At 46.6% G+C, this 128,636-nt stretch overlaps 1 protein-coding gene across 4 annotated transcripts; it reads left to right on the top strand.

Annotated features, from left to right (window-relative positions):
* Nucleotides 1–29,181: 29,181 nt before the first annotated feature.
* Adck1 (aarF domain containing kinase 1) lies at nt 29,182–125,547 on the top strand. 4 transcript variants are annotated; one of them, XM_027418630.2, is made up of 11 exons: nt 29,182–29,273; nt 37,320–37,465; nt 40,649–40,732; nt 67,801–68,004; nt 92,897–93,055; nt 103,871–104,029; nt 109,561–109,677; nt 119,062–119,211; nt 120,507–120,704; nt 123,082–123,275; nt 124,843–125,547. In XM_027418630.2, the coding sequence occupies exons 2-11, from the start codon at nt 37,331–37,333 to the stop codon at nt 125,012–125,014; spliced, it is 1,572 nt and encodes a 523-aa protein (XP_027274431.1). In that variant the 5' UTR covers nt 29,182–29,273; nt 37,320–37,330; the 3' UTR covers nt 125,015–125,547. The 4 variants fall into 4 exon arrangements, with proteins under 4 accessions (XP_027274431.1, XP_027274434.1, XP_027274432.1 ...); XM_027418631.2 differs by lacking the exon at nt 29,182–29,273 and adding an exon at nt 29,280–29,436; XM_027418632.2 differs by lacking the exon at nt 29,182–29,273 and adding an exon at nt 29,475–29,624.
* Nucleotides 125,548–128,636: the final 3,089 nt, after the last annotated feature.

Raw genomic sequence — 128,636 nt, 5'->3', positions numbered from 1 at the left:
CAATTGCTCTTGACATTATTGTAGGGTCTGGGGTCATAGTGCTCTCCTTATTAATGCTTTACCATGGTTCTCTGGGACAAGGAAGAGCTTCTCTGCTTTTCTTTTTCAGATGTCTTTCACAGATGCTTCTAATCTTAAAATTAATTTTTACAAAGTATTGGTTAAAAGTATAGTTTAAGAAGACTAGGCTGAGCTGGGCGTTGGTGGAGCACACCTTTAATCCCAGCACTCGGGAGGCAGGGGCAGGCGGATCTCTGAGCTTGAGACCAGCCTGGTCTACAAGAGCTAGTTCCAGGACAGCTTCCAAAAGCCACAGAGAAACCCTGTCTCGAAAAACCAAAACAAAAAACAAAAAACAAAAACAGTGAAGCTTTACAATGACGGTACTTAGCTATCTTCTGGTTGTTATCACTAGTCACCAGACAATCTAAGAGGAATGTTTCTAATTTTATTTTATTTTTCTTCTTTTGAGTCAAAGAGGTTCTCACTATGTAACTCTGGATGGGGCTCTAAATTAGTTGCATAGAATAGGCTGGTTTTGAACTCACAGAGACCTGTCTCCCTTTGCCTCCCCAGTCCTGGAATTAAAGGTATGGACCTCCATGCCCAGTGGTGTCTCTAATTTTTTTATCAAGCTAGACCTAATTTCCACTTCAGAAGAACTGGAAGAACTACTCCAGGGAGTAGAGAGATTTTTTTGTTTGTTTGTTTTTCAAGACAGAGTTTGTCTATAGAGTCTTGGCTGTCCTGGAACTCACTCTGTAGTCCAAGCTGCCTTCAAACTCTTAAGATCCGCCTGCCTCTACATCCCAAGTGCTGGGATTAAAGGTGTGAGCCACCACCATCCAGCTGATTTTAAAATTTTATGAGTATGGCTGTTTTGCCTTCATTTATGTCAGTGTATGCACTGTGTGAATGTCTAGGGAGGCCACAAGTGAGATCTCCTGGAACTGGAGGTGCAGACAGTTGTGAGCTGCCATGGAATGCTGGGAATTGAACCTGGGTCCTCTCAGCTCCTCCTAGTTTAGTTTAGTTTAGTTAGTTTCTTTTTTTTTTTTTAATTGGAAGCATTTTATTTGTCATTGAGTTATCTGATATTTTTACACTTTAATGTGCTCTCACTCACTCAGGAGCTTGTTTAGGTTTTGATTTATTAAAATAAATCACGGAGAAAAATATCTTTCATATCTTCTAATAACATTCTGAAGTTGACTTTCCATAGATTGTACACAGTTCTCAGGATATGAATCCTTAGGTATTTCATCTTTTTCTCTATCATGAGTACAATCTGTTTTTATATGATTACTAAGCATTATAGCAATTTTGATTAAATTAGCCAAAAATGTTCTGAAATGTCAAGAGTCAAGTTTTGACTGCAGAAGACTTAAGTTGGGGTCACCTTGTGTTGGCTGAGACTCGATCCTGTACGTCCTTTGGACTGAGCTGTTCTTTGGATGGGTGAGTAGAAGTGTTTCTATTGGCTGCTTCCTCACAAGCTCTGAGAGTTCCTATTTAAAAGCTCTGTGGGACTTGCAGACCCCATTTCTTCCCAGATTTAATTATTCCTTTGGAACATTGGCTCTAATCTTAAGGGAATGTGGAACACAAGGATCAAATGGGGGTGAAGCTTTAGGTTGAAGATAATGATTCCTTTTTCTATTGAATAGCTTAGCAGGGGAACAATTAACCCCTTGTTCTGAGCCCTATCATTTATTTTGATCATTTTCATTACTATCGAGTATTCTGTGGCTCGAAGGCAGCCTTGAGATATCTGAGGCCATTCCTTTACCATCCTTTTCCTTTCTTGTAGTGATAAGATAGATACCCTATTCTATCAGCATATGCCTGCCTGTGAGCAGAGGATCTGTAGAGGTATGGTGTAGATGGCTACGGTTTAATTACCCTGAAGGGGAAAATCAGTGATACAGTAATACCGGTTATTGGGCTGGGAAGGTGGCTCTGTAGACAAAGGCACTTGCTGTTAAGCTTACAACCTGAGTTTAATTCCAAAGACTCACATGGTGGAAGGAGAGAATAGATTTCAGAAGCGCTCCTTCTGATCTGCACTCAGGCTTTATGGTGGGTGGGTGCCTGCAGGGGATCCAGAGCTTGCTTCTCATCTCTATCGGTAGCAGACATGTATGATGTACAGATAGCAAAACATCCAAACACACAATTTTGTTTAGTTAAATAATTTTTTTTTTGAGACAGGGTTTCTCTGTAGTAGCTTTGGAGGCTGTCCTAGAACTCACTCTGTAGATGGGGCTCTCCTCAAACTCACAGAGATCTGCCTGCCTCTACCTCCTAAGTGTTGGGATTAAAGGCATGTGCCACCACTGCCTGGCTAAATAATTTTTTTAATTAATTACATTTATTTATTTTAATCCTGTCTTAGAGTGACTATTGTTGAAAAGAGACACGATGACCATGGCAACTCTTCTGAAAAAGAACATTTGATTGAGGGTAGCTTGTTTACAGTTTCAGAGGTGTCCCGCGCGATTGTCTTGCTGGCAAGAACAACACAGGACACTCGGATCCTTCTGCAGTAAAGCTTTATGCGTCTTGAGAGAGAGAGCATAAGCTTACAAAAGCGGAGACCCCAAACCAAGAATCCCGTCCCTTAATAAAGGCTGGCAACCGCCGCCTCGGACGTGTTACCCCATGATTGGCTGTAGCTCATCAGACCATATGACGCCACGGAAGAGGCAGAGACCAAGGAATGGAAAGTTACCCAGCGCCTGCGCAATAACTTGTTTACATTTGGTGCCTGCCGGATGCAGGCACCATCTTGTAATGGAGAATGCAGGGACAGCTCCCTACACAGAGGTTCATTCCATTACCTTCTGAAGGAGAGCATGGCAGAGTGCAGGCTGACAAGTGGTGCTGGATCGGAGATGATATATCTTGCAGGCAACAGGAAGTTGTTTGACTGTCACACTGAGTGAAGCTTGAGAAGAGACCTGCCTCCACAGAGACACACTTCCTCCAAAAAGGCCACCACACCTTCTAATTGTGCCACTCCTTTTCTTTGGAACCATCACAAATCCTGACCAGTTTCCCCTCTTTCCTCTCCTCTCTTGCTATTTCCTCTCCCCACCTCTACCTCACTTTTCTTTAACAATTTATTTATTGTGTGTATGTACGCATGTAGAGGTCAGAGGGAGTCAGTTCTCTCCATCTACCATGTGGATTCTGAGGTTCAAACTCAGGTCATCAGGTTTGGAGGCAGGTGTCTTTACCTGCTGAGCCATCTCATTGGCCTGACGAGAAGAGTTTTTCTTTCCCTTAAGACAAGGTCTTGTTACATAGTCCAGGCTGGGATAAAACTCAAAATCTTTTCCTGTCTCCAAAGCCCAAGTGTTAGGATCCAGGCATGCACCATCACCTCCAGCTTGTTTCTGTTTTAAAGGTCAGGGTCATTCTCAGGTGGTACCTAATGCTTTGAGAGCACCAACTATTGTGTTTAAATTTTGAAACCCCAAAACACCAAGAGACCCGATCCAATGCAAAAGCAAAGAGTCTTCAATTAATTAACGAGCTAACTGTATTAACTCAGTTCCTCTGTCCGTCCAACACAGCAGATGGAGCCAGAAGAACCTGGAGGGACCCAGGGGCAGGTAATTTATTGGGGTAGAGTAAGGGGAGTGTCTGGGGTCCGCAGCAGTCTTAGGATTGGTGCACTTCCTGGCTTGGGCGACCTGTCCTGTGTTGATTGGTCAACTGGTTGTTGTTCCAGGGTGGTTGCTATGCTCTGTAAATCACTGTTACCATAAAACACATCCAGAGCCCGACAGCTAACTTCTGATTGGTTCCTTGCCACATGGAGGGTATCTGACCTTCTAGTGACTAGGAGGTCGGGCAAGGTCAGGAAGCTCAGCCCATATTGCTGAGTCAGAGGCCTACCTCTTGCTGGGTCTTTGCTGCAGCCCGTCATGGCTGCTAAAGCAGGGGGCCAGGCGAGGGTCTGGTCCCTTCACAACCAGGTGCTGGACCATTTAGAGAATGCTTTCTGGTGATGTTGTGAGCCATTTATGGGTGGGGCCTAGTAAGATATGCAGATTTTGGGTGGTGGGTGACATGAGGATCAGGGAAGGTCTAGTGATAGCAGAAGTAATTTCTGTTATTTCTTTTTATTTACTGACCTAGTTTTGAGCTTCCTGTCTAGACCCCTTTTCAGGGATGGTGGTGTCTCTGCAAAGAAAGGACCACTGAGAGCCCTGCCCATGGCCAAACCCTTTCTGGCTCTAGGATCAGCTGTACTTACTCTCTAGGTTCTTTTCGGCTCTCTGGAGATACTTCAAAATGGCGTGAACACAAGCTCCTAATATTGGGAAATTCCTCATTTATAACCTAGTTATACACCATCACTAAGGGCAGGAAACATTTTAGGGCATTTTTTTTGCATATTTGTATGTGCATATGCGAGTGAGTGGGAGCGAAGGTCTTTGGAGGTGCACGTGTGCAGAGGGCTGAGGTTGACACTGGGTGTCGTCTTAGATCATTCTGCCGCTGGCAGATGGGGGCAGGGGCTCTTGCTGAACCACTGTGTGCTGTCTGGCCAACATGGCTAGCCGACTTATGTAGGGGACACCGTAACCATGCCTGCTAGGGGCTGGCTACAGGTATGCCTGACCATGCCTCTGAGGGCATGGTCAGGGTGACGTAAGGAAGGTTTAAGAGTAAGGGGCACACACGTGGAACTCCCTTCTTCCTCTTCATCATCGGCTTGCTAGACTTACTCCTGCCCGGCTGGCCGGCTAGGTCGCTCTGTAAGTAATGCATCTCCCTAATAAATATCCTTATAATTTTACCCGATTCTGTATTGGTAATTCCTTCATTAGACTGACTTTGGGACTTCCTGTATCCATCTCCTTGCATACTGGAATCACAGGCAGGCTTCCAGGCCCACCCATATTCTTCTTCTGGTTCTGGTGATCCAAATCCTGGTTCTCATGCTTGTGCAGTAAAGCACTTTACCCACTGAACCATCTTTCCAGTCCTAGTGTGTGTGTGTGTGTGTGTGTGTGTGTTTTCAAGACAGGTTTCTCTGTAGCTTTGGAGCCTATCCTGGAACTCACTTTGTAGACCAGGATGGCCTCAAACACAGAGATCCGCCTGTTTCTGCCTCCTAAGTATTGGGACTAAAGGTGTGCACCACCACTGCCTGGCTCTCCAGTCCTATTTTAGTTTTTAAATAATAGAAACTAGTTTCTTGGGGGTTGGAGAGATGACTCAGAGGTTAAGAGCACTAGATGCTTTTTCAGAGGTCCTGAGTTCAACTGCCAGCAACTACATGGTGGCTGGTGCGCCCTCTTCTGGCATAAAGGTGTACATGCAGATAGAGCATCATATACATAAAATAAATAAATAAATCTTTTAAAAAAGAAAGGAACTAGTTTATCTGTGACAGGTGGAATTCTCCCACTCCATTTCTCTCCAAAAACCCACCTCTAAATGCCTATTCCTGACAAAGGTAAGTTTTAATTTCTCCCAGTGCAATAAAGAGAAACATTTATATATCAGAGTGTTTCTTTGGGAGGGATCCAGAAAACTTAAGAAGGAAGGAATGTATCTTCTATCTAAATGGAAAGGGCCAGATTTAGCCCATAGGAAAACATTTTTTTTTTCATTGTGAGTAGACTTCGAGCCCCCCACCCCCCAATTCCATGCCATCCGTTTTGGAAATATCTAAGAAAACAGCAGGTTTAGATCCAATTGGTGGAAAGTCCACCTGAAAATGAAAGACATGAGCCCAACCTTGGACCTGGGCAGGAGTCCATTCCTGTCAGGGGCCAAGAAACTGACGGAGGCCAGATGACAGTTAATGAAAGGAATTTCCTTGGGGTATTCAAGATTGAATTCAGTTTACAGTCAGGGAACCCTGCTCTAATATCCAGTACCACTCGCTAAGTTGTCTAGAAGCAAATGGACAAAAACAATCATAAGTGAGAATGTGTACAAAGTTGTGTGGTAAAACTCTTCCTGGGTTGCTGGGCGGTAGTGGCACATGCCTTTAAACCCAACACTCGGGAGGCAGAGGCCTGCAGATCTCTGTGAGTTCGAGGCCAGCCTGGTCTACAAAGCTACACAGAGAAACCCTGTCTCCAAAAAACAAAACAAAACAAAACAAAACAAAACAAAACAAAAACCAACCTCCAAAAACCAAAAACTCTTGCTGGGTTAATGAGTTCTCTACTTAACTCCAGACAGATAACCCAGGCCAGACCAGAGTATAAAGACCACCAAAGTCCAACTTGGTGAACCAATGAGTTTTATTGGGGTTACTTACAGGAATGAAGGTGAGGGGTTACTTAAGGAGTAGGAATGACTCAAAGACAACTGCATCACTAAGGCTCACTCCAGCACCAGTGACAGAACAAAAAAACTGGGAAACCTGGAGCTACGTAGCCTGCAGGCAGGTTGGAGAAGAGTGTTCTTTGCAGGCCCCTCAGTTGCTCTATCTCTTCCAGGCAGCTCAGCTGCAGGGAGGGGCCTAGGGATTCTGGTCAGTTTCAGGGACTTCCTAAAGCTGTCTTTTAGTTGTAGTTCTCCTACAGGATGGAATGTTTTAATCTCAGAGGAGACTGTTAAATAACAAAAGTAGAATTCTCTAACCAAGCAATGGTAGTATACTCTTGTAATCACAGCACTGGGAGAGCTGGGTCGGAAGGATTGTAGGTTTAAAGCTAACTTTGGCTATATAGTGAGTATCAAAAAATAAAGCAACAGGGGCCAGTGACATGACTCAGTGAGTTAAAAGATTCCCTGTCCCATGAGACTTGAGTCCCAGAATCCTGCTTTGGGGATGGGGGCATCAAGAGAATGAAGAAAAGACGGACACACAGAAACATATACAATGAAGCAGGGATTATGTGGGTTCCCTAACTACTGCCAATTCCTCTGCATCCTAGAACCTTAGTGTGTTTATTAGGTACAGCACGGTGGGAGGGGTTAGCTAGTCTCTGTATTGGAGCAGTCTCAGGCTGTCAACATCTGGCAGGAAGCAGCAGCCGCTGCTGGTCATTTTTCCTATCAGTTGGCTGTAAATACTCACACTCAGAGGCAGGAGCAAAGCTTTGCCACCATCCATCCCTTTTGAGCCTGGTTTGCATGGGCAATGACTTTGCCAATTTACCATGGGCGGATTGGTCTGAGTCCTTGACAGGCCATGCTCATGTCAAAATATACATCCTTTCAGAGCTTTCTGGTAAAAGGCACTTGCTGTCGAGCTTGAAGATCAGGGTTGAATTGCAACTAATGTGTTGGAAGAAGAGAACTAATTCCCACAAGTTGCCCTCTGACCTCCATATGTGCACCATAGCACGTGTGCCCCCCCCCACGTTAAATAAATAAACACGTAAAAAGAAAATAAAACCAGAAAAAAACAACACCAGAAAAACTCTGGTGCATTTCTGTTGGGGGATGTAAAGTAGTGCAACTATTTGTCGAAAAACATTTGGCAGTTCCTCAAAAAGTGTTTTGTGACAGGATTTCTAGCCCAAGTTGGCTTCAAGCTTCTTATGCAGGAGAGGATTGGTGGGGGTTGGATGACCTTGCGCATCCAATCTTCCTTCCTCTGCCTCCTCAGGGCTGGGGTTACAGTCACAGGCCTCTGTTCCGGTTGATGTGTTGCAGGGGATGGGACACAGAGCTTTGTGTATACCAGGGAGGTACTTTATCCCAGAGCCACAACCCCACCCCAGTTTCTCAAAGTTTTAAGTACAAAGTTAGCACAGAACCCAGAACTCCCATTCCTCAGGGATATCCCTTGAGAAATGAAAATGTTCATCCCCACACAGCCCTCAGCAGCATAGACAAACTATGGGAATCACTCAAATGTCCATCGTGGAAGAATAGATAAGGCAAATGTAATATGCCCATATACTAAACTTTTCGGTGGTAAGAGGGAATGACATAGAAATATGCTCCGGTATATATGAACCTTGAAGATATTTTGCCAAGGGAAAGAATGCTGCACTTAGGTTAAATGCTCCGAAGAGGCATAGTCACATGGAGTATAGATTGGCAGTTGCTTGGGGCTGAGGTGTACGGAAGCTGGGCTAGGAATGAGGAATGGCTGCTTATGGGTGAGGGTTGCCTTTTGGAGTAATGAAAAGTAAAAAGCACTAAAATTAGAAGATGATGGTTGCACATTGTGAATATAACAAAAGCACCGGATTATATTCATCCAAAGGGTGGATTTTCCTGGGTGTGGTGGTGCACACCTGTATTCCCAGTGATGAGGAGGCAGGGACCGGTGGATCCCAGAGTTTGAGGCTAGCCTGGTCTACACAGATTAAGTTCCAGGACAGCTGGGGCTACACAGTGAAACCCTGTCTTGAAAAACCAGAACCCAAAAATGTGGAATTTGTGATATGTGAATTTTTTTTTAAATAAATCTCTACTCCAAGCATCCTTAGACTGCCTCTAAAATAGTCAGAATCCACAGTGGACTTCTGGCCTCCTATGCACTTTCTTGGTTATTTATTTATTGACTAGCGGGAGTCTCTTTTAGTAAGTTAACCTGTTTTCATTTCAAGTTCCCTTTTAAGCTGTGTGTGGTGGCGCACAGCTTTAATCCCAGCACTTGGGAGATGGAGGCAGATGGGTCTCTGTGAGTTCGAGGTCACCTTGGTCTACATAGGGAGTTCCAGGTCAGCCAGAGTGACATGGTAAGACCCTGTCTTGGAAAAATAAAAAGCATATGAAAATAAAGTTCTGATTTAGACCCTGTTCTGGTGGTTTTGATCCATGGAGGCTTTCTTTCTTTCTTTTTTTTTTTTTTTTTTGGATTTTTGAGACAGGGTTTCTCTGTGTAGCTTTGGAGCCTATCCTGGCGCTCGCTCTGGAGACCAGGCTGGCCTCGAACTCACAGAGATCTGCCTGCCTCTGCCTCCAGAGTGCTGGGATTAAAGGCATGCGCCACCAACGCCCATGGGAGGCTTATTTTCAAATTGACCAGTGACCCCACACTTGTGTAATCTTGAGTAAGTTAACTTCTCAACCTCAATTTCCTCCCTGAAAACTGGAAATACTAATAGCAGTGTATTCTTAGTTGGTTATTATGTTGTTGTGATCAGCATCTGGAACAGCAAATTCTGTGCTATTTGTAATGACAGTTCTTTCTTTCTTTCTCTTTTCAAGACAGGGTTTCTTTGTATTTCTGACTGTCCTGGAACTCGCTTTGCAGACCAGGCTGGCCTCAAACTCATGGACATTTGCCTGTCTCTGCCTCTTGAGTGCTGGGATCAAAGGTGTGTGCCACCACTCACTTGGAAAATGTATAATTTTTAATGATTATTTCAACAACATCATACGTATGTACAACCTGTTGTGATTGCATCTCTCTCTGCCCACTCCTGGCAAACCCCTGAGTCCCCATCTTCTCCCCCATGGTCCCTCTCCTACGTTCCTGCTTTTGTGAGTATCCTCTCATGAGTGCCCACATGGATCTTCTGCAGGTAGCTACAGCTACCGTGTGTTCCTGATCGCTGTGGCTATACCATGTCCAGAAGACAGTGTTTTATGGCTCTCTCCTCAGTCCTTAAGCTCTCACAGTCCTTTTGCTTTCCTCCCCCACCATGTTCCTTGAACTTTGGATGGAGTGATATAGTTGTTCCAACTAAGGCTAGGTACTCAGCTGGTACCTATTTTCAGCACTTTGGCCTGTCGTGTGTCTCTGCATTAACCATTACCCACTGCAAAAAAAAAAAAAAAAAAAAAAAGAGCACTTCTCTGTCATAGGCTGAGAGCAGCACTGATCTATGAGTGTAACCATAATATTTAGAAGGCAATTTAACTACATCTCTATTTAACAAAATATAGATTTTCCCACCAGGGCCTGGGACCTCCCCAGCCATAGGCTTCTGGCCAAGTTTACTAAACCAGGTATGTGTTCTCTCCCATGAAGTAGGCCTCAGATCCAATCAGAAAGCTATTGGGCTCTCACTACTCTCGTCACTATTGCGTGATGGGCATGTCTTGCCTGGCATGCGATATTGTAGCACACAGAGTCCACAGTAAGGTAAGGTAAGGTAAGGCTGTTGATGATTTTCCCTCTCCTAGGAGCCTGCACAGCACCCTCTGGTACTATGAGCTCTAAACATCAGGGAAGATGCTTCCCATTCAGCTCTATCTTGGTTTCTCTGTATTTTTTTAATCCAAAGCCTATGATGTCTTCAGCACTAGGTTCTCACTATCTAGTTTCATGTGGAGAACTAAATTCAACATTCCTCAGGTAATGTTCTTGTTTTTGGTTTTTCGAGACAGGGTTTCTCTGTGGCTTTGGAGGCTGTCCTGGAACTAGCTCTTGTAGACCAGCCTGGTCTCGAACTCACAGAGATCCACCTGCCTCTGCCTCCCGAGTGCTGGGATTAAAGGCATGCACCACTAAATGCCTGGCCACTTTTCTTTTTTGGTAATATAATATTTTTATTAATTTTCTGAGAATTTCATACAATAGCTTTTGAGCACATCTATTTCCCACTAGCCACATAGCTGCTTCAAGATCTACCCCTACCTCCCTAACCAACCCCTCCCCTCTCTTTTTTGAGACAGGGTCCCCCTGTGTAGCCCTAGCTGGACTAGAACTCACTATAGACCAGGCTGCTGGCCTTAGACTCACAGAGACATGTCTGCTTCTGTCTTTCCAGTGCTAGGATTAAAGATTTGAACCACCTTAACCAGCTTAAAACAAAACAAAAACAAACTACTAATCGCTATAAACTCATATATACTTATGAGTTTTGGGCTTTCCGCATTCCTAATGAATATGACTCCCTAGAAACCATTAACTATCAATAGCTCCTCTGCTAGGGATGGGTACTCATGAGCTCTTCCCCACCCCATGCTAGAGCAGTGACTGGATTGATTTTGTGTAGCTCTTGTGCAGGTAACAACAGCTGCTGTGAGTTCATGAGTCAGTAATCCTGTCATGCCCAGATGTTTTGTTCTGGTCCTTCCTGACCTCTGGCTCTTACAACTTTTCCATCCCTACTTCTGAGATGGGTCCCTGAGCCTTGGTGGCTGGAAAGGGATGGGTTGATACCAGTGTTCCGTCTATGACAGAGTATGCCACTGACCTTTACTTTTTGCGTTTCTGCGTCAACCTGGAACTTGCTCTGTAGAACAGGCTGGTCTTGAGCTCACAGAGATCTCCCTTCCTCTGCCTCTGCCTCCCGAGTGCTGGGACTAAAGGCGTGTGCAAGCCACCTTGGATTTCTTTTTCAACTTGTTTCTGTGCTGTATATCTTTTTCTGTTATGGTGTTAGACCTCCGGAAAAACTCAGGTATCCAGGGGCCCAGGCCACGACCTCAGTCACCCCAATCACCAGGCAGATTCCAGAGCTTGATGCAAACTGCATGAGGCTTTATTTTATTTATTTATTTATTTATTTATTTATTTATTTATTTATTTATTTACGAGCTAACCCCATGTTAGCTTGGGTCTTTCACCCATCCGCCATGGCGGATAGCTCCCAAAGACACCTCGAACCGGCTGCCTAGCAATCTTGTAGGGCAGCATAAGGGGAGTGTCTAGGGGTACGCATAGGCTCAGGATTGGTGTGCCTCCAGGCTTGGAGGGCTTTCCCTGTGTTGATTGGCCAATTGGTTGTTGTGGCCCATAGGCCCTCCCAGGGTGGTTGAGACCCTGGGAGGGTTGAGGTTGAGACCCTTCAAATAAACAAACAAAAGAACAGTCAACCAACCAACTAATCAGAATAAAGAATCCTCCATAAATTTCCTCTCAACTACTATTTTATTGTTTCTCAAATTAGAGCACAAAGAAAAATGTTTGATTCTATTTAATAACCACACTCTCAATATTTATATACATAAAATATATGATCTGTAAAATATAAACATATATGTTTTTTGGGGGTACTGGTGATTGAACCCGGGGCCTTATACATGATAGACAAGTGCTTTACCACTGACTGCCATCTCCAACCCTCTGCTGTAGTGGTGAGTATCAAACTCAACCCTTTGCATGTCAAGTATTTAACACCGTGGTGAACTTCTGTGGCCGGGACCAAGCACCTGCTGTGCACAAGTTAGAGAAGGAAAGATTTAATTCCCAGTTTGAGATGGTTTGGTCCATGGTCACCTGGCTCCATTGCTTCCAGTCCCTGTATGGTGAATCAGAACAGCATGGCAAGAGCATATGCTACAGGAAAGTGGTTTGCCTCTTGGTGGACAGGAGAAAGGGGCGAGGATGAAGGCATTCTATGCAAAGGCACGCTTCCAATGAACGACTTCCCAACAAGGCTTCACTTCAACAGTTCCACTGCCTGTCAATCGTATATTCAAATTCTGAGCCCATCAATGTATTAAACCATTGGGAGGTCAGAGCCCTCATGAACCAGTTGTCTCTGGAAACTCCCTCGCATAGGCATCCAGAGCTATGCTTGGTGAATCTCCTAGGTGACTCCCAGTGCAAGCAAGCTGACATTCAAGATTAACATCACAAACACTGAGCCACGTTCCCAGCCCCTAGCAACCAGGTTTTAAAAATAATTATGTGGTTTCCTAGCAGCTTTTAGAGGTGACTAATTATTTTTGTATCACAATGAACTCAAGGAGTTAAAAATAGTTAACGTGTTTAAATCCATTTATGATTTTTATCTCATTTAACATGATATATATATATATATATATATATATATATATATATATATATATATATCTGAGAAAAGTGTTTCTCTGTGTAGCCCTGGCTGTCCTGGAACTTGCTATATAGAACAAGCTGACCTCAGACTCAGAATCTGTCTGCTTCTCCTTCCTGAATGCTGGTATTAAAGGCATGTATCACCACGCACAGCAGCCTTTAATGAATTGCAGTCTCTTTATGTTGGATTCAGAGTCCTCTCAGCCCAGTTCTGGTAGACGTTGATAGGTTGCTTGCTTTCTGGTTAAACAGGATGTGATGGATCATTTGAGCATGGTTTGCATCCTGAAATTCAGACAGGAGTTTAGTTCCCAGAATCATATGTAAATAGCATCAAGAGGATAGAAACTAACCTGACTACAGCATTTAGAGGTGAGGCCATTTGGAATTGATAAAGATTAGATAAAGTCTTTAGGATGATGCGCCCTGGTGTCTCACAACATGGCTCAGCAGTTAAGAGCATTGGCTGCTTTCCCACAAGATTTGGGGTTAGATCCTCAGCATCTGCATGGTGGCTCACAAACATCTGTAACTCCAGTTCCAAAGGATATGGCGCCCTCTTCTGGCCTCAGTGGGCACTGCACACACATGGTGCACATGCACATGCAGCAAATCACCCACACATATATGATAAAAAAAATCTTTTTTTTAAAGATTTTATTTATTAGGCTGGAGAGATGGCTCAGCGGTTAAGAGCACTGACTGTTCTTCCAGAGGTCCTGAGTTCTATTCCCGGCAACCACATGGTGGCTCACAACCACCTTGAATGAGATCTGGTGCCCTCTGCTGGCATGCAGGCAGAAGACTGTATACATAATAAATAAATAATAAAAATCTTTTTTAAAAAAGATTTTATTTATTTATTATGTATACAACATTCTGCTTCCATGTATACAACATTCTGCCCACTAGAAGAGGGCACCAGATCTCATAACGGATGATTGTAAGCCACTCTGTGGTTGCTGGGAATTGAACTCAGGACCTCTGGAAGAGCAGTCAGTGCTCTTAACCGCTGAGCCATCTCTCCAGCACATAAATATATTTTTTTAAGGAGGCAGATATATATATACACTCTCACAACTGTGTTGTGATACAGCCAAGGGGACTTTAGAGAGCTATCACCATGCACCTCCAATAGTTAAGAAACCTCTTTTCCTTTTAAGTTAGCCTTCCTCATTTGCTCCATTGTAGTAATGAAGAGTTAATTTAGGAAATATGCTGAAATCATCTTATACATTTCTATGTCTAGACATAGAATAAGCCATTTCTTTTAGTGTGGTAATCTGGATGTGAGGAAGGGTGTGTGAGTGGTTTTTATTTTTATGTTATTATTTTTTTGGGGGGGGGAGACAGGGTTTCTCTGTGAAACAGCTCTGGCTGTCCTGGAACTCACTCTATAGACCAGGCTGGCCTCAAACTCACAGATATCTGCCTGCCTCTGCCTTCTGAGTGCTGGGTTTAAAGGTGTATGCTATTATCGCCTGGCAGTTTTTATGTTTAAATTTTTATTATTATTACTATTATTATTATTGTGTGTGTATGCACACATATGATGTACACCCATACAGACAACACAGAGGCTGTTTCTTCCAGGAAGCAGGTTATTGGTGCTGGTGTACAGGGCCAGAGGATTAGCATCTGTCTTAGTTAGGACTTGCTTCTGTCATGAAACACCATGACGGAAAGCAACTTGCAGAAGAAAGGATTTCTTCACTTACACTTCATAGTGCATCACTGAAGGAAGCCAGGGCAGGAATTCATGACAGGAACCTGGAGACAGGAACTGATGCAGAATCATGGAGAAACGCTGCTTATTAATGACTGCTCAACCTGCTTTCTTATAGCACCTGGGCCCGAGAGCCCAAGTATGGCACTCCCCAAAATGTACCTTCCCACATTGATCTCTAATAAAGAAAATGTACCACAGACTTGTCCACAGGCCAATCTCATGGAGACATTTCTCTCGACTGGGAGTTCCCCCCTTCCCAAGTGACTGTAGCTTGTGTCAAGTGGACATAAAACTAACCAAAACAACATCCAAAGGCCAAGGCCTCATATAATGGGAGGCTTTACACCTAAGTGAAAGCACTCAAGAGGCTGAGAAAGGAGGATCATGAATTCAGGGCCAGATAGGAGAGGGGACCTGAAAGCTTAGTTGTCACATGCTCTTTAGCTGAATCTTTTCTGTTAAGTCTAAGCTACAGCTGTTGCAAGTAAAGTATTGTATTATTATATTGTATTATGTAAGTATTGCATTCACATTCTTTTCTGAGAGCTAAGGCAATTCCGCATATAGAACTTTTAAAAGTGTTTCGTATATTAGTAAGTTTTCTGAACAGAGTTTAAGGTTTTCCTGGTGGCTGGAGGATCATAGCTGTAAGACAGGATGACATGTGTGCCACACGGGGTAGAGTTTGAGGTGTTATAGTCAGTCCCCCTTCCTCTTCACTCTACATCAGCTGGCCTGGCTGATGTCACTCATGTCTTCCCTACTACAACGGGATGTTTTCCCCAAACGGTAAGCCATAATAAACCCTCCCTCCTCTCAGAGAAACAGAAAGAGAGAGAGAGAGAGAGAGAGAGAGAGAGAGAGAGAGAGAGAGAGAGAGAGAGGCAGGCATTCCTCCTGAGCTTGATGAGATGAATAGAACTATTTCCTTCTTACTGTTATTCAACATGCAGGGTCATTCCTCTCTCTCCCTCCCCCCCTCTCTCTCCCTTCTCTCTCTCTCTTCTCAAGACAAGGATTCTCTTTGTAGCTCTGGCTATCCTGTAACTTGCTCTGTATGTAGACCAGGCTGGCCTCAAACTCACAGAGATCCACCTGCCTCTTCCTCCCGAGTGCTGGGATTAAAGGCATTTGCCACCAACACACATCATACTTGTTTATATATGTGTCTGTACATGTGTATGAGGGCAGAAATACAAGTGTTATGATGCATGTGTGGAGGTCAGAAGACAGCTTGTGGAAATCAGTTCTCTCCTTTCACCCCCTGATTATCAGGCATCAAACTCAGGTCACTAGCCTTTACCTACTAAACCAATTCACAGTCCTAATTTCTTAAAAAAATAATTAAGGTCAGAGAAATGGCTGGAGGGATAAAGACATTTACCATGCAAGCCTGTCAACCTGAGTTCATTGCCTGGAACCCACTTAAAGGTAGAGGAGAAAACTCACCACACAAAGTTGTGCTCTGACCTCCTCCTGCTCACTTTGGTACGCAGCCCTGCACATGCATGTAGTGTCCTTGGAGACCAGAAGAGGTGACCTGATCCCCTCAGACTGCTGTTAGAGATGGTTGTGAGCTGCTTTTTGGTGAATGAACATGAATGTATCACGGTAGTTGATATATACAACCATGATTCTAATTGTTGATTTAAAAAAAAAAACCTTAAAAATTTACTAGTTGATAATCTATGCTTATTGTCCAATGTAAGGATTTGCATCCTGGAATTTAGCAAAATGGACATGAGAGATGATGCCAAAGCCCATTTGCCCCCTCCTCCTGTAGAGATGCCAACCTACCCACCTGCAGCCATCAGCACATAGACCCTTTCCTCTCTCAGGATGCCATTGGCCTCAGCGTGACTCACATTTCCAATGGCCTGTCTCTCCTTGTGAGAGAGTCCTTGCTGTCTGCTCTGCCCTCCTTTCCTGGAAGCAGAAGGCTGGTATGAGATTTTAATTTCCTAAGACAACTAAAAAAAGACACTAAAGTTTCTAGTCTGCATCTCACATGAGCCCGGTTCTTCTTTGGGTGCAGAGGGTCCAGGAAGACAAAGCAGCTCTCATCATCACTCAGGATGGTTTTCCTGCCTCTAATTACAGAACACATTTAGCTATTGTCCTCTAATTGCTCACTGCAGTTGTGTTTGGACAATTGCCTCACCCCCCTTTTTTCTTTGGACAAAAGCCTGTCTTTTTTTTTATTTCTTCTTTTCTTTCTTTATTCTTCTCCCCCCCCAGACAGGGTTTCTCTAAATAGCCCTGACTGTCCTGGAATTCACTACGTAGATCAGGGTGGCCTCAAACTTACAGAGACCCACCTGCCTTTGCCTCACCAGTGCTGGGATCAAAGGTGTGTGCCGCCACTTCTGGGAAAGCCTGGGTTCTGATGCTTCTCCTGACCCACCCACCCTTTTCCCCTCTCCCTCTCTCTTTTCTGCCTTGGTCCATTGCCACACCAGGGCCTCATCATTCTTTTGATGAACAGAAGAACATGGTAGCATTTTTGGAGAAGCCGCTTTACGTCCTCTAGTGGTTCTCTGTGACTGTGACAGTTCATTTTGATTGCCAACTCGATGGGGCTTAGAGTCATCATGGAAAGGAAACCCTAAGCATCTTGGAGGGACTTTGTAGATTAGGTGAAAGGAGGTGGGGATATCTACTCTAAATGTAGATGATATACTATAAATTAGTCATCTAGTAGGCTGAACAAAGGTGGAAGAAAGAAGATGGCGGGCTTATTCTATTTCCTGCCCCCCCCCCCACCAGGTGCCCATCTTTATCTGTCACTGCTCCTATTGCCGAGATGTTCTTCAAAAAGCTCCTGCGGTGGTGGTTTGAAAGAAAATGGCTCCCATAGGGAGTGGAGGTGTGGCCTTGTTAGAGAAAGTGTGTCACTGTGGGTGTGGGCTTTGAGGTCTCCTCTGCTCAAGCTATGTCCAGTGTGATACAGTCTCGTTCTGCTGCCTGTGGATCAAGATGTAGAATTCTCAGCTCCTTTTTCCAGCACCATGCCTGCCCTACACTGCCTGAAGAATGGAGTAAACCTCTGAGACTGTAAGCAAGCCCCAATTAAAATGTTTTCCTTTATAAGAGTTGCTGTCGAGCTGGAGAGATGGCTCAGAGGTTAAGAGCACTGACTGCTGAGTTCAATTCCCAGCAACCACATGGTGGCTCGCAACCATCCGTTACGAGATCTGTTGCCCTCTTCTGGTGTGCAGATATACATGGAAGCAGAATGTTATATACATAATAAATAAACAAAATCTTAAAAAAAAAAAGAGTTGTTGTGGTCATGGTGTCTCTTTGAAGCCATAAAACTCTAATTAAGACATCTCTACTACACTGAGGAATAGCTGACTGTGGACAGAAACCTCCAAAATCATGAATATATCATTCTCTCCCTTTTTAAGTATTTGGACATAGCAAAGAAAAACACATTCTGGTTCAGATTTACACTGAACAAGCCCATTTAGAAGACAGAGGCTGCTAAGCCCTGGACATGTAGTCTGTAGAGAGGCTGGCTTTCTGGAGCACAGGGAAGGGAAGGATGGAGAGAGTCTCTGGGATAAACAGAGAGACTATTCAGAGGCTTCCACACAAGTTTCTATTTGTCAGTGTGTGAACATCTCCAGGAGATCAGAACTTGATATAGATTTGAAGAATCATGAACTATGAAGGTTGGAAGAGACCTTGGAGTTCTACCTATGAAATTCTTTTACTTTACAAGAGAAGACCCTGAGACCCAGTGGTCAATTTGTGTGGGCAGGGTTGGAACTCAATTCTTCAATACCCACTTGCCCTTTAATTTGGGAGATGTGGTCAATGACTGGCCAGTTAGAAGGAATCACTGTTCTTGGTTAGTTTATATTAAAATGGGCTGAAAACCTGAGGGTGTAATTTTCTTTGGCCTTACATGTTTGCCTGCAATGATTCTCTTTCTGAATCCATCACCGGTCAGAGTGGGAGTCTTGGAGTCAAGGCTCACGGGGCTTGGTCTCAGCTAGGTGTCTATGGGGTGATCTTGTACAAATACGTAGGTCTCTGGACCATATTTTGCTCAACTGCAAAACAGGAGGTAATGATGATAGTGACAGCACATATCATGAAGAGTAAATGTAAAAACATACTTAAAGCATCCAGACTAGCATAGCACATTGAATGTATACAAACATACATCTATTTATCCCACTCCAAAACACTCGTTTAGGATTCTGATTCACGAGGGATGCTGGGCAGAGAGCTCAGCTGGGTAAAGTGCTTGTCTTGAAAACACGAGCACCTCAGATTTATCCCCAGACCCCAGACTCCCCTTCAAAAAAGCCAGGTGTGGTAGTGCAAATTTGTAATCTGAGCTCCAGGGAGGTACCCACAGAGGGATTCCAAGAGCTTGATGGTCAGCTGGCTGGCATACTTGTCCACTTGTCCAATTGCAGGCCAATGGGATTTTGTCTAAAAAAAAAAAAAGGTTGGGAGGGCATCCAAGAAAAAGACATTGAGGTTGTCCTCAACTTCCACGTGGACACACATGTGGACCTGCATGTGCACCTGCATACACAGATATGCATCTACACATACACAAACACAGAAGAATTCAAATGGTTCTCAGTGTAACTGAGATGGGTGAACTGTTTTCACGAGGGAGTTTTCTTCTTAGCATAGATGAGGACAGTGATGTTCCTAGGTGCTGTGCCTTTTGTGGGGTTCCTAAGCTTGATCCTTATGGTACTCTAACCCCCAGGTCAGAAATTCTAGATTACTCCCTGTATTGGCTGGTTTTGTGTGTCAATTTGACACAAACTAGTGTCATCAGAGAGAAAGGAGCCTTGGTTGAGGAAATGCCTCCATGAGACCCTGCTGTGAGGCATTTTCTCAATTAGTGAGCCATGGGGGGAGGGCCCAGCACACTGTAGGTGGTGCCATCCCTGGACTGGTAGTCCTGGGTTCTATAAGAAAGTAGATTGAGCAAGCCATGGGAAGTAAGCCAGTAAAAAGCACTTTACCACTGCCTCTTCATCAGCTCTTTCCCCCAGATTCCTACCCTGTTTGAGTTCCTGTCCTGATTTTCTTCAATGATGAACAGCAATGTGGAAGTGTACGATGAATAAACCCTTTCCCCCATCTTGCTTTTGGTCATGGTGCTTTGTTGCAGCAAGATTGATTTTTTTTTTTTTTTTTTTTTTGGTTTTTTGAGACAGGGTTTCTCTGTGTAGCTTTGGAGCCTATCCTGGCACTCGCTCTGGAGACCAGGCTGGCCTCGAACTCACAGAGATCGCCTGCCTCTGCCTCCCGAGTGCTGGGATTAAAGGCATGTGCCACCAACGCCCGGCCAAGATTGATTTCTTTCAGATATCAAAAACACATTCCCAGGGCAGGGCAGCTGGACCACATTGTAGGGCAGGCTAGGCAGATGTCCATGACATAGACTAGGTGCCTAGAAATTGTCCAGACCCAAGAGGCCCCCTTGCTCCCACCCAGGGCTCTGCTTCTGCCCTTCCATCCCTCACACACCAGTGCAGCTGGGGTGGAGACTGGCATGTGGATGTCACAGCATCCTCTGAGGGAGCTGGATCGTGACCAGCTTGGTTCTGAGCTTCAGCTAGTTCCTGCTGGGACTTTCTGTCCTGGGCAGGTGCTGACACAAGCCTCCTGGCTTCAGTCGGCGGTCATACTGCTGCTTTTCTCACTGCAGGGCACTGTTCACCTTTGGATAGCACTGGGTGTCACAATGGCTTTGCTACTTCTCTTACCACAGGTTCTTTGTTCTTGCCTTTGCCCCAGAACACAGGTGCCTTAATTAGGGTTTTTTATTGCAGTGAAGAGACACCATGACCTCAGCAACTCTTTTTTTGCTTTTTGGAGACAGGGTTTCTCTGTATTGTTTTGGAGTCTGTCCTGTAATTCCCTTTGTAGACCAGGCTGGCCTTGAACTCACAGAGATCGCCTGCCTCTGCCTCCTGAGTGCTGGAATTAAAGGCACGTGCCACCAACGCCCAGCCACAGAAACTCTTATAAACAACAACAACAACAACAACAGAACATTTAATTGAGGGCTTCTTGCTTACAGTATCAGAAGTTCAGGCCATTATGGTCACAAAGAGGAGCATGACAGTGTGCATGCAGACATGGTGTTGGCTACATCTTGACCAGAAAGCAGCAGGAAGTAGAGTGACTCCCATTGAGTGGAGCTTGAGAAAAACGACCTCAAAGCCCGCTTCCCCCTCCCCAAGACACACTTCCAACAGAAGGTGTGGCCCAGATTAAAGGTGTGCCCTGTAGCCTCAAGGTTTGGATTAAATACTTGTGTTGTCCAGCCTCCTCCAACAAGGCCACACCTCCTAATAGTGCCATTCACTGTGAGCTTATGGGGACCACAAATGCTCAAACTACCACACCAGGGAACAGTTTCCTCATCACTTCCTCTATAGCTTTAAAGAGGAACCCCATGCTTTGAGTCTTCTTGCAGGTGCTTCTCTTCTGGAACAGAGACACATAGAATCTTGTATGAAATCCTAACTACTCAGTCACCAGCCTCTGGTCTCTTTGCGACAGAAACCCAGCTGGGGCTTGGGGAGATTCTGAAATGTTCCCCTTCTGGCTTTGGTTTTTTAGTTGCATTTTCTATTGAGCTTCTCTGGTCAGATCCCCTCCTGGTTTAAAACCCTCTAACAGATTCCTATAATGCATTTATTAAAATCTAAACCCTTCAAGCTCTTAAGTGGTGTAGCCCAGCCTGGCACTTCCACCTTCTTGCACACAACTGTCTTTGCCTCAGTTCACACCGGGCTCCTTTCTGTTTCTCGAACACACCAATCTTTCCACCACCCTTGAGTCTTTATGCTTGCTGATACTGCTCTCTGGGACATTAGCCCTCTCCCTACCACCATGGCTGACCAGCCCACTGTCAGGTTGTAGTTTCCTCAGAGATATTTTATTTGCCGTGCTATCCGAAGTGGGGATCAGTGGCCTCCGTCCAGCTTCTCTTTGTCATACGCCTGCCTCTCTCCTCCCTAGTGATTAACAGCTCATGCCTAACCTGTTATTTCTTTATCTTTTTCTTTCCTTCTCCACCTTTGCCCAATGATGCCTCTTCTCACCATTCCGCCCTCAGCATGGAATAGCGGCTGACGTCAGACACCATGGATCCAAATCCTCAGTGCTCTAGAATTTCTAGTCTAGCAGTGGACAGAGAAAACATCTGAAGAAATGAAATGATATCATCTCAAGTAAAACGTGCTATAATAAAATACAGGGATAGAGTAAGTCTCCGAGAATGTAGGGGTGGCTGGGAAGTTATAAACGGGGATGCTGTCTGAAGAGACAAAACTCCAGTTCATGCCTTCTCCCAACCTTAGCTCCTAGAGACTATGCAACAGGCTTAGAGCCAAAACCAAACACAACGGAACTCCAACCTCCCGCCAGTCTCCTAGATACTTGGATCCTGGGGACGCTTTGACCTCAAAAGAAACTCCCCTGTGGTCTCCAGGAAATTCAATTCTGAAAAATATTGGTACAATAGGCCACCTGCAAGCTATAGAAACCACAGAATGTTCCATCCCAGCACCAACCTATGAGAAAACTGGGTACACAGGTATTACACACCAAAAACATGACTGAAAAATTTCTTGATTGTTTCCCAAATGTCAACCAATCAGAAACCAACCCATACCTACTGATGAAATCCTGTAACTTTTGTCTTTAAAACCTAGCAGTAGACAGGGAACTTTACCCCCTCTGGAGGCATGTCAGCTTGCTAGATGGGGTCCCTTCCTCTGTGTAGGATAAACAATTTAATACACCTTGTGCAATTGCATTGGAGGTCTGTCTCCCTGGTCTCTTTGAGGATCCTTATGACTTGGGCACAACAGTGTCCTAATTAGGTTTCTATTGCAATGATAAAACACGGGGACCAAAAGCAACATGGAGTGGAAAGTATCCATTATCCAGGCCAGTCAGGGCAGGGGCTCCATTCAGGACCTGGAGGGAGGATTTGATGGAAAGCTTACTGGTTTGCTACTTCTGATTTGCTCAGTTTGCTTTCTTACAGAACCCAGGACCAGCTGGGCATTGGAGGCTCATGTCTTTAATCCCAGTACTCGGGAGGCAGGCAGATCTCTGTGAGTTCGAGGCCAGCCTGGTTTACAGAGGGAGTTCCAGGACAGCCTCCAAAACAATACAGAGAAACCCTGTTTCAAAAAAAAAAAGAAAGAAAGAAAGAAAGAAAGAAAGAAAGAAAGAAAGAAAGAATGAATGAAAGAAAAAGAAAACAGAACCCAGGAGCACCAGCCCAGGGAAGCACTGCCCACAGTGAGCCGTACCCTCCCGTATCAATCATCAACCAAAAAAACAAAACAAACAAAATGACAAACAAACAAACAAACAAACAAAACAAAAACAACGCACCACAGGCTTACCCAAAGGTCAATCTGGTGGTGGTATTTTCTCAACAAAGGTTTCTTCTTCTGAAACGACTGTAGCTTGTGCCAAGTGGAGACGTCCTGTCTGTGGAAGTGACATTAGCACAGAGAATAGATATTCCAGGACAAAGTGGACCTATGAAGGTACAGGGAATATCAAATATAAGGGCAGCAACCAGCCTGGCAGGTTGAGGAATAAAAAGGAAGCTAGAGTGTGGTGAGCCAGGGGAGAGAAGCATTGGTGGATTTTTCTATTCAATGCAGTCTGACAGCTCTGAACATCAATATTCAATTGCCAAAACACTCACTTGATTCTCGAAAGAACTTCTTAAGTAAGAAGGGGCCAAGAAAATGCAATGATTATCAAGAGGGAAATAAAGATACCATCAAATTAGAAAATCTGCTATAAGGCACATGGTGCAAGCATAATTCATCGGGTCTACATAGTGTTGTTAATCCTGGCTGAAGACTAAAACCACTTGGAAGTTCCACAAAATACTTATTTGGATCCTGCCTGTTGAACTTGGATTTAACAGGTCCAGGGATGGCCTGGGAGGATACCTGGGGCTCTGTAGATGACTCCAACGTTGCAGAGAACAACTCTCAGGGCATCTGCTTTTTTACCCTAGCACATTGACCCCTGGCCAGAACCTTTCCCTTGACTGGGGTGTGAAAGGGGTAAACTAAACTAAAAGGCTTCACTTCTAGGAATAAAAGGACCAGACTCTCACTCAGCCCCTGCTTTAGCAGCCATGACAGGCTACAGAAAAGACGTGTAGGCCTCTGGCACAAGGAAAAGACAGATCCTCTGGCCTCCTAGAGCCTAGGGCCAAAACTGAACACAAAGAAACTCCAGACCTCCCCTAGCCTCCTAGGTACTTGGTTCCTGGGAACTGTTTGGCCACAAAAGAAACTCCAGGGGAGACCAAAACCTCCCTTATAGTCTCCAGGATACAGTTTTGAAAACTATTGATATCTATGAACAACAGGCCACCTGCAAGCAATAAGACAAAGCTATAGAAACCACAGAATGTTCCCTCTCAGCACTGACCAATGAGAATAATTGATACACAGGTATTTCATGCCAAAATATGACTTTAAAAAATTTCCTGATTGTTCCCAAATGTCAACCAATCAGAAACCAACCCGTACCTACGGATGTAATCCTGTAACTTTTGTCTTTAAAAGATAGCAGTAGACAGGGAACTGCACCCCTTCTGGAGGCTGCTTCATCAGTATGCTAGATGGGGTCCCTCCTGCAGTAAGATAGACAATTTAATAAACTTTGTGTATTTGCATTGGTGGTCTGTCTCCCTGATCTCTTTGGGGATCCTATAACTCCGGCACAACAGGGTGGTTTGAAAGAAAATGGCAGCTGGGTGTTGGTGGCGCATGCCTTTAGTCCCAGCACTCAGGAGGCAGAGGCAGGTGGATCTCTGTGAGTTCGAGGCCAGCCTGGTCTACAGAGAGAGTTCCAGGACAACCTCTAAAGCAATTCAGAGAAACCCTGTCTCGAAAAACAAAAACAAAAGAAAGAAAGAAAAGAAAAGAAAGAAAGAATGCGGCCCCCAGAAGCTCATAGGAGATGTGGCCTTGTTAGGGAAAGTGTGTCACTGTGAGGGTGGGCCTTGAGGTCTCCTATGCTCAAGTTATGTCCAGTGTGATACAGTCTCATTCCGCTGCCTGTGGATCAAGATGTAGAACTCTCAGGTCCTTCTCCAGAACCATGTCTCTCTGCACATTGCCATAGATAATGGATTAAACCTCTGAAACTATAAGCCAGACCCAATGAAATGTTTTCCTTTATAAGAGTTGCTGTGGTCATGGTGTCTCTTCAAAGCGACAGAAACCCTAACTAAAACAATTGGCCTGGCCATTGGTCTTTGGGGGGTTGTTGAGGTCCAGACCAAATTAGACTCTAAACTCTAAGAATTCTCTCTCTCTCTCTCTCTCTCTCTACCCCCCTCCCCCGTGTGTGTGTGTGTGTGTGTGGGGGGGTGGTCAGGGCTCAGCCACTACTTATTTTAAAAGCACCTCAGTTGCCTATCTGCTTTGGAACTTCTTACACTGGTCTTTTGATTTTTATATCTGCTTTGTCTTCTGTGTGTTCTCTTTGGGTGAGATGTATTTTCTTTCTTTTTTTTCTTGTAATTTTCATGAGATTTCAGAAGGGAGAGAATTTAAGTAGGTGTGTTTAATCTATCATGTTTAATTGGAAGTCTGCAAACTTGAAAAATCAATTTAATTAAATTTTAATATGAAAGTTTACACATTCACTATATAAATTGAAAGTGCTTTACACTTTCCATTCCTCAGTGACAACTACTGGCCTGTAGCACCAACAGTTTCTTAGTTAAACTTACTGTTTAATTATAGCAACCAAATTATGTTTTTTTTTCCCTCTGCCTCATACATGCTAGGCAAATACATTCATTTGATCTCATCTGGTGTTTGAGATTTATTTATTTTCTGTGGTCCTGGGGATTGAACTCAGGACCCTGGCCATGATAAGCATGTGCCGTATGCCTGGGCTCCACCTCCAGCCCCTTAAAAATTAAATATCACCATCTTTTGCTATACTTTGCTCAACCTTTAAAATTTTGTAAATTACTTACTATCATTATTTTGTATATGTTTGTGTGCCTGTGTGTCTATGAACATGTGTTCATGCCACAGCACACATGTGGGGGTTAGAGTACATCTTGGTGGAACTGAGACTTTCACCAGTATGTAATAAGATGGTGCAACACATATCATCAGTTGTGTATAGCAAAGTACACATTTACTTACTGAGCACTCTCACTGGCCTCATTCTGTTCCAGCTCAATTCTGCTTCTGCCTGACTTTCTCTGTTCCTGGGTTGTTCCCAAACAAACACCTTTCCCCTGGGGAGTTCCATGATCAACTTTTGATTCCCAACCTACAAGTCACCTTTTAGTTTCCTCTTGGACAGAATTAATGCTTCCTTCTTTGTGCCCTATACCACTTGATTCATATGTAACTTTACCAATTCTTGCCCCATCTGGACATTATTGATTAAAAGAAAAGATTTATTTACTAGTTACATAGTGTTCTGCCCGAAGGACACACGAGGGTATCAGATCTCACTACAGGTAGTTGTGAGCGTCAGGGAATTGAACCCAGGGCCTTTGGAAGAACAGCCTGTGCTCTTAACCTCTGAGTCATCTCTCCGGCTTCTATTGCTCTTGCTTTAATGTGTATGAACTGCAAACATGGATTGGTGAGGACGATGTTGGTGGCCACTGTCTCTTCTCTGTATATCTTCTTTTAAAAGTTAGATTTATTCATTTGATTTTATAAGTGTTTCGCCATATGTATATGCAACATATGAGTGCTTGGTGCTCACTAAGGTCAGAAGAGGGCATTGGGATCCCTGGAACTGAAGTTTCAGGAAGTTGCCATGTGGGTGCTGGAAATGAACCTGGGTCTCCTGGAAGTGCTTTTTTATTTTTTTTTTAAGTTTGAAAATATTTTTATTAGTTTAAATTAGGAACAAGCTTGCTTCACATGTCATTCCTTCTCCCTCTCCCTTCCCTCCCCCCAATCCCCCAACTGCCCCCCCTCCATCCCCCCTCCACTCCCCAGAGAGGGAAGGGCCCTCCATGGGCGCTCCCCAAAGTCCACCACATCATCCTTGGCAGGGCCTAGGCCCTCCCCCATGTGTCCATGCTGAGAGAGCATCCCTTCATGTGGGATGGTCTCTCAAAGTCGTTTCTTACTTCAGGAAAAAATACTGATCCACTACCAAAGGCCCCATAGGGTGCCAAGGCTTCCTCATTGACATCCACTTTCAGGGGTCTGGATCATTCCTGTGCTGGCCTCCCAGACAGCAGTCTGGGGTTGATGTGTTTCCCCTTGTTCAGGTCAGCTGTTTCTGTGGGTTTCACCAGCCTGGTACCGACCCCTTTGATCTTCATTCCTCCCTCTCTGCAACTGGGTTCAATTCAGTGTGTAGCTGTGGGTGTCTGCCTCTGCTTCCATCATGTTACCAATTAGCTCACGAGATCCTGCCCCTTCCCATTCTCTGGGGTCCATGCATTTTTCTCTTAGAGTCCTTCTTGTTTCCTAGTTCCCTTGGTGATGAGGATTATAGTCTGGTAATTCTTTGCTCTATGTCTAAAATTCATATATGAGTGAGTACATACCATATTTGTCTTTTTGTGACTGGGTTACCTCACTCAGGATGGTTTCTTCTAGTTCCATCCATTTGCCTGTGAATTTCAAGATTCCATTGCTTTTTTCTGCTGAGTAGTACTCCATTGTGTAAATATACCACATTTTCTCAATCCATTTTTCAGTTGAGGGGCATTTAGGTTGCTTCCAGGTTCTGGCTATTACAAACAATGCTGCTATTAACATGGTTGAACATATGCCCTTGTAGCAGGAAGTGCTTTTAACTGATGAGCCATCTCTCTAGCCTCTCCAGTCACTTTTCCCCAGTCTTTATGTGGTCTTTCTCTCTTTTCTTAAAGTATCCCCCACTTTTTTTTTTTTTGAGATAGGGTCTCTTTATGTAGTGCTGGCTGTCCTGGAACTCGCTCTGTAGACCAGGCTAGTCTTGGACTCACAGAGATCCACCTGCCTCTGCCCCTTATGTGCTAGGATTAAAGGTGCACCATCACACCCAACTATGTGACTTTTTCTTTATGATGCTTTTCAACTAAGCTAAGTTCTTAAATTTAATACAGTTCAAAATCATCAAGGCTCCCTTTATGATTCGTGCATGTTGCTCTTTTTTTTTTTTTTTTTTTTTTTTTGGTTTTTCGAGACAGGGTTTCTCTGTGGCTTTGGAGGCTGTCCTGGAACTCGCTCTTGTAGACCAGGCTGGTCTTGAACTCACAGAGAGCACGTTGCTCTTAAGCCCTGTTGAACTCATGAGGATATTTCCCTTTAAAACTTACCTCAATTTTCTCGTTGGACTCTTGACTTCAACTAGTTTCTACATGTGGAGCTAGTTAAAGGGTGCAGCAGGTACTAGTGTTCAGCTCCTGTCCTGTACCCCTCCATCTTCCCCCAGTGATTTGGAATGCCTACCTATCAGAATCAAGCTTCCACAGATGTCTGGAGGCTTCTGGGCTCTTTAAGAGGTTCCATCCCTCTACTCACCCTATGCCAATATCACATAGTCTTAATTTTCATAACTGTACATGTGGACTATGGGCTATGGAAGGCCAAGTCTTTGAAGATTTTTTTTTTTTTTTTTTTTTTTTTTTTTGTTTTTCGAGACAGGGTTTCTCTGTATTGCTTTGGAGCCTGTCCTGGCACTTGCTCTGTAGACCAGGCTGGCCTCGAACTCACAGAGATCCACCTGCCTCTGCCTTCCAAGTGCTGGGATTAAAGGCGTGCGCCACCAATGCCTGGCTTGAAGCATGTTCCTAATTAATAATGTTTTGATTATGCGTTATGCTGTGCTTTTCCATATAATCTTTGGATTAGCTTGTAAAGGGCCAGGTAAAAATCCTGTCAGAAATATGATTAGAATTACATTGAATTCAAAAGGGCCAGGTAAAAATCCTGTCAGAAATATGATTAGAATTACATTGAATTCACAGATGAATCCCCCATTCAAACTTTGTCTTCCCACAACGGGAACAGCTTCTGATGTTTATAGAAAGGGCGTCTTGTAAATGTTTTCAAAGTAAATCTTAGAGGCCAATACATCAGGCTCACAGATAACTTGCATATTCTTATTATTTAACAACTATCAGTAAATTTCTTCTTCACTGACTCATTTTAATGCCTGAGATCTTCAGTTCTCAGCTGGGATACCAGCATGGGACTGATCCAGACCTCAGGAACATTGGTTTCAGTGAGGAAACCTCAGAAATCTACGGGACCTCCTGTAGTAGTTCAGTCCTTATCCCTAGCATAGATGTGGACTTTGGGAGCCCATTCCACATAGAGGAGTACTCCATGAGCCAAGACACACGGGGGTGGGTCTAGGCCCTATCCCAAAAGATATGATAGACTCTGATAACACCCTATGGAAGGCCTCACCATCCAGGGGGAGCAGAAGGGATATGTGATAGGTAGGGTTACAGTTGGGCGAGGGGGTGGTAGGGGAGGACGAGAGGGAGAGGAAACTGGGATTGTCATGTAAAACAATCTTGTTTCTAATTCAAATAAAAAAAATCTGCAAAAAACCCACAAAAACTTCAGTTCTACAATTGCATCCTTCCACTAAATATGATCCGTAACTTGATTCCTGAAAAACAGGCAGAGAAACGACCGAGAAAGACCCTGCTTTGGCTCAGGGATGGAGAGTGATGTAGTCAGTCTTCAGTACTGCAGTGGTTCTGGCTGGTGTCCCCCGGCTACGCGGAGAACTACAAGTCCCGGCAGGCCGTGCGGCACCGGCCTCGGTGAGCGCCGGGGTGGCGGAGGCACGGTTTCCTGGAGTTTGCGATCAGGACTGCGGCGGTTCTGCTTCCCTTCCCTCGGGGTGAGTAGCACCCGCGGACGGAGACTCGGCTTCCAGATCGCGCAGCACGTGGAGCGCGGGGCTGCGGGTGCAGTTGTGCTCCCCACGGTCTGATCCCAGGCTTTGCAGCCCTAGCGAAGCTGGATGACCTTGTCACCCTAGGAGGCGCGATCACGTGGTTCAGGTGACTCAGTGCCCCGCCCCCCTCCTCTGCGACTCTGTAGCTCGGTGCCCTAGCGGTCGTTAGCGAGGACTGGTCACTTTGGCGGCCCAGCCTTCCGTGCACCGGAGTAGGCGGAGGTGGAGAGGGGCTGCGAGTGGCTCCTCCAGAAGCATTCACACCTTGGTGGCCTTGTGGGCTCTCACGCAGAGGTAGCTGGGGCGATGAGCGTGGAGTGTTGAAGAGCAAGGGGTTCCCCCAGAGATCAGGTCACCTAGGCTTGCAGCAGGCGCCAGTCTACTTCTGATCCCCTAGTCCAATTTCCAGATGACCAGCCGATTTGTGGAGAGAATCCTGTAGAAGACACGTGGTACACGTGGTACAGCTCTGTCTCAGACTTGAGTGGCAATTACTTGCCACCAAGTGGGAAGCTTAGCGGTTAGTAGGCGCTCAAGAAATAATTGCTGAGTTGATAGGAATTTAGATTTTTGTCCTGTCACAAATTTTCTTTAAGCGTCTTCTTGTCCACTGTAGTTCTCAGGCTGTATAGGGTGCATCAGAATTGTGTGGAGGCTTGTTGCTATACAGAATTCTGCCCACTCCCCTCCAAACTTCTGATTCTAGTATGGTATTTGAAGTCTGGAATTGGCATGTTCAACATGAATCCTGGAGATGTGATGTTGCTGTCCCGGGGACCATAATTCGAACGCTACTATTTTATAGGATAAATCCATAAATTCTTCATATTTGGTTATGGTTGTGTTTTTTTTTTCTTTTTGTTTTGTCTTTGTAAGCTTCACTATTGTACTTGTACCACCCCTGGGAGTTGCTTTACACAGTGCACCCCCACCCCTATTACGTTACATATGCATATTCATGTAGTTTCGTCACTTCTGTCATTTTTTTTCCCCTGGGTTATATCATAATTAAGTTTGCTGTGCTGTTTACTTGGTATTCAACAGGCCTGTCGTGTGAGATTTTTACCTCTGCTGAGAGAATTTGCATTTCATTTCTTTCCAAATATACCCCACTCCCACCCCTCGCCCCATTTTTGTCAGAGAAGGGACTGGTGAAAGAGAAGAATGCTTGGCTTTGTCATCCATTTGTCTTTCTTAACCCCAATAGGTCTCCTAGGTCTCAATGTCCACCACAGAGAGCCACTGGCCACTGCAGGACCTAGGCAATGATTTGTTCATATCCGCCTGTAGTTCTGATGGTGGAACAGAAATCCCTGGGTCCAAGTTTTGCTCTTAGCCCTTTGGGAAGTTCCACTTCCTTGTCTGCAGAGGGAAACTCTAGAGATAGGCTCCCGAGAATCTAGTTGTATCACATGACTTATTTATAGAAGCACCATTGGGAGGCTCACTCACTCCTCTTATCTGCTGCTTGCTCTTTGCTCTTGGCCTTACCTTGTTAGTCCCCTGAAGATGGATGCCCCAACATTACAGAGGAACTTTGGGTGACTGTCTAGGCAGCGAGATGTCTCTGTCAATTCTAGAGTTTATATATTATCCTTCTGTGGTCTTTGATGGGGTTGAAGACTGATAGTTATGGTTATGGTTTCCCTTAGTTAGGATAAAAGATAAGTTACATATAAGACTTTAGATTCACAATGATAGGATAGATGATAGAATATTTTCTTTAAACATTGCTAAATGTTAATGGACTAAATATTGTAATTATAGTTCTTGCTTAATAATTACTTTGTTATATATTTTACTATGTTAAAGTTAACTCCCTCCCCTTTTTTCCCCCCTGAGACAGGGTTTCTCTGTGGCTTTGGAGACTGTCCTGGAACTAGCTCTTGTAGACTAGGCTGGTCTTGAACTCACAGAGATCCTCCTGCTTCTGCCTTCCGAGTGCTGGGATTAAAGGCGTGAGCCACCACCACCCGGTAAAACCCTTCTTTTTATTTAGACAGAAAAGAGGAGATGTTGGGGAATGTCCTTTTGTGTATATGTTTGTCTTATTGGTTAATGAATAAAACACTGATTGGCTGATTGGCCAGGCAGGAAGTGACATAGCTGGGCAGAATCAGAATGTAAACAGGGACAAACAGGAAATCTTCTCTTCTCTTCTCTGCTGAGACACATGTAGCAGGTAAAGGAGTTGCAGGTCCGGTAAGCCAAGACCACGTGGAAATACATGGGTTATTTATGGGTTAACAACTAAGTCAGAGCTAGCCTATAATAAATCATACCCACAAGGCCAACAGCTTTATAATTAATATAGTGTATTCGTGTTACTTAGGGGCAGAGAAGGGTGGCAGGACCCTAGCTGGGCCAAGAAAGCTCGAGTTACAGTCCCCCTTTCCTAAGATGAGCTGAATGGAAGAAGGTTTCTCTTCTGTGTCTGGGTGAGATTTATTTCCCTTATCTGCTGAGGAACCTTCACATTGGTCGGGTATTCCTTAATTTAATTAGTATTGATCTGAGCAACTTCTAGCCATTACACACTAAGTGTAGTTAAAACTCTTACTTTTTTTTTTTTTTCCTTTGAGGCAGGGTTTCTCTGTGGCTTTGTAGGCTGTCCTGGAACTAGCTCTTGTAGACCAGGCTGGTCTCAAACTCACAGAGATCCGCCAGCCTCTGCCTCTCAAGTGCTGGGATTAAAGGCGTGTGCATTGAACTTTGCCACGATTTGTATGAGCCTCCTCAGGTCAACTGTCCCTGGGTATTTACTCATCTAATTTGTTCTTCTCTAGAGTATTTTTGGGTCTTTTCTGATTTGGAGAACATTCTAGAAAAAAAAATAGTGCTTTTTTGCTTCCTAATCTATGGGAAATGAATGGGAGGTAGCTAGGGTCACTTTTGGGGAAAATTGAATTGGCTCCCTAAGTGACTTCCCTCAGTGGGGTTTTCTAGTTCACTGGGGGGGGGGGCGAGGCGGGGTAAATGGGGTGTAATTTCAAGTCTGTATTCTTGGACTGTGGCCTGGGAAGGGGGCAGCCAGTACATAGTAGCTGCTGGAAAGGTCATTTACAGGAAGTGCTTGATTTCATATTTAGTTCTGTCTTTGAGATGGACATTTCTGTTTGACCATCAACTTCCAACTGTCCAACTTCTTGATGTATGGTGTCTTGATGATCTGGGTGTCTCTTCTGGCCCAGGGACAAAAGTTCATTCTTCCCATTGATTTGACAATTAAAGAGCCACGCCAGTGCTTCAGGCGCTTATGTGTTATTTCTAGGGAGGTATATTGCTTGATCTTTGACATGCTATTGATTTCCAGCGCTGCAAACACTGCCTTCCACAGGCTTCGCTCTTTGGGGGTTGGTAGCAGGTCAGAAGTGATAGTTTCTGTCTGCAGCAGCTGTATTTACTTCAAGCCATTCGTAACGACTTAGTGTCTTGAGGTCTAAGCATCCCTATCAAAGAGATATGTCATTAAAAAAAAATGAAAGATGGGACTGGAGAGATGGCTTATGGATGTGAGCTCAGATGTGTTTTGTATCCAGGGGTTTTGAGTTTGGTTCCTAGAATCCACATTGGGTGGCTCACACCTGCATAACTCCAGTTCTAGGGGAATCTGATCTCCATGGGCACCCGAACCCACAAAAACACACACACCGATACACATGGAGACACATACACACAGAGAGAGACACACAGAAATACAGACACACACACACAGACACATATACATAGACACACACAGAAACACACACATACACAGAAACACACACACACACACACACACACACACACACACAGAGAGAGAGAGAGAGAGAGAGAGAGAGAGAGAGAGAGAGAGAGAGAGAGAGAGAGAGGCTAAAATAATCCTAAAAAGAAAAAAAGGACTGGCTGAACATTTGCAGTGGGCAGGCTCATTCATATCATTTTTTGCCACTTTACTGGCTGAGCCACCTGGGACTGAATACTCACTCTGTGCCTTTGTGTTCTCTGTATACTGGAGAGGATGATGCTTGCCTCATCTCACTGTGCTGTATGAAGTATTAACACAGTGAGTGTACCATGTCATGGGATTCAAAGTGTGTGCCACTCAACCCCACATGTGTGCAGAGGACTCTGTAAAGGTTAGTTATTGCTAATAATTATCTAGTGGTTAAGTTTTAGGCTCTTAGTAGCCTCAGACCTCCTGCAAGGTGTGTGGCCTTATGAGAGGTGATGCAAATGAAAGTCAAGGCAAGTAAACAGAACAGACAGGTGATTCATTAGCAGAGGCCTTAATAATGAACGGTGTTTTTCATCGACAGACATATTTCATGCATGACAGGCCTTTTAAGATACCCCGAGGGAAGCAGCTCATTTATATGTTGAAGACTCTCTGACACCGTATGGAAAACTCCAACTCCAATCTATTTAGACACAGTTTGGCTCTTATATCATCTATTTTATGTATTTCAATTCCTACCACTTTTATTACTGAGGACATTTGTTTGAAAATGGGATTGCCTCCCTGTTCCTTCGATACTCAGAGGTGGTCTCAAGGGTAGGGGAGACTGCAGTCCATCAGGGGCTGCTGTGGTGGATGGTACAACAGGAGGATGGGGTTCAGAGGAACACAGGTTGGAAAGTAGTATGGGGGTAATGGGGAGAGAAAGACTATTGAGTTGGAGGTCTGGGGTATATTCATCTAGAGACCTGTGTTACTGGTTCTACACAGGCCTCATGGGGGAATGTAGTTGATCCATTCCTTGATTAATTCAGTTAGTAAATGTTTTTGGAGCACTTACGGTGTGCTAGACTAAAGCCTGGCATATTACGACCGCATTTGGCCAGGCCCATTGCTTTGCATGCCCTTTTTAGTTGCCTTGCACTAGAATACAGAGTTGAGTAGTTGCCTCAGAGGTGGGGTATCCCCTAAAGCTAAAAGTAGTTACGGTATGGCCCTTTGTAGAAGAGCTTTCTGGCCTCTGTTCTAGGCAGAGAGAACAGCAAAATGAAACTCTTGGAGTGCAATGTGTGGCATGTTGGAAAACTAGGAAGTTGGAGTAGAGCGAGTGGAAAGGCCGGAGATCCTTTGAGAAATCTGGAAGGCAGATCTGTTAAGACTGGCTCTTTGTGAGTGAGTTGAGATCATTCGGATAGCTGAGTGCACAGACATGAATAGTTGGACTTAGGTTTCTACATACGAATCAGCTCAGGGAAACTGAGTGTGGTGGTGAGATTGAGGCCAACCTTGTCTACATAGTGATATCCAGGCTAGCCAGGGTTACATAGACTCTATTTCAAATCAGTCAGCCAACCAACCAACCAACCAACCAACCAACTAAAAGAAAAAAAAAAAAACAGCAAAAACAAAACAAAACAAAAAACCTTACTGGGCGAAGAGAATTGTTCTGTCTAATAGCCGACTTATGGTGTTTATCTCTGATTTGGTCTTGAGGTCTTAGAGCAGTGATTCTCAACCTGTGGGTCATGATCCTTTCATAGCTACTGCCTGAGACCATTGGAAAATACAGATATATATATATATTATGATTCACAGCAGGAGCAAAATTAAAGTTATGAAGTAGCAATGAAAATAATTTTATGATGGGGGGATCACCACAAATGAGGAACTGTATCAAAGGGTCACAACATTAGGAAGGTTGAGAACCACTGTCTTAGAGGAATGTCTGTGTCTTAAGTTAGGGTTTCTTTCTTTTCTTTTTTTCTTTTTTTTTTTTTTTTCCGAGACAGGGTTTCTCTGTGTAGCTTTGGAGCCTATCTTGGCACTCGCTCTGGAGACCAGGCTGACCTCGAACTCAAATAGATCCGCCTGCCTCTGCCTCCCGAGTGCTGGGATTAAAGGCGTGCGCTACCAATGCCCGGCTTTTAAGTTAGGGTTTCTATTGCTGTGAACAGACACCATGACCATGGCAACTCTTATAAAGGAAAGCATTTAATTGGGGCTGGCTTACAGTTTCAGAGGTTTAGTTCATTATCTTCATGGCTGTGTGCTCTCAGACAAGTTGAAGAAAGTGTGTTATTGAGGGTGAGCTTTGAGATTTCAGAAGCCCACACTCCTGCCTCCTGTCTGAGATCAGCATGTGAGCTCTCAGCCACTGCTCTAGCACCATACCTGTCTGCCTGCTGCCATGCTGATGATCCTGATGATCGTGGACTAACCCTCTGAAACTGTAAGCAAGCCCCCAATTAAATGTTTCCTCTGCAAGTTGCTTTGGTCTTGGTGTCTCTTCAAAGTGGTGTGTCTTTTTCTAAGGCAGCTGCAAAAGGAAAGACAATGGAACTCGATGAAAAGTATCATTGAGTCCATGAAAAGTCAAGAAAGGTGAGAAAGTGACTGGAGGGATGGATTGGCAGTTAAGAGTTCTTGGCCAGGCATTGGTGGTGCATGCCTTTAATCCCAGCACTCGGGAGGTAGAGGCAGGTGGATCTCTGTGAGTTCGAGGCCAGCCTGGTCTCCAGAGCGAGTGCCAGGATAGGCTCCAAAGCTACACAGAGAAACCCTGTCTCAAAAAACCAAAAACCAAAAAGCAAAACAAAAAAAAATGTTCTTGCTGCTCTTTCAGAACACTGGCATGGTTCCTGGCACCCATGTCTAATGGCTCATAACTGCCTGAAACTCTGGCTCCAGGGACTCTGAACTCCTCTTCTATCTTCCATGGGCATGTGAACACATACAGATTCGTACATATGCACATAAGTAAAATAAAATAAATCTTTAAAAAAGAAAGGAGAGAAGCAGAACAGGTAGGAAAAATAGGAAGGGTTGGAAGAATTGCAATACAGATGTATAAGCTATGTTGAATGTAAGCCTAGAAAGCCAGTTATATGCTCTTTAAAAAATGGTATAAAGTCTAAGTTGAAAGTAAAAGAATGGAAAAAACTGTGCTTTGTGTATATTTAAAGAAAAGCCTGTGTCTATATTATGAAGCATGAGTCAAAATAGACTCCAGAGAAATTGAAGACAAGGCTGTTTATAGCAGTAGCTTCCTTGCAGAGAGAAACCGAGTGGCAGAACGGGGCCAGAGCAGAAACTTTATGAGGTAATGAGTGGCATCTTGCTGCTAGTCTCTGAAGTCTTTGCACTGACAGAAGGCTTGGTGATGTTCCTTTCTGTCTGGGGTCTGTCCCTTGGCATCTGCTGCTGGGTCAAGGGCTTTAGTTGGATTCAAAGTACTCAGGGATTGCTGAGGAGGTAGTTCAGTGGATGCAGTGTCCCAAAGAATGTCTGTGTAGCCACCTGGTGAGTTGAGGTATGAGTAAAGAGGGTAGGGTCTTTCTGTCTAGCGGTGTAAGTTTGGTACCCAATAGGACTCCCAGGACTGTATGTGGACAGAGTAGCATCAGTCATGCCCCAGGAATACAGTCTAAACTATGTGATTGTAGTAAACATTTTGACTGTCAGCTAGATACGGAGGAACTACTGACTGCTTCTGCCTAGCTACCCTTTTGGCAGGGGCCTGCCTACTTCCAACCTGTGCATCAAGGCTAATGGTGCCCGTAGCTGTGTGCTGTTGTAATACTAGTGACAAGTGCCAATAGTGAGCATTCTTTCCTGCTTTTCCTATGTAAAAAAAAAACACCCACTTCTGGATCCTTTATCCCTTGGCTCTCTGATTCCTACCACTTCCGGCAGCTCCGATAGTGTGTTATGTACCTTTTTGCTTCTCTGCCCCACCCTAGAGTGTAAGCTCCACATAGGCAAAAGCTGTAGGTTGTTCACCTCTTCCACTGTAGCTAGAACAGCACCTGTACTGCCAAAGGAAGGACACTGGGAGCTGATTTGTACCAGGTGCTACACTAAGTGCTTTATGTAATTATTTCACTTCATCTTAATTTTGAGGTTAGGTATTGAAGAAACTGAGATCCCATGAGATTAAGAAAATGACACAAGGTCATACAATGTGAGTGGCAGAGCTGGGATTTGAATTCTGGACTGACACTCTGTGAAACCCTTAATTGCTAACCTTTCTTGACCTTCTTTTTTTTGCACAGGGTCTGGGGACATGGCCAGAAAGGCTCTCAAACTTGCTTCATGGACCAGTGTGGCTCTTGCTGCCTCTGGTGTCTACCTCTACAGCAACAACTACTTGGACCCTAATGACTTTGGCGCTGTTCGGGTGGGCAGAGCTGTTGCTACGGTAGGTTTTTCTCCTTTCAGGGTAGCATAGGAGTGACGGCATTACTGTAGGTGTTCCATTGGTTCGGCAGGCAGGCGTGCTGACATATATGGAAATGCAGGCGTGTCAGCTCTGTCTTCAGAGCTGTGGGGCTCGGATGTGCACCCTCACAGGCCTTCAGTCCTGTAGCAACCCCTGCCACTCTGCAGTTGAACACAACAAGGTCGTACCAGGTCCCTGCTCTGAAGCCTTAGAGGCTCCGTGTCTTACAGTAGTGATGACTCAGAGGGGCAGTGCTCCTGGGAAAATGCCAAGGACAGAGACTTTGTGGGAAGAAGACTTTGACAGTTCAGTTCTGTCTGGCTTCTTTGAGTTTCCTGTCTGCTTCAAGGTTAACTCTTTGGGGAGGCCTTCCTTACCACAGGGTCCTACCGCCATGATGTTCTGGCAAGAGTGTGCGGCCCAGCGAACATGGACTGAACACTCAGAAATCAGGAGTCAAAAGAAATCCATCTCTAGCCAGGCATGGTGGCGCATGCTTTTAATCCCAGCACTTGGGAGGCAGAGGCAGAGGCAGGTGGATCTTTGTGAATTCGAGGCCAGCTTGGTCTACAAAGTGAATTCTAGGACAGCCAGAGCTCTACAGACAAACCCTGTTTCCAACTCCTCCCTGCAAATCCTTCTTTAGAAAGACAAACTTCTGTCAGCAAACTTGATCTCACTCCAGCGAGCTAATCTGAGGAGTTGGCACTTACATGTTGATTGTCTGGGGCTGGGAGGATTTCATCCATCTCCAAGTAGGGACTCTGATTTGAATATTTGACTTTAGATGTTTTCTCTAGTGGTTCAATATCAATATACTCTTGGTGTTATATCTCTTTAGAACCTTGTTTCAGATTTATTTATTTTATATCTATGGATGTGTTGCTTGCATGTGTATGTGTGTTTGTATGCATGTGCAGGCCTGGCACCTTTGGAGGTCAGAAAAGGATGTCAGATCCACTGGAACTAAAGATACAGATGGTTGTGAGCCACCAGGTGTTGGGAACTGGAACCAAATTAGGATCTCTGCAAGAGCAGGAAGTCAACTTAGCCATTGACCACCTCTACAGTACTCACCATGGCTTCTTAACTCTTCTTAACTCTGGGAGCTCTTCTCCCAGACACCACAATGCAGTCTTTGCAGAATAGATTGCCAGCCACACACATCATGCTCTCTCTCCTTTGTTGCTGCTGGTGAGCATAGATAACAGTTGCTGTTGCTCCCCCCATGCGGATATGAATCACGATGTAGCTTGTTTAGTTATTTCCTCAGTGTTATCAAGTGTTCTCAGAGGGAGGCCATTGACTTGGTGCCTGTCCTCAAGGGGAAACCGAGTTAAAGAATCAAATAGGCAAACAGGCTTTGGAATAGCAAGCTATGGGATATGAAACCATTTCTAACTGTTTACCTAGTATCTTTTGGGGCCCACCATTTTCTTTTATGTTTTGAGGGGTGAAAACAGACTGTTCCATCTAGACCCAGCTTTGAAGGAGCCTCTGATCATGGAGTGCACACATGGATGCATTCAAAAGCAGTCTAAGGCCAGGCACACATCAGGAGTGCTGCCATGGTCAGATGTAGGAGCCAGCACTGGGGCTTGGGAGTCAGGATGAATAGTCTGAGGAAGCAGGATTTGACTGGCACCTCAGGGATTTGAATAGGCAGAAGGAAGGCAGGGAAATAACAGTGGGCACTTTTATAAAACCAGCCACTAAGATATACATTCTTTCCTTTTCTGAGACAGGGTTTTTCTGTGTAACAGCTCTGGCTGTCCTGGAACTCACTTTTTAGACCAGGCTGGCCTTGAACTCACTGGGGTACACCTGCCTCTGCCTCCCGAGTGCTGGGAGCTACACAGAGAAACCAGGTCTGAAATATAAAACAAAACAACAAAAAAGGGAGTCTTGAGTTTCAACTTAGAAAGGTGGGCAGCCCCAGCAGTGAGCTGTCCATTCTCTGAAGACCTCTGGTCGGATCATCCTGGTCTATTCAGTGAGTAAACCTTGCTGACAGCTGGTGCTCAGCACCTACAGGTGAATGGAATTAGTACAAATGGACACTTTTGTTTTGGTGGGGAGGGCGTTTGGAGACAGGTTTTTCTATGTAGCCCTGACTGTCCTGGAACTGGCTCTGTAGACCAGGCTGGCCTCGAACTCATAGATCCGCCTACCTCTGCCCTCGAGTGCTGGGATTAATGGTGTGCTCCACTGCTGCCTGGCTGCAAACAAACACTTCTGAATATAAGTCTGAAAACATTGTATCTAAGGTACTTAGTTACTCAGTCTGAAAAGGAAAGTTTGAGCTCAGGGTTCCTCCATGCTGGAAATGTGTTGGAAGCCTGTGTTTTCTGATTGATGACTGTGCATAAGGGCCCCTCAAGGGAGGGTTTTGGCCAGAGGATCTAGAATGGAAACTCAAATTTAACAGCATCTGTTTGGTTAGTATTTACTGACTGCCTACCTGTGTAGTGTAAAAGATGCTGGAGAGCAGTAGTAAGTAGGAAGGGTCAGCCCTTCAATTTAGACAGCTCACAAACAAGGAAGCAAATGGGCTAGTGAGTTGGTTATGATCAACTGCGGACAGTTCTGGTGTGTGCCCACAACTTGAGATTAGACCTCTTTGGATGAGTGTCAGTCATGGTCACCCCTGAAGGCCAGGAAGGAACAATCCAGCTAAGATCTGGGGGCTGAGCATCCAAGGGGTGGGACCAGCTACTCTTTTTTTTTAATTACTATTTTTAATTCATTTTATATGACAACCACAGTTCCCTCTTCCTCCCCTCCTCCTGCTCCCCTTACCTCTCCCCACCCTACCCCCATCTACTCCTCAGAAAGGGTAGGGCCTCCCATGGGGAGTCAACAAAGCCTGGCACATTATATTGAGGCAGGACCGAGCCCCTCCCTTCTGCATTGAGGTTGAGCAAGGCACCCCTCCATATAGAATGACCTCCAAAAAGCCAGCTCATGCACCAGGGATAGAACCTGGTCCAACTGCCGGGGGCTCCACAAACAGACCAAGCCACACAACTGGTCACCTACATTCAGAGGGCCTAGTTCGGGACCAGCTACTGTTATATATCCAGCAGGTAGTGTGTGGGTCTCCTGGCTTTGGCAGAGGTGTGATATTTCATGTCCTCAGCTTTCTCCTCCTTTGGTTCACAGACAGCTGCCATCAGTTATGACTATCTCACCTCCCTGAGGAGTGTCCCATATGGCTCAGAGGAGTATTTGCAGCGCCGATCCCAGGTAAGGGACCTGTGGGACCCATCAGAGCTGAGCCAGGATGGGCTATGTCTGAAGAGTGGGAGCAGCCAATTTACTTCCTAAGGAAAGTTGGGCAGAGGACAGAGTGGGCATTGAAGTAGTGGCCACTGGCCGTGGGATTTGGGATAAAGGGAATGGAAGACCACCTGCTCCTTCCTATGCAGGTGCCTTAGTACCTGCCATCCCATGTCAAACTGGGTCTTGCTTACTGTGGTAGTTTGAAAGAAGAATGGGTCCCCTAAAGGGAGTGGCACTATTAGGAGGCGTGGCTTTGTTGGAGTGGGTGTGGCTTTGTTGGAGGAAATGTGTCACTGTGGAGGTGGCCTTTGAAGCCTCATATATGCTCAAGCTATGCTCAGTATCTCAGTTCACTTCCTGTTGCCTGCGAGTCAAGATGTAAGAACTCTTACATGGTGCTCTCTCTCAGCTCCATGTCTGTCTGTCTGCTTGCCGCCATGGACTGAACCCTTGAATCTATAAACCAGCCCCAGTTAAATGTTTTCCTTTATAAGAGTTGCTGTGGTCATGGTGTCTCTTCACAGTAATAGAAACCCTAACTAAGACACATACCAAGGCTATAAAGTACTGTTGGGGAGGCTATTTCATGTTTCTGGTGACAGCAGGGATGTAGGCTGCTTTCAGAGGGATTAATAACTTCTAAGCTGTGTTAGGCTGAAAGAGGTTAGTTGTTGTTTTTTTTTTTTTTCCCTCTGAAGGCCATCGGAGCCTTTTTTTTTTTTTTTTTTTTTCCCCAAGACAGGGTTTCCCTGTGGCTTTGGAGGCTGTCCTGGAACTAGCTCTTGTAGACCTAGTCTCGAACTCACAGTGATTCATCTGCCTCTGCCTCCCGAGTGCTGGGATTAAAGGCGTGCGCCACCACCTCCTGGCCATCGGAGCCTTTTGTAGGAGTAGAGCTGTGACCTCATACACATCCTCAGTCAGGATGTGGTAGCTGATGCAGCTGTATTAGAGATACCAGGGAGATGGTGGATCAAACACAAGGTCAAACAGAGAGAGCTGGACAGTAGACTGGCGCGTCTTTGCTCAGGTGGTTTCCGAGCTGGACTGTCCAGTTAGTTTGGGCTCAGTGTGGACACCTCTCCTCTGTGCCGCTCTCCTTCTGGCATCCTTTGTGGCTGGGCTAGTTAATGAAAACATGAATTTAAACTTTTTATTATGCACATTTTAACTATTCACAAAAGTAACAGAGAACAGAGCAGACTGTGATGACCTCCCCTTTCCTCCCATGGAACTGTCCAGCCTGAGGAATGATCGATTTGTCATTCCTCTCTTTTAGTTACTCACTCTGAAGTATTTAAATGAACCTCAGGTGCCATATTGTTTCATGTAGAAATTCTTCAGTACATGTCTCTAATAGAGAAAGACCTTTGAAAAACCACGGCCATAATATTGTGGTCCCCTGTAATGAGACGAGCAATTCCACAGTACCTTCTGGTTCATGTCCAGATCACCCTTCTCCCGGAAGTGTCTTTTTAAAGTATTTATTTACATATGAGTATGTGTGTGTGTGTGTGTGTGTGTGTGTGTGTGTGTGTATACATTATGAGTATGTGTGAGCTGTGTGTGTGTGTACATTGTGTGTGTGAGCTGTGTGTGTGTATACATTATGAGTATGTGTGAGCTGTGTGTGTGTGTACATTGTGAGTATGTGTGAGCTGTGTGTGTGTGTACATTGTGAGTATGTGTGAGCTGTGTGTGTGTACATTGTGAGTATGTGTGAGCTGTGTGTGTATACATTATGAGTATGTGTGAGCTGTGTGTGTGTGTTCATTGTGTGTATGTGTGAGCTGTGTGTGTATTCATTGTGAGTATGTGTGAGCCGTGTATGTGTACATTGTGTGTACCACTCTACCACTCTTTGCTTGATTTCCTTATGCCAGGTCTCTTGCTGAACGTGGAGTGAGGCTGGCGATCTGCAAGCCCCAGCCATCCTCCTGTCTCCACCATGCTCACAATGCTGGGGTTAAAGGTGTATGATGCCACGTCTGGCTTTTTACTTGGAATTTGGGAATTTGAACCCAGGTCCTTATGTTGGTACTTTTAGCCACTGAGCCATCTCCCCAGCCCTGAGGTGTCTATTTATAGTTAGTTTGTTCCAACCTAGAGCCAAACATATATATATATATATAATATATATATATATATATATATATAATTTTGTTGACATTCCCTGAGTCTTTTAGAATCTCTAACATTTCTTCTCTCTTCCTTTATTTTATTTTTTATTTGGTTATTCACTTGTTGTAGAGGCAGATCATTTATCCTGTAGAATTTCCACACTCAGGATTTGGCTGATTGCACCCTCAAAGTGCTATTTAATGGGAAATGCATTCAAACGACTCAAAATTCAAAATACACAATATTTGAAACAGACAAAATGACCCTTGTTCCTCAGGTACCCAATTTCCCTGCCTGTAGGCAATCATCATTTCTTGTGTATCTTTCCAGAGCTATCTTCCTGTAATTTAATCACTCTGTCTTTATTTCTGCCATAGTTGATAGTTAGTTACACATTTTCTCTCAGACTGTTGCTTCTCTTACATTGGAGAGGGGGGCTCTCGATTTGCATATTTAATCTTCAGCAATAATGCCTAGGATGGGGGCTGGAGAGATGGCTCAGTGGTTAAGAGCACTGGCTGCTCTTTCAGAGGACCTGGGTTCAATTCCTAGCACCCACATGGCAGCTCACAGTTGTCTGTAACTTCAAGTTCTGACAGCCTCACACAGATATACATGCAGGCAAAATGACCAATGCACATAAAATAAATTTAAATAAATTATAAAAAAGGAATGCCTATGATGGAGTGGATTTAATATCTGTTTCAGTGTCAGGTTATGCCCTTGCCTTTGGAGAGGCCACGGAAAAGAGTCTTAAGGTTTTCATTTAGGAATCCCGAGTTTGTAACTTGGCTTTGGGAAATTCATCTAGCCCTGTGGAGTGGCTGTTTTCCTTGTTTGTGACTAGAGATGGTTCTTCTGCCCACCAAGGATTATGTAGTCACCACTGGAGTCAGTGAAAGATAAAGCAGATGGGAAGGTAAGTCAGAGGTCTCCTAGCAGGAGGAGGTGCAGGAGGTGCTTCATGAGGGCAGACCTGGTGTACGGTGTGAGTTTCCAGGTCTGCAGTGCAAATGCAAATACCTGGGACATAGCTGGTTCTGAATAAAGGTTTGAACAAGTAAATGAATGGCATAAAGGGTTTGTTGGAATATCTCAAAGCTCTTGTCTTTGAGGTGTGGTTACCCTTTGCTTTCCTGCGTGCCCGTTCTCCATCTATTCCAAGCTATGGCCCTTGGAATCCTCCAGCGTGACAATTCTTCAGGGATACCCGGGTCAGGACTAGGGTAAGGTTTGTCTTGGGGAATCCAAGGAGTAGGTGAGCTGTGAAGAGACTCAAGCTCTCCAGTATGTCAGTCATCTGAAAGGCAGTGATACTGCAGCTCCCCTAGAAGCTGACTGGGGAAGCTGGTGAGGAAAGTACAGCCAGGCCTTTGATGAGAAGGCAGCACGTGGTGGCTGGCTGTACCAGATAACAGAGTGTAGGCTGGTTCCTGGGAGTTGTGCCTGGGAAGGGGATCCAGCAGGCACAGAAGGGCCTGGATAAATACTGCAGGAGTGTTCTCATCATCGTGACTGATAAAGGAGTGAGCAAGGAGAGGCATCATTATCTCTCTTGTCAAGCCGGCATCTCCAGGTTCCAGAGCATGTTAGAGCCAAGGGACTAGTGAAGCAGTCAGTGACTTACTTGAAGCTCTTTCAAGGTTGGCACTGGCAGGCAGGCTTCGTGACTCACACTGCATCATGAAGGGGAAGAAGAGAAAGCACATGGTGCCTTGCTAGGCAGCTGAGGGTGTAAGAATGGGCTCTGGAGAACTGGATTCCCGATGCCTAGATGCTTATAGCTGAGGTTTGTGTGACTGGACATGTTCCTTTTGACATCCTGTCAAAATGCTGGAGGTGACAGGACAGGATAGAGTTGGTTCTGAATGAAGGATTGGACTATAGTGTGTATCCTCGTCCTAGGAACAACTTCTGGACTTTCTACCATATTGTATCCTCTCTCTCTTACACACACACAGTTGTATGAGTTTTAGGTCTTCACAAGCAGTTGATGGAGTCAATTCTGCTTGTAACAGGAATAATACAAACCCAGAGGCAGATACTGGGGTTCAAGCTGAAGATTGGAAAAGCAAAGCAGCCAAGTCCGTAGCTCTTAACTCTACCAAGATGAAATGGCAATCCTGTCTCCACAAATCCTCAGAGATAATGCTCTCCACGAATCCTCAGAGATTCCTTTCTCTGCCCAGCCATATCACTCCTGCCTCCACCTCCCTAGTGCCAGGATTAAAGGCATAAGCTCTGTAACTCTTTAGACTGATTCACTCTCATGTAACCCAGGGTGGTCTTGGACTCACAGAGATCCGCCTGCCTCTGCTTCCCAAGTGCTGGGACTAAAGGCGTGCACTACCACAGCCCAGCTTTGTTGGCTAACTAGTATGGCTGCTGGAATTAAAGGTGTGTATCACCACTGCCTGGCTGTATGACTGTGGCTACCTTTGCATTTTGATCTCCAGTGACTTTAAATCATAAACAATTAATCACTACATCTGCTGGTCCCAGATATTGATTTAGGGACGGTCTCTGGACCAGTTCTGATCATTGAGCATTATTAGGTCCAAGACATTTCTTTTGGAACTTCAGATTTCTCTTTCTGCTGGGTTGTAGGCTGTTGGCTAATTTCTACTGGCAGCCAACTTGCCACTGTGAAGAAAAAACCCATTGTGGGTGATGTTGGTGTTGAAGAGTTGGGTTATTTGAGTTCCTGTATCTAGTCGAACCTGAAGCCATTCCCTTCACTAGACTTCTCAGTTATGTCTTCTAGTAAATTCTTTTTTGTTGTTTAAGGTGATTTGCACTTAATATTAATTAAAACCAATGAGTCTTGGTAATACTTGGAACTCTTGGAGAAGAATGTCTGGGTTTGAAGCATGATTGGCATTTTGACAGGCCACAGAAAGATCAATAATTCAAGGGAAACGATGCCAAGGAGAGGTCTGTATGGTACAGGCCACTCTGGACCAGGGGCCATCTCTCCAGCCCCATTGTATTGCCTTTTTGTTTAACTCTGGACAGTCCCAGACAGTCAAGATCAGGTACATTCAGGGTGGTATGGCATAGACAGACATCCTAAGGCAGAGAAGACCCCTAAGGCCTGTGAGAGCAGAGTGGCCTCAGATGGCTGAGGTTGTATTAAGGCAGTATTGAAGCTCAGAGTGGAAGGGTGGAGTGAGACAAACATTCTCAGGGACAAAGTGATTTTGGCTGAGGCTCTTGGGTAAGATTTGGGGGACCGTCCATAAGAAACAGGTTTATTCAGTGTGTTTTGGTTACATTTGTGTTGCTGTGGGCAAATACCCGACATAAACATCTTCCAGGAGGGAAGATTAGTTTTGGCTCAGAGGTTCAGAGACAGTTCAGTCCATCATGGTGGGCATGCAAGGTCCACCACCATGTGTGAGCATGAAGCAACTCTTGACCTCCAGCCAGATTGGAAGCAGCACATTCCAGTCAGAACTGGAAGCAGGTGTAACCTTCAAAGACCTGCTCCTGGTCGTCTTCAGCCATCCAAGCCCTGCCTCCTAAAGGTATTATCCTAAAGGATGATATTGCTGAATATCATCCTATAAAATGGCAACACAAGCTGGGAATTCAGTGTTCCAAATACCAGCCTTTGGGGCACATTGCAGATTCAAACATGGAGACTAGGGCATACTGGCAAGTAGTATTAGAGCCAAGTCACAGAGGGTCTTGAGGTCAGGTTTCATATCATTAAGTAGAAAGCCATGAAACATTCTCAAGTACAGTTTTATTAAGTCTCCAGTGAAATTAGAATGTTTAAAGTCACTAGTTACTGAATATTTTCTTCAGCTTTTATCCTATTGATAGATACACACACACACACACACACACACACACACACACACACACACACCTACACACACCACAGAGAGTCAGACCGACACACACACAGGAACAAAAACAGAGACAGAGACAGACAGACAGACAGATGCATACACATAAACATATACCACAGAAAGAGACAGAGAGACAAAGACAGAAATACAGATACACATACACAGGAACAAAGACAGAGAGACAGAGACAGACAGACAGACAGACAGCAGACAGACAGACAGACAGACAGACAGACACACACACACACACACACACACACACACACAAATAGAGGGACAGACAGGGAGAGAAGGTGGGGAAGAATGTCATAATACAGCAAGGGACCCTGATCTTGGCTGCACTGTACCTACAAAGCCTTGTGACTGACCTCACATTGTGTTACTGAGCGGATCTCTGGGCCTTTGGTGAGATGCTTCAGTTCAGCCAGGTTATTCTTTTCCTTCCTATGGTATTTGGACTTGAGGAGGTAATGGGTAATACGTTTTCCTCTGGCCTGAGAAGCAGAGCCAAGGAGATACAGGATGCTGTAAGTGTCAGCTGTATTACTGATAAATGCTGGGTTGTAGCGTGAGGTTTGGGTCAGCTTGCTGAATATCATCCTTAAACTGGATAGATTTCTTTATCCAGGCTTGTGGATGGGTACGCCAGTCATGGGAAGCCTCTTAGGCAGTTAAGCAGATATGGAAAGAGAAGAGAGGAAGTATGAATGAGCTGGACATGCTGTCCCCCACCAATCTCATCATTGACTCCTGTCCCAAGCAGGAGAGGGAAGAGAGACGTTAGCCTCATGCCCCATTGAGACACCCCACCCCCGTGAAACTTTGGAGAAGGGACCCCAGCAGCATGTAGGTGAGATGGAAGGCGGATCTAAGTCTGCTATGAGATTCTTTTGTGCCCATCAAATTCTGAGAACCACTGTATCTGTCCTTTGGGCCTAAGCTGGTTTACGTTAGAGGGTGAGATGTTAAATTTGGCATTGCCAACATCTGCCAAGATTTAGGAGGAGGGGTCCAATGTTAGCTTTTAGAATCTTGAGATAGTTGGGTATTTGTGTATAGAAGGAACTCCCTTTGGAATCAGTGGATAGAAGCCAGAAGAGTATAGTAATGGGCTAAGGGGTGGTGGTGTTGCTTTTATAGGTAACTGTTCCACTGAACTTGAGAAGAATCAGCTAGTTCCAGCTTCCAGTGTATGATTCAGATCTGGTAGGCCAAGGAGGTGATGGGACTCCTTTAGCTTCCCCCACCATCCCGGGCTTGAGAGTAACATTTAGATCACCTCCAAAAAAGTCTCATGCTCTTTCTACCTTACACCCTTATCTGTTTCCTTATCTGCTTCCAGCCTGAGGAAAGCACTACAGCAGGTAGAAACCAGAAGTCAAGATGGCTACAAGGTGGCTCTCACCACCTCCTGCTGCTGGAGTTGTCTCTTTGCCTCTCTGAGCCAGAGTCTGGGTCCAGCTGCTCCTGGGGTGGGCCTGAGGGGTAGAGAGGAGGAAGGAGGGGCTACAGAGCTTCTTCCTCGGAAGTTCTTTCCCTACCCAATCAATCAGACAAGCAGTTAGTTCAACAAACATTTGGCATTGATGTTCCCCAGTGAAGGGGTGAGTGGACCCTCTGAGGAACAGGTAGATGTCTGCTCTTTGCCTCTGGAAGGAGAATGAACTCCTAGCTGTTGAACAATTCTTCCTCAGCCCAAAGAAAGGATGGGCCATTCAAAAAGCATCCTGAGGATCTTGGTTCGCAAAAGGGAATTGTGGTACATGTGGTTCTTCAGGAATATTCTCTGAGATGTGAGCACTGTCCTGCCTAAACCATTCTTCCTCCTTCTCCTCCTTTTTTTTTTTTTTTTTTTTTTTTTTTTTTTTTTTTGAGACAGGTTTTGCTGTGTAATCCTGACTGTCCTGGAACTCACTTTGTAGACCAGGCTGGTCTTGAACTCACAGATTTCCATCTGCCTCTGCCTCCTGAGTGCTGGGATTAAAGGCATGTGCCACCACACCTGACCCAAACCATTTCTCTATTTAACTGTCCCTCTAGTTGACTTGAACTAACCTGTTTTATGCCAGGTGCTGTGTGAGGCTCAGAAGCTATGCAGGGAGCCCTCCAGTCTCTCCTACTGTGTGCTGGGGGAGGCCAAGCGGGCATGGAAGACAGCTCTGTCTTCTTTACAGCTCTGCTCTGTGGGCTGGGATGACTGTGTTTGACCCATCAGCCACTGGCTCCCAGTAGAGTGGGGGTGGGGTGAATGCATGCAGGAGAAAGCCTCAACTGGAGCGTGAGGGGCTGTGCAATTGTCCCAGAGTTCCTTTGCACATGCGGTGCCTGTCCACCTGGTGTGGATCCCTTTCAGTGCCTTTTCACATCCTGCGCCCCAAAGACCCCCTTTTTTCTGCTTCCCGTGGTTATCAGGAGCGTTTGCCTGCGAACATTCTGCATAGAGAAGGGAAATTGAATTCTTGCTATCTCGGTGACTGGCTTTCTCAGCGCCTGTGATAAATTCCGCATGTACTGTGCTGGGGTAGGATTGGTTCTCTGGGGTGAGGGAGGCAGTCTGTGATTGAGCAGGCACCTCTTTCTGGCCTTGTGTGTCTCCAGGTCTCCTTAACACCACAGATCACTGTGGTTGTCTGCAGGGGTCCTGAGCCTGAAACCTTTTCTGATCCTGGGATTGGTTGACAGGAGTGGGCCTTGGTGCAGTCTGGGGGACTTAGGGGACACTGCCTTCCCTTGGGGTGAAGCATGGTGGGACTTCAGCTTTCCCCTGGAGACTAGGCTCACGGGTAGTGGCCTCTCTGTACCTTCTTTGTCTATACTCATTCGTGGCTGATGGACTGTGGCCATTAGTAGCACCCTGTTTTGTCATATCTGCATATAGAACTTGCATTCTAAAATATGTGAAACATTTAAGAACTAATATTGGCAAAATTAGTTTTGAACTCTTTTTCTTTTCTTTAAATTAAAAAATTAGACTTATTCATTTTATTTTATGTGTGCATATTTTGCCTTCGAGTATGTATGTGTGGTCGTGTATGTGCTTGGTGCCCACTGAGGTTAGAAGAGGCATAGGATCCCTTGGAACTGGAGTTATGGGTGGTTGTGAACTACCAAGTGGGTGCTGAGAGTTGAACCTGGGTCCTCTTCAAGAGCAAAAGTGTTCTTAACCAGTGAGTCATTTCTCTAGTGCCCACTTTAAAATTTTAAGTAATTACATTTACTTATTTGTGTGTGTGTTCATATATTTGCATGTGTGTGTGTGTGTGTGTGTGTGTGTGTGTGTGTTTTGCAGGAGTTAGTTCTCTCCTTTTGTGATATGGGTCCTGGGGATTGGACTTGCAAGTGTCCAAGTCTTGGCAGCAAGTGTCTTTACCTGACAAGCCATCTTGCTGGCCCTCTCTCCTCTTTAATGTATATGCTAATAGCATTCCCTGTACTACTTACAACTGCCTATTGGACCCTTTTTTTCACACTGTCACCTGCATAGGGCCACCTTTTGAGAAGCAAGTCTAAACTGTCTGTAGGGGATGTTGGGCTGGACTCTGGCTGCCACCCACCCACCACTGCCATCTCTTCTCCCCTGCTGAGTCTGGCCACTCTCTCTCCACTCTCCTGGCTCCCCTTTTTGCTTTCTCCTTCTAATCCCTGGGACTGCATCAGGCTCACAGAAGCCTGGAGTTGGGTTTTACTTTCGTGGCTCTGAAGCAACAATCGCTTTCCAAAGGGTGTGGTTGGAGTGGTGTGAAACAGGCCCCTACACGTCTGGTGGTAAGAACGCTGCATCCGACTGTCAGGGGCGCCTGCATTAGCTTGAGTACCTGTATGTACATGTCTGTAGTCGCTTGCCTTCTCACTGCCTGGACCCTTGGGACTGCTTTCAGCTTGGCCGTGTCTTCTAGCTCCATGGGATGGTGGGCATGGTGATCATCCTATTCCCCTGAGAGAAACGCATAGATGCTGCACCTTATTCAAGGCCCCCACCAGGGAGGGAACTGCAGAAACCCAGCTTCTACCTGCTGTGGCCCAATTTAGATGCATCCCAGCCTGATGAAGACAGGTTCTCTGATGCTAAGAGCAGGCGTTCACATGTACCCGGACAGCAATTATGAGACAAGTATGATGGTAAGGACTCTGTTACCTGTCCTGACTCCTAGACAGTCCAGCAGTGTAGATACCATTATTCTCATTGTAAAGAAACTTGAGAAAATAAATGTCCTAGTTTAGAATACAAAGGTTTCCCAGTGTCATCCTCACACACACACACTATTTTATTTTGTTCTTGTTTGTTCCCCTCCCACTGATCTCTCCTTGTCCCTCCTCCAGCTGGTCCCTTCCTCCCCAGACAGTCCCTTTTTAGATGAAGAAACTCTGGCACAGGCTCGTTAAGTGACTTGTCTAGGGGTCCATAGCTAATCACTGGGTCCATAGCTAATTACCTCTCTGTAATCATCATACAAATGACTAAAAATGAGTGGCTTAACATAACAAAAACATATCCTCCTATGGTTCCAGAGGTCAGAAGTCCAAAGTCAAAGGACTAATAGGGTTGTGCTGGTTCTGGGGGCCCCAGGGGAAGAATCTTTGGCCTCCTCTGGAAGCTCCAAGTAGCCCGTAAGCATCTCTCTGATTTCTTCCTCCACTTTCCTATAAGGACAGTTGTCATTGGGCTTAGACATGTTTCCCTCCTCTCCCAGGTGGTCTAGGCTGATCACATCTAAAAATTCTCAGTAATGTTGGCAAAAGTCCTTTTTCTAAATAAGATTACAATTTTAGGTTCTGTAGGTAACAAACGCCCTAACCACGCCTCCTCCGGGCTGGCTACAGGTGTACCTGGCCACGTCCCCTAGGGAGATTTAAGAGTGAGGAGCGTGCACACGGTAGCCCCTTCTTCCCTTTCATCATCAGCTTGCTCTACTTAGTCCGCTCCCTGCCGGCTGGCTAGGTTGCTTTGTAAGTAAGGCATCTCCCTAATAAATACCCTTATATTTTTACCTGACTCCCTCCGTATTGTTAATTCACTCAAGGTTCCAGGGGCTAGGATGTGTCTGCATCTTTGTGTGTGTGTGTGTGTGTGTGTGTGTGTGTGTGTGTGTGTGTGTGTATTGGGGAGGTAGGCTGCTGTTCAGCACACCCCAGGAGCTCAGAAGAGCTGCATGGTGTGGCCCTTCCTCAACCTGTGCCCACCACTTCCCGATTGGGAGCACCCAGGACTCCTCAAGCCTGCAGTCACACAGGCATGGGTTTGCTTGTTGTATCAGAGAGTAGAGGCTGTTAAATCTTAACATTCTGCTGCTGTCCTCCTACCTTCAGTTCTTGGCTATTTCTTCTAAAGCCTTTTGGTCTGTTCATCTTGGATTTCAGGATTTTCACACCTTAATGTGTTCAGGAGGCCAGGCCTTAGGGGCTGCCAGGACAGCTTCATGCCTGGGCAGGTATGATGGATGTGGTACTCTTGCCTCAGTGGCCACACCTCTCAAATAGGACTGTGGGAGCGGTGCGATCTTACTAGGGGAGTGTTTGAGAGAAGCGCTGCCGCTGCAGAGGTGGTCTGGCTGCTCATTAAGAGCAGCAGCTATTGAACAGGCTGCTCTTCATTCCTGCTTCTAACTCACTGTTGTGGCCCCAAGCAGCTATTTTCTACCAAATTAAAATCCACTCAGCGCTCTTCCTGTCCCCAAATAAAAACTCCTCTCTAAGCTCTTGCCTGTTATGGCAAGACTTTTTAATAGATTTTGCCTCCTAGAACCACGAGACATATGTCCAATTAGCGGAATAATTCTGCTTAAATATACAAATAAACTGTTGACTGACAACAGTGGCACATGTTTGAGGCTAACTTAAGGCAAAGTAGTTTGGGAACTAGGCCTTTCTGTAAGGAACGGATCTCTGTCCTGACCATCTATATGATGATGGAGACATCCCTATGCTATGCTTCATCATTGGGCAGAGTATCCAAGCATGAATATTCATAGAACCAATGGAGCAGCCACTGCTTAGTGAGCATCCATGGTATTCCAGCCACTTGGTGGTATGCTGGGAGTACACTGGTCTATTCCTAAGGGATAAGAGGTGACTAACAGCTGGGGAACTCACTAGAGCGTCTGCTGGCTTTGCAGTTCCCTGGGGCTCTGTGCAAAAGTGGCTTTGGCTGGGGCTAGGTGAGCCTGTTTCCCCCCTTGTGTCTATGTTACTTTGCTGCACTGATAATGGATACTCTCAAGAGGTCGCAGCCTCCATGCTAGTCCGTGGTCAAGGTCTGTACCCGAAAATGGTGGGAGATGCCTGTCATGTGACCTTTTGACATTGCTGTGGTCATTCGAGTCACGGTTGGGGATGGATGGCATATGGCTCTCCTGTGACTCTTATTCTCCTCATGCCTGTACCAGGCTCCCTGCAGGGCTGCAGGGCAATGGCAGAATGCAAGCCACCCTGGGTAGAGCTTCAGGGATTGCAGGGCAGAGGTAGGGAGGCTGGGGTTGGGAGAGCCTGTGTGCCAGAGCATGGGGAATAGCCTCCAAGTACCCGTTTTAAGGATGGAGAATATGTGTGAGCTAAATCCTCCAGTCAGATTTCACTTAGAAACATCAATTCAGAAATAAAGTATTTCAAGACAGCCACTGTGTTAGTTTCCTGTGCTTACTGAAACAAATTGCTAATGAATGGTGGCTTAAAACAAACACCGACTTAGGGCATTGGAGGTAAGAAGCCCAGAATAATTCTCTGTGGGACAAAATGAAGGTGGCGTTTCCTGTGGCAACTCTGGAGGAGGAACCAGCTGGCCTAGAACTCATCGAGCAGACCAAGTTGGCCTTGAACTTATAGAGATTGTTGTGCCCCTGCTTCTGCTGGGATTAAACGTTGTGTGTCATCATACCTGACTATTTTTCTCGTTTCTAGCGATGCCCCACATTTCTTGGCTCATGGTCCCTCTTCCTGTCTTCAGAGACAGCAGCATCTGGTCCATTTCTTGTGCTGCTCTCTCCCTGGTTCTCTTCTGCCTTTGTCGTTTGCTTCTAAGAACTGTGGAGATTTTCTGGGGTACACCTGGGTAATGCCACTAATCTCACTATGGAGATTGTGGGGTTATTAGCAACCCCCCCCCCCATTTTTCCCCCTGCAAGCCTGTGAACTGCTGTTGAATCTGTTAAAACAAATCTCCCTATGAAAAATTCCAAATGTCGTCACAAAGAACAGAGAGTAATAAAATGAATGTTGTACCTGGCGCCTCCACCTAAAATATGTTGCCGTAATTCTCTTGTTTGCTTACTGCTGGAGAACTTTAAATTGTAATTTCGGTCTATGTATAGTAACGAGATTAGCAAGCATTAATTCTGTCTATATTAGTCAGGATTCTCTACAGCAGTGGTTCTCAGCCTCTCTAATGACACTTTAATACAGTTCCTCATGCCGTGGTGACCTCCAATCATAAAATTATCTTCGTTGCTACTACATAACTATAATTTTGCTACTATTATGAACCATAATATAAATATTTTTGGAGATAGAGATTTGTTAAAGGGGTTGTGACCCACAGGTTGAGAACCACTGCTCCAGAGGAACAGAACATAGAGCATGACTGTGTCCAAAGTGGAATGATTAGCCTGGCTGATGTGGACAGGTTGGGTAGTCCAACGGTGGCTGTTTGTACACTGGAAAGTCTGAGAGCCCCATAGCATCTCAGTGCAGGAGGACAGATGCCTCCACAGTAACAGTCTGGCACCAAAGGCCTGGAAGATTGCCAGGACCCAATGATTCTCAGTTCTCAAGGAAGGCCCCAGAAACTGGGTTCTAATGTTAGCGAAGGATGACAGTAACGGTGGTGGCCACAGTAACAGAGTAGCAGGACTTAACCGCAAGAAGCAAAAGCAGGCAGGCAAAAGCAGCTCTGCCATCTCCTCAGATCACTTTATAACTGGGCTGCTGTTGGAAGGTACTGTCCACTCTTGGGGAGTGTCTTCCCCCTCAGGTGATTCTTCTGAAAAAGCACGTCTCTTAGTTGATTTCAGACCCTGTCAAGTTGGCAATCCCATCATCTAATTGCTACCTGTGGTCCCTTTTCCCTAGGTTCTCTACCTAATGCCCTTCACATGCCCCTGAACCTGCTGCCTAGCCTCATGCTCTTTCTACATCTTTGGGGTTTGTGTAGGGGGAAGTTTCTGTCCTGCCATCAGCTCCCAAATAACCAAACACAGAGACTTATTTTAATTACAAATGCTTGGCCAATAGCTCAGGCTTATTACTAACTAGCTTTTTACCAATCTATGTATTGCCACATGGCTCTTGGACTTACCTGTCCCCCAGCATGTTTTGCTCCCTCTGTGTCTCCTGGCCACTCCACTGACTCTGCCCTTCTTCCTCCCAGAATTCCCAGTTTGGCTCTCCCACCTATACTTCCTGCCTGGCTACTAGCCAATCAGTTCTTTATTAGCCAATGAGAATAATACATTGTCACAGTGTACAGAAGGATTTTTGCACAGCAGGTTTGGTTTTGTTTCCTGCCATCAGCCATGAGTGTGCATGGCTGTGTAAACATGAGAAGAGACTGTCATCCTACATCCGAGAGACAAGACGGGAGGCAGGCTGGCTGGTGTGTTATTCTGCTCATGGCCTTAGCATTTGTTATTCTTGTCTGTAATTGCCATTCCAGAAACGTCTGTAATTGCCATTCCATTCTTCTGGCCACAGAGCAACTGTGAGAACAGATTAATTATGCATCTTATCATCATGTGTGATTAAGGGGCAGGTGGAGGGAAGGGTTCTCTGCAGCTTTTCTGGCCACGAGGCTCCCAAATGGATAGTTTCCAGATTGAAGAGTACAGGTCCCCAGCTCCTGTGGGCATCTGTGGAGGCAGGCTTGCTCTTTGGCAGGAGGAGCTGCAAGTTGCCAGCAATAACATCGTTAGTCTCTTAAATTTGCAACTCATTTGCTGAGTGCTTGCTGTCACGACAGCTCATTTGTGTGGATTCCAGGGATGCTGGGACAACTGTCTTTGGTTCATACCTCCCTCAGTGATTGTCAGCAGTTTTAATTCCATCATTAGAGACTAATTCCTTTAGTCTAAAACTCTGTTCCCAATTATGATACAAATATTGGCCTGGGGAGATGGTGCATGGCATGTAAACATGAGGACCCGAGTTCAATCCCCAGAAGCCATGTTCAAAGAAAGCCAGATAGACACAGTGACAGAAACCTTTAATCCCAGAACCTGGGAGAAAGAGTCAGGCAGATATCTGTTTTTGAGGCCAGCCTGGTCTGTGTGGCATGTTGCATGCCTGCTGGAATTACATGGTGAGTTCCTTTGTTTTATCTACTTTCCAGTGCTGCAATAAAGCACCATTGCCAAGGCAACTTATACAAGGAGCTGGGGACATGCACTTTTTGGTTTGGAAAGTATCTGTTTTAACTTCTGTTTAAATATGGCATGTAAGTATGGTGGCATTATGCACTCAGACTGTCCAACTCACAATCCTCCTGCCTTGGCTTAGGTGTACTTTATAGTCTAGACAGGTTTTGAACTTGGGATCCTTTTGCATCAGCATTTGAGTGCTGGAAATACAGGCTCGCATCACCAGCCTTGACATTAATGTTATTCATTACTAACTGTAGCATTGGTTTCAGGTCTGAGTTGATTTTGTTTGATTTTTTGTCCCACTTCTCATGACACATGCTTTCTTGATCCTCTGCATATCGGTTAATTTCCCATTAGGTGTTAGATATTGTATTTTTATCTTTGTGGTTGTTATATATTTTTGTAATGAATGTTCTGGGGTGTTGAATTTCTGGGGCATAGTTTTTTTTTTTTTTTTTTTTTTTTTTTTTAGGTCTTGCTTTAATATTTGTTGGGAATGAGACAGTATTTAGGCTACCTCTGGCTACTGAGGCTGGAATTTCTATGAAGAGTGTCCCATGAATTACGAGACTTTTCCAGTCTGGATGGTAAGAATAGGTCAGATGTAAGTCCTGGTACTTAACTCTAATCTCTGGGGTTGTTCTTTTTCTGCGCTCAGGCAGTTTTTGCATGGGTGAGTGCTGATCAGCCTCAGTTGAAGACCAGGGACTGGCTCTGTGCAGATTGCCTGTTGTCTTTTATTATTATCCTTTACTTCTCTCTCCTGCCCTGTGAACTCTTTCTACACTTAACTCCATCTCCTTAACTCAAGAGTCCTTTCCTCGGAGACTCTGCAGTTAACTGGGGCTACCGTTGGCTTCACCCTCCTTCTTTCTACCTTCATTGCATGTTGCAGAGGGTTTTGAAAACCACTGTTTATAGTTCAGACTGTGAAGATAAGAGAAGCCCCCCCCCCCTTTTGGGGCATCAAGGTCTATGGCCTGGGGAAACTCCCAAGTTTCAAGTTGCCATTCCTAAGGTGGGGAAGCTTGGGGTGGGGGATCATGTTTTATGGTCATGGGCATGATCGGAAGGGCACGCCATGTTTGAGGCACTGATTGGACACTAGTGTGATATCAGAGAAGCCACTGGATCTGTTCAGCTCAAGGCAGGGGAGCAGTCTGGGTAGGTGACATTGATCTTTGTACCCACAGTGTATGGAGCTGGAGGAGACTTCCCAGGGAGTAAAGCTAGAGAGGATCATATTAGCTATTGTTTAATTTTCTGTTATCTTTGACTGCTTTGAAGTCCTAGGTCCTTGTAGGCATTAGAAGGGCTTTCCATCTCCATAACTAATTCTGAGAGGGCTAGTACCTCTCCTACACTGACTTTCACATGCAAACCAACTGATGCAGAGTCCTTATTCCCCAACCACTTCCACTCAGCTTGTACACACAAGGCCGCATTCCCTTAGCTCTAAATGCCCAGGACCAAGTCCCAGATGGCTAGGCATAGCTTCTGTGTCCCAGAGCCTGCAGTAATGATTCGAACCAGCCAGTCCTAAACTGTCCTGCTTTACCCATCTTAACTGTAGAACCCACAACAAAGACTTTTGCCCTTGCTTTCTATCTACGCTGGTAGTTTCCCATGTAGCCCTATGTGGCTTGCCATGACTTCTAGGGATTTGTGATTAAAAATTCTAAAATTTCCTTCATGATAATTGTGTCTGTGTTTATGCACCTTACCACACTTGTTTAAAACACTTCTCAGGTTCCCTTACAACAAATGTAGACATACCTGCTTCGACTAAGAGCAGCACGTATCTGACTTCACTTCCCAGCACCCCCCTGAGGTAGATATTATTTATGGATGTGAAAACCAAGTTGAGAGAAGTTCTGTAACTCACCATGGTGATGCTGTTTTTCATTGTTGTTGTTGTCTTTGTGCTCATCTTCATCTTTTTTGGCATATGTTAATATACAGTGCAATGAATTCATTATAACATTGCCAAGCATGCATACACTATACTTAACCACATTCAAGACTCAATTGGCTCTGTGTGGAATCTATGACTTTGTCTTTCATGTTCCCCACTCCTTCCGGTCTTTTGTGGGGCACTTGTGTATCTGTACCCTCGTCTCATGTCATTCTCAGACCTTGATCAGTTCTGATGAGGCTCCCGTGGATTCAGTCTGGTGATGTTGGTACCTTTCTGCCAGGTTTGGGGAGGTAGGGCTCCTGCTCCCAGGGGTTCAGACAAGGAGGAGACAGAATGGTCCTGCTTGGGCCTTTGCTCCATTGGCTCAAATCAGCAATTAATCGGCACCGAGTTTATCTTATTAGTCATTCATTGTCTCCTCTCTCAAACCACAAACCAAGCTGTCGAATGACAATGCTTTTAATTAATATGAGGTAGATTAAAAGCCATTACAGCAAGGTGGTAATGAGGTAATCATAAGGTGTGTTATTGAGCTGGGAGTGAAAAGGAAGAAGGAGCCTGGGCAGGGAGACCACGCCAGCTGCTCTGTGATAGTTCAGTGGGGATGGGAGGCAGGTGTTGGGGATCTTGGTGAGGAGGTGCCCCACCCATATATGCAGCTGATCAGTGAAGCCAGGTACTAGGCAAGGGCACAACTGGGATCCAGTGAGCAAATAGGTACCAGATGTTAAAGGCAGAGGCAGGAATTGGGAGTTCTCTGAGGAGACCCTGAAGTCTATATGTTTAGGATAATATTCCACTTCTCTGTGTGTTTCTCTTTCCTCCCTCCCTCCCTCCCTCTTCCCCCTAGCTCCATCCCTTCCTTTTGTGAGACGGCCTAGAACTCTCTAGTTAGCCCCGATAACTCATGAGTTATCGGGGGCTCAAGCTCATGAGTCTCAGCCTCCAAGTGCTGGGATTATAGGGCATGTGCCACAGGTGTGATCTGTATTTCTTGTTTAATGATGCTTTACAGTTTAGGTGACAGTCTGTGAAAGTAGCTTTTGTTTTTGTTAGGTTGTAGGGACCAGGTTTATTTGACGGGTGTATATGTGTGTGTGTGTGGTGGGCTAGACTGGATATGTGTATGTGATGGGCTAGGGTTTTGTTTTTTGTTTTTTTGTTTTTTTCTTTTTTGAGACAGGGTCTCTGGGAAGTTCTAGCTGTAGAAACTCATTCTGTAGACCAGACTGGCCTCAGACTCACAGAGATCTGCCTGCCACTGCCCCGCCTCCCCCGGCCCCGACTGCTGAATTAAAGGCATGTGTCACTATGCATGGATTTTTGTTTGTTTTTGTATCCTTTAAAAAACATTTTTATTAATTATTTAATTAGTTCTTTGAGCATTTCATAGATGTTTTGATCATATTCTTCCCCCGGTTCTTCTAGACTCATCCCCCTTCCTTTCTCACTTAACTCTTTTTTCTTTTAATCTAGCAAAGGACATTTTTCTGTTGACCCTTCCTCTTCCAGAGCAAAGAATTGCCAAGAACTCAGCTAGGGGCGGGCGGGGGTAGGGATGGGTGGGGTGGGGGAATCTGTGTGTCCACTTACTCTCTTTTGATGGGATTTGGTCTGGCTTGGGCTTGCACAGGACTTGTGTGTGATGTCATGACCACTGTGTGCCTGCCTTGCTGTGTCCAGAAGATACTGTTTCTTTGTAGCCACCCACGGCCTCTGGCTCTTAAACTCTTTTAGGTCCCTCTTCCTTTGGAGGACCAGGTGTGGTACGTTGGTTCCACTTAGGGCCGGCATTGTCAATCTCTTATTCTTTATACACTGACCAGTCATGGGTCTCTGTGTCAATCATCATCTCTGATGAGGGCTGAGAGATGCCTTACTCTACAATGGTAGGTTACTAGGAGTTGGGTTGATACTATTTACATTTAGTGGAATAAGAGTAGTAGGTTCTCTCCTACAGTCTGAGCTGTCTCACCATGGTGTGTGGCCTGATAATGGTGCCAAGTGTGGGTTCCATGCTGTGTAGCGGGCCCTAAGTCCAGTCAGCAAGCGGTTTGTTACTCTCATGACCTTTGCACTCCTTTTGCCCCAGCATGCATGTCTTCCAGACAGACTTTTTTTTTTTTTTTTTTTTTTTTTGGTTTTTTGAGACAGGGTTTCTCTGTGTAGCTTTGGAGCCTATCCTGGCACTCGCTCTGGAGACCAGGCTGGCCTCAAACTCACAGAGATCCACCTGCCTCTGCCTCCCGAGTGCTGGGATTAAAGGCATGCACCACCAACGCCCGTTGCCAGACAGACTGTTATTGATTACTCTTCTCTTGTAGTGTGCAGAGCACCTTCCAGCACAATGAAAGCTAGCCAGTAGGGGAAAAATTTTCAGGTTAGTTCTAGCTTGTTTTCTCCACCTTCTGTGACTCGGTATCTTCCGCAAGAGGGTCTTGCTGACATGTTTTGAGGGCAAGCAATAGCAGGGGTCTATGGGAACTCACTAGCCAACAACTCCAAGAGAAGTAACCTATTCCTAACCTATTCTGTTAGTCTCTGGTGCCTAGTAGGGGCCCTGCTGCCCTTATAGGGTAATTCCATCTTGACTCTTTTTATGTATGTGTATAGATATATTTAAGGAAGTTTCTGTGGTAAGGGGTTTCCATATGACCTTTTTTGAAAAGTCTTTAGAGTTATTTATCCCTCCCAGTTTCCCTCTTCTACCTGTCCTCCTCTTCCCCACCATAATTTATTCCTTCCTGTTCCATAATTCCCTTTAAACCCTTTATATCAGCATAGTCTATCTCCCATCTCTTGAAAGCCCCTCTCATGGTCTGTTAGTAATTTCCTAACCTGTGGGTATTCCAATGGAACACAAATATCTAAAGATTCAAAGCTAATATCTACAAATGAGAGAAAACATGTGACCTCTGCCTTACTGGGCCTGGGTCACCTCACTCAGGATGACTGTTTCCAGTTCTTCTCAGTTGCCAATGGCCTCTATGATTTCATCTGTCTTAGTAGCTGAGTGATATTTCATTGTGTAGATATACCACATTTGCATTACCCGTTCATCTGGGCATCTAGGCTGTTTCTATTTACTGGATATAGTGAACAGAGCAGCAATAAACATGGAGCAAGTGTCTCAGTAGTGGATATAGAGTTCTTTGTGTGTATGCTCAAGCTATACAGCTGAATCGTGCGTAAATTATTTTTAGCTTTTTGAGAAATGTCCACACTGATTTCCATAGTGGCTGCCTTTGCACTCTTACCAGCAGTGAATACAGGTTCCTGCTTTCCCCACATCCATGCAATCATTTGTACTTAAGATTAGCAAGTTACATGACCCCCCCTTGTTTGGTTAGGAATGAATACATCTTTTGTAGCCATCTGAAAAGTATATACTGGATCCAACTGTCAAGGCCACCTAATTTCTTAACCTGGTGACCATTTGGAGCCTGTCACGTGGAGTGTCTGGGCAGTGGCTGCTGTTGAAAGTTTTGGCTTTATCGACGTATGCCCACTGCTCACTAATTGTAGTCTTTCTATGCAGAGACCATGGTGTCCTTCCCCACTGCAAACCATGGTGCAGAGGATACAGGTCCGGGTACCTGACAGATGAAGGCCACATGGTGCTTTTACCACTAATTTACTGGCCGTGAGACTTTGAGATTGTCACTGAACTCTGAGGTTATTAAATCTTTATAGACATATCAAAGATCTGTGCTCTGATGCTGGGGAGATGGCTCAGGCGGCAAACGGCTTGCCTTGCAAGTGTGAGGCTTTGCATTTGATCCCCAGAAACCATGTAAAAAGGGTGAGGTTGGTGGTAAGTGCTTGTAATCCCAGTGAGGATGAGATGAAAGATGAAGATGAGATGAAAGATGAAGATGGGTAGATCCCTGGGGCTCACTGGCTGTCCAGCCTAGTGTGTTGGGCGAACCTCCATGCTGGTAAGACACTCTGTCTTAAACAAAAGCAAGGCACCTGAAGATGTCACCCATGCACATGCATGCACAGAGACACACAGAAACACACAGAGAGACACACAGAGAGACACAGAGCTAGAGTGACAGAGACACAGAGAGACACAGAGACATAGAGAAAGACAGTGACAGAAAGACACAGAGAAAGACGGAGTAACAGACAGATAGAGGGGGAAGGGATACACATATAGAGAGACACTTAGGGTGGGGGAAAGGATAGATCTGGTTTCTAGAAGTAGTATGCAGATTAAAAAAAAAATCTGAGGGGCTGGAGAGATGGCTCAGAGGTTAAGAGCACCGACTGCTTTTCCAGAGGTCCTGAGTTCAATTCCCAGCAACCACATGGTGGCTCACAACCATCTGTTATGAGATCTGGTGCTCTCTTCTGATGTGCAAACATACATGGAAGCAGAATGTTGTATACATAATAAATAAGTAAAATCTTAAAAAAAAAATCTGAGTTTGAGGCCAGCTTGGTCTCAAGTTCCAGGACAGCCAAGGTTAAACCCTCCACCCCCCCCCCAAAGAAATCTGGATGAGTGTTTACTGTAGGACACGTGTGTACTTACACCAGGGTACTGAATGAATGCTTTTGCATTTATTATAGCTGCAGCTGTTTGATGGGTCTGAGTTGTCCACTGTGGCAGTCATTAGCTCCTTAAAAATCACTACATGTAGTGATTCTTTTTTTTTTTTTTTTTTTTTTTTTTTGGTTTTTCGAGACAGGGTTTCTCTTGTGTAGCTTTGGAGCCTATCCTGGCACTCGCTCTGGAGACCAGGCTGGCCTTGAACTCAGAGAGATCTGCCTGCCTCTGCCTCCCAAATGCTGGGATTAAAGGCCTGTGCCTCTAATGTCCGGCGATGTAATGATTCTTTACAAGCAACTTAACAATGCAGTTTCTCAGCCACACTAGCCACATTTCAGGTGCACAGTAGCTACTCTGTAGGCAGTAGACCAGAGCATGTTCTGGGCAGTCTTTTCTATCAGGTCATCCCTCTTGAACGTGTGTGTGTGTGTGTGTGTGTGTGTGTGTGTGTGTGTGTGTGTGTGAGAGAGAGAGAGAGAGAGAGAGAGAGAGAGAGAGAGAGAGAGAGAGAGAGAGAGCGCTCAAGGATGTGTGCTTAAGGACTGGAGTCAAGAGGGTGAAGAGGTAAGGACCTCATGGCTGGGAGATGGTCCCAGGAAGAAAGAAGCAATCCTTTCCTCCATGGATTCTATGCCACCAGTAGGCTCAGCACCTTGTGGTGCCAAGTGGAGTGACTGAAAGTCAGAAACTTTGTATTAAGTCAGGAACTTTCCTGACTGTTAGGATGTGGGACCTGGAACAGAGCAGTGACCCTTGGAGGTCTGAGTGTTACTCTGTCAGTCAGCATTTGTGTTTTTCACTATAACAGAGTATTTTAAATTTTCTGTAAGTGGTAATGCTCCTTGGCTCTGAGCAGGGTGTGTGTGTGTGTGTGTGTGTGTGTGTGTGTGTGTGTGTGTGTGAGAGAGAGAGAGAGAGAGAGAGAGAGAGAGAGAGAGAGAGAATAAGAGAAGCTAGATGACAGTGACCTCAGGGCTTCTTTAGTGGGATTGAGGGTGACATATACAGTAGGCACTGACTCAGTTTCATGGATCCTGTTTTTGTGAGTATATGAGCATCTTTGTCACCATGAGTTTACATTTTTGGTGTCTGGGTGGCTAACCCTGAGGTACACAACTATATTATAGACACACATAGCCTCCGTACCCAAGAGCTGATGTGCAGGTAATAGTTGAGTCAGGGTTGACTGGCCTCTCTGGCCTTGGGTGAACCAAGGATCCCCATATTGCTTAGACAGTGTTTGAAGGTGGCCATCTCTTTATGTCAAGAGATACCCATTTGTCACTGTTTCAAGCCACAGGTGAGGGACAATGAACCCTGTTTCCTTGTGGAGGGGCTGGACAGGATGAAGCCAATGCTTTGTAAGGACTCGAAACTATAGGGCCATGTAGATGAGAATTTAGCTTAAAGAACACAGTGGACAGGTCTGCCAACAATACACACACACACACACACACACACACACACACACACACACACACACGCACACACACACCGCTGCTTCGCCGCGCCGCACAACAACACTGCCAACAATGCACACGACTGCCAAACAATACACACACACACACACACACACACACGACCACGCCACACCACGCACACACACACTGCCAACAATAGCACACACCACACACACACATACACACAACACACACACACACACACACACAACAATGACACACACTGCCAACAATACCACCACACACACCACACACACACACAACACACGCACACACACGCACACACAGCACCTGCCAAACAAATACACACACACACACACACAGTCACATCACATCACACACACACACACACACACACACACACAGCACACACACTGCCAACAATGCACACACTGCCAACAATACACACACACACACACACACACACACACACACACACTGTGGCTTCAATAGCTCTCTTGACCTGAAAAGTTCCTCAATTTTCATCTTAATCATTGCAGATTTAACTTCAGGGCTTAGCACTGTGTATCACCCAGCTCCTAATTACATAAGTAATTTGAACAGGGGAAATTGAATGTAAAGAATTATTAAATAGTGAAAGATGGCTAACTCCTAAAAGAGATCCAATGAGATTCTAATGGCGATAACTGTAAATACACACAGCAGCTACTCCTGGAGATGATGGGACAGAGAACAAGGCTGGGTCCGATGACTTAGCTGGGTTCTTGCCACCTCTTGGGCAGCTTGCTGGTTGGCAGAGGAGCTTGTTAGTGGGTACAACAGCAAGCTAATCTGTAGGAACAGCCTGTTGGGTGCTCAACACATTATGAAGGGTCTTCTTGGTTGGGAAGACCCTGGGTCTTGTATGTAACAGCAGCCTTGGGGAAGCTGGGAGACAGGTGGGTTCCCGTCCCCCTGGCCTCCTGGCCGGCCACCCTAGAGGAAGGGATGAGCTCCAGCTCCACTGACAGATTCTGTCTCGGAAGTTGAAGTGTAGTGTGATTGAGTAGGACACCTGATGCCGGCACTGCGCTTTACCAATGCTCACACACTGAGTTGTTTGCCCCTGCAGCTTTATTTATTTATTTATTTATTTATTTATTTATTTATCTACTTATCTATCTATTTATTTGTTTTTTTGCCCCAGCAGTTTTAAGCTTTATATTGACCACATCATCTCATCAGAACTGCAGCTTAGCCTTGACCAGATGTGGCCTCTACATAACCCAGTCCCATATGTCCTTCCACTGTCTGGCACTGGCCAGCTTTGTCCTGGTTTCAGTTCTTTTTGGTTCTGGGATTGAACCAAACCCTTATGGATGCTAGATAGACATTCTACCGGATGAACTGCACCCCCAGATCCCCATTTTTCCACTTCTCAAGAGACTCTCCCTGCCGCCCAACTCTTAACACCTCTGGGGTCACTCTCCATGTTGGGATTAGTTTCTTTCTGTTTCCTGCTATTATTGGTGCCACTAGGACCCTGTCTGAATCAAGGCTGGAGGATTCCACTGAGGGGGTGGGATTGTAGGACCATAGGTTTCCCTTAGAATGAGTTGTGATGGGCATCAGAGCCATATGCCAGGGTTAGAAATGGATGGGTTCCCGTGAGCCTGAAGACAGCCTGGAGCTGGGACAGGGGTGTTCAGGACTGCAGGGGTGCTTTTTCTTTTCTTAAATTTTTTTTCTTGGTTTTTCAAGACAGGGTTTCTCTGTGTAGCTTGGAGCCTATCCTGGCACTCGCTCTGGAGACCAGGCTGGCCTTGAACTCACAGCGATCCGCCTGCCTCTGCCTCCTGAGTGCTGGGATTAAAGGCGAGTGCCACCAACGCCCGCCTAAATTTTTATTTATTCTATGTGTCTGCGTGTTTGCCTGCATGTGTGGGTGTGTACCACGCTTGCCAAGAACCCGTGGAGGTCAGAAGAAGGCACTGAAACCCTTGGAACTGGACTTACAGATGGTGTGTGATGTGCCATGTGGGTGCTGGGGACCAAATTAATTCCTCTGCAAGAACAGCAAGTGTTCTTAACTGCTAAGCCATCTCTCTAGACCCTGGTGTTCTCTTCTTGCTATCAAAAACAGTGGTTCTCAACCTTCTTAATGCTGCGACACTTTAATACAGTTCCTCATGTGTGGTGACTTCCAACCATAAAATTATTTTTGTTATTACTTTATAACTATAATTTTGCGACTGTTATGAATTGTAATGTAAATATCTGCTTTCTGATGGTCTTGGGCAACTCCTGTGAAAGTTCATTTGATCCCCAAAGGGGTCATGACCCACAGATTGAGAACCATTATCTAAAGGAATAGTGTGCTGTGTGGCTCACTTGGCAATTAATTATACAGGAAGGCATTTCTGTGTGAACTCTTCACATGGTCTTATTGCTAATTACATCATTATTCTTCTTAGCACCTGAGAGTATTCAAGTTCATCTTCAGTGTTCAAAATCCTTTGCTACTTTGTTGGAAGAAGCAGATAACAGGTCCCCATAGCACACTGGGACTCCCTTGTCTCCTAAATTATATGCAAGGCCCATAATTCTTTAGAAGTTGTAGCTCCAGGGCTGGAGAGATGGCTCAGTGGTTAAGAGCACTGACTGCTCTTCCAGAGGACTGGGGTTCAATTCCCAGCACCCACATGGCATCTCACAACTGTTTGTAACTCTGGGATGTGATACCTAATCTCAAGACCCTTAGGTGGGCTGGGCTGATGATTCAGGAGGACCAGCTTGGGTGCATGTAGGGACGAGTCACATCTGAGTGTAAATGACGGTCTCATCACTGACAACCTGCCCAGCTGTCTGCTCCATGTGTGGGAATAAAGCCCTAGATTTGGAGTGTTTTGTAGCCTTTCCTTGGATATACATTTCTATTTTCTAAATATGACAACTGACTTTCTTGTCTTTAAAGGCATCAACTCTGCCTCCCTGAACTACTTTGAGGAATAAAAAATATGATACATATGAGTCGTTATTATTATTTACTATTATTACTGTTATCATCCTGTCAGTGGTAGAGCTGCAAAGAGCTCGAAGTGCTAGATGGTTGAGGAGTAGGTGGCAAAAGTATTAGCTCAGTATACCCTTGAAGGAGTCAGTATGCTTGTCTTGGCTAATAGCTGGGAATACTCACTTGTGGGGACTGAAGCTCCAACCAGTTAAGCTTTGATAGAATGGGAGGAGACTGGAAGCATCAGAGTGTGTGCAGAGGCTGGCCTCAGTGTGAGATTAGAATTGACTGCTCTGGGGACCAGGAAAGTAGAAGATGAAAAGAGAGGTTTGTGTGTGTGTGTGTGTGTGTGTGTGTGTGCGTGCATGTTCATGTGTGGGTGCATGTGTGTGTCTATGTGTGTGCATGCACATGTGTGTGTGCATGGGTGTGCGTATGTGTGTGGGGGCGGGCGTGAGTGTGTGTACGCATGTTTGTGTGTGTGCGCATTCGTATGTTGGTATCTTTGTGTGTCTGTGTGTGTGTATGCGTGTGTCTATGTGTGTGCATGTGTGTGTGCATGCACATGTATGTGTGCACGTGTGTGCGTATGTATGTGTGTGGGGGTGGGCATGAGTGTGTGTACGAATTTTTGTGTGTGTGTGCGCATTTGCATGTTTGTGTCTTTGTGTGTGTGTGTGTGTGCATGTATGTGTGTATGTGTACCTGCCCTTGACACTGGGGAATAAACAGATATGTTTGAGCAGAGAGGCAGAAGAAGGGAATACTGTCCAGGGAACAGTCTGCTCTCACTTCTCTGGCTTGCTTGTCTCTTGCAGGTGCATCTCCGCTCTGCCAGACGTCTTTGTGAGCTCTGCTGTGCCAACCGGGGCACCTTCATCAAGGTTGGCCAGCACCTGGGGGCTCTGGACTACCTGCTGCCAGAGGAGTACACCAGCACGCTGAAGGTGTTGCATAGTCAGGCCCCACAGAGCAGCATGGAAGAGGTCCGACAGGTCATCCGAGAAGACCTAGGCAAGGAGGTACCTTGTTCTGGAGCAGGGAGGGACCAGAACAAAAGTTCCTGCTGCCTGGGCCTAGGGCTCTGGAGGAGCCATCACTGATGTGGAATCAAATGTCTCAGCAAGATTCAGTGCTAAACCAGAAGCTAGAAGGAGCCTCAGTGACCATCAGTAAAAGATATATAGCTGAAATATGGGATGTCCGTATTCAACAGTGTTGGCTGGTAACCTAAGATGGTTTGGATGTTTTGATCTAATACTGTCTGTCAGTTCCTGGGGGTTTACTGCATATCGATGACTGTCGTGTGTTACACTGGCACAGTTAGTCCTCATAGCAAGTGTGAGGGGAGAACTATTACTGACTCCATTTTGTAGCTGAGGGTTGAAGACTAGCACATTGTGCTAGGATGCCATCAGCAAACCATCCAGTTCACTGCATTGGTTTCTCTGGAGTGTTTCTGTTAGACACTTATCCAGCTTGATCTCCAGGGATGGGGAGCTTACTCTCTTAGCTGCCAGTTGCCCAAGGTCCTCCTTCATCTATTGCCAGTGGCCTCTGACTATCACAAGGCTACCTTCTGGACATGGCACTGAAGGCCTTTAATCCTAGCACTCAGGAGGCAGAGGCAGAGGCAGAGGCAGAGGCAGAGGCAGAGGCAGAGAGGCAGAGAGGCAGAGAGGCAGAGAGGCAGAGAGGCAGAGGGATCTCTGTGAGTTCAAGGCCAGCCTGGTCTACATAGTGAGTTCCAGGACAGCCAGAGTTACATAGTGAGACCCTGTCTCAAAAAGAAAAACAAAACAAAACAAAAAAGGTTTCCTTAAAGATACTAGAACTGACCCCAAGTCTCAACTTCTCATGTCCATTCTGCACTCTGGAGTGACAGAGAAAGGAAGAAAAGGCCCCTTTGTCTCACCTTCACTCTCATGATGGTGACCTTCAGGGAGATTTTGTTTTGTTTTGTTTTGTTTTCTAAACTGGTTGCCTGGACCGTCACTGTCTTGTTTTGGACACAGGGAGGGATTGGAGTGCCCATTGAAGGTGGCTGAGCAGCAGGTCAGGCCCAGCCTTAAGACACTATGTGTTATAACTTGAGCACCCCTTCCAAGACTGCTGCTAAATCCTTATTCCTCTCACTTAGTGCTGTGTCTTCTGGATTTTTCTGAGCATGATCTTAAAGTCCAGCTGTCATCTGGTGCCTGTTCTGTAACTGTTGGTGCCTCCCAGTTGTCCTTAAGTTAAAATCCTGGAAATTGGAGAGATGACTCAGTGCTTGAGAGTGCTTGCCAATCTCCTAGAGGACGCATTTGGTACCCAGCACTCACATGGGAAACCCACAACCATCTTTACTTCAGGATCTGATGGTCTCACAGGTACACACACACACACACACACACACACACAGAGCCACACACAGAGACAGACATAGACACACACACACACACAGAGCCACAGACATAGATAAACATACACACACACACACACACACACACACACACACACACAACACACACAGAGCCACACACAGAGACAGACACAGCCACAGACATAGACACACACACACACACACACACACACACACACACACACACATAACACACAGAGACAGACACAGCCACAGACATAGACACACACACACACACACACACACACAGACACACACACACACAGACACACAGACACACACACACACAGACACACACACACACACACACACACACACAGAGCCACACACACACACAGACACACACACAGACACACATAGACACACACACACACACACACACACACACACACACACACACACAGAGAGACAGACACAGCCACAGACATAGACACACACACACACACACACACACACACACACACAGCCACAGCCACAGACACAGACACACACACACACACACACACACACACACACAGAGCCACAGACATAGATAAACACACACACACACACACACACACACACACACACACACACAGGGTCCCCACCACCTACCTGTTTTATGACTGCTTCGGCGCGGCTGGGGCCTTGGTGACTCGAGTTTGGGCTTTGGAGTCTTGAACCCATCTGTAAAAAGGGAAAGACCATAGTGTCCACCTTACAGGGGCACATGAAGATTGTAGAGGACAATGGACAGCAAACAGAGGGTAGTGCTGTGATGTCATGTCCTGTGCTCTGCTCGCCATGTCTCACTGTGAACACCAGTGCCTGTGGCCTCGATCCCTGCTCTGCCTGGAATTTTTTTTTTTTTCTATATTCTCTATCTGCCAAGTGATACTAGGCCAATTGTCCATCTGTCCATTCATCTAGCAAATGTCAGGCAGAGTGCTAGGTGCTGTTTATCCCATATAAACCGCAGCAGCTGTCCTGGGAAGTCTTTGATCTCCCTAGACCATCTGTATCAGGCCCACATAACTTAGCACCCTCCAAGTGTGGTGTGGTTTGTTGGAAATCAGGCCATTCTATTGCAAGTCAGAAAAATCTCCAGGGATGAAGACCATGACAGTCCATTTTCCCTGGACCTGCAGGACCAGAATAGTAAGGTGTTTGGTAGCTTCCGGTGTTTGTCTAGTGGCAAATGAGCTTTCCCAGGTTATGCAAGGCAAGGCTGAGGATAGGGGCAGAGGTTGGATAAAGATCAGTCCTGTTTCACCCCGCACCCCTCTCCCCCCATATGGAGCTTGTAGTTAAGTATCTAGCACCCAGACAAGGGGTTCCTGCATGTCAGTGATGGCCTGGCCCGCAAAGTCTGACTCTGTGGGGCCTGGGTCAGGCACAGATACCTCCAAGACTGCTTGCTCTGAGGAACATTTCCTCCAGAAGGAGACAGAAGGAAAGAAAGGCAGATTTGACTTAGGGCTGGAGTCAGGGAGAAAGCTGGAGGCTAGGAGGATCAGAGCTTGGATAGAGGAACCCCTGGGCAGCACGGACAGGGTTGACGTGGTGCTAGCCTGACTGCCTTTGCTTCTTGCTTCAACTGTTGGCTTCTGGCTTCCAACAGTGTGAGATGCACCCCCCTCCCAAGCTAAAACGAAATAACTCACTGTAATAACAGTGCTGAGAGCATGCTTGCTAGCATGTGGCAGCTCGGCAGGGGTGGATGTGAGGGAGGGGTGGTAGGAGAAGATTAACCCTTGGAAGCATCTGGGTGAGGGGTGGGGCTCCTTCTAGACCAGGCCAGGGCAGAGGGAGGTGGCAAGTCAGAGGTGTGGGCAGTGGTGGTGGGGCCAACCAGCTGGCTGCAGGATGTTTGGGGCTGGAAGAAGTCTCCTGAGTATTCAGGCTGCCTTCTCCAGCCTCCTATAGCTCATCCTAAGCCTACTGGCTGTATGGCTACTGTCCCAGTTTGTCTGTAGTTCTCCTGAGAGAGTGAGGTCCAGGTCATAGTTCTGAGTGGCTGTCCCTCATTGCTGGGGAGCTTAGAAATCTCCAGTACCATAGGCGCCCAGGCAGTCTCCACACCCCCTGGGAAGGTGGCATGTGTTCTCTGGTGACACACTTTTTCGTCTGTGGGTGGAGAGGAGGGGAAAGGGGCTGTGTGGGAGGCAGGGTAGGTGAGTGTGGGGGTGTGAGGGCGGAGGAAATCACTCACTTTGTACTCCTTCCTCCTCCCCCAACCCCTCCCATGACACTGCTTGGGAAAAACTTGCGCTTTAAGGATAGTGTCGAAGAGCTGCACTGATTCCTGCCCCCTCCCGTGGCAGCTGGGCTCCATCCCTCGTTTCCGGGATGTAGTCTTCCGGCATCACCCTTTTTCTAGCTCCCCAGTCCTTGGCTAGGTTTTAAGGTCATCCCAAGTTCAAAGACTGTGTGAGTGTGCCTGCTTCTCAGACCATATATGGCAGGGTCCGGCAGGAGCTGAGGGTGCTTTTCCTTCATGTGTTTCTTCAGGACCCTTCCCAGCCACAGAGTCCTTGAGAATCAATTGTGTACTCAAGCCATTTCCTGTTCCAGGTAGTTAGGACTGGTCTAAGAGGGTATCTCCACTATACGGATGGCACATAAGATATAGGCTACAGCATCCCTGGACTCTAAACTTCATGGTTACATTGGTTCCAGATGACTCCCAGCCCCTTGACATCAGGCCGTCCTATCAGTGTAGGGATAAGGTCATTGAAGGGCTTCATCCTTGCATAGGGACTGACTTAGAATGAGTTCTGGGGGCCACTTGGATAAGTCAAAGGCAGCAGAAAGTAATAAGAGGAGGCCCAAAAGCTGGTTCCTAAAGAGAAAGGGACATTTTCTGCTGTCTCAAAAGTGACCTTGGCCTGGATTGAATCAGCTCGGTTCCTTGACTACCCCTTAGGGCAACAGGTCCAAATGCAGTACCGTCTTTGGCCAGCAGATGGCACCTAAGTTCACAAGTCTGTGGTGTGTGGTGGAGCCCTGGCCCTTTCTTGCTAAGGGGTGCCCTGAGGATAGGTTCAGGCTCTGTTTATTCTTGGGCGTGGTACAAAGAGGCCAGACTGACATCTCTTCACCTTGCAGGGGGCAGGTGCAGGCGTAAGTCACCGTGCTGGTGACTATTTTGTTCTCTGAAGTTCTGGGTTTTAAAGGGTCCTGGACTCATGGCGTTCTACATCTAGTAGAAAGGGCCCGCTGGGAGGACCTTAGGCCATCGGGAACTGTCTTAGTTACTTTTATTACTGCTGTGGTAAATACCCAATAAGAAGCAACGTCAGGAAGGAGGGGTTTATTTTGGCTCTCAGTTTGAGGGCACAGTCCGTCATGAAGGTAAAACAAGGTGGCAAGGCGTCACAGTGCACCCCCCAGTGCTGTTGATTAGCTCCATCTCATCCTCATTCAGTATGGGACCCCAGCCTGCCACACTCGGTCTTCCTACCGTAGTTAACCCAACATAGAGAATTTGTTATAGACTCTGTGATAATTCTAAATACTGTCACATTGGCCGCTAGGATTGGCCATCACAGGGACCCTTGAAGGAAATGGTTAGCCCCTTCCTGTCTCTCTTTGCTTCCTGATGGAGAGGCAAACATTCACATGCTGAGGGGGGGCTGGGCAAAGGAAGGCTGGAGGGACTGATGTGTAGATAGTGGAGAAGCGAAGCCATCGAGGGTCCGGGCCTGATTGTCTCAGCAAGGCAGAGATGTGGTCATCTTTCATAAGTGGGTTTGGGGAAAGTGGGACTTGGGAAGTGATCATGACTGTTGGCCATCTTGGATTACAGACATGCACATGAGTGTCTGCCCACAAGCGCAGGTGAGTCAGGACACATCACATGTTAACAAATGATCCAGGCATGTAAACACAGCATGGACATCCAGACCCCTCCCTCTCAGAGGCTGAGGACCATGAGTTTGAGGCCAGTCTGGGCTATGTAAATGAGACTCTGTTGAAATGAAGGAAAGCAAAAGAGAGCCACCAAGAGAAATGATGGATGGAGGTTTATCGTCATCATGGAATGTAGTTGTGCCAGCTAAGATTTAAAGAGAATGAGGTCACTGGCTGGAATTTAATCTGGAAATGCCTTTGTTGGGGACACTTGTGTGGTTAATGTCCTCAGAAACATGTTGATGTCAGTCTTTTGCGTTTGAACTCCCCTGCCAGGGGGTATAGGATTGGCCTTATTTTTTGGCTTCCCATAGTGGTCAGGGACGAGTTTTCATGAGTGCTGTATGTTGCAGGTGCTTAGTGTTTTTGGTGGAACACATGGCTGGAAGGTCTGTGGAGAATCATAAGAGACCCTGGGGTGCCACTGTGTACCGGATAGATACACCTATTTTTATGTGAGTCCACAGGGGCACATGGAGGGTGATTTATTTGTTTTGTTTTGCTCTGGTTGAGTCATAAGTTCAGAAGAAGAGAGAAGAAACTCCTGCCCCAAAGATGTCAGTTCATTAGTCAACTTGGAGGTAGTAGCCAGAAAGACAGCACCGTGGGGTGCAAGGACCAGCCAGAACAAAGGCAGGAAAGAAGGGGAGGTAGGAGAAGGGATAACCTGGGCAGGGAGCACACAGGACTGCAGCTGGCTTGGGGAAACCCTGGTGAGAAGTAGGACAACATGTCCCCTGCAGGCAACCCTTCCTTCAGGCTATTAGCTCTCTGCCAGGGCTGGGGACATTTTCATTCCTATGTTACCCTGGGTTATCCAGAGAAACTGAGCTGAATATATGCATTTTTATATGTAAAGATACACTGTTTTTTAAAAAATTGCATTGTGTGATTATAGAGGCTAGCAAGTCCAAATTCTGGCAGACTGGCCCTGCCAGAATCTTTGTAAGAGCCAATGCTGTCGTTCAGGTTCAAATGTGAAGGCCATCTGCTGGCAGAATTCCCTCTTGCTTCAGGGATATATCATCTAATTGCATGAGGCCCACTCACATATGGAGGGCAACCTGTTTTACTAATAAATTGGATGGGAAGGTCTGTAATCCCAGTACTGTGGAGGTGGAGACAGGAGGGTTGAGGGTTGGAGGCCAGCCTGGGCTACACAGTGAGACAGTGTCTCAAAACCCAAGGGCCGGGTTTTGGATTTCCAGCATGGCTCAGTGGAGGAGTCCTTTCGTAGTACTTTCAAGGCCCTGGCTTTCACCTCAGCACTGGACAAAAGAAAAAAGAAAGGGAAAAATCTAGAGTAACATTTGCTCTAGTATCTGGGCACAGTGGCCCAGCCAGGATGGTGCCTAGATAAAGCACCTAGGTTCTCCATGTGACCCTTGAGGGGCTGTGTGTCTCTACCGCTGGTCCTGCTTTCACTGGATACCTGATGCTTATATTGAACTTAAGGGCAGGAGCCAAACTCCCTGTTGGTTTATTAGTTGTGTGGCTTTGGGCTTGCTATTTCCGTTTCCTTTTTTGTAGGCTCTACTGAGGGTGGGCTTCCTGTGGGTGGCTGTTTGAACACACCTGCCCATGTGACTGTTATGAACATGTATTTACTGAGCCCCTCCTGTTCAGGCATTGTGTCTGCCACCGGAGTCCTTGCTCTTAGGAGCCCTTGTTTCCCAGTGAGTGCTCCTACTTTGGCAGGGGCCTGATGAGGTCAGCTTGCCTGTTCTCATGGCTCAGCTTGGCTCACTGGCCTGCAGTCATCTATAGGATCACATTGTTGGGCTCAGCTGTCCTTTGACCTGCTCCTCCCTGCCTGAGTGCAACCCTTGTTTTTCCCAGCACCTGTCTCGGCTCCCAGATTGTCTCTAAGAATGCCACCAAGTGAGTGTTCTGGGAAGGGAAACGGAAGGATCAGTGGGGAGTGAGAGTACCCCTCCTCCTGGTTTGTCCTCATCCTGCCTTCCCAGCAGATCTCAATAAAAAAAAAATACATTTATATTAAAAACATAGTGAAGAATAAAAAACATTTTCCCGCAATAATGCCGAACATCAAAAGGAGATTTTTATCAATTATGAGAGAGAGAGATTTTGGCCATAAAATGGTAATTTAATGAGTAGGAGACGGATGGCGGGAAGCATTAATGTCAGCCACAATGGATGGCCTGCCATTAGTCACTGGAGGAGAGGCAAGGCGGTGGCCACACAGCCTGGCTGGTCCTTTTGTCCCCCAATCCTGCTTGGTCCTCCTCAGCCTGCTTCTTTCTCTCTGCCTGCCAGGTCTCCAATCCAGTCTTCTTACTTTTTTTTTTATTTTTTGAGACAGGGTCTCAAAAATGTGTGCCAGGACTGGCCTCAAACTTATACCCGGGGTCAGGTGGCCCTTGTGTCTGTCAAGAGAGCCTCACAGTGAGAAGAGCAGGAGTTGCAGAACCTCTCAGCCCTGAAGCCTGTCCTGCCAGGGCTGCCATAGGGCTCCTGTCTTTTTGTTTACATTTTTTTTTAAATTTTAGATTTACTAATTCTCTTGTGTACCAATCTTTTGCCTATGTACACATATGTGCACCACATGCATGCACCCAGGGTGATCGGAGGTGGGCGTCAGATCCCCTGGGGCTTTGTTATAGATGGTTGAGAGCCATTGTATAGGTGCTGGGACCTGAACCTGGGTCCTCTTTGAGAGTCGTGAGTGCTCTTAACTGCTGAGCCCTCTCCCACATCAGTTCTGTCCTGTTGCGTTCTGTTCTCATTTCCCCCATGCGCTCCCTGGCCTTGTTCTCATTCTTTGAACTTCTGTGTCTGACCACAATGACCAGCGGCATGCTCAGGAGGGGTCCCGAGAGAAGCTTCCTGTGACACTTCTGTGGTTTCCTCAGGTACCCTAGTCAGGACCAGTGCCCTTTTTGGCACCTGTAGTTGGTCATTCTCCAGTACTGACTCTCTCATGGCACCCAACTTGGACTTGGTATACAGTAAGTATTAATAAATGTCATTCAATGGAATTCTAGAATTGGGTTGCTTAGGTTTTCTTGAAGCCTTCACTGACCTCCTCAGGCAGGTTAGATGGACTCTCTTGTGGATCTGAAGCACATGAGATAGACCAAAATCCTGGGTCTTTCTTGCCTTGCAGCCTGGTCATCTCTGCGTTGGCTTATGGTTTTAGCAGGACATACTGTGGTTTCCTCAGGGTACTTCCCAGGCTTGCATATAAAAATGCTTAGCAGTGGCTTGTTAGGTGAATGGAAGAAGATTCTGTTTGACTTGGAATCTTGCTTGAGTTCCAAATGCTGTATGTCATCCTGGGTATGATCTTTCTAGCCTTGGTTTCCTCATCTGTAGCCAGGGGTGATCAAAGAATCTGTGCATTCATATAGCTGTGGTACAGACTGAAAGCTATAAGCTGCTTGAAAATGCTTCAGGACCTTGAGCTGGGCAATGATGTTTTAGGTAAGACCTCAGAAGCACAGACAAGAGCAAAACTAGATCACTAGGATCTTGCCGAATGAAAAACTTCTACACAGAAAACAGTCAACAGATTGAAGTGAACCTGCAGAGCGGGAGAAAATATCTGCAAGCTATTTATCTATTCAATAAAGGAATAAAATCCATGGCTTTATCTGAAACAAAATGAAAAACCCTAAACCAAACTTCAATAGAAAAAAAATTACTTAAAAAAAAAGTTTGCCAGGCATTGGTGGTGCATGCCTTTAATCCCAGCACTTGGGAAGCAGAGGCAGGTCGAGTGAGTTCGAGACCAGCCTGGTCTACAAGAGCTAGTTCCAGGATAGCCTCCAAAAGCCACAGAGAAACCCAGTCTCGAAAAACCAAAAAAAAAAAAAAAAAAAAAGAAAGAAAGAAAGAAAAAAAAGACTTATTAACAAATATGAGTGATGACATATTCCTAGCACATGGGAGTCAGGAGGATCTCTGTGGTTTACAGGCAAGCCTGGTCTGCATAGTGAGTTCTAGGCCAACCAGAGCCATGTAATGGCTGTCTCAAAAACAACAAAAACAAATAACAAGAGATAGGCAGATGATCTCAAAAGACACACACATGTGGCTAGTAAGTATTTGAGAAGAACACTCTGCATTGCTAATCAGTGGTGGTGTGTGTCCAGCAGAAGGCTGAAACAAGAGGATTCCTGTACGTTGGAGTCCAGGACAAACCTTCCAGAGAATTTTGTGGGGAGCTCAGGGGTTGCCTTGTGGGAAGTGGTCCTGTGGCTTCAGGAAGAGGAGGCAACTGATGACCCTGTGCTCTTAAACCAGCTGCCATTGTGGTTAGAGCGTACCTAAGTATTGTGGAGTAATTGGGAGGCGGTGCCACACACCCAGGGCAAGGGGAACACAGAGTTTTTAATTCTCCAACCTCATAGCATTTTTACACATGGCTGACCCCGGGGCTGTTAGTTACTGAGACTGTAGTCAAGATGCTCACATGAAAGGGAGAAGTGGGAAGAGACAAGATCTAGGGGGCAGGTAGGGCCAGTTTACTTAGTTCTCATGGCTGCTCTGTGAGGGGAAACCCATTTTTGCTGAGGGGCAGACAGTTCAGAGAGGTCAAGTCCTGAGCCTGAGGAGAGGCTTGGCTCCTAACTCCAGCATCCTCTGACCTGTGCTTTTCCTGGAGCTTCCTGCTCTGGCAGGGTTCTGCTTTGCTGCGATTTCCATGAAGAAGGTGGGCAGGCAGATGAGGGGCTGCTGCTGCTATTTATTAAATGCTTCCTCTGTCTGAAGTGGACATTGGGTGTTTTCTTTTTTCTTTTTCTTTTTCTTTCTTTCTTTTTTTTTTTTTTTTTTCTTTTTCGCGACAGGGTTTCTCTGTGGCTTTGGAGGCTGTCCTGGAACTAGCTCTTGTAGAACAGGCTGGTCTTGAACTCACAGAGATCCACCTGCCTCTGCCTCCCGAGTGCTGGGATTAAAGGCGAGCACCACCACCGCCCGGCTTTTTTTATTTATTATGTATACAACATTCTGCTTCCATGTATATCTGCACACCAAAAGAGGGCATCAGATCTCATAACAGATGCCTGTGAGCCACCACGTGGTTGCTGGGAATTGAACTCAGGACCCCTGGAAGAGCAGTCAGTGCTATTAACCTCTGAGCCATCTCTCCAGCCCGACATTGGGTGTTTTCAAGCATGTGGTATCATTTAGTCCCAGAGCAGCTTGGCAAGGTGTGTTTGGCGCCCCTTACCCCGCTGTTCCTAGATGTGGAACATGACTTAGAGACATTGGATGACTGAGGGTCACACAGCAGTGAACCAGTCAGCGACTGGGCAGATGAGCTTGGTTGACACAGGACTCCAGAGACACACCCACTTTAGTTAGGCTGCCCCTAAGAAGAGACGGGCCTGGTTCAAGGCCACACTGATAGGCCAATGAAGCTGGGCTGAGCCAGCCCTCATTCTAGTGAAACTCACCCAGGAGAGAGAGAGAGAGTGGGGCTGTTCTCCTCGCTCTGGTCTCACCCGCCATCTTGCCTGCAGTGCCAGGCTGCCCTTGACCCGTTACCTCAAGAGCCAGTCAGCTGATGGCTAAGTGGAGGCCTCAGGAAATGCAAGGGCAGATGGCCGGACTCTGGTGAAGCCTCTGTCCTGTGCTTGCAAACCGTGGTTGGAGGGAGGGGTGCTGTCTTCCCGGAAGAGCCCCGTCATTGTTTTTCCCTACCTGCTTTCTACCTGATGTTGCCCTTGGGCAGTAGAGGGAGTTGTGTTCTGCATGTCTAGCTGATTTATGTTCACTACTGAAACAATAATGTTTAATCTGGAAAGGGCTAATCAATTTTTTATGCTGATTATGAGTCCGCCAGGTGGGCCTGCTGCTTCATTCGTGGGGAGCTTCCGGAACAAGTCCATTTCCTGACTTGGGCCTGTGTGGTGATTGATATATGCTGGGGAGGCCCTGCTTCAAGGAGAACCCCTTCTTGGGGCCTGTACCCCATGGGAAGAGGATGAGTGTGTGCCTGTGTGTGTGTGTGTGTGTGTGTGAGTGTCATTGTATGTGGATATATGTGCATACATATGCATTCACATACATGTGTATACGTGTGTTTGTGCATGTATATTTGCGTGCATGTGTGAATATAGACACCATATGTGTAGGTGTGTGTCTATGTCTAAATGCACATATATTGTACCTGCACATGTGTTGCATGTATACACATTTAAGTATACACAAATTCAGATATCTGTATGTATATATGTGTACTATATCTGTATGCTTATGTGTGTTTGTGTGTGTTTGCATTTCTAACCAGGGAGGTAGCCTGATGCCTAGTGGAGGGCCTATTTCATGGATGTGTGCACATATACACTCATGTGTGTATACATATCTCACCACGGAGGTTGCCTGACTCTAGATGGAGAACTAGACTTGGCTATGCATGTATGTTTGCACAGGCACATATACTCACGTGCTCGCTTATGTGCCTGTGTGCACACATCTTTAACCAGGGGTGTAGACTGAATTGAGGTAGAGATTCAGGCTTGGGTATGCTTTCTTGTTGGCTGTGTGCACATATATGTTGCTGTGTGTAGGTTGGCTGCTATGCATAGTTTGGAAATTGCAAGTTGGAAGGAAAGGGTTACAGCATTGTGGAATTGGAAAGGTCAGTGAATCTTCTCAACACTCTGCTTTTGTAATTTAGGAATCAAGACCAAAAATCAAAAATCGTAAAGTGACTTCCTGATGTCACCAGCTTGATGACAGTGTGGGTCTAACTTTCACCCCTGTGTCTTCCAGTGGCTGCATATGCTTCCATGGCCTTGGTCATGGGGAGAGTCAGAGGAGGGGACTGTATGATTAGCTGGGGTTGGCCAGTCGTTTGACTTTGCAACCATCTTAACATCTCTGAGAGCTGGTCCTTTGGGGAACAAGACAAGGTGGTCACGTGCCACAATATAAGGTCAGTGTAGAATGAAAGAGAGTTCCCCTGATCTTCTGCTTCCGGTGTTCCTGGACCCCAAAGAAGTATGTAGAGGGGGATGAGTTGGAGTTTTCTGGAGGAGGGACTAAGCATGGCATACAGAGAATGAGCAAGAAGGCTTTTGGGCACCTCTACACAGGTGACATGTCCTGAGATGGCTGCCAGTTTAGGCAAGACAGGGTATCACACTGGAGGGGTCACCCCAGGGAGGTATGTGAATCTTGAGTGAAAGTAGGGAGGACAGTGTCTCTAAATCTGCATAGCTCAAGTGTCCAAGCCTGGGGCACTGGGGTTTGTCATCTCTTATGCATTGTCTGCTTATATGCTCCCTGACTCCTCAACTGGCCGTGGAACTTGTTGTGTGGCCTGTCTTATACAGTTGAACAAGCTTCCGTGAAGGAGCTTTTTTTTTTTTTTTGTTATGGGAATCACAACAATAAAACTATAATGACACTTGTGGAAAGTATCACAAGGAGAAGTACACAGTGTTCTGGATAATAAGTTCAGGAGGCGAAGCTGGCCCGTCAGAGCAAGTGGTTTGGACATTGTGATCCAAGGGTACTTAAGGGACAGAAGGATGTGACACACAACTGGAAATGGTATTTACCTCAGGGCATAACAATTTGGTCAGGGACAAGAAGGAGGGTGACTGTAGCAGAGGCTGGAAGAAGTGAGCTGGGTGTGTTAAGGCGATCTGAGATTAGCAGCCACTTATTGGTCCTGTGAGGAGCACAACGTGGTCTAATGTGTGGTAGCTGGTCTATGGAACTATCTGGAAGACCAAGTGTCTTCATGGTCATCCAGGCAAGAGGTGATGCTGGTTGGACCAAGGTTGGGGAGCTGGAGATGATGAGTTGGCACACTTGGAGACTGAATTAAATGGGGGGGGGGCATACAGGAGAGAAGGTGCCAGGATCCAGCCTGGGTACTGAATCCAGTGTTGAAAGGAACAATAGAAGACAGTGTTAGCCAGCCATCTGAGGAGGCGTCTTCTATAACACTGGCATTTACAATTGCTTCCTCTCTGCAGAATGGAAACTGGTAGTGAGGGTCAGAGTGGCCCTGGGTTCATGAAGGGTTGAGTGGTTGAGGCTGAACCCGAGGAGATAGCTCAGTCAGTGTTCTTCCAAGTATGAAGATCTAAGTTTAACATTCAGAACCCGAGTAAAGTTAGGTGTAGTGCTCTTGTGATCCCAGCTCTGGGCTCTGAGGCATGGGAACATAGCTTAGACATGCTGCCCTTTTCCAAAGCCCAGGGAGCCTGTCCCAACAGCAAATGGAGTTCCCATACATGGAGGACGCCATGCTTTCGTGTTCTCTCCCTTCCCTCGTTTTTGAGCCTAGGGACATCTGAGATGGTTGGAGATGGCCTGTGGAGTTTGTGAAGCTGAGCCTATTAGGTTTCAGAATTCATAAGCTGCACAGAGCTTTGTAGTGAGCAGGAGCTGTGGTTGGTCTGGGTTCTGTATTGGGAGCAGCTCACCATCAGATCCTTCGCTCTCTTGCCGCTGTATATTGTTGCTCATTCACAGGTCTCTCTCCTGGAAGGCTCTTCCTTCTCTCCTTTAGCAACTCAGCTGGCTCATCAGTCTTCGGGTCCCATTTTAGTTATTTTCTAGAGAAGTCCTCTACCCATGTTCAGTTCCTTGAGCTCTAGCTCTTTGTTACTCTCCCTTCACAGTGCTCATAAGGACCAGCCATTTCACCTTCATTTGTGATGAGTTGGTAAATTCCTAACTGCCCCCACCTCCCTTTACATTCTGCTAGTGACTTCAGAAGATGGTGGCTGGATTCATTTTGTACTTAACTCTCCCTTAAGTCCTACAGTGCTTCACACATGTTAATCACTTAGGACTTTTTTTTTTTTTTTTTGTATGGTAAATGTGGTTGGTAGTAGCTCCCCTAGCTAACTTCAAGAGGGAGTCTTGGAGGATTAGGTAAGAGTGCTTTGAGGACACCAAACATTATGCAAAAATAACATGTTGCCTGTAGTTGATTTGAACATCCTGTTTTTGAGAAGCTAAGCTATCCTGATGTTCTCTTGGCCATTCCTAGGTTCAGAATCAAGGAAGTAGAAAGGCCTTCTGTTTGCCAGCTGGCTCTGGAAGGCAGAAAGTTCCAGACTTCTGTTCCTATGTGTACGAACCACATCTCTGCTCTTTGGTAGAATGACAACATGTAACCTGCCTGGGTGCACTGCAGCTGCAAGAGTAGCTCATTACCTATGCTCTGATCACCTGGAGGACAGCTGCTCAGGTTAAACCCTGGCTGGCTGGGAGCGGTATGATTTCATAATCCTCCTTATCCAGAATCTCTGTTCTCTTGTCCCAGAGACCTCTGTCATAGGCAGAGGCATATTCATAGCACCCTCCAAGGCTGTAAGAGTTATTAAGATGGGAAATTTGAAGGATTAGATTTATGATAGGCAATGGTGGATTATGAAGAATAATTCATCAAATGTCAGTGCCTGCAGCCTACAATTTACAGGTTTGCTTAAGTTGAGGAGATCTGATTGGACATGCCCCTCCCCCACCACTAATGAATGACAGCTCTAATGGGATGTCTTCCCAGGCTGGCCAGCCACACTGGGTGTTTATCTTCTTTTTATTAATCATTATTAACATAAAAATTCCCTAGAGTTCCTCCAGCCACAGTTCTAAAGATACTCAGTGCCAAGGACACTCCCTTGGCTCCCTTGAAGGAACTGTGGTCACTTTTGGGAGGTGTTTCAGCTACGTTGGTCACTGGGAAGGTCCCGAGTTCCTTTTCCATGACGGATACAGGGAACCTCGTCTCAGCTTTAGACATTCACTAGAAAGTACCTAACTGACTGAGCACACAGGTCTGTGTCAGGCACTTGGGATACAACACTGTGAGAAACCAGAAGCCTCTAGTTGAAGGGGCATGAGGAGAACTGAGGAAATACAGGAGGGGGTAAACGTGCAGTCATGGCACTGTTCTCAAGGAGGGCATGAGCTCTGAAGATGTATTCAGGAATTTTCTCTGAGTAGGTGCCAGTGAGGGAAGGTGTGAGGGAAGGCAAACTTTCCAGGTGGAGGGGACAGCATGTGCAAAGACCTATAGGGGCCTAGGGAGGCGTGATGTGGGGTCTATGACAGCCTTCTGGTTGGGACGGAAGGAGGAAGTTGGAAAAGGAAAGCAGATAGGTCCAGCCCTGGTGGGCCTGCTAGGAATTTGGACCATAGGCACCTGGTGAGGTGATTTAAGCAGAGAGAAGTGACACAATCTAGCTATGTTTGTGGAGGAGATAGGAATCTAACTGGATGAGTTGGTTAGGAGGCCAATGTAATCTGTGGGTAAATGAAGACAGTGGCTTACATCATGACAGAGCAGGATGGGGATCATTCTCTCTGACTGTCCTGTGTTTTGCATCATAACCACTGTGCCCTCATGGAGCCATAGTGCAGGCATTTCCTCTCTACGCCTTCTGCAGTTGTTGGGGGTCTAGGGTATTCTATACCCTCTATGTGTATGATGTTGTGTGTCAGCCCTACAAAATTGTTTTTACAGTGCTTTAGATGAAGAAGGTAGGCAGAAGGGTATGTGACCTGTTTGAGCTGGTACATTACAGAATCAAGATTTGAACCTGGTATTCATCAGCACTTGTATTGAAATCTCCACAGCGCACTGTCCCTCAGGTCTGATTGTCCTGACCAGCTGCTGAACATGTCTCAGAGGCGTGCTCACAGCCACCACACATTGTTCCTGCTGTCACCGGGCTCCTGGTGTTTGCCACCATTTTACAGGGAAGAAAGAAGCTTAGAGATGTAGCTCAGCTGGTAGAGAGCTACCTAGCGTGTAGGAACCCCAGGCTTTGGTCCTCTGCATCACACAAATGGCTTAGTGGTACACACCCATAAGCTCAGCATTGGAGAGGTGGAGGAAAGGAAGTTCAGAAGTTTAAGATCAGCCTCAGCGGTGTAATGAGTTTGGGACCAGCCTGGAGTACCTAAGATCTTGTCTTCAAAATTAAACCAAACCAAAGCAGCAAAATCTAACCAACAAACTGAAAACAGAAAAGAAAGAAGACCAAACAAGAAGATAAAAGGAAAAATGCTTGATCTGAATGGAGAGGCCTTTGAGAGAGCCGGGTAGATTATGCCTAGAGTCATCAGAAACAGCAGGAGTTGTACTGGGTTGGCCTCCTCTCAGAAATGTTGCCAAGTTGACCTCAGATTCTGCTGGTGGCCTCCCGTTTTCTCCCAGTTCAGTAATGTCAGTAGCCAAGGGCTCTGCAGAGCTGACAAGCTGATCCCTCAGAACCGCAGAGAACATGCTGCAGATCATGAGGGGGTCCACGTGGACTCAAGCTGTTCTTGCTGTTAGGCTTTTCCTTAGATTCACATTGAGGCAGTGAGTGGGAAGCTGAAGACTGGATGTCTCACTTTGAATGCTGAGATGATGTGATGATGTGATGTCCTCTTACTGGTCAGTCAGGGTCTGTATAGCCATACTGGAGGTCTCCTTGCCTTAATTTACCCGGTGTGGCCCTTCAGGATTAGGTGATGTGGTGAATGCAGTTGAGTTCTCTGCTGTGGCACTAAAGCACAGGTGTGTTCTTCAAAGAGGCGATTGTTTTCCTTCAGAGGTCTCTTTAGGGTCAGAAAGACATTTTTTGTTGGCTCAATGACCTAACACTAACATGCTTTCTGTCATGTTACTGGTCTGCATCAGGTAAAAGAATGGTGTATTGTGCCTGTTCTATTGGCAGTGGCTGCCTGTGTTGTGAGAGACTGTAAGGCATCATGGAACTACAGTAGCAACGAATGATGGATGGATTAGTGATGTCTGGCATGGGTATGGCTGGATGTATCACTTGGCTATCGACGCATTAGAAGTTACTCCCTAACCCAGTGGCTTAAAACAATAAACATTTTTCTTTTTTTAGAATTTTAATTAGAAAGAAGATTATTTTATACCTTAATCCCAGGTTCCTCTCCCTGCCCCCTCCCCCAACTAATACCCTACCTATCCCATACCCTTTCTGCTCCCCAGGGGTGTGAGGCCTTCCGTAGGGGGTCTTCAAAGTCTGTCATATCCTTTGGGATAGGGCCTAGGCCAAGCCCCTTGTGTCTAGGCTCAGGGAGTATCCCTCCATGTGGGATGGGCTCCCAGAGTCCATTCCTATGTTAGGGATAAGTACTGATCCACTACAAGAGGCCCCATAGATTTCCGAGGTCTCCTCTCTGACACCCACATTCAGGGGGTCTGGATCAGTCTCATGCTGGTTTCCCAGCTATCAGTCTGGGGGCCAAGAGCTTTCCCTTGTTCAGGTCAGCTGTTTCTGTGGGTTTCATCAGCCTGGTATGGACCCCTTTGCTCAATCCATCCTCCTTCTCTGCAACTGGATTTCAGTTCATTTCAAGGTTTAGCTGTGGGTGTCTGCTTCTACTTCCACCAGCTGCTGGATGAAGGGTGTACAATGACATATGAATTCGTCATCAATCTCATTATCAGAAGAGGGCATTTAAGGTAGCCTCTCCTCTGTTGCTTGGATTGTTAGTTGGTGTCATCTTTGTAGCTCTCCAGACATTTCCCTAGTGCCTGATTTCTCTTTAAACCTATAATGTCCCCCTCTATTATAGTATCTCTTATGTTGCTCTCTTCTGTTCTTCCCCCAACTCAACCTCCCTGCCCCATCATGTCTTCCTCACCCCTCCTCTTCTCCCCTTCTCATTCTCCTAGGTCCCCCGTGCTCCCAATTCACTCTTTCTGCTTCTCCAGGGGACCATGTATGTCTCTCTTAGGGGCCTCCTTGTTCTAGCTTCTCTGGCAGTGGGGATTGTAGGCTGGCATCCTTTACTCTATGTCTAAAATCCACGTATGAATGAATACATACCATGTTTGTCTTTTTTGTGACTGGTTTACCTCACTCAGAATGGTTTCTTCTAGTTCCATCCATTTGCCTGAAAATTTCAAGATTCCATTGTGTGCCCCCGCCCCCAAGTAGTACTCCATTGTGTATCTCTATCCATTCTTCAGCTGAGGGGTGTCTAGGTTGTTTCCAGGTTCTGGCTATTACTAATAATGCTGTGATGAACATCGTTGAGTGGATGTCCTTGTTGTATGAATGTGCTTCTTTTCGATATATGCCTAAGAGTGGAATTGCTGGATCAGTGGAATCAGTCCTTGTGGTGGACTGATTCCCATTTTCTTGAGGAGTCGCCATACTGATTTCCAAAGTGGCTGTACAAGTTGGCACTCCCACCAGCAGTGGAGGAGTGTTCCCCTTTCTCCACATCCTCTCCAGCATAAACTGTCTTTGGTGTTTTTGGTTTTAGCCATTCTGACAGGTTTAAGATGGTATCTCAGAATTGTTTTGATTTGCATTTCCCTGATGGCTAAGGATGTTGAACACTTTCTCATGTGTCTTTCAGCCATTTTAGATTCCTCTATTGAGAATTGTCTATTTAGTTCTGTACCCCACTTTTTAATTGGATTATTTGGTGTTATGGAGACTAGCTTCTTGAGTTCTTTGAAAATTTTGGAGATCAGCCCTCTGTCAGATGTAGGATTGGTGAATATCTTTTCCCAGTCTGTAGGCTGTCGTTTTGTTTTACTGACTGTGTCCTTTGCCTTACAGAAGCTTCTCAGTTTCAGGAGGTCCCATTTATTAATTGTTAATCTCAGTGTCTGCGCTACTGGTGTTATGTTCAGGAAGTAGTCTCCTGTACCATTTCGTTCAAGGGTATTTCCTACTTTCTCTTCTAATAAGTTCAGTGTGGCTGGACTTAAGTTTTGTGCATGTCGATAGACATGGATCTGTCTGTAGTCTTCTACAGCCAGCATCCAGTTATGCCAGCACTATTTGTTGAAGATGCTTTCCTTATTCCATTGTATAGCTTTAGTTTCTTTGTCAAAAATCAGGTGTTCGTAGGTGTGTGAGTTAATATCAGGGTTTTCAACTCGATTCCATTGGTCTACCCGTCTATTTTTGTGCCAATACCAAGCTGTTTTCAGGACTATGGCTCTATAATAGAGCTTGAAGTCAGGGATGGCGATGCCTCTGGAAGTTCTTTTATTGTACAGGGTTGTTTTGGCTATCCTGGGTCTTTTGTTTTTCCATATAAAGTTGAGAATTGTTTTTTCAAGGTCTGTGAAGGATTGTGCTGGGATTTTGATGGAGATTGCATTGAATCTGTAAAGTTTCTATGGGTCTGTGGGTTTGTGGGTCTGTGGGTCAGGAGTTCAGGAGTAGCTTACTGGATGGTTCTGGATCAAGGTTATTAAGGATCTCCACAGAGACAGAACCAATTGAATAGATTTCAGTAGAAGTAAGCATTCAAGGATTCCTTAGGGGAATTGCTCATGCAATCATGGACGATGAGAACTCCTGTGATAGGCTGCCTGGAAGATGGAGACCTTGGCTTGGATTCTGTAGCCAGTCTCAGCTGACCTGGGAATACTTCAGAGCTGGAGTACCATTGGCTGTTTTCTTCCATCTGTGGCCAAAGGCCTGGTAACCCAGGAGTGGGACTTGAGGGGAAGCTTCTGGAGGGAGTACTGGGGTCCCCATGATTCTGACATATGGGGCTTGAGAACATGGTCCCAACTCCAGAATGGAGAAGGAAAGTCCCTTTCTGTCTGAAACCTCAGCCAAGTGGGTGGCACCAACTTGGAGTTCAGATCTTCTCATTCTCCTGACCCCCAGGTCTCTGTCCTTTGGAAACACCTCCCAGACACAGCCAGCGGAACGATTTGCTGCATCCCTCTGTGGGACTTAATCCAGACAAACTGGAATTTAACACTGATAATCATGATCAGGGTTTCTGATGGTCTGTCTGGAGCTGGAAGGTCTGTGTCTTGGGGGTGTCTATGTACAGAAAATCTGGCTCTTCTACTATAGGAATGTCCTGAGGTAGGACAGCTGTACCCTCCCCAACAACAACAACAACAAAAATCCAAGATAGGGAAGGGGAGGGATGGGGAAAGAGAGGGAGGGGGAGGACTGGAGTGCCTGGGTCCACAAGTTCATGCTTAAGGGAAGGGGAATAGACTCCTCAAGGGGAGGAACATTTAAAAATTCAAAACATACTTTAAAACCACCACAGGGGAAATGAGAATGCCCCTGCTGCCACTCATTTGCTATCCATGGTCAATGGTAACCTTAGAAGGCAAAAAGGCACGGCCTTGAAGCTGGGGGAGCTACAAACCAGGATGTGTTCTTGGGGGGGGGCAGGAATTGCACAGACTGAATCAGTTGTGAAGGAATGGTAGACCTGGGGCAGCAGGTCCCTGGTCAGTGGGGCTTAGAGAAGCAGAGGTGGGGGATGGGTTCAAGGTAGAGGTGACAGGGGGGTGCATTGGTATTGTTTTGTTCAAGGCAGTTTGCTGAGTCCTGGCTAGCTGGAGCTACCCTGATTGCCTTAGGCTGGAGTTTGTTCTAGCTAGTCCATTAGCATAAATTGAGACTTTGCCCATCAGACTTGAATGGATGGCAGCTGGAGCCCAGCCGGGTATGGGCTAGGCCAACTCCACAGGAGAGAGCCAGATGTTCTTGGTTGCTGATGCCATGGTAACCTGCTCCCTCCTCCCACCAACAACCCTGCTGCATTGGTCTGTGTTAGGTACTCAGGACATCTCAGTTCTCAGAGAGCTGTCTGGCCTTGGCATTTAGGCCTGCTTAAGACAGGCTCCTAGCTTCACCCGGAGCTGGGCTGCCCAGGGCCTGGGAGATGCATTGTGCCTATGATGATGACATCTCTGAAGCTAAAATTGATCTGATGTGAATGACTATGGGGACCATGGGATGGGATATTGGATGTTGGGCCTTATTAGAAAGTCCATCCTCACTCTGCTCCAACCTGTGACCTTGAGCCAATGGCCATGAGGGGTATCAGGCTGGTCAGGCCTTCAGACAGTAGTGTGGCCAGCTAAGATACTGAGTTGAAGCAGGACTCCCTATCCTCTCCAGGGCAACCTGACTGTTTTCATCTTATTTTGGGCCAAATGAGGCTCCTGGCCAGTGCTTAGCCATTTCATGTGGTATTTTGGAAAAGATGCCTAGTGGCCCTGCTTTCTGGGAGCCTGCAGGCCTGACTTATTCCTGTAAAGGCAGTGTCACTTGGTTTTCAAATCCTGAAACCCCTTCTCCTCAAGACAGACAACTGAGAAGTGAATGGCCAGGGCCCCAGAGAGGATGCTGATCTTGCCTGGCCAATGTTTTCACTCATAAAAGACTTTTCCCCCTTTACATTCATGTTCTGTCCGTCTGTCTGGTTCTCTCTACAAAAAACTGGAGCAACTTTTTCTCTGATAATTTTTTTCTTATCTAGGTGGCCATTTCAATATAATTGAATCTCAGACTGATGATAATTAAAAAAGCACACAACTAGTCATTTTAAAATTCAGTCATTTTGCCCCCAGACCCAGAGAGAGAGAGAAAAAGGGAGAGGGAGAGGGAAAAGGAGAGGGAGAGAGAGAGAGAGAGGAGAGAGAGAGAGAGAAAGAGAGAGAGAGAGAGGAATAGGGAAGCAAGCCTTAGAAGTTTCAATGAGGGACTGGAGGCAGCCGAGGGCCCTGCTTGAATCTAATTGCTAAAAATGCTGTCATTTGTTTCTGCTAATGGTTTTCTGCCGAGGGAGAGAGGGCTAGGGAATGAGGCAGGTCCTTGGCGATTGGAGGGGAGGGGGAGCATTTGTTTCAGCTGCATGGGGGGTATAATTCTGCTTTGGGACAGGGTCTATTTTTCCTTACTATCTATCAGCATAAAGTACTTTCACTGAACACTTTGAATTAAGGTTCCATTTAGAGATACTTTATTCATATTTAATTACAGGCTGCAGCACCGATCTTTAATTACCTTTTTTTATAAGCCAGCTAGGAGCATCCACTAGCGATCAATTATTGTGTATGTGTATGTGTGTATATGTTTTCCAGAGCATGGGAGGGTGGAGGAGTTACTTCTAGTTAGAGAAGGAAAGACGGCTGCACAGATGCTGGGCCTTGGGGTGGGACAGGGCTTCACCCGACAGATGTCTTGTACCCCTTCTATGACTCTTGCTTCTGCTGGTGAAACTGAGAGTTTGGTTAACCCTTTCCTGCTAGGGCTGGTTCTCAGATGCTGAGTCAGCAGCTGGGGTTAGTTGGTATCTTGGGGGCCTCCTCCATCCCCTTGATGGGGCAGGAGGTTGTGGGGGTGGGCCCTTCCTGTCCCTGGGTGAAATGGCAAGCCTGGCTTCCTCTCGTTCTGGAGAATAGGATCTGCTTGCCTCAGCCCTTTCCTTCCTCCACTTCCCTGTGGGGAGCTCTTGGCAGCTGTTCTTGTCACACAGCCCTAGAGATGCCATGTCACTCTTTGGTTGCAATGACTCTGCAGTGTCCCCACAATGACATAGGTTTGAAACTGGTTGTCCTTCTCAGAGACAGAGGTGATGTTCCCTGGGCCAGGCAAAGGCTAGGGTTAGGGAATAAGGCCACAGGAAGATTGGGCAAGGTCCACAGCTCTGTCTCCTTGGTGGTCTTCCAGGCGTTACCAGTCTCTACAGGGATCTCTCTGTGTGGATCTCATTGTGCAGTAGCAGAAGCTCTGCTTTATATTGTTCCTGAGTCCTTGTTCCAATAAGGGGGAAAAGACGGGATAAAACCCACAATTTCCATGTCTCTAAGGGCACCTGGGCCCGTGTCTTCCCTCAGTCACCTCATGTTAGAGCCCCTCCAGTTGTCTCTGTCACAAAACTTTGCTCAAATTGACTCAGGCAACCAACCAAACAAACAGAAAAGGAATTACAGGCTAAGTATTGAGGGATGGCTAGATCAAGGGACTAAAACCAACCAGGATTTATTTCCCATTTCTTGACTTGGCTTCCTTTGTTTCTATTCTGTGACTCTTGGCTTTCCTAGAGCTGTATTTTCGTTCTCAGGTTCGACAGAAAGTACATCTTCTCCCACTGTTTAAACAGATGCAGAAAAATTGAGTCTGACTGGGTTAGTTTGAGTCTGTTTGGACTAGTTGGGCCACATGTCCACTTCTGAGCCAGTTGGGGTGGCTGTAGCTGCTGACGGTTCTGACAGGCCAGGCTGAGATCTCACCTGGAATAACAGGTGGGCTCTGCCCAGGTAAAGTTCAGACATAGTATATACTTTCCCCATTCTGGACAGCAGCCCAGTAGAGTGTTTGTGTTAGTAGCAATGTGGGAACAGAAAGGCCGAGCAGTTTCAAGGGGAAAACTAGGTTGATTCTGCTCTCCAGTGGAGAGAACACTGTGTTTAGCCACTCAGCAGGTCCTTGTTTGACTCTTACTAGTTCCATTCCTGTACAAATTTCAGAGGTACAGCAATGGCCAGAGTAACAACCCCCCCCCCCAGTTCACTCAGCACATGGGGAAAGTGGTTGTGGTGTTCCCCCATTCCACGACCAAGTCCATGATGAAAGGTCTTGTGCTTAGAGTCCCAGAGTAAGTGAGTAGATAATCCAAGAGACTCTTGCCCTCAGGAAGCCTAGAACTCTTAGAGCAGGGAAAGGCAAGGGAGACAAGGAGATTAAACACCAGGATGGGGAGAAACCACCCATTGCAGGGCTGTCTCTCATGACTGACATCTGAGACCCTTCCCCGATGCCTGGGTCTTGTCCTCTGCAGAATGTTGGTAAATGCAATGAAACTTAGTGGAAGGTATAGGAATTGTGGCAGGGAGGTGGGAACCATTTGTGATGTGAGATCAACAAGGAAATCCTGACAAACAGAATTGGGATGGCAGCTGTGGGGGTGTTTGGCATCTCGGGTTTGAGGAGAGAAAGGGACAGGACAAGGTTTTTGGAAGTGGGGACAAAAGCAGGAATAGGGTGGGAAAGAAGACTGAATTGACCTTGAGTAGGAACCTGAGGGGAAGCAGAGGTGCGTGATGAATTTCAGTAAATATGTTGGTGTGTATTTGTCTGCAAAAATGGCCAAGCTTTCTGGAACTTGGAGACTGTGCAGAGCCTTAAAGAAATGGAGAGGATTTGAACCAAAGCCTTTGACAATCTTTAGAAAAGTTTCTGGGAGGGGGTCTTTCTCCATCTAGTAGGATATTTGTATCTGGACCATGGTGACCAACTAGTCAGACAGAACCAATATGGCAGTTCTGAGAGAGAAGGGAGGAAGGAAGAAAGCAGGAGAAGATGCAAGAGTAAGGGTACACTTTCTACTTCATGCTGAGAGAAACTGAGTCACAGAAGTGGCAAGGGGACTCACTTTAGGTCTCTGGCAGCCCTGGGATACTGCTAGGGTGTGGCCAGGCCAGCAGTGGCTCAGAAACCCATGTTGAGTCTGCTGCTCGGGCAAAGGTAATTGGTGGCTATGATTCGAAGCCTCCAGTGCTCTAGGTTTCTGGGATCGGAACATCTTCCATCTGACCTGTTGAGCTGCTCTGGCCTCAGTTCTGCTCACTTTGTATGGTCGATGTGTGAAGGTTCAGCAGACTCAGCGGTGGATCGTTCAATGGGCAGATGATATGTGGTCTTTCTTTGGCTGTTGATGGGGGTTACAGGGCTCCTGGCCAAACATGTCCTTCATGTTTATCTTCTGTCCTGTCTCATCCATGTGTCTGGTATGAATCCTGACCATAGATAGCAAAAGGGCCAGTTGGGACCCACACAACCGATAAGGCAGTAAGTCTGCCGTGGGACACTGAACAGCTCACTGAATTAGGCCTCCTTCCTCTCAGTTACCCTGTTCTCTTTCGTTCCTGACAGATCCATGATTTGTTCCTGAGCTTTGATGACACCCCTCTGGGGGCAGCCTCCCTGGCCCAGGTCCACAAGGCGGTGCTGCATGATGGTCGGACTGTGGCAGTGAAGGTCCAGCACCCGAAGGTTCAAGCTCAAAGCTCCAAGGACATTCTCCTGATGGAGGTGGGTGCTGCCCCCTGTTCCTCAGTCTCAGGTTTTCTCAGGAGCCAGACAGCCTCTCCGATACTTACTCAGGCTGGTGGGTGGACTTTGGCCTCTGAGGAGCAGAGTGGGAGAGGAGAGCTGAGACACGACCAAGGCTGTGTCACAAGAACTTGGATTCACACCCTGTTAAGGTTGGTCAGTTCTTGATTTGCCCTGGAAATGCTCTTGGGATATGTCTCAGAACACGACGAACAGTTGATGGGGCCAAGCTGATTCAGGTCCTGATGGGGACCTCTACTGCGAGAGATGCAGTAGGAATGAAAGGAACCAAAGGTGGTCTCCTCAGGGGTAGACAAAGTTGCATCATAATGGATTAGATTATAGCATAAGAAAGTATGTGATAAGCCAAGGCACAGAAAAATGGTGTGCAGATCATACAGAAATATTTAGGCAGATGGCTCATTTTGCTTATCTGACATTTGCCTTGAATTAAGAAACTTACATTCTTGCAAATGGCCCCAGGGAAGTCCCAAGAGGGCCTGTGTGTTCCTGGAGTCTTCTTTATATGTGTCCACCAAAGGAAGGAATGTGTGTGCTCCTATTATTGAAGAAGCCACTACTCCCACATGGAGGTCAACAATCTGTTGATCCCACATGCTCCTCTCCATCCTAGTCTCTCTTCCTTTCCTTCTTAATCTAGACTCAACCAAGGTCTCTTCTCACAGTGCATTACACAGGTGCTGAGGGCATGTGAATAAGTGAGCTGTGTCCCTACTCTCACGTCTAGCACAGGAGACTGTAAACAAACAGCCATCAAGTAGGAACCTGAACTCTTAGCCGCAGGAAGGCACTGTGCCAGGATGTGTGGAGTTGACAAGAGGGCTTCCCTGCAGGGTTAGTGTTTTTGTAGACTTGGAGGACTCATGAGACTGCTGGCCCGTGCATGGAAAGCCCACCGCGAGGGAGGACCCTGAGGCTTATAGAGGCAGGTGGATCTCTGTGAGTTCGAGGCCAGCCTGGTCTCCAGAGCAAGTGCCAGGATAGGCTCCAAAGCTACATAGAGAAACCCTGTCTCGAAAAACCAAAAAAAAAAAAAAAAAAAAAAGAAAAAAAAAAAAAAAGAAAAGAGAGGATCCTTATCCCAGGCTCAGGTGTGGAACAGTAGCCATAGTCAACAATGACATATTTGTGGGACTGACAACATCTGATTTTCTCAGTATTCAGTGGGGGGAACCATTTAAGAATTGTAATCAGACGACTGTCATGATCAGATATGCGCTGGAAATAAAAGTGTGCTGGCAGTCAGGAGAATGCATTGGGAAAGCATAGCCTGTAGTCAGGAGACAAATTGAAGGGCTACTGTGTTGGTGTGAGAGAGGTGAAGTTTGAATCGAGACATTATTGTGGGGGTAGAGGAGGCGTCATCTGGACTCTGTGGCCAGCTCTTCAAGGGGAGGTGCCAAGGAGGAGGTAGAAATGTATCTTAGGTTTCTGGTGTAAGTGACTACCATGAGGTAGCTTTGCCTGTGTATATCAGCTAGAGTCTAGTTGAGGAAAAAGAAATTGCTCTAGGCTAGGAAAGTAATAAGTATATGAGGTTCCAGAAGCATATTGGAATGGGAGCATTGTTGCAACCATTTTGGAGAATTGTTTCCCAGAATTACTTAGCATTGCCAAGTGGAAGGCCAAACCAGGAAGGCACTGAAAAGGGTATTTGGGGCTGGGGGATCTTAGAATTGTTAGGAAGTGCAGCTACGAAGGTGTGAGGGGTGAAGGAGAATTGAGATCCAAGGAAGTGGGGGCACAGTATAAAATCCTCCCATCCAGTGTTCAACCATGGGAGGGTGGGGAGAGCTAGTCCAAAGCATAGACTTCAGTGCTCCTGAGACATGAGTAGGCTTTCCTTAGCTGATGGGGAAGGGATACGGGAGACTCAGCAGAGAGACATAATTAAGAAGTCAAGTCCAGAAGGACATCCAAGAGACTGGGCACCAAGAACACAAAAAGACATTGGCCTTAATGGGTCTTTGCTTTGGACGTAGAAGGCAGTAAGGCTGAGCATAGATGAGTGTGTGGGGCCCTGGAGAGGGGAGGGAAGGTGGGCAGCAGAGTGTGTACCAGCCTGATAGCCTCTATTTTTTCTCTGCTGTAGGAGGCCAGACCATCTGCTAAGAATGAGAGGGTAGGAGGTGGCATTGGAGGCTCGAGGGGGTGAAAGTTTGGAATAGCTGCTGCGTGTCTGTCATGGGGAGCAGATGGGCTGATGGACCAGGACTACAGAGTGGCTTCGGTCCCGTACTGTAGACCTAAGGTTTTAGAGAAGAATCTCTTGGTAGCTTAAGACTTGGTCACAAACACAGGAGAACAGGGAAGATCCATGGATTTCTGATGGCTCTAGAGTCAGGCAAGAGCCTTCCTTTGCCCAGCATAGGTATCATAGCCTTCTGGGCCAGGAGGAGAGGGTCACTTTGCTCTTTTCAGATCCTCGATAGCTCCTTAAGAAATGGTGGTCATAAAGTCAGTGTCAATAAGAACACTATTAAGGTTTGGCATTTTTCTTCCTGAAGTAAGCATCAGATGCTTTTGTTGGGACGTATGCCTGGAGGGTTCTCTGCAGAGCACACAGTGTCCTCCTGGCAGTGGCTGGGAGGGCTAGGGTTAGGAGCACAGGACAGCCTAATGTTGCTACCCACACAGCCATCAGCAGGAGTGGGACCAGGTTGGGTCCTTGGTGGTAAAGTTCTGTCATGGTTACCACTGAGAAACCCAAATAGAAAGCTTTTGTTGTTTGACACTTGAAATTAATTTTTTATCCCCAAGTCCAGATCTAAGTGATATCTTTATTTTAGGGATAGCATCCCTAGGAAGGTGCTTAAGCATTCATGTCAGGAAGAGAATGGTTTATTTCTAGGAGACATTAAGGCCACTTTAGGTACCAGAAGCTTGTGGGCAGGTGTAGGTGGCTCGCTTTTCTGCATAGACTGCTGGGTTTCCTTCCACGACAATTCCAGGTATTGGGTGCCTTCAGGCTTGTGTCCTACTATTGGAAGGGCATCCTGATTAAAGTAATTCACACTAAACAGAGAGGGACTGATGGGCTTAGCCTGTGGATATTTGCTTTTTTTTTTTAGGAAGGCAAGCTTATAAATCTAACATATATCTCATCCTCTGATGGAGGGCATAGAGGCTTCATGGATTGAGAGTTTGGAGAGTGAAGACGTGAAGACTATGGGCTGTCCCAGCTAGGGTGCTTTTGGCTGCCATAATTAGTGTATCCATAGAGAAATGAGGCAGATGGGTTACCCATATCTTCTCACCTGTCCCAGTTGTTCCAAGGTTGACTAACCTGGCACCTCATTGTGGGAAGGACCAAGGTTCTTCCCAACTTTAGCTGGCCATTAGCTTCCTCAGCTACCTGGCTTCTCCTAACAGTGTTCGTCATGGGCACCAAACAGCGGCACAGCTCTGGTGTCATCCAGATGCCAAAGAAGATTTGCTCTCACCCTTATACTCTTTTTTTTTTTTTAAGAGTCACTTGTTGTTGCTTGAAGTAATATCACCATGTGTGTTCTGACATGAATTGTCCTGGCAAGAGGAACAGATCTTCTTGAATGTCTGGCATGGGTATGGCTGGGTGTATCACTTGGCTATGCATAAGAAATTACTCCCGAACCCAGTGGCTTAAAACAATAAACATTTTTCTTTTTTTTTAATTTTAATTAGAAAGAAGATTATTTTACATGTTAATCCCAGGTTCCTCTCCCTCCCCTCCTCCCCTACCCCCCAACTAATACCCTACCTATCCTATATCCTATCTGCTCCCCAGGGAGGGTGAGGCCTGATAGACAGGAGGATGTGTTAGTATCATCTTAGCCAGAGAGGTGGGTGGCAGAGGTGGCTCCTAGTTTGGTCCCTAGGAACGTGTGCCACCCTAGGAGTCAGTTTTTTTTTTTGTTGTTGTTGTTTTTTACCAAATCAGGCCATACCCTTGGGGATGGGGACTATCTCTGGGACAGAGTGTAGTGAGATGCCAGAGAAAAGGGAAGTCACAGCACCTGACAAGTCTGATGACACCGGTGACTTTGGGTAGAAGAGAGAGGCTCAGCCAGGGACACTTTTCAGCTTTGTCATTATCACCTGATACTGTCCCCTGAGCAGTTGGGGTAACTCCACTTCTAGATGCACAGCTAGGGATGCTTATTGATTTGTGTGACTGCTCAGAGCCAGACTAATTGGGGCCCGAGATGGGAACAGTGATTCAGCAGGAAGGACTGAGGGGACAGTCACCATCTTTCCACCTGCTGGCCAGTGCTGCAGTTCTTTCCTACGCAAGGGGAATTCAGCAGCCCATAAATACTGCCATGGCCACTGCTGGAGCTCGGTGGGCTCTGAGCTGGCACTGAGTCCTTCATCTCCAGTTCCCACAGCACCACCCTATGTCATTGTTCCCCCCATCTTCTATAGAGCTCCTGAAGCTGATGAAGAGCAGTCCTTCTCTGTCACCCCCTAGGGATCTAAGTCATGGCTAATGCTGGGCCATGCATGTGCCATTGTCCCCAAGTGGTCTGATGCACTGAGGCAGAGCTTTCCGGCTTGAGTGCCAATGTCTGATCTATTGCTTGGTGTTACTTGGCCTTTTACAAGGGTCTTTTGAAGAAATGACTAGTGACAGTTCTGTTCTTAACTTTTTAAGTAGCCTTTTCCCAGTTTCTGTCATCTTGTTGCTTTTCTAAATGTGCTGATTGAACAGTGGGTGGCTAGGTAATTCCTGGATTGGTACAGAATCCAACAGCCGATTTTAGTTAAAAGAAAAAGATACATAAATATACAGGGATGTAAGCCATTCCATGGGCAACTGTGTTCACTCTGTACTTTTGTGTTGTAAAAGCATGAGCTTTAATAACTTTACCTGAAAAAAGATAAACGCATCCAGTGGCAGTTGTTTACTTAACCCTGAGCTGACTGTCCGTCCTAGTTGGCACCCACCTTTACCAGCTGGGATCAGTGTGGGTCTTGTCTCTGTGCTCTGATATCCCTTGTGCGATGTCTGCCTTACTGCGTTTGATAGCAGTGATTTCTGCTGCGCTTTTCCGATTGTACAGCTCTTTCTGCGCCTCACCGGAGCTTCCTATTTGTATTAACTCATACTGTCTCGAAGAAGGCAGGACTCTAGAAAGGTCAGAGAAAAACCTGGGTCCAGATTCTGCCCGTGCAGTTAGAAGCTGTTTTAGGGTGCTCAGGGCTCCCAGAAGCATTTTCCTTCTTAGTAAAGTGGGCAGGACAATTCAATGAGAGTGTGTCTGCAAAGTTCTGTGTAGCATAGAGCTGGCACATCATGGCCACTAAGCGATGAGCGCTTTTGTTCTTTTATAAATAAATGTCACTGTGCCTGGGCATGGTGGTGCACGACTTTGATTCTAGCACTCTGGAGGTAGAGGTAGGAGGATCTTTGTGAGAGACCCTGTTTTCAAAAACCCAATAAGTAAGTAAATAAATCAAAACTGGTATTTGCTTTCAAACTTCCACATTGCTGTATTTCTTCCATTGTATTTTTGTATGTCTCACAATTGATTTTTCTGTATTGTGAGCAATAATTTCATTACCTATGTTTTCCTTTTCTGTTTATGATATACATTTCTTGATTTGTAGCCCAGGCTCTTTGTGAACTCAGAGCAATCCTGCCTCAGCCTCCCTCATGCAGGCATCACCAGGCATGGGCCATGTCTTGCTCTATTTTGATGACTCCACCTTGAAGGAGGCATTAGTTACCCACTGTTCCTTGACTGATAAGGAAGCAGATTCTCAGTTACTCTATGGTTCTCTGGAATTCAGAGGTAACCCTTTTCCGACCCAAATCTCCAAAACAAAACCTAGCCCGTTCCCATCACTCAACCGTGAATGTAACTGTCTGGAGGAGAATCTGAATACTTTGAAATATTCATGTGTTCATTTGCTTATTCACTTTCTCATTCATGTGAGTGTCCAATAAACATCTGCAAGTGTTGAGTACGTGCTGGCTGCTGGTGGAAACACTGGTTGCTGGGAGAATTTTATGGAGAAAGGTGCATTTGGGGGAAAAAAACTGAAAAGGCAAACAAGATACCACCTCCTTTATTTTAGTCAGTTGCATCTGTTGTCAGAAAGAAACTAAAATGAATCTACTTAGGTCGGGCTCTTAGATGGATGTGAGGGAACACAGAGGTGAAGTAGGACTTTCTTTACTTCATAAGCCAGGAAAAGGGAGAGAAGCAGCACCAAATCCTCTGTACCCCATGACTCTCCCCTTCCTCTCCTTCACCTAGTGAGTGTTAGAGGTTGGTAAACACCCCCACCACCGTGTTAAGGGCAAAACTGTGTGCTTCTTGGGCTTCATAACTGACAGAATTTCAAGTTGGCCACCCCACTTAGGGAGATGGTGACCTGTTGTAACTGGGAGATGGATGACTTCTCTAACAAAATAAAAAGTATGTGTGTGGTGTGCATTCGCGTGTGTGTGTGTGTGTGTGTGTGTGTGTGTGTGTGTGTGTGTGTGTGTGTGTTTGTGCATGTATGGATTTCAGTTAGGGTTTTTTATGGTTGTGAAGAGACACCATGAGCATAGCAACTCTTATAAAGTAAACATTTAATTGGGGTGGCTTGCTTACAGTTTCAGCGGTTTAGCCCATTATCATTATGGCGGCATGCAGGCAGACATGGTACTGGATAAGTAGCTGAGAGTCTTACATCTTGCAGGCAACGGGAAGTTGACTGAGTATCAAATTGAGCGGTATCCTGAGCATAGGAAACCTCAAAGCCCATGCCCAACACTTCCTCCAACAAGGCTGTGTGTGTGTGTGTGTGTGTGTGTGTGTGAATATGTGTGCCTGCGTGCCATGGCACTGTGTGAAGGTCAGAAGACAACTCTTGGGTCAGGGTCTCTTTTTCCACTGTAGATTTTGGGGATTGAACTCAAATCATCAGGATGTGCAGTTAGTTGAATTTACACTCTGGGCCATCTCACTGGCCTGCAAACCTCTCAGTTTGAAGGACAGAGGCTCCCTTTTGACCAGTTTGATTTTTCATGTTTTTTAGGTGTCTGTGGCTCGCTTACCCACAGTCAACCTCAGTCTGTTCAGCACAAGAAGATATTTTGAGACTGCATCTGTATAACTTTTATTACAGTATATTACCATAATTACTTATTTTTCTTATTTTCTTGCTATGCCTCATTATGAGTTAGAAGCTTTTATGAATAGGAAAGAACAATAAATAAAGGGCTTGGTTTTATCTGCAGTTCTGGATGCCCTCAGGGCTCTTGTATTCTCCCCTGGTAAAAGGGCCTGTGTGACCACTGAGGGACCCACCACCCACAGAATGACTTGGAACCCCGTTCTGCGAATCCTGTGAAGGTTTGGGGTTATGAACTAATGTACTAATTAGTTATTAACAATGAATATTAATCAAGTGTCTGCCTTTGTGATAAATGGCATAGAGTACTAATGCTGACCAATAGCATTAGAAATGGCTAATTATATGAATGATTAGTGATGAAAAAAACCTTTAAAATACCTTTCAGTATGCTTAGATATTAAGGATAATTAAAAATCTGACAAACAGCACGAACATATAGGAAGCAGCGAGTAATGGCTGCTTGGTCAGCAGCTTCCCCTGGTATAGACAGTGTAGGCTGCAGGTACCTTCCTCCCTATGTATACCCAGGTTTGGTTCAAGAGGTCAAATCCTGATTGTACAAATAAGGGAGCTCACTGCGCTGCTTTCCTGCACCTCTAGGTGAGGCCCAGCATTCAGACCTGAGCAAACCTGTTTGTTTCTGAACTTGGACCCAGAGACAGGAATTCAGCTGCTTGTAGTGGCCCTGTTGCCCCAGGCTGGGCTGAGGTCTACGTCTTGTGTACTTGCTCTGTCTTCACTTGAATGGCAGCTGAGGACCATCTGAAGATACCTGATGAGATGCGGTGCTTGGAGGCTGTTATGTTCAGTTACTTGAGTCTGATGCACGGTACCCTGGCCACTGTGGTCACTGCCCCGTTCTTGTTTCATTCGACACAAGCAGAAACACAACAAATGAAGCCAGTTGGTGTAAGGTCACAGGTCTAGCCCGTGAGTGACCCGACAAGATTGGAAAGAAATTAGACATTGTCCCAATGTAATTAAAAATGGCTTTGTTAGAAATTGACCATAGTAACCCGATGTGATGGTTCTTAGAATGGCACCTGGTACATCACAGAGATCACAAGGTTTCAAAGCAAAGCAGCAAATGCCTTTTAGGTGATGGCTTTCCCATAGATTTTTTTGAATTTTCTTTTTCTTACATGTGTCTAGTACAGTGTGCGTAATCTGAGACCAAAAGAAATGGAGGCACGGAACCAGCCTGTCAGTGGGGGCTCAGTTGAGTCCTTCTGGGGATTGGAAAGGGAAGGTGGGGAGTGAGAGGGACATTGACACTGAGTCTCCACACCTGTGGGCTGTGGCATGTGCCTGGCTCCTCTTGCCTACTCCCCCATCTCATTATCTCATCACTCAAGAATCCATGGTGAACCCAGGAGTCAAAATTCTTTGTGTGTGTATATTTTTTAAAATTTAAATTAGAAACAAGCTTCTTTTACATGTCAATCTCAGTTCCCTCCCTCCTCCTCCTCTGCCCCCCACTGACCCTGTGTCCCAACTCCCTTTTGCTCCCTAGGGAGGGGGAGGCCTTCCATGGGGGATCTTAAGAGTCTGTCATATCATTTGGAGCAGGGCCTAGACCCTCTCCTGTGTGTCTATGCTGAGAGAGTACCCCTCTATGTGGAGGGGCACCCAAAGTTCATTTGTGTACTATGGGTAAATACTGATCCACTATCAGTGGCCCTATGGATTGTCCAGACAGTCAAACTGACCTCAGGGGGGTCTGGAACAGTCCTGTGCTGGTTTTCCCGCTATCAATCTGGGGTCCATGAGCAACCCCTTGTTCAGGTCAGCTGTTTCTGTGGGTTTCTCCAGCCTGGTCTTGACCCCTTTGCTTATTACTCCTCCCTCTTTGCAACTGGATTCCAGGAGTTCAGCTCAGTGTTTAGCTGTGGATGTCTGCTTCTGCTTCCATCAGCTACTGGATGAAGGCGCTAGGATGGCATATTAGATAGTCATCAATCTCATTCGAGAAGGGCATTTAAGGTAGCCTCTTGACTATTGCTTAGATTGTTAGTTGGGGGTCAACATTGAAGATCTCTGGACCTTTCCCTAGTGCCAGAATTCTCTTTAAACCTCCTTCTATTATGGTATCTCTTATCTTGCTCTCCTCTATTCTTCCCCTGACTAAATCTTCCTGCTCTCTCATAACTTCCTCTTCCCCCCTTTTCTCTCCTTGTCTTTCTTCTAACTCCCTCTCCCCTCCTCCCATGCTCCCAATTAGCTTAGGAGATCTTGTCGCTTTCCCCTTCTTTGGGGGACCATGTATGTCTCTCTTAGGGTCTTTCTGGTTTCCTAGCTTCTCTGACGTTGTGGATTGTAGGCTGCAACATGAGTGAGTACATACTATTTTTGTCTTTTTGTGATTGGGTTACCTCACTCCAAATTCTTTTTTTTTTTTTTTTAAATAATTTATTTAACTTTATTTCATGTGCATTGGTGTAAAGGTGTCAGATCCCTTGGAACTGTGAGTTACAGACAGTTGTGAGCTGCCATGTGGGTGCTGGGAATTGAACCCTGGTTCTCTGGAAGAACAGCCAGTGCTCCTAACTGCTGAGCCATCTCTCCACTCCCCAAGTGTCAAAATTCCATGCTTTTCATCTAGATGGACAGGCCTCTGTCTTGTCAAGCCTGTATGTCTCTTTGTTCCAATTATTTTAATCATGAAAGGTCTTATTTTATGCAGACAACAGAAAATAAGGCAGGGTTAGAATATCCCTTATCAAAAATGCTAGGGACCAGGAGGGTTTTAGGCTTTTTTGGACTACGGAGTTTTGCACCTATATAACGAGGCATCTTGGGATGGCCCCATGTTTACAGACAGACTTCATTTGCAACTCAGATGCATCTTACTCTCGTAGCCTGAAGGTAATTTTATACACTCACTTCAGTGCTCTTGCATTTTGGATGCAGCCTGTCATGAGGTTAGGTGTGGAAGATTCCATTTGTGATGTCATTCGAGCATTCAGGAAGTTTCAGATCTTGGGGCATTTCTGAGTTCAGAACTTTGAGTCAGGCATGCTCAGCCTTTAGCTGCTTCAGCCCCAGCCATGCAGCTAAAGAAAGCGAAAGTGACAACTAAGGCTGAAGTACCTACCTCCTCTCTCTTCATAATTGGTGGAGAACGACTCTGGGCTAAAGGAATTAGGTCGAATGTTGAGGGCTTGCCTACCTACCATGTGCAAGGCCCTAAGTTTAACCCCTAGACCCCCAAACAAACAAACAAACAAACAACAACAACAACAAAATAAGAACAAATATGGGAGTAGCCATAGCATGGTTTATGGAAGCTTGTCTTGATCAAGGCCTTGGGAGCCTGGTAGAGCCACCTGGAACTGGCCTCACTGGAACTCTCAGAGCCCTGATTAGTGACATGACATGTACCTACATGTCTCCCATAATTGTGTGGATTCAGAGAAACATTGGTGCTGAGCACAGTGCTGGGTACCCAGCCAAGGAGCACCTAGCCAACGGTTGTCAAGGTTACTTCTGGCTGCTGTTAGCCTCTCATCATCTTGGATTTGGTACAGTTATAGTGACAGAGTCCAGGAGAACACTTTCCCCCCTCCTACACGTCCTCTAGGAGAGACCCAGGCGGTGGATAGCAAGTGTACCTTCCTTGGCTGCCGCCATGGGCTGACTGACAGGTTCCTTGGTGGATTTCAGGTGCTTGTCCTGGCTGTGAAGCAACTCTTCCCAGATTTTGAATTCATGTGGCTGGTGGATGAAGCCAAGAAGAATCTGCCTTTGGAGTTGGACTTCCTAAATGAAGGGAAGAACGCAGAGAAAGTGGCCCACATGCTTAAGCACTTTAGCTTCCTAAAGGTAGGATGGCAGAGCCGTAGGGAATGAGCGTAGGGCTGGGATTGAGTCTTACCCTGGATATCCCCACTTAGAAGGTGTGAGTTGGGACACCTCTTCGCCAAAGTTTCTTACTTAAGGTAAGCGATTGCTAATTGAAGAGCCATAGTAAAGCTCTTGAAGGTAATTTCCAAAAGAATGAACCCTGGTATGACTGTTGACCAGCCACTCGAGTAAACTGATGTGTTCATTGCATAATTGACACTGAGTATCCCTGTGGGACTGTGTGCTGTGGCCTCTGTCTCCATAGAGCCTGGAGTGATAATGGTGACGGTGACAGTGATAGCTAACACTATTGCATTTGGATCCTGTTCCAAAGATACTTATTGCATTTGCTCATGTGATGCACAGTTCTGTGACAAAAGTTCCTAGTCATCACCGCAATATGCAGAACTGTACCACAGAAAACCCAGAGCTTATGAGAGAAACAGGCCTGGGGTACAACACCCCAAAACCTCAATGACACAGAAAAAGATGCAGGGCCTCAAACGTGTGTCCACTTACACGCCATATTTCTTCTTATTCCTTTTCCTATATATTTATTGTTTTGATCTCTTGCTGTGGTAGACACTGTAGGTTGGCCACTGCTCTTCAGAAACTTCCTATGTGTTGTCTGTCTTACAAAGCGTTTTGCACACAATGGACACTTATCTTCCTTTTGTTGGCCTCCCATGAGGAAGAACTTAATCTACCCAGGACAAAGAGCTCAGAGGGCTTCCCAAAAATGCCGACTGTATGAGAGGAGACAGCAGTGTTTAGTGAGTGTGTTAGTGTGTCCGGTACTGTTTCACAGACAGTGCTGATACGTCCTGGTGGTGGCCTCTTCCACCCCATGCCCGTACACAGCTGTGTCTTAGGTAGAGTTTCCAGTCCTGGCCCAGCCTCTCTCTGACTGTGTCAGCTGCTCGCTTCAGAGTTTCTACCACCTTTTACCTGGCAGAGGTGCCCCTCAGTGCCAGAGTGCTGAGCCAGACAACCCCACAATCTCCTCCAGTGTTTCCATGGAAACAGCAGAATCATCCCCTGGCTGGAGCCAGCTCGCAACTGCCAGACCAAGACATGTAATAATAATAACAACAACACAGATTTTTTTGAAACAAGGATGCCAAATTGGTAAATAATTGACATACTGATCTGACCCACGGCTGCCAGAACTCACATACCATTCCTAAGACAATGGAGGAACGAGGAAGGCTCCTGAGTAGTTAATTTTGCCTAAGCACATCATAAGCAGGAAGCAAATTTTGTCCTGCAAACCCAGCTCAGCTTTTAAAATTGTAGATAGATTGCTCATGCACGCTGGCACCCCATCACAACATCTGTGCGTAATTAAGCTGCAGCAAAGAGTTTGCCTCTCATGTGCGAGGCCTCTTCTAGTGCTTAAGGCGGCCGGTGGGTGGGGGGGGGAGATGGGAGGGTAATAACCTCGACCCTTCACAGTGAATCTTTGGGCTTCAGCCCATCACTGAATAAATAGATAGGAGGCCAGAAAAAGGTGAAGGGCAGCCAGACTGAACAGTATGGATCTGAGCATGCATGGAACAGGGCTGTGCCAGGCAGTCAGGCTTGTGATTAACCTGAGGCATAGTTGGGGACAGACAGGAAGGGAGAAGCTGTCTAAGACTAGGTTTGGAACTGGAAAAGATAAGAGCATGCCTGTGGGTAGAGTGGGGACAAGAGTGGGTTGCATCGGGCAGGGTCTCAGTATCTCTTCAGGAGGTCAGGAGCCCGAGGGATATGGGCACTTTTGGAGAAATGTCATAGCTTATTAGACTCTCAGATGAGTAACACGTATGATCACAGCTGACCTTTTAACGTGTTAGATACTCCTAGAAGTGTTGCACATGTCTTTCCTCTTTAATCTTTAACAGCCCCACGGTGTCATTTTAAACTCATGTCGATCAGTGGGGAAGCGAAATCCCCTGTGATCAAGTCATCAGCCTAGGGTTATGCAGTGAGCCAGCAAGAGGCAGAGGCAGTGTTAGGGTGGAGAGAGCCGTGGCTTAAAGCCTGCACATCAAACTGCCTTTGTAGTACTTCTCGGAAAAATTTCTGAATCACAGAGACACGTAAGTTTGCATGAGTGTATAGCATTGACTCAGCCCTGAGATGGACCTGGACCCTCATGAGTCACTGTGTAGCCATCACAGGATGGCTGTTTGACCAGCAGTTCAGCATCTGGTGTTTCTTACTATGGTAAGTAAGGTGAAGCAGCTTCTTTCATAACCATCGACCCCACCTTACCGGGGATGCACTTAGATGCAGAGACTATGCATGTGGCTGTAGTTAATACAAGTAGGAGGCTGAGCTGTGTTCTGCCTGACCAGACTCTGACTGCAGAAAGAATGTACCCTGGGGGATAGCCTAGGGTCTAGACAAACCACAGCACATTGGCAAAGCAGAAGTTCAAGGTCAGACCCCACCACGAGGCCAAGGCCACCCAAGGTCTTGGAACTTTTTATTTTATTTTATTTTTTTATTTTATTTTTTCATTCTGACGTCTTGGGGTCGTTCCCTGGGAAGAGAACGGCCCCGAGTTTCCAAAGCAGGCAGTTCTTTCTTTTTAAAGCTTTATTTATTTATTTATTTATTTAGCATGTATATAGTGTGTGCCAGAAGAGGGCACCAGATCACATTATAGATGGTTGTGAGCCACCATGTGGTTGCAGGGAATTGAACTCAGAACCTCTGGAAGAACAGTCAGTGCTCTTAACCCCTGAGCCATCTCTCCAGCCCCAGTCTTGGAACTTTTTATAAACTGCTTCTTGGGGTTGGGATGGTCTTGATGTGGGAGCAGGTGGAGCCCTCAGGTGGGCCTCTATGGGGCTGTACTCTAGATCATGGGTCAGGGTCCCATAGGCCAGTTAGGGTTAACCTGATGGGGCCAGTGAGAACCTGGTGAGCTGCCTCTCAGAGCTTGCTTTCTTTATTGCTGCCCATCTGTGTTTGTCCCTCACTTTGCACTGGTGAGATATAGCCATTTGGGGACTTGCGGGCTAAGTCAGGCAGTCAGCTGCTTTGTGATTTTTGTGGCCATTTCCATGTGATAATCTACTCCACTTTCCAGCCCCGAGTAGCTGAGGAAAAGGGCATGTGATTATCAGACTGGAACGGTCACATCATAGGGAATGAAGGTCTGGGAGAGAGGCCCCAGCTTATCCCTGCTCCTGCCCACAGAGCCTGCAGCCTTGGGCTGCCACACCACTCTTGGTGCTCTCCTGGCTGTTCTCCAAATGGCCCAGTAGGTCCTGCTGGGGCTTTGGCCTGATGTTTACTTAGCTCCAGGGCCCTGCCAAGCTCAGGTTTCTGAATCAATAGAAGAACTTAACCCCTAAGTAATGTGCCTTTCCTCTGGAGACCAGGAACAACTCTAACAATAGACATGTACTGGTTTTGAGTTGACAACGGTATCAAAACAACAGAAGAGGCACAGATTTCTTGATCAGCCTAGATTTCCAAATGATGAAAACCTAGTTTAGGCTCATGGGGATCCCAGCACAAGGACTTTACTTGTCTGAGTAGCTCCACCCCTTGCAGGGCCCCTCGCCAGTGAAGGAAATGGGGTAGGGATGGGCATGAGGAGGTAAGAGAATGATTGCCTGTACGGCCGTCTCAGAAGAACTACGAGAAGTACGTAGCCGGACGTGAGGGCTGTCTAGATGAGTCTTGGGGATGGATGAGCAGGGGACTCAGTTTCCAGAACACCTGAAGTCATCGTCCTTGGTTTTTCTCCCCGAGAGGAAATAGTTTACCAATATTTTGGAGAACTAGCATGTTGAAAGCATCCTGACTTTGGTGGTACTGACTCTATCACCTGCTTATGTGGCATCATGCAGCCTGTGGTGTCCTCTGACCCCTTGCTGTTCCCGAGGAAACCTGTTTTCTTTTGCTTTTAGATTTTTTTCAGAGTCGCAGAGGGTAGGAATGTGTCCATTAGCTTATAATTTGTTTACAAATAACTGAAAGCCAATCCAATATTTTTTTTTCTAATGGTTACCATTTGAGCTGGAGGGATGGCTTGGCAGTTAAGAGCATGTACTGTTGTTTTTCCAGAGAACCTGAGTTGGGTTCCCAGCACCCACATCAAGCTGCTCACAACTGCCTGCAAACACCAGCTCCAGGGGATGCCATGCCTCTGGTCTCCTTGGACACCTGTACTCATGGGCACATCCCCCTCCCCATACATATAATTAAAAATAAGTTTCAAAGTGTTTATTGTCTTTATGAAGCAGGAAGAAGTGCCTCAGTTGCTGATGGAACTTAGTAGTCTGACAACATTCAGAGCTGGTACCTGTGATTCTCTGAGCTTTTGTTTTTTGTTTTTTACCCCTTATTGTTGCAAGATAGTGGTAACTGTTTCAAGAATCACATTTGCTTTCAGGGTGGGAGAGAAAGAGAAAATAGTGCCACGAGCATCCTTTTATGAAGAGAAAATAACCCTTTTCTGAACCCTCGAGCCAGCTGCCACTTACATTTGATTGGCACAGACTACTCCATTATATGGCCACTTACTATAGGGCAGGCAGGGAAAGGGTTTAAGTTTCCCATGTATGGGGAAGAGGAAGGTGGGTAATAGGCATTGGGTTAAGATCCAGTTTGTCTGCCATAGGAGGCTGGTAGGAAACTAGCAGAAAACAGAATTTATCCTCTGGTTCAAACTCAGTCCATTGCTTCAATGTATCTATCCCTCAGGTGCCAACACTGTAGCAGAGTTAGGCCCCTGCAAGAGTCTGGTGGAGCGAGAGGCAGAAGGAAGCAGCTCTTAATACTGGTGTTAGCTATGTGTGTAACACTGACCATGGTATCTGATGGAAACAACCTAAGGAAGGAAAGATTTGTTCCGGCTTATGTCTTCATAGGGTTTCATTTCATCATGGTGGTGAAGTCATTGTGGAGCTTATGGCTTAGAAAGGTATATTAGATGCTCTTTCCATCAAAGGGGACCAGAAAACAGAACTTCCAGATACAGGGCCTGAGCTCCTGTACCAAAGGCTTGCCTCTACTAAGGCCTTCTTCCACCAGACCTACCTCCTAAAGTTCCCAAACCTCTCAAAGTAATGCCCCCAGCTGGGGATCAGGCCTTCAAAGCATGATGAACCTGTGGTGGACATTTCCAATTGTGTCTTAACCACAGCAGCTTCCAGGTAGATAGGAAACATTTTGCTCCTAAGTACCCGTGTCTGTTCTAGTGTCTGGCCTGCAGTAAGAGGGAGGAGTGGGGGTACGGGTGGGAAGTGAGTGGATTGGAAGGTAAGAGGTTTAGGGGAGTGGCACTCGGGAATCAGGAAGCCGCTCCCATCTTCATGAAGGACTTGTGAGGGAGTTCTGCCATTACAGCCACCTGGCTGAGTCAGTCTGCCTAGTTGTCCTAGGCTTTCCTCTCTGTCAGTGGCTCCATCCCAAAAGCAGTATGTGCCAAGTGTCTGCTCCCTGCACTTGACTAGAAGCCAGCCCTGACCAAAGCCTTTGATGCAACCTTCTTTTTCCTTCTCTAGGTCCCCCAGATCCACTGGGAGCTGTCCACCAAGAGGGTGCTCCTGATGGAGTTTGTGGAGGGCGGGCAGGTGAACGACAAGGATTACATGGAGAAGAACCGGATCGATGTGAACGAGGTGAGGTGGGGCTAGGGCTGGGGCCCAGGGACAGTGTGGTTGGCACTGCTGGGATAGGCCTGGGACTCTTGAGGCCCCAAGAGCCTGGTCCATGGCCTTTAACAGAATTATGTATCCGTGCATCCATCCATCCATCCATCCATCCATCCATCCATCCATCCATCTGGAAGGGTCCTCCTAGGCTTCCCCATCAGGTCCTGGGCTGTCGTGGCAATAGGGACAAGCAAATCTCTCAGAGAACGAGGTTGCTGCTGGCTTCTCTTCTCAAGCAGCTGAGTCCATACAGCTAGGCAGTGGTGCCCAGTCAAGGGACTCAGCCTCTCTGTCTCTTTGGTGCCTGTTTATCAGCAGCCACCCTGCCCTCCTGGACCCCCACAGCTGGTTGTGGAACAAAGAGGACTGAAGCAGTCATCTAGATCAGTTTCACAGAGCAAGGGAGAAGAGGAAGCTGTGACTTTACCTCCCATTCCCTGGGTATCAGAGAAACTGGCTGGTGGACCAGGTTGTGTATCCAGCCTTTTGCTTCTTGGGTACCCCAGGGTCCTTAGAAAAGAGGAAGTTGTGCTTTTTCATCCACATCCATTAGTGCAGTCCCGTGCAAGTCAGGGTACTCAGGGTACCTAGGCTAGAGTCAGATGTCATCCGATAAATCCGCAGTGGGGATTACAACCAGGATTAGAACCCAGGTCCTTCCACCTCCACCTTCTCTATCTCCCTCCGATGTGTGTCTCCAGTAGAACTTGCAGCCACTTGGATGATGGCTACATCAGTAACTGTGCCCGGAAATTGGCAGCACACTGGGGAACTTCCATGTTCCCCTTGCCTTCAGCTCCTAGGGTGGTGCCCACGTGGTTCACAGAGTCTGGCTACAGTGGGGTACTGGCCCCTGCTGGGAGGCTACCTCTAGAATCTCTCTAAAAGGAAGCAGAGCGGCTGCCTGCTAATCAGGAGATCCAACATCTCTGTACTGTGTTGTCACTGGCCTCTCTTTCTGCCAGAGACGACCTTCCAGTCCAGGGGCTCACCATCATCCATACATTTCTTTGGGTCCTGCAAGCTAAGACTGTAATGGCATCTCATCAGAGGTGGCTCTGAGTTTCCAAGACAAGTTTAAACAGACCCATGTGCTCTGATATTGTAGCTTGTTTGTGACTGAACCAGCTGGAGAGCAGGGGACTCTGTGCAGGGTGGACCCTCTGAGCCTGGGCCCTTTTGTTCCAACCACCATCATTCTTACATGTGTGGGAAAAGCCAGTATCCAGGCAGGAAGGCCTTAGTGGGCATCCTGACTTTTCAAGAGTGAAACAGGCCAGACTTATCTCTCTGGTCCTCAGTTTTCTTAGTGGAGATGATGGACCAGCTGACCTCTAACCATGGATCCTTTCTATTTGAATATTTTATAGACTAGTAACTGTGGTTCAGGATGGTCCAGGAGCTATCTATTTCAGAACCTTTAGGGGAGCTTGTTTGTGTAGCTATGCGGATTCCTGGGAACCTCCCCAGGGTGCACATGAGGATCTGGGGTGGGGAGGGTTGCAGAGTCTCCAGATGGATCCATGGAAGACCTTGCCCCAGTATAAAGCCCTTGCGTTGGTGGCGCACGCCTTTAATCCCAGCACTCGGGAGGCAGAGGCAGGCGGATCTCTGTGAGTTCGAGGCCAGCCTGGTCTCCAGAGCGAGTGCTAGGATAAGGCTCTAAAGCTACACAGAGAAACCCTGTCTTAAAAAAAAAAAAAAAAAAAAAAAAAGCCCTTGAGCTATTAGTGCTCACCTGCCATTTGTACCTGCCACACAGGTGGCCCCACCTAGGTGTGTTCACCTTCTAGGAGCCAGCAGCCTATGAGGGCTCCTCTGTTTATCTCCCTGAGCCTGGCACCTTATGCATCCAGGGACCATACTTGCCAGGAACTTTAAGAGCTGATGGCAGCAATTGTCACTGATCCCATTAAAAGCAAAGGTTGTGCGGGCATCTTCTCAGGCAGGTGAGGAGGCTTCTTGTAGCCACAAAAGGACTATATCGATTGTAAGACCTTTACGGAAGGTTAGTTGGATTTCAGTGAGTGTGGGTTGAAGACCCTGCCTGGGCTGAGGCCTGGCTTAATTGGCATGAAATTAGCCAAGAGAAAGGTGACTGAGTTGGTACTACAGGGCAGCAGGGACAGATGCAGGAGGCCTGGTGGGCAGACATCACCTGTGTCTGAAGACTGATTGGATCTGGGGAAAGATGCCAGCCAGGTACTTCCTTAGGGAAAGAGCCAGGGGGAAAAGAGGGCCATAGTTACATGGCCCTGGATTGAGTCCTGGTCCTTAGGATCTCCAGGTGGAGGACGAGGAGGAGGACTATGGAGACTGTCTCCTCACTTTCCTGGGAGCAAACTTCTGTTAGAGTGGGGATGGATTTAGGACTTAGCTGAAATCATTAAAACCTTCTAACTAATCTTCTCTTTTAGGACCCTCAGAACCTATTTCCAGAGATGCCAGGTACTGAGCCTTCTTGGAGCTTAGATCATAGGCACAGAGCACCTGTAGTTGGCTCAGGGCTCCCTTGCCTTTGCCCTATCATCAGCTGTCCCCAGGCCATGCTCCTGCTGACTCATGTTGGCTTCTGTGGTTACCTGTTCTGCTTTTCTTGCGATTGGAGGTGTTGCTTCTGTCCCTTTGAAATCAGAGTTACTTTCCAGTATGTTTTTTTGAGTACCTTCTATGTACAGGCACTGCCCATGTGTGCTAGCATAAAAATGTGGACAGAGCCAAGCACGGGGCTTCCAAGATACCTGGTGCTGGACAGGATGGGTACCTGGGGTTGTCTGACTCTGCCATTCATTGCTCCAGTGGCCTTGAGTGAAGTACTAGAGATAGGAACCCAAGTCCTTTTTTCTATGGGACAGGTGCCACCATGTGAGATTTATAAGCAATAGGACCATGTAGAACATTTTCTATAATTTTTAATTCATGAGAGCATTACTACTCACTGAGGCGTCTCTTCTTCTGTAGAGTCTCTGAGAACCTTTGTTCCCTTCTTGCCCCCTTTCTGTAGCCTGTGAGTGCATAGATTTGATGTACTTGATTGGCATGCAATGCCATAGATTCAGAAAAGCCAGGCTGAAGTTCTGCCTTTCCCTTGATTACCTTTGTTCCTGTCGCCACCCTGTGTGGACAGAAAAGAACCTTCCCATTTTTGCTCAGTATCATTCCAACCTCCTGGCCCTTCTGGCTGGCTGGAGACCCAGTTCCTGGAATCATTAGGAAGAAAACAGTTTCTTCTCCCTAACCCCCATCACTCTTGGGTGCTCATAATGTTGGGATGAGGGGTGGTCCCAGGTAGCTTCTGAGGACTTGTTTTCTCACAACAGAGGTACTGGTTGGGCCAAAGGAGTTTTCTGGAGTCACTGTTTTTGCAGTCTAGTGCTGGCTCTAGACTGTCATTTGTCAGCTGTTCTGCTGTGGGGTTGCTATTAGGAACCCTGGCTTCCCTGTATGGTGGGTGACCTGAAGGGCCCTTCGACAACTAAAGCACAGCGCTGAGCCTGGTATATATGCCCAGTACACAAGGACACTGAAACCCCAGCTCTCTGATTTTCTTGGCATGACAATGTTTGTTCAAGGGTAGGGGAAATAGGAAGGGGAGAATCCTTTTCCTGGTCTTCTACATTGATCAAAGCAATTTGTGTGTGGGGTGAGTTGTCACCGAAGAAATGAGATTACAGATGTCAACAGCAGTTCCTTCTCCTTGAAAGTGTTCTTAATGGCTATGATCCCTGGGACTCACTTTTGCCACTTTCTGGACTTGGGATGACTTGCTGGGCACCTCTGGTGCTTATGTCGGGCTCTCACTTTAAGCCTGGTAAGGGCTGATTAAAGAAGTGGTATTGGTTTTCTTTTTGTGAGAAAATGCTTACTGTTGTTAGAGAAGTAACTTGAGGAAGCATTTATTTTGGCTCATGGTTTCGAAAGGTTGCATCCATCATGGCCGGAAGGCATGGTGGTTGGAGTGGCTCTGTCTGTGGAGGGAGGGGCCAGGACAGGACACATATGGGTCTTCAGATGGCCAGAGATCAAAAAACAGAGGTCACAGGTAGAACCAGGGCCAGATATCACCTGAAAGGACTTACTTTCACCAGCCAGGCCCCACTTCCTCAAAACTCAGTCACCTTCCAAGTAGTGCCACAAGCTGGGGACCAAGTACTGAAAGCATCAGCCCATGGCAGTGTTCAAGACTTAGGTCTTATCGGGAGGTGTTTGGGGCGCCACTATCAGAGCCACGCCTCAGTTTCCTGTGACCCAGTGGCACTTCTGTTCCTGTCCTCACTACCACTGTGTGAGACTGAGGAGTTCACAGCATCTGGGCGTTCAGGGACATCATCTCATCCACGATCACTGTGTGCCATGAATACATTGACTGCAGCACTGGGCAGCTGGAGCGGTCTGCACTTTCTGTATCTCAATGTTTCTTCCTGGTGACAGGAGGAGGGTGATGGTGATATGCCCCCAGGCAGCAGGCTGGTCTATCTGGATAATCTGGCAGACTCTGGGGACAGATGTCACAACAGCAGTCTCCCCTTTCTCTCACAGACGTTGGTCTTGCTTTGGAGACACCCCCACCCAGGAACGTACATAGACTTTTCCTTGGGGGTAGGAATGAATTAATTCACACAATTATAGACCAATTAAGCTACTTTCAACCAATTCAGGCCTTGAGAAAAGTCCCAAAATAACTCCTTGATTTAAATATTATTTACTCAATTAATTCTTTACTCAGCCCTTTTTATGGAACTCTGTTATCTTTTCCCCCTCTTCCCTACTGTTAGAGAATGAAGGCGTTTGTAATTAGTAAAATCACGTATGAGTGGCATGTTCTTTTCACACGGTACAATTCAGACTTCTTGGTGGCTTTTTAGTAGAGAGCACTGTCCTGTGTCTGGACTGGGGGAATCACTCAGCCAGGATTTCCTCCCCATGTCCTTTTCTTCAGACAGACAGTACCTCAGAAGTCAGCCTCAGGAAAGCTCTCTATGGAGTGGAGAGGCAGGTGGACTGACCATTGGGCACCCGTTCTCCAGAGCCAGGTCACATGACAGATCAACATCACTGACAGCTGAGCAAGGGATCAGGCTTCTTCCTGTCTTTTAATCCCCACCTCCTCAGCCTTGCAGAGAATGGCTAAGTATCTGGAGTAGGGCCTGGCCCATTGTGGACTACTCCAAAAATGTGCCCCTGCCCATCATCGTGTGGGTACCATACTACTCCAGATGGTGGTCTGTCTCTCGGTAGATGATGTAGCTGAAGTAATATGAAGAAGTAAGAGAGGGGCTCAGGGATATTGATTGGCCTTGCTTCTGCAATGCCACCAGCCAAGCAGAGGCCTGGGGCTTCTCCAGGATCCTGAATACCTGTGGTGGTAGGAAGGGCTAGCTGCCCTACGGGAAGACTTGATTTCCAAAGAGGTGTCAGCCCAGTTCTGCAAGCTGCAAAGAAAATTCACCCAAAACCAAGAAAATGGCCGCAAGAGTGACATGCCCTTTCAAAGTCATTCTTAAGTGTAGATCAATCAACACTGTGCCAGTTTCAACTCCCCTTCCCCGAGGTTTTTTTTTTAATATTTAGGGAAATGTACTTTTCTTTGTTACCTACAATTATGAGCTCAGCCTGAAGTCATGTATCCACTTGTAGTTCTTTCCCAGTTGAGATGCAAATAGTCTCTGCTCAGTAGAAAAGATAATCCTAAAGGTTGATTTTTTTTCTTTTTTTTTTAAATTTTATTTATTTATTATGTATACAACATATCTTCCATGTGTATCTGCACACCAGAAGAGGGCACCAGATCTCATAAGGGATGGTTGTGAGCCACCATGTGGTTGCTGGGAATTGAACTCAGGACCTTTGGAAGAGCAGTCGGTGCTCTTAACCTCTGAGCCATCTCTCCAGCCCTGATTTTTTTTTCTTAAGATCCCAGATGACAATAAGTAGTTCACATTTCATCCAGGAATTCTCCTTTCTTCCTGAGTAAGTCCTGGCTTCCTTACAGTTGTTTTTGAAGCATGTCTACCATTGTACCTGATTCCTAACTGTTGAGTTGAAAGGCCCAGACACTTCTTTCTCTGTGTGTTTGTGAGCTGTACTTCTAACACCGACAGTTACATTTGGTAGGAACAGGTACGCATTTTTCTCCATGTCTAAAAAACCAAACCAATGACATTTGTGTGTCCAACATTGAGTAATGGTTTTCTCCTGGGTATGGTATTTGACTTTGAATTGTAAAGTTGCTCTGTGAGGAGGTCAAACAGATGGCGTTAGTCCCACATAACTGCTAATGGAGATTGAGGACCGGGGTGACTTATCTCTCAGGCCACTGGTGCCCAAAGTGGCAGCACCAACATGGCTTTAGTGCTGAGCTATTGGCATCAGCCAACTCTTGTTCCTTGTGCTTTGTCTTCTATAACTGTCAGTCCTAGGGACATCTGGTTAGCTGAGCATTGAGAACAGCTCCCAAGTAGGAAGGTCTCCAAGTGGCAGCTGGCTGGGGGGCTGTTGAAATGGTGTGTGTGTGTGTGTGTGTGTGTGTGTGTGTGTGTACGTACAAGAGAGATAGAGATAGAGAGAGACAGACAGAGAGACAGAGTGAGACACAGAGAGGAGAGAGATAGAGAGACAGAGAAACAGGCAGAGAGAGGAGGGAGGGAGAGAGAGAGAGAGAGAGAGAGAGAGAGAGAGAGAGAGAGAGACAGAGAGACAGAGAGAGACAGAGAGAGAGAGAAAGGAGAGAGAGAATGCATGTGCTCTCCCTGGTGGCTTCACTTATATATATGTATATATCAGCAGCACCCGCACCTCAGGGATATGAGCACCCCCACCCTGAGTCCCCATGCCCCCAGGGGCCATCTTTCATTGTAGAAATAAGGGGCCCAGAGCGATTAGCAATATTTCAGAAAGCTTAAGGGAGATCATACATCTCCCTGTGACAGGTTTGCCCAGACTAAATGAAATGTCACTTCTCCACATTTTGACTGGAATTCCGTCAGCTCAGTCTGGCTGCACTGCTTATCTTGGGCCGATCAGGAACCCTGATTGGACTTTATATGCGTCCTTGACAAATAAAAATGAATGATTACTTAATAAATGGAATCGGTTTGTCAGATATGGCCTTTTGAAGCGTGGCTCTGAGGAGCTCCAAGGAGCCTAACAAAAAGGGTTCTTGGTCTCAGAGGTGGGGAACTGGCTGCCTTATCCAGGCCCTGCTTTGGCTGAGGCCTATCTCCCTGGGAAATAGAAAACATTGGCCCTGGGACCCCTGAGATTCGCCCTGGGGCAAAGTCCTGTTCCTAACTAGAATGACAGAGTCCCAAGGTATGTTTCACCCTAGGCAAATTTCAGGAGTCAGAGTGCTCTTGTGGCAGGGAGTAGTGCCTTTGGCATCTTCCTCTGTACAGGTGTGTTACAAAGAACCAATGATGACTACCACAGGGACATCTACAAGAAGTCACTAGGTCCCAAGCCCTGTGGCATGCTCCTTCACTTCTGCAGCCACCCATGAGAATTATGATTTACTGAAGCCAGTAGCGTAAGAAGCTGGTTCAAGGTCTCCAGAGAAAGGTACAGAAGTAGGTGGGAGCCATGTAGAGGGGCTTTGTTAGGCAGCTGGGGGTCATACCTGCTTTGAACAAACAGGACTCTGCCATGAGTAGCTTTATCCTCAGTGCTTTCACTCCCTTGTCTGCAAAGTGGGGGTCATAATCGTTCCAACCCTTTGAACATTATTAGTAATGATGGCAGCTGTTGTTCTAATGAGGGGTTATTCTATTCAAGTCTTCTGTAGCCCACGCTCGCCCTGGGCTTGCAACTCTCCCATCTCAGGCTCCAAGGTGCTGAAATCATAGGTCTATGCCACCACTTTTGACCTAACTCTTGACCGTTAGGTCATTCTTGATCTTTTAACTTGGTGCTGATTACAAATGGTTGGGTCTTGGGGGGAGACTGATAGGATTAGGATAAACTGGGTAGGGAACACAGCATCTTAAAGCCAATGGACAGCTCACTCACATTGAGTGCAGAGTCTTACTTTGCTGGTCTGGTGCTGGTGCAAGCAAGTGCATGCGTAATGGAGCCCGTCTACAGCACATCAATCACACCTCAATAAAGCCGTTTAACAAAACAGAGCCAGTCCCTGCTGTCCTGGGAGTTTATGATAGTGAACCAGATGGTCATTTGTCAAATAATCACACGAGTAATTGCTAGTGCTGTAGAAGAAAAGGCCAAGGATCCTTTAGGAGTATATGGTGAGAGCATGCCTCCAGCCCCAGATAGGAAGGAAAGGTGCCTGGACCTAGAGATGGGGAGATGGCAGAGGTGCTTTGTGGCAGTGGGAATGGTTTGCACTGAAGTCCTGAGGTAGCAAGGCACTGGCATCACTGAAGGCTGATGTGGCCAGAGAGTGTGTGTCTCACGCAAGGGGATACCAGGGAGAGAGGCAAGACATTATTAGGTCATAGAACTTGTTGCATAGGACTTAACAGTTGAGGAAGAGTCTTAATCTTGAGTCCCCCTACCCATGAGCTCCAGCTCCCCTGTCTCCACTATGTTCATTTGTTTATGACCATGAGGTTCAACTGAGGTTGGAAGGAATGCCAAGGGCAGTCAGTGTCCCCTGGACACCCATCGACACATCATCTGGGGGCCCTGGTCTGGTTCTATTCAGCAGCTGCTCCCTAGCTGGGAAGAGGCTTTTAGCTTTAATAAAAAAGGAGGTAGAGATAAGAAGGCTGCCTTGGCAGGGTGCGCAGAAGTGACAGGATGATTTAAATGGCCTCTCCAGTGTCGTTTCTTCTCTACAGACACCATAAATCAGATTAGCATTGGGCTCTGGGGGATGGGGAGAGGGGAGCAGGGCCTGCACTCTGGGTCTGTCTAGGACCGGCCTGGTGGCAGGGCAGCTGCAGAGGAGGGTCATTGTATCTGTCACCTGTTCCTGACCCAGCCCTGTTCTTTGACGGAGTAGTGGGACTGTTCCCACAAGCCACTCTCATTTTTTGGAAAGAGAGAAGAGGGGCTGATAAGAGAACAGGGAGAAGAGAGATGAGGGGAGTGGGCAGGGCAGTGTGGGAGGTGAAGACTGACAGCCATCAGGAAATGGAGAAGCAGCCATTCTCCTCCCTTACATGCAGGGAGTCACACGGGGAACTCAGAAAACACTGGAGTTCCAGGTGGTTTTAATGTGTGGCCGTGTTTGAGCTGAGCCTCACTTAGACGTGAGAACTCCATTATCTCATACTGCTCTGGCCCAGTGGGTCCCGTCGTTGTCTCTTGAAAGTGGCTAGAGTGGGTGATGAGAGAAGTTCCTGGAGCAAGTATGGGCATGGCCGAGCTCCCACTGGGTTGCTTCTCTTTCAGATATCCTGCCACCTGGGCAAGATGTACAGCGAGATGATCTTTGTCAATGGCTTCGTGCACTGTGACCCCCACCCAGGCAATGTGCTAGTGCGGAAGCATCCAGACACGGGCAAGGCTGAGATTGTCCTCTTGGACCATGGGCTTTACCAGGTAGGAGAAAACTCTGATGCCCACTAATGCCCTCAAGAAGCCCTGCAGATGGGGGGAGGCAGGTAGCTGGGGAGGGCCCCTCTCCTCAAGGAACTGTCATTTTTGTTATAGACCTAGCCCAAGAGTTTGCTGAACCTCAGCATCCATGCATCAAAATGAAGTCGCTCTGGCCTCTTTTGTAGCTGTTGTGAGGAGCAGATAGGAGGAGTGTGCCAGTGTGGCTATGTCTTCCCAGGGGACTGCAGGCCACCAGACTCTACTGTGTGTGAGCGGGAACTTCAGGAGACAGATGACTGCATAATCGGTGCTAGTGAGGAAAACAGGGTTGGAGGCCCCAGACTTTGTCTTCTGGAACTCAGGATAAACAGTTAATATAGAATGAATGAGCCACAGCCAGCACCGAAAAAGTGGGGCATATTATTATCAACCCGGGACCCCAGCTTGACTTGTTTCCCCGAGGTACTTGGTCCTGAAGAGATTCCACATTCACCACAGCTCCTTTCTCAGGCCTTGATACCACATCCCTAATCTCGGCCTCCGCTGAAAGGCTTGGTAAAATAGGATGCAGGCCAGAATTAGGCCAGCTGTAGTCACATGGAGCCCCAGAGACAGATAGTCCTAGGCATGTTGGGTGGAGTCTTCAGGGCTCTGTTCCCTAGGACTCACAGGAGGTGAGGGCAGAGGAGAGGGCGAGGGGATATGTGGGAAAGCTTTGAGGGAGGAGAACTGTGCTTGTCTTCCTGGGAGGCCAGGGAAGTAGCCTGTGCCTAAAACGGAGACCGCAGTATAGATTTTGGAGGGCAGTTAGCAGTCTCTGCCTGTTAGGACCAAGGCTTGCTAGTACAGGTTGAGTATCCCTAATCCAAAAACATGCATTCCCAGTGCTGGAAGATTTTGAGCACCGTGGCACCGCAAGTGGAAAATTCTATGCCTCCTAACTTTGTTTCATGCTCAAAATTGTTAAACACATCGTGCAAGGCTACCTTTAGGCCATGTATGTAAAGCATGTATGAAACAAATGAATTTCATGCTTAGATGTGTGATCCAGCCCCAAGATACTATGTATATGCAAATCTGAGAAAGAAAAACCATGAAATCTAGAGCATTCTGGTCCTGGGAGTTTCAGATTCATGATATTCAAACTCTGTTAGCTTTGAACTTGGGCCCCTAGGAACGGCTGAGTGTTGGGGGAACGATGGTCCTCCTCATGCCCCGTGTAGTGCTCAGCATCAGTCAGGGCTTCAGGCCTTGGGTCAAGAGAGACTGCTTGCTGACCATTGCTGCCCTGGCTCTAGGTGCTCACAGAGGAGTTCCGCCTGGACTACTGCCGTCTGTGGCAATCCCTGATCTGGACTGACATGGAGAGGGTGAAGCAGTACAGCCAGCGCCTAGGGGCTGCAGAGCTCTACCCACTGTTTGCCTGTATGCTGACAGCCCGGTCCTGGGACTCAGTCAAAAGAGGCATTGGACAAGCTCCAGTCACTGCCACTGAGGTAGGTGACCGTCTCACAGATGCAAGGATCAGGGCCTAGGGACCACTTCCAACCAATTGTCTAAGGTTCATGATTGGTGGGCTGTGTGTCTCTGTAGGGAGGGCTGTACTGGAACCACACAGGATGAGAAGCAGGGAGGAGAGTAGAAACTATGGCACTGGAGTGAGGAGGGCAGGGGAAGGATAGCCCGTTGTGTTCCCTGGGACCTCATTAGCCTGGAGGAGACATAAAGCTTGTGGACTTAAAATCCTAGACCTCAGTAGCTTAGTGAGATGCCAGGCTCCCTCCAGCATCCATCTTACTTCCAGGGGCCATCTTACTCCTGCAGCTCTTGTGCTTGTCCCACCCACTGGGCACAGTTCCCTGTGCCTGCATCACCCCCCCCCCCCCCGCCCCACTTCCTCTCCAACCGCAAACAGCTCTGTCCAAGTGAAGCAATCCCCTCTGCTTTACTTTTTTGCTCCTTCATTCATGGACTTTGACTGTCTAGACAGGACACAGGCTTTTGGGAGCTCCTGCTCCCCATATTCCTGGCCACTTCTGTGTGCCTGCCCAGGCTCACAGGAGCTTACTTGCTTACTTCTTAGTGGTGAACAGCAGACTCAACCTCCCCCCATCTCCCCCCCCCCCCGTCCCCCCGTCCCCCAGCCTCTTCGCATTGTGGACACATAGAGATGTGGTCCTACTCATGCTTTTGAAGAGCCTGGGCACTGCTTCCAGCACCTCTTCTCACTGGTCCCTTGACCTTGGATATTCCCATTAGCCATTTGGTCTTCAGGGTCCTTCCCTGCAAGCTGCTTTGTTACAAGCACCTCTGGCAAAGGCTGGGTCTAGAGTCTCAAAGGATGTCTTAAAGAGTTTATCTCTTGGTGGTGGGTGCGGTGGTGGTGGTGGTGGTGGCACACACTTTCAATCGCAGCACTCTGGAGGCGGAGACAGGAGATACTCTGTGAGTGTAGATCATCCTGGTCTACAGAGTGAGTTCCAGGATGGGCTTCAAAGCTACACAGAGAAACCATGTCTTGAAAAACAAAACAAAACAAAACAAAAAGTTTATCTTTTACCAGTTATTGGTTCCATTTTCCTTCAGACAGGCATGTTTCTCCAGCAGGCCTAGTGGCAGTGATGAACACTTGCTATTCCAGGCTCTACAGCCTTAAGAAGCACCCCAGAAGAGGGGACAATCTAGGGCTGGTAGGAGCTATGTTTTCTGTTTTATACTGTCATTGCATGTAAAGTGCCTACTCACGGTTCCTGGAGTTCATTCATTCAATAAACATTTGCTTTAGCTGGCCCCTGAGTGTGTTTCAAGGCTTCTGCGATCAACAGACAGACAGGCCTTTTGTGTAATTTACACTTTGGTTGAGAGAGACAGACAGTAAACAACGGAACAAACAGGCAAGTGGGATAATTGCAGGTTACAGGTACCCTGGCGGAAACAAGGAAAGAGATGTGAGAGAGGAAGGGGTTGGGAGCCTGGCTCAGAGACCTGGGATGGCGGTTGACATTTGAACTGAGGTGTGAAGGACTAGAGAGACACCAGCCTCAGGAGTACCTGGCACACTAAGGCCCCAGGCAAAAGCGTTTGGTGTGGTCTGGAGGGTGGTGGGCCACAGAGAACACCACATGGGGGGCTTTACGTGCTGCCGGAAGAGGTAGGAATCGGCTCTTAGGAGGAAGTGAAGCCCTTGGCAGGCTTTGAGCAGGATGCTCCTACGTGCTGTTTTATGGGTTTCTGTGGAGTGAGGGGCAATGAGTCAGTCACTTAGGAAGAGAATCCATGCTCAGAAGTACAGCTGGCTGAGAATGAACAAGACACCAGTAGCCCGGGACTAACAAGTAGCTCTTGGTTCCTGAAGAGTATGGAAGGGTCAGATAAACAGTTGGGGTCACTTTCAAAAAGAAGGGGCACTGGTTGTTGCGCAGGCTCCCACTCTCAGGACTCAGGCAGTGGCAGAACACGGGGGACAGTAGATAGGACGTGGGTCAAGGCTGGGGTGTGACCTGAGAGTTCTGTCCATGGCCTAGAGAGGGCTGGGCTCAGTTAGACGGTAGGGCTTCGTCCAGGTCTGCCTTGAAACTGGCATCCAACAAAGCCTTCAAGAATCCTTGGCCCTTTCTCAGAACACACTAGTGCTGTTTCCAGGGCTTGCCAGGGAGCCAGGCTGGGACCTCTCATCTGGATGGTCAGGCCCCAGGGCCCCAGTGCTTTTCTTTTCTTTTGGGATGGTGCTCCACAGGGTGTCAAGGCAGCTGTGCTAGAAGCTCCCACCTGGAGCTTATTTGTGTTCTCTTGGTCACAGGCTACCCCTGCTCCTGGCACTGTGATCTTCGTGTGCCATCCCAGTCACTCTCATGTCTTCTTGCTGCTATCTAGGACTCAGAGATCCGCAGTAATGCGGCCAACTACCTGCCTGAGATAAGCCAGCTCCTGAACCACGTGCCTCGCCAGATGCTGCTCATCCTGAAGACCAATGAGCTACTCCGCAGCATTGAGACCGCCCTGGGCACCCGGTCCAGTGCCAGTTCCTTCCTCAACATGTCTCGGTGTTGTATCAGGGCACTGGCCGAGTGAGTATGCTCCCGTCTTGGCCACCTCCCAGTTCTAGGAACTGTTCCATGGGCTTTCCTTCCCTCACCATTCAGTCCTTAGGGCCCAATCTTGACTTCTCACCCTCTAGATCTCCCTTCAATAATCACAGGGGGGGCAAAATCAGCTGCAGTGCATCAGCAGGTGCCTGGAGTTGGTGTCTGTGGGTAGCTTAGAACACCTGTATTTTGCCAAATGTTGCTCTGTAGACCAGGCTGGACTCGAACTCACAGAGATCGGCCTGCCTCTGCCTCCCCGAGTGCTGGGATTGAAGGCATGCGCCACCACTGACCAACTCCAGATGATTCTTTCTCTCAAAAATGTTTGAAGTTGGTTTTTGAGCATATCAACTCATCCAGGTGTCCCCTGGACTTGTGGTCAGGAAGCCCCAATATGAGCCTATTTCTAACTGGTCCTGGGACTCAGGTCCTAGTACCAGCCCAGGCATTGAGGCCATTGCTCTTTATACTGGAGATGTGGCTATGACCTGGGAAGATGTGGCTAGTAGGCTCTCTCAGGGTCACAGAGCTTTCTAGATGCCTTAACATCCTTGAGACACTGATGAGGAGGAGAACTGTGCTTCTTCAGGAAGGGTCTAGAGGAGCAAGCGCTAGGCCTCCAGTTGAGTATGGTGAACACACCAGAAAGGCTGTGCTCTGGCAGAATATTCTCAGTCCAGAGAGGAACCCTAGCTTGTGGTCACACCCCAGCCTGTGCATCCTGGAGAAGGAATGGGATCATTGTGGGCAACCAACAGATTTGACCACATAGATCATGCATTCACTAGCAAGTACAAGATTGGGTTACAGCAAAATACTCCAGTCAATGAAGGATAGAGTGTGATTTATCTTTTCTCTGAGGGCAGAGGAAACCAAGTCTTAAAAAATGAAAGGTCTCCGGTTTGGAGCTCAGTGGGGTCCGGGAGGCAGACAACCATTTGGGGTGAGAGACTGTTTAGAAGAGTTCCTAACACCATAGACAGATAAAAACAGGTAGGTAGAACACAGCGGGGCTGCCAAGGAGGGTTCAGGTCACTGTCGTTTACAGCAGCTATGAGAAAAGACGGCTGTGGCTTGATTAGCTCCTAGCCTGAAACCTAACAAGAGGTCATTATTCATAAATTCCAGTTTTCATTGTGTCTTGTGTTTGGTTCAGAGAGACTGAGCCGGGTTGATTCGTAGAGTGCTTGGCCCCCCAGAGTCACCTGACCCTCTGCAGAGGCTCTGACTGTACTTGTGTCAGGGTGAGATGGGCCTCTGGGTTGGCATATTTACTGTACTTTTGGAAAAAGAAACCACGCAATGCTCTGCTGGGTGAGGGGGTCAGAGCCTTGATGCCTCACTATTCTACTGCTTTGAATATCTTCTTTGGGATATTTGAGTTCCCCTGGCAGTTATGTAGTCAGGTAAGTAGATAGTCCCCAGGGTCAGGGAAGCTGGTGGGCTGGCCAGGCCACCTGCCATCTTTTATTTTTCTCCGTGGTGCTGGGCTGGTGTTTTCTCACCTCTGTTTCTTTGCTTCCCTTCTTCTTTCTCACCCCTCCTCTAGGCAGAGGAAGAGAGACGCCTGCTCATTCTTCAGAAGGACCCAGATATGTTTCAGTGAGGCCTTTAGCCTTTGGCAGATCAACCTTCATGAACTTCTGCTTCGAGTGAAGGGCTTGAGGCTACCTGGCTGGGTCTCAGCTCTCCTGGGCTGGCTGACTCGGGCTCCTCACTGAGTGTGACTTGTCGTTCCCTGCCCCTTCCTAGTGTCTTTCCACACCTCATTTGTTCCTTTATGCTCAGTATCCACTGACCCATGTCTGCCCAGGGTTGGCCTGTGGTCCGATGATGGTTGTCCATGGCACCGTCACACTCTGCTGTTGGAGCCCCCCACTGCAGACTTGTCTTGGGGCCCTGGACTGTACTGGAGACTGAATTTCTTTCCTCTAAGGAGGGGATAAAGCAACCTTTTTCCCATTTCCTGTTGGTGCCATTGGCTTGGTCATTCCCACTTTGTGGGGATTGTCAGGAAGGGCCAACCACATGTGCCAAAAGGGCACGTTTAACTTATAGGAAATCAGTAGGTTCTTGGAACTTGCTAAAGAACAGACTTTGTATTTTTGCCATATCACTCCCAAAGGTGTCTCGCCACAGTGAGGAAGGCTGCATCTGAGAATAAGCTGTGCAGCTGTGGGTTCATGCTGTCACGGTGACACCTCCAGTATTATATATATTGTGTTTCAATAAACCCTTTCAAGGTTGCAGGGACTGTCCCTTCTGACTCAATGGCTCCATTTGGACTTTTAGTTGCTCTTGGTAGCTGCTTCCTTGGGAAACCCCTAGGTTTCTAAGGGAGGTGTAGAAGAATGAAGTCTGGTTTGGTTGTAGAATTTATTTGCTAGGTTGGGAGCAAATCCACACGGTTTGCAGTGGACCTGAACACCATGTACCCTGGACCCTTCCCCTATGAGCCATGTGGGCTGTAAGATTGTTTGTCACAGGGCCACATCCTGTTCCTTGGAGGCTTTTCCTCCACCATCTACATCCCAGATCTTCATTGGTAGTATTAAGAAGTTCAAAGCTTGGACCTAGAGGCAGAGATAGTGTCCCACTTGCATCTGATGACTGGGACACCTGCCTTGTTCAACTGGTTAGGTCCTGACTTACCCTCTGGTTCTCAGTCAGTGACCTGAGTCTCAGGTCCAGGATTGTATCTGGTCCTTCCAGGTCTTTGGAGACATCAGTGATGAAACCATAGTCACTGTGGCTTTGTACATTCTGACATATCCATGTCACCTGTTGAAACTGTTTCTATTCTCTTGCTTTGTCAGCATTCACACCTCCCTAGTTCATCATCTGCTCCTATGTCTGCATGGTCTCCGGGTCTCCGAGACCCCACATATGGCAGGCCCTAGCTCCACGATCATCCATGCTTGCAGATGGATAACTACCCGATCAGAAAACTCCAAATCTGAGCCTTTGTTTGTTCTCTTTGTTAATGATACAACAAGCAGATTTTTCTGGTGATCAGAGACTATTTGCATTCTTTTATTTTCTGAAAGAATTAATTGTTCTTGGTGACCAGTTGGATATATCCAGGGACCCAGGAGAATGATTTGCAAGCTCTGTTATTAATCATGAGGATACATGCTGCATATTCTATTTTATGGTGCCTTTTACAGCCACTGAAGTAAATATAAATGTCCCTTCTGTTCAAGATAATAGTCACTTGCTTTTCACTGTGGATGTACTGGTTGGCTTACCCTGGGATTTAAAACATCAGCATGTTGCCTGTAGGCTTAGCACCCAAGACAGTTTCCGGGCTAGGAGGGGTGTTTGGGAGTGCAGGGCAGTTTGCAAATCTAGGAGTAGGCTGATACTTATGAGTGACCTCCCACACCACTGTAGATAAGGATTATGCTCGCTCTTTGAGTTGTCCTGTGTGTCTGAGCTGAGTACCTCTAAATATAGATGCCCTGGCCTTTGGTTAGTGCTTGGGGATATTGGCAGACTTGATAGTTTTCAGGGAGGTCGAACTCTTTGGAAAGCTGCATGTACAACTACTGGCTCACAGAGGTGCTTCGAGGATGGCCAGGTTAATACCAGCACTGTCTTTTCCAGGATCAGAGCTGGTCAGCCTCTAGACTGCAGGCTGTCGGGGCCTTCTTGCCACCGCACAGGGACACCCTAGAAAGACAGAGCTGCTCTAAGAGGTCCCCAAGCAAGTTCTGGGCAGTAGGGTTGATGGGAGGTTTGCAGCAGTCCTTAGTGTGGGCGGGCACCCGTGGGAAGAGTGGTGCTAGTGGGGTGAACGGTCAGGCAGGTGTGGCTGAAGCAAGAGATGGGCGTGACCCGAATAAAGAAAACCAGTGTGTGGTGCATTCCTGGCAGTGGGGACACAGGGCACACTGGCTGCACAGGAGGGTCCATATTTAACAGGAGACCCTGAACACCAGGTAACCTGGTGCTACTATTCCCGCTTTGTGAACCGAAGGAAGTCCCTACAGTCCTGTTTGGCAAAGAGCCATTTTCTCATCAGCCCCCTTCCTCTTGCCATGTTCCCCTCTCCTGTCTACAAAGCAAAGCCTGGAGGGTCAGGCTGTCTTTATCTGATAGAAGGAGGGCTCAGCCTCCAGAAGAGTCAGTGGGAGCCCTGGGTTCTGCTGTCACTGCTGTTTTCCAGGGTCACTGCCTTCTGGTCAGGCCTGGCTGCACCTAGAGATGCCATGGCAGCCCAGCACCAGCCTGCTTCCCCTCAGTGCCAGGTTGTCATTGGACAGGACCATAGGGATGATGAAACACTACTACTTTCTTTCAATTCTGCCTTCGGTTCCTAGTGCAGAGCTCTGACTTTTCTTCCCATGTGCCTCTCTCCTGGGAAAGTATGAGGCTGTCAAGACCAGCACAATGATGGGTGTTCAGCCCTGCCTTTCCAGCTCCTTCCTGTTCCCCCTCCCTGGACCATGTATGATCTTTCTATAGATTTTCCTGTGTAAACCAGCCACTTAGGGTCCTATTAAGCTCTGAATTTTGCCTCTGTGAGCCTGGGTGACACTGCATTGGTAATCAGCCTCCAGGGGATTGTAGTTTGCTGAACCAGAGACCATACAGAGTTGCAAGGTTGGAAAAATAGTGGTTTTGGGGGTGTGGTCCCAGGACAGCCACCAGTCCATCACCCAGAAACTTGTTAGGAATATAGTCCCTGTCCAGACTCACTGAACCAAACCCTGGCTTGAGGCCACCAGTTGCTTTAATAATACTTCCAGGATATGCTGACACATTCTTACCTCCGAAGTTCCACCTCAATGGATCTCAGTGCTCCCTGCACAGCAGAATCCCTGGAGAGAGCTTCATCTGCCTGAGATTCTGAGTTAGTTGCTTTAAATGCATGCCAAACCCATCCTAAGATTTGTGGCTAAGTTGTTATCCTGAAGTAATTTTTGATTGCTGGCTGATTTGCAAATGTATTATACCCCTTTCCCCAAGGTCAGCACCTCACGAAACCAGGTTGCTTTGATTAATAAGATGGATGTTCACTTTAGTACAGTGTTAGTAACAAAAGGACAGATGCTGCTGATGTAGCCAGTCCCTCACCGACGTCCTCACTGTGTTGTAGATCTTGTCTAGACTTCATCATCCCAGCTCCTCAGACTCATTTGATCTGTAACAGCCCAGCTTCTCAAACCCTCCTGTGTTCTGAGACCTTGACTCTTGGGAAGAGTGCTGGTTACAGACTTGTAGAATGGCTCTGTCCAGTGTCTGTTTTCTCGTGACTAGACTTTGTTGAGGGGTTTTGATTAGGGGCTCACCCTCCTTCTCCCATCCTGCCTTAGGAATACAACCCTACTGTGATCTTGC

The sequence above is a fragment of the Cricetulus griseus genome, chromosome 5 (assembly GCF_003668045.3).
Source record: "Cricetulus griseus strain 17A/GY chromosome 5, alternate assembly CriGri-PICRH-1.0, whole genome shotgun sequence".
In the NCBI taxonomy this organism is placed as follows: Eukaryota; Metazoa; Chordata; class Mammalia; order Rodentia; family Cricetidae; genus Cricetulus; species Cricetulus griseus.
This window is presented reverse-complemented; position numbering and strand designations above follow the sequence as displayed.

Coding starts and splice junctions, on each gene's coding strand:
- Adck1 (XM_027418630.2), top strand. CDS start 37,331: ATGGCCAGAAAGGCTCTCAAACTTGCTTCATGGACCAGTGTGGCTCTT. Junction 119,212..120,506: donor TGGACCATGGGCTTTACCAG/GTAGGAGAAAAC, acceptor CCCTGGCTCTAG/GTGCTCACAGAGGAGTTCCG. Junction 123,276..124,842: donor TGTATCAGGGCACTGGCCGA/GTGAGTATGCTC, acceptor CCCCTCCTCTAG/GCAGAGGAAGAGAGACGCCT.